Source organism: Zonotrichia leucophrys, chromosome 1A (genome assembly GCF_028769735.1).
Source record: "Zonotrichia leucophrys gambelii isolate GWCS_2022_RI chromosome 1A, RI_Zleu_2.0, whole genome shotgun sequence".
NCBI lineage: Eukaryota > Metazoa > Chordata > Aves > Passeriformes > Passerellidae > Zonotrichia > Zonotrichia leucophrys.
The window spans coordinates 25,821,207-25,964,939 of NC_088170.1; the positions used below are offsets into that span (position 1 = coordinate 25,821,207).

Consider the following 143,733-nt stretch of genomic DNA (forward strand, 5'->3'; position numbering starts at 1 on the left):
GAATATGCTAGCCAGCCACAGGGGACCAAAGTCCCTCATTTCAGCACCCATTCCAGCACTGTCCTTTAATTCCTATGAAACACAAATTCTGTCTCAGAGGAAGATCGCTTTAACAACAGACCATACATTCAAAACCAGGCAGACAAGCTTAGAGGAAAGTTATATATTTTAATTGCATAGGCTTAAGAAATGCAGTTCAACATACAGTTAATTTCAGTGACAGGTGTATGAAAATCAACGTCTCTCTCTCATTAACTGTGTATTTTTATTTCTTAACACAAAGAATTTTACAAAATTAGCAAGATGTATTACATTGAAAAGCGTACCTGTCAGAACTATCTGAAATAGAAAAGAATATTTTAATTTATAATTTAATTTTTGTGGTTGCAGAGGTGGTTGTTTTGGGCCTTTTTAAAATATTTTCTGTTTTATACTTTCAGAATAGATAGGGAATGCTATATATCAGTTTGACAAAATATATAATTGCTATGTTTTAGCTTAAAAAACTCAGCAATATAAAGATAGCAGATATTTAAATATAAATTATTTTTTAAAACATTTAGCAAATTACAGGAAACAAAAATATGCATTACAAAATAAATGCGTGATTACTAAAACCTTTGAGATCCAATGCTCAGCTTCAGATGCCTGATCAAAATGACAAAGCAAGATCAGTCAAGAGGGTGCACAGGCCAAGGGGTAAATGCTGTGAACATCTCTGCACTTTCAGTACAGCAGACATCCTCAAAACTGGAAAAGGATGACCTGCTCTCTTTCAAGCTTAATAGCAGCATAAGAAAAAATAAACGAGACAAAGAATGTTAAAAGAAAATTTCTGAAGGAAAGCTACCATTCACATTTCTGCAGTCAAATGTGAAGCTTTTCACAATGCATCAGAAAACAAAATTTTCTCTTGCGCATACCCCTTCAGGCATTTTAGCATTCTAATTCCCTCTTATTTTAAAATAGGAAACTTTATTTTAATATTTTTTAAAATGGCTTTTTGTATGGGAAACAGCCTTAATAATTTCCAGTGAAAAGACATGAACAGCCTTTTTATTAGAAGAATGGCTAGCATAACTCACCAGACACTCCATGAAATTTGCCATGTATTATTCTGAAAGCATCTGAAGTTTTCTGTCCCTGATATCAGTTTAAGACACCAATTATAAAGTAATGCCCATCAAGATTAAATCCTCTCTTACTTAGTCACTCCTTGTTTAGAAAATGTCCCTTCTTCTTTTTTGTCATATTCCACTCTAAATTCCCCATGAATTCCTTAAGATATTAACAAAATCATCATCACCCCCAATTCCAAAACTTAATCCTTCATAGTAATCTTCAAACTCAGAATAGGACACTTCACTGGGGTTGCTGCAGGAATCCCCTAATGCTTCTAGAAATGATGATTTGATTTCTTCTTCTGCAGTTTTTCCTGTGAAAGTATATTTTTCTATTAAATACATTTTAAAGATGAGTGAATATGAAGTATTTAATATATTTCAGGCAAGAAACTTTCAAATTTTAGCATATTTTTTTCATTAATAAATTCAATATTCTGATTTCAGAATTAAGTCATTGGTTCACTTATTACCACCTGTAGAAATTACCTTACTTTAATAGCATGATAGAATTAAGTATCCACAGAAAACACAGGGTCAGCCAGTCACAATGAATTATGAGAGCTTGAAAATGTTTTTCTTCAAATGACTGCAAAAGCTGCATAATGCATTTGTAAACTAAAATTCTGAAGTTATCTTGTAAGTGCATGTTTACTGTAATAAAACTTCAAAGTTCTGGGAAAACTTTAAGATGGAAATTGGCATTTGAAAAGTGTTCTGCAATTTACATCTGTGTCTTAGAAATTTTATAAAGATAATAATCAAGATTATTTCTTTGAGGTAACAAGTACAAAAAATATGGCATTACAGCATTGGAAAAAAATCATATATTGTATCCCTATACCCCCTGTGACTTCATGAGTTATCATTAAAATCACTAGCAATATAAAAAAGCCCCTCTCTTCTACAGGTAAAAAAGAAAGGGTCATGACATCATGGAGACTTTCACAGTGACTAGTTTGTTACATGGAGGTATTGTTTTCTAAAACAGACATACAAGTATTTAAATTCCTATTTTTTCAATATCAGACTTTAAACATTTTTGAGAATCCTGTAAAAAATAATGAAGAAACCAGCATTTCCTCTGTAGAGGATGACAAACCTGTCCCAGAAATAAATTAAGTTCCTTCTGAATAAATTATTCAGGTGCTGATTACATTCCATGTCAGTTAGAATCCTTGCACATTTTGATGGAAAACAGTAATGTGAAAATGAGAGTATCCTACTAAGTGAAAAATAATATCATATTTGCCACTGATAACTTACAGATGAAAGCTGTGAAATAACTGCTTACAGAGGTAGGGAAAAGAAGTACTCTGCATACAGGCAGTATTAGCAGCTTGATAAAGGGCAAGTATTAAAATTGTGTATATGAACACATTACTACTTATAGTTATGTTTGGAGAGACTCAATTCAGATGAAGAAAGTTCCCCTTTAACAGCTCAAGTCTAAGTAAATATGAAAACAGTTTGTATTTCCAACCAGTTTCTGGATCTGCTATCTCTGCTAACAAGAAGAAGATTTCCGTAGTTGCAGATTTTTGTTTGTTTCTTCATGTGAATTACCTGCCAATACCAGAGGATGTTTCTTTGCACAGTAACATTTTCTGACATTTACCATAGGCACACTCCCAGTTTTGTTGAAATCCAGTTTCATATAGGCCTATAGGGGAAAAAGAGACTTTCATATTAGCATCTCAGGAAAAAAAAAAAAGTGGAAAGATGAAAAGATCAAATACACTTAACTACCTAGCACATACTTTTAGATCTTGTGCAATGTATGATGTCAATTCACCTATTTTATGTAAGGCATCAGATACTAGAAAATCCTTCTAGATCATGCAGTTTCATGATTATTTTACCTCAACAGTTTTCACATCAAATCAAATGTGTGTCCCCTGGTCAACACAAAAAAAAAAAAAAAAAAAAAAAAAAAAAAAAAAAAAAAAAAATTGTCTCCTCTCCCTAATTTCCAGCTCATCTTTAGAATCAGAAGTTCAGCTGCTTCCCTTCTGCCTCCTCCAATTATTAAGATTCCGCATCATTCTGGCAGAAGCCTCCCCACAGCCTCTCCAGCACTGCTAACAGCAGCTTCATTTGCATTTCAGTTTACTCAAATACACATGCTCCATACATAAAGTTAGGAGAGTCACATCCTCCATGATAGAAAGCATGAAAGTATTTGTCATTTTTCTTGATCTTGACATCCAGTTGCCATTCCTTTGGCTGGTTTGTGATCAGTGTCTGATACTGCAAACAGCTGCACATTACATTATAGCCAAATAACAAGTGGCATTTCCCATATAACATGTCTCACAAATACAATGACTCTTACTGTTGGTCTCAAAGGAGACGGGTATTGCTGCATCCTATTTCAGGCACTTCAGGAAGAAAGTCTACACATGCAAATTTGCCAAAATTTGTCATTTGCCAGAATAAAGAAACAGGTTTCTGGAAGACATTGTCTCAGGCCGCCAGATACTTTATACATAGGACTGAACTATAAGAACAGCACATATGCATGAAAACTCAAAATAATAAAGGAATTAATGCTAGAATTTAAAATGAACTAATTTAACAATGGAACAGCATGCATGCTGCTGGCCGGTATTTACAAACGAACGGAGACAGGGCAAATCCGAACCAGTGTCGTGAGCTATTTATTCAGCACATCAGTCTCAGTACATTGTTGGGACAATGGAGACAGGATGTTAACAGCTCTCTGATCCAAAGGAAATGCCAAGGGGGTGTGATTTTAGCCAATCACGCATAGAGCAAAACATATTGACAAGAATTCTATCCAATCATATGAAACACATGTAATGGTAGCTAAAACAATGGCTCGTTCATGAGAGACAAAGCACAGACATTCATTCACACTAACCTTCTAAAGATACACATTAAATAACCTTGTTGCAATCTATAAGGTCAATTTTACAGAAGTCTATTGTGCTATTTGTCACATCTGCTCTACTGCTTAGAAAACTTTTCGCTGTATTAGCAATGTTCACAAAACTGCTCTCAAAGGCCTGTCCTTTTTAACCATTTTCTCAAAACCCTCTAACTTTATGAATCCCAGCAATGCAGTCCACTAATTTACTTTTCTGTTGATAAACTGATCTGAAACTTCAATAAGTCAATTTCCAGGTATAGAACTTAAGAAAAATAGCAACAAAAACCAACAACTAGAATATGATGAGTGACTAGCTCCAAAGTTAGACTGCAAAATATCTACACTTAAAATATCTGCAATAAAACTTACTTTTCTTACAAATGTTTTCCTGTATTCATTCATTTCTCCAAATATGGCATGAGTAAATTCTCCATAGTCGACCTTATCATTCTTGCTGTCATCAAGAATAAGCCATAAGGATTCAAAGTCCTGCAATTTAAAAATATTTTGCCAGAATTCTTCACTATATCTTGAAAGAGAACAATTATAATAATAGGACATTACAGTATTCTCACAAAACCCCCAAACTTCTAGATCCATACTCACTCAGAGATTTATTAAAATAACGCTTGTCGTCAGTGGTCACTGATGACCATAATTCACATTTTTCACAGTTCTGATAGCTGTGAGCTACTTTTACAACATAATATATAAAACAAAGAAAAAAGCTAAGTAGAGAGCATAAACTAAATTATTTTTAAAAGCCTAAAGAGAAAAAATGGGTTCAATCACACTTCCTTCTTCATATCATGATGTAAAAAAAGATTGCATGTTTTGAAATATATAATTTTCCATTTTTAACAACTTCACATAGTACCAAGTGCAGAAATACCAATATATCATAAGGGAAAAAAAAATACCACCTAAAGAAAACATGCAGAACCCAGGTTGATTTAAGCAAAAAGAAGAAGCAATTCCATAAATTAAGAAAGATAATACCCACATTTAGTTCCAGCTAGACTCACCCCTTCAGGCATTTCCAAATGGAAAACTTTTAGAGCTTCTTTGAAGGCTGCCCGAGAGAGAAAACCATTTCTGTTCTTGTCCATTTGTCGGAAATACTTTCCTAAGCCTGTTATAACCCGAACTCCTCTTTTACTTAGTGTTTCTCTGAACATACCTGAGGATTTAGAGAAATAAAGGACACAACATTTACCTGAAGTTGTCCACTTGCCATGGAGACAATAGAGAAGTAAAGAACACCACATCTATATGTGATGGTGCTGGTTAGAAAGACATACCCGTGCATTCAGGCTCCCTTGTCTTTGATGAAAAAATGCCAATCCAAAAGGAAATCACCAGTTATTTAACATTTGAGTGACAACCATATAAATTATGTCTAATAGGCAATATCTAATAAACTTTTTTCAAAGAGACCACATAAGGAAAGAAAAAATGGCTATTGCCCTCAATATGTTCAGACTGTAAAACTGCCTACTTCTGTGAGAACTGATTACATGCCATGATTACCATACAAAGCAACTTTGGAACAACTGCTTCACAAGAATAAAGAAATTTCATTATGAGACACAGAGTTGCTTCTTTATTCTACAAAGACAGAGAAACCAAAATTGAATGGGTTCTGGTAGATACACACCTTGAATCTTCTTGAAAACGTCACTGTTATCAACCACTTGCCTGGAACGCTCTTCCTTGAGTTCCACAGAGGAAGCTCTACAGAAGTCAAAATTAATATTAATTAGTAAAATTACATGTAATATGACTATATTCAAAACAGATCTAGTGAAAAATGCCAACATACTCAACTTTTTATTTAATTTATATACTACCCTTGTAAACACAATATCCAATTGCTTGAGTTTGAGAGGGCACTCACAAAAGTTTTTGCTGACCAGCTGCAGATACGCAGAAATTCTCTTCTAACAATATTAACTGGAATTGTCTCTACTAATTCATTAACCATGGGTAATTCCTCCCATGCATAAAATCTCCAGAAGTTTAGTTCAATCCTAATCTCATACCACTGGAAGAGCTTGTTAAAGCAATTACATTTAATCACCAACAAGAAAATAACATGTAATACTTTTCAAATCTTGCTTTAGAACACAAATAGCAAAGGTGTGGACCAAAAGTATATCTAGAAATTATGATTAAATTTTGTGGAGTTTTTTCTGCTAAATTCCCTTCTGAGAAGGGTTTCCCACAAGCCTTCATCAAAAATTACTATCAAGGTTGATAAAAAAATATTTTGGAAGAACCTGCTGGAAGACAAAAAAAAAAAAAAACCAACAAAGTCCTACAATTATTTTAATCAGAATATTTTAAAAAATGGAAAATCATTACTGTCAACTCTGAGCTGCTTGTTCACCAGTGTTTTGCCATGACAAACTCCTGCTTTCTGAGGCCAAAGACTTATCTCTCTGCTATCTAGTAGGACTTTTCATCTCCACTTTGGGTACCTTCCATTATGAAGTCCCTAAAAGCTTACCTACATCAGATCACCTAAACTGGAAAGTCAACAAGCACCTGCAGAGGACCAAATAGTCCCTCTAGAACATATGTAAACCAAGAGATTCATGGTTTGTGACAGAAGGGCATAGCTGCTCCTGGGAATTTGCAGTAGACATTTTGGACTACAGCTGAACAGGATTTTCTCTCAGTAGAGTAATGAAGGTAAGAAGACTCGATTCAAGACTTATGCACCAGAGACTAGAGAGCTCAATAATATCCTCATACAGAAGAAAAAGATAGACTGAAACTTAGTCACCAATGGAAAGGATACAGAGTGAGTATAAAAAAGGAAATAATAATAAATTCCACCACAGGTAGTAAAAAATCCAAAATTACAACCCATTGAGCTGCTCTTCTTTATGGTTCTTCTATTCAGAGATAACATTGGTTCAACTCCAAATTTCACAGGTATAAGATCAGCCACAAATGATAGAAAAAGCTGCTTTACTTGAATGATAGGCTTCTGAGATGTAAAATGTCTTACATAAACCAGCTGAAATTAAACTATATTGTGTTTTATTTCACTGAAACCTAGCCAAGAGGGAACAATTAGCACTAAGCATCATACAACTATACAGTTCTAGAACCAATTAAATTTGAATTTACTGTTCTATGCACTGTTAGCTTACTATGGCTCCTTTGCAAAGGTTTCAGTCTAAAGGGACTTAAGGTGAATATTACCATATCTGAGAACAAGCTTCAGGTGTCTAAACAATTGCAGAAAGAACATAATAGTCAAATTCTGCTAACAAAGTAGTCTTTAGATACTGAGCATATTTAATTGAAATTAAAATTATTCTCTTCCTAATCAGGAAGGGATCAAAGTATAAGATATATGAGGAGAGCCTGGGAGAGCTGGAACTGTTTAGCCTGGAGAATAGAAGCCTTGAGGGGTCTTAGCCTCAAGTACATACGAGTACCTGACAGAAAGGAGTAAAGAAAACTGAGACAGGCTCTGCTCAGTTGTGCCTGTTGACAAGACAAGAGGCAGTGTGCACAAACTAAAAAAAAGAAGGTATATGATTTGTATATAAAACATGTGACCTCAAACAAAGCAAAAGAACAGATTCACATTTCCATTCTTTCTTTAAAATTACTCCTTACCATTCTAGGAAGTTACTGGACTATGCAAAATCTTCTAATATCACTTATTAATTTCTCTTAACAACAGCCTAAATATGGATTCTGCTTTAAGCACTATAAACAATAAGGTATTAGGAACTAATTTTTTTTTTTTTTTTTTGCTTAAGGAAGGAAAGGTAATTTGAAAAGCAGTTATGAGCACTTACTTTAGATAATCCATAGCTGCTTCATCAATACTGATCACACGAAGGGTGAAGAAAGGGTTCTGCTTAACACTTTCTGGAAGGTTATGATCGACACTTCGGAAAGTCAGATTGGCTCCCTGTTGGTAAAGCACACAATAACTTAAAAATAGGTTGTGTATTTCACATACAGAGGGGAAGGGGAAATAAAGAAAAGCAGCAAACTAAAAGCAAAGAAGACTGAGAAGAATAAAAATTGCAGTAGCTCTAACTGTAGTATCTGGGCAGGCTTGGTTTATAAAGTCTCCAAAACTCATGACTTTGGAAGGAGGAGACAGAGACACTGTTCCTGTGCAAGGGTCTCATTTGGACCATTTGGACTTTGTGAGAGATCTGCATGTCTCAATGTCAGCCCAGGAAGCATGATAGCTGATATGGAGATTCACAGACACAGCATCATCCTAAAGAGGTAATGAACCCAGTTCAGTACATTTTATGGATGACTTTTGGATGCATCTTTATTCAGAAAACACTTCCATCTGCAGGCTGCAGAAATACACCTAACAATAAAACATGAAAAACCCAACAAGTAGCTTTATCTTCCATATTATAACTCATCTATTTCTTCTTCTAAATTCTTAGGTGGTTGTGTAAGCAGTTAGGATAGCCATGTGATTAGACAAAACATGCTAAAACTCATGTCAACATCTTTTACTTTCTACATTTCTCACAAACATGGTTTTTCCTCCAAACTTCAGATTTGCAGGAGTATTTCAAGAATTTGGTGAAAATAGTCAGTACTTGAAAACTTCCTCAAGTATTTATAAACCATGAACACTTCACCCATTAAAGAAGGTGAAATATGATTTTTAATCAGCCACCAGATTAGATGGCAGACAAAGCTTAACATTGTTTCATACACTTGCTCTAAACAGCTGTTGTTTACATTTCAAACGGTAGATTAAAACAATTAACCTGCAATTTCTGCATGTTTAAAAAATATTTAATCATTGCTTCGAGTTTGCCAGCAGACCTTGCAAAGATTATTTACTTTCAGCAAGTACTTGGGTCTCTTTCAGGATTCTCCTTCCCGAGGGAAGTGGATCACTTCGTCCAAAAAAGGTCCAGACTGTCAGCAGTCTTGTGCCCTCTAGGGGGAGAACTGCAAAGTACAGCTTCATCTGAAACCTAAATTTGGAACCTCTAAAACGAGGGACAACAAAACAATCCAGACTTCTGAAAGTCTTTAATTCAAAAACTGTCACTTAGGGGGAAGACTTTGGTCTTCCTGGAAGGCTAGATCACAATTTACAATTCAAATACACAAATATTACCGCCAAAGAAATAGTATTACAGTCAGCAGAAGAATACTTACAACGTAGAAGTCACTAAGATCATAAGCTTTTCCCTTTCTTTGTCCACGTTGATGATGATAAACTCCCTTCTGAATGAAAGGCAAGGCATTTGTCCTGTGAAATAATTCAAAACTGGTACTAAAACAATTATATTTATTTAAGATCCTTGGGTGCTTGGATAAGTGAAATATGTTTTCTAAAACCCTTTTAAAAAGTAATTAATCCTACCTGTTTTTTCCAAACTGTCGAAATTCATACACAGTAAGGGATTTGTCACACGTGAAAAAAAATCCAATCATCTCCCTACAAGCATCATGACCATTTCTAGAAGGAAAATTGAAAAGCACCTTTATGTTTTTCATCTACATAAATCCAATTCAACCCAAACATAAGTAACATTTATTTTGGAATCAGAATGGTTTGAGTTAGAAAGGACCTTAAAGATGATTAAGTTCCAAAACCCCCGGCGTGGGCTGGGACACCTTTCACTAGACCACTCTGCTCAGAGCTCCATCCAGTCTGGCCTTGAACACTTACTTGCAGGCATGGAGCATCCACAGCTTCCCTGTGCAACCTGTTCCAGTGCCTCACCACCCTCACAGTAAGGAATTTCTTCCTAATAGCTCATCTAAACCTGCCTGCTTTTAGTTTGAAGTCATTCCCCCTTGTCCTACTACTACACACCCTTTAAAAAAATACCCTCTCCAATTTCCCTGCAGCCTTTTGTGGGCACTGGAAGGGTCGAAGGCAAGAGGGTCTCCCTGGAGCCTTCCCTTCTCCCGACTGGACAATTCAACTCTCTAAACCTGTCTTCCTAAGAGAGGTGTTCCACCCCTCTGATGATCTTTGTGACCTTCCTGTGGGTCACTCCAACGGGTCCTTCTCGTGCAGGGGACCTCAGAGGTGGACAGAGCACCACAGGTGGGGTCTGACAGGAGAGGAGCAGAGTGGAAACATCCCCTCCCTTGCCTTGCTGGCCATGTTTCTTTTGGTGCAGCCCAGGACATGGCTGGTTTCCTGGGTGCAAGTGCACACTGCCAGATCATGATGAGCTTCTCATTCACCAGCACCCCCAAGTTCTTCTCCTCAAGGCTGCTCTCCTTGAGAGCATTTCATTTCCTGCATTTCCTTCATTCCTGCATTTCATTTCCAATGTTGCATGCTGTACAACTGATTTTTTTAAAGAGCTCTTTGACTATTTTCTCTAACCCACCATGAAATTCAAGCTGTGGATACGGTCATGTATTTTAATTCAATATTTCATTCTCCATAATGCTAAAACACCTCTCAAGGCTTCATGTTTTAGTATGCCAATATAATTTTCACTGATTAACTAAAGGATTACATACACCAGGACTACTGCATTCATTGAGGTATATGAAAGTATGTTGCTGAATATTCAGTTGTGTCTAACAAGTATACAGCTCACAGCTGCAGAAAAGCATCACTTTCAAAACTGAAAAATATGTTTATACTACCACTACTCAAATCAGAACGTTCTAAAATTTAATACATAAGCAGCTATGAACAAGTTGCAAAGCCACTACTACTTATGGTAGTTGTCACATCTAAGATAAGGCTAAAATAATTTTAAACAACTGAGATGCAACAGCTAAAAGCACTATTTTAGACAGCCCCTGTGGTAAGTGTCCTAACTAGAGCTATGGGTATGATGGTAACATAACACAACTAACAGATCTTAACATTGTACAGTGGGACTGTAAAGCCACTATCCAATAGCCACGTCAAAATTTGTACTACACACAGACACCCACACATTATTTTTTCCTTCAACGTAGAGAGCAGAAATATTCAGTGCAATTAATCAGTTCAAGAGAGTAATTCTCATTCACAAATTGAGAGCATTGAAAAACTTCACAAAATTTGTGATTACCTCGATATAATCCTACTATCGAAGCGTAGCTTGCTGGAGAGCATGTTCTCAGTTAGTCCTGATTTGGTCCTTATTCTGTGAAAATAATGCAGCATGTTAATGATACCTATATCTCCCAGATAATTGTTACATAAAACTCAACCATTTTCCAACAGCAAAAACCATGAAATACAGTATCCTTGGCAACTGGCTGAGGAGATGATCCTTTGTAGTTGAATTAGAAAGCAACTCAGAGCTCTGAAGTGTTCTGTTATTATATAATATGAGAGTACATTCACAGAGAACATAGAGATGAATGGGAAATTTTGCTTACATACACTTACATAAAGTATTAACCTTTACCTCTACCACCCACCACAGTTCCATGAAACAATGCATTCTCTTGCAAAAATATCCAGGTGGGGGCATTTTTACCCACATAAATATTTTATATTGGCCCTATTACTAGAAAGAAAGAAAGATTTGTCTATGTGATGGATGTAAGAAATTGAGACTGTTATTTTTGTCTTTTTTTTCCTTTTTTTAAAAATACAAAGATGACATTTGATGAGAAGGACTTAAGAGCAGGATGTTAAAATGCACAAAGCAGAAATTCTTGCCTGAATCTTGAGAAAATAGAACAAAACTCAGACCTGCAGATTCATTTAATTTTATGGATCACAGTGTTTCCTCAGGTTTTTTTAAGTCCTTGAAGCTACTAGTTCAATTCTGACAGTCCAGGAATGTCATTTAAATGCCAATAGGGTTAATTATTGCAGCAGAAATCAAAACATGAAAGAAAAGTATTATTATTGTGAAGGTCTACATTAGCATTTACAGATGCATATTTATGCAATTTATGCACCTAAGGATAGGAATCTCTGAAAGGATTGCAAGCATCCAAGCACTTAGAAAAGGCTGGCAAATCCTTGTGATGAATAATATCAACATAAGCTTAACAATGTTCTCCCAGTTTTTATAAATTCTATGAATCAATCATAATTCACAGAGAATTCACAGAAAAAGGTCCCTATTACCTCACTAGGCAATAACAATCGCAGGAAAGCTACAAAAAAGGCCTCACATGAAGCTGGTGGATCCAAGCCAAAACAGAACATTTGGAAAAGCAAACAGAATTCACAGAGCTAAAAAAAATATATAGTAGAAAATTTACTTTTATAAACTTACTTTGTTTCATGGAGGGTCCTTTTTCTAAAACGCATTGGTGCCATCCCAACTCCCAAAAGTCCTGGAGCTTCCTTGCAAGCATCAGAACGTGTGGACTGCTCTGGATCACTTATAACAGCTCTGACCAAAAGAGCAGGGAGAAACCCTCTGACAGTTAGTATGGCTGGATTTCAGGTCTTACATATTTTTATGCAGGAAAGAAAACACCCAAGAATAATACAGCAATACAATCTTGGAGTGATCCATTAAGATTGCATAAATTTGTGGGTCTAATTTTTTGTTTATTTTTACAAATTCTTAAGTCTCTTTCACAAAATCAAACATATGCAACAATATTCTGGCCGTGCACTGCTATGTAGTAATGTTAAATGCAGATACATATTATTTAAAGTATATTTTATATATCTTTATATAAAATAAATCTTATTATTATGAAGGCTTGTGGGGTTTTTCATAATTTCTACTACTTCTGTAATATTTCATCAGTGATATTCTTTAACCATGGCTCCCTCCAATATCAGTGATATCAGTTTACTAGCACTGGCCAGTGACATCACTTCAGAATCACAGAATTGCCTAGGTTGCAAGGGACCTTAAAGATCATCTAGTTCCAACCCATGCTGTGGGCAGGACACCTTTCACTAGACCAGGTTGCTCAGAGCCCCATCCAATCTGTCATCCAACAAAAACATTGGCACTTCCTCCCCCAAAGTGCTAACTTCACAGCTGAGAGGATCTCAAAGTCCCAACAAGCAAATAGGAACAGATTAACTGGGTTTTGAACATTTTTATATTCTCTGTATCAGTTCAACAAGTAAACAAAAGAAGAGAACCTTTAAAAATAAACGAGATGCTCATTATGCTATTGAAATGGTTATCAGAAGGGAAAAAATAATTTTGCATGGCTATTATAGTTTTCTAAACTTGTTCTCTGATCTGTACAGATACATCTTTGTACACATCAGTTACACTGATTTAATTGCAGGATTTGCTCTACCAAAAAAATATTCAAAATACCTTTGAATTTCCTTAAATAGCTTTTATTCATGCAACAGTTTTGAACTAATCTTTTCCGATTAACATCCTGATATCTGATTCCAATTTGTTTAGAAGTACTGGCAGAGTTATATTTGGAACATAAACAGAGAGATTCTTTATATTAAAACTTCATCCTGATGCAGCTGCAGCACTACTGAATATTGTTTTGACATTATCAACAGAAGGGTTCAGAGTAGGAGAAGGAAGACGTGGAAAAAATAAGGCAAAGCTGCAGAAGGAGGAAAAACACAGAATGGGCATCCATGATCCAAGATGGACAAAGCTGTACTTTTAATGCAACATCAGTAGAACTAAAACACTTCAACATAACCAGCATACTTTTAAGATCACCTCTGTAATAATCTTTAAAGGGATATGACACAAGCCAAGCACTTATCTGAAAAATGGGGGTTTCAACCCTGCATAGTTCCATAATTTTAATTCTGAGGATTAAAATTGGAATTTAACATTGTGTTTCATGACAGTCTTGTTTCCCTCAGGCAACCTTCTTGTCATGTCAGCTTTTAAATAGTATAAAAGTGTTAATAGACTTTCAAACAATATAGGTCATTTAAACTGCCACTTTAACAGAAACAAATAAAAACTGAAATGGTGAAGTGCAACAACATTTCAGCCTCCAAATCTCAGGATTTGAGGGGCTGGAACACCAGTGCAGATGACTCCAGAGACTGTAAACTATGCACAGAATGCAAAATAATCTAGACATACCCACAGATACTTTTTTGTAAGTATAAAGTAACATGAAACTATATTAAACTAGCTTGCATCTTCTTATATTGTCATAACCAGACAGCTTGCATAAAGCCCTGAATTATTAAAGCATGCTTAAAATAGAGGGATCTTTCTGCACAGAAGCAATGCTTTCTTGAAGCTAAAGGGATAGCAATGAAGGCAGGAATTGGTACTGTACAACCTGGACCAACTCATTTATAATAGTGCCTTTTTTCCTACATGCCCAGCATTGGTATAATACTCCTTTATGCCTGAGAGGTGCTGTTTCAGTATTAATAAAGGATTAATAAATATTAATAAAGCTAAGATTTTTAGAAAGTACAATAAATATTGAGCACATGTAATTTATAAGATCAGGAATCCATGTATTTTCTTGAAGAGCAAGACAGTTATTTTTGAAAGCTAGTGCTATTGTAAAGACCTTAAAATAGGTTCAAGCATAAAATTAAGAATTATTTCCAGAAAAAGAAAATAACACACACATGGCACTTTAAACTGATATTTTAAGTTGCATTAAAAAGCCTTTCACTTAAAGATTTTTTTGCAAATAATACTACTACACAAGACTTCGTAAGATTTGGAACAAGATGATCAAAACACCTCTTAAGCAAGAAAAGCCAAGCACAAATGGATCTAAATTCTTCTGTAGGGAAAATTGAAATTTTACATTATAAATTCATTTACCTACATAATTGATCCACCATAACTTGTTCTACAACAGCCTGTTTTCTCCTCTCTGCAGCAACATCCTCCTGCAATGAAAAACTGGCTGAGAACAAGTGAAATATATAATAGCAGGCACTTCAAATAAGAAGTTACCCTTTAAGACAGCATTCAGAGGTCACAAACTTACCCATGCCACAATGAATATTTTTTATATTTTTAACAGAGTCTATTTGCATAAAAAAGAGACATATAATATTCTCTGCTACGCACTCAATTTTTTATGCATATTAGTTGTAATAAATATGAGAAATCTAGTATTTAAGTTTACAGACAAAATCCTTATTTCTGTATTGTTTCTAATACATTCTGTAAGTAAAATAGAGCCTGAGGAGACTCACATTATTCCAGGTTTTTCAGGTGACAGATTCCAACTAAGAAAATAAAACTTTACCTCCAGCAATATTTAGTCAAAAAAATTCTTTTAAGGCTTTGTCTCAGTTGCAAGATTTTTCTTTCCTGCATGCCACAATAATTTTTTGCTGAGACAGGTCAATCTGAAAAACCTTTCAGGAAATATCATCCTAAAGGGGAAAGGGGATTGAACATGATCTTTTTTTATTTTTATTAGAGTAACACTGAACTGTAACCTTGTGCCATTCACTGTAAAGTGTGCAAGCATTGATCATAACCTGTTACACAGAGAAACCAAAGCACACGAGGATGATCCAGGATAGCATGGAGGCCACCAGCAATAACCAGGCCTCAGCACCTCTCTTAATCTTCCACATTCTTGAAGTGTTTTACTGCATTTATTATGCCTTTTATTCCAAAAAATTAATTTTATATATGAGAAAATAGAGATTATTGTTACTGAGGGGATTTATGCAAACTTATTTTTTTTAGATATTCTGAAACTAAAGAATTAAGATCATTTTCTAATTGGTCTTGTGTGCAAAGCAAATCCTAGAGATTTAGCCTTTGTGTGGATGAAGAACTGAAAAGTTCCCAGGTACCTATAAAAGAATTCCTAATTCCATGGAAATGTTAATGGTAGAATTCACAATCTTCAAATAAATACTGACTGGCACTAGTCAAAAAAAAAAGCCAAATCAAAAAAATCCAAATAACTAATGCAACATCAGAGCAGCTGTTGGTTATTCCAAACTGATTTTAAGTTTGGAATGTTACATGCAGATACATACATACATACATGCAGATATGGAATTGTAAGAGGTAGGAGGCTTTTTCATTTGATTTCATGTTTCATTTTTGCACCCATCAGGTGCAAAAACCACAGGGTGCTTTATTCTGAGTTACTGATTCTTTACCCATTAACTGTTGCAACAGATGTATTAAAAAGAATGATTTAAAGGAGGACATGGTGATGGTATAGGGCAGTATTTGTTATAAGATTTTCCATAGACCCAGCTTACAGATCCAAACCAGACAGCATGCTGAAAAGAATCTGATTTTTAAAAAAATAAACAAAGAAAACCTTACACCTTAAGTTTCAGTTGAACTAGGTCACTGAATGTAATCTTTCATGAAATATCTTCCATTCTACTGTTAGACAAAAGCTCTGCTATGAAATTACAAAAATGCAGAAGGCAGAGGCAAACATTGAATTTGTAGCAGCTCTCACTGCAAAAGTAGTTACTGTTGTTCCCTAAATACCAGCATTCAGAGGAAATGTTTCAGAGGTTATATATGACACCTATTGGCAATGGACTGTGAATCACAAAGTTACAGAACAAACTGAACTGGAAAGGACCTACAAAGAACATCAAATCCAACTCCTGGCATCACACAGGACCATCCCTGAATCACACCATGTACCCAAGAACATTGTCCAAACACTTCTTGAACTCTGTCAGGTTTGGTAATGTCAGCACTTCTCTGGGGAGCCTGTTCTGGTGCCCAACCACTCTCTGGGTGAAGAACCTTTTCCTGATATCCAACCTAAACCTCCCCTGACACATAAATCAGGCCATTCCCTCGGGTCCTGTCACTGGTCATAAGACTGAAGAGATTGGTACCTGTCACTCCTCTTCCCCTCATGAGGATGTTGAAGAGCACACTGAGGTCTCCCCTCAGTCCCCTCCAAGCTGAACAGAACAAGTGAGGAGATCATCTGCTCCCCATACAGCTTCCACTCAAGGCCCTTCCCCATCTTTGTTGCCCTCCTTTGGACACTCTCTGATAGCTTCATGTCTTTTTGATATTGTGGCACCCAGAAGTGCCCCCAGCACTTGAGGTGGGGCTGCCCCAGTGCAGAGCAGAGCAGGACAATCCCCTCCCTTGCCCGGCTGTGATGCTGGGCCTGATGGACCCCGGGACAGGGCTGGCCTCTCCTGTCTGCCATGTTCAACTTGCCAGGACCCCCAGGTCCCTTTCTATGGCACTGCTCTCCAGCATCTCGTTCCCCAGTCTGTCCTTACACCCAGGGTTGTCCTGTCCCAGGTACAGAATTTGGCACTTTGTGTTGAACTTCATGTGGATGGTGATTGCCCAGCCCTCTGATTGTTGAGGTCTCTCTGCAGGGCCTCTCTGCCTTGAGGGAGTCAGCAGCTCCTCCCAGTTTTGTATCATATGTGAACTTGTTCAGTATCCCTTCCTGTCCTGCTCCCAAGTCATTTAAGATGTTGAAGGGCACAAGGCCAAAGATGGAGCCCTGCAGAACCCCACTAGCAAACTTTCATCCCAAACTGCAGAAAAATCAAGAGAAGTTCTACTTTAACATTTGACTTTTTGGTAATGATTACAGTAAAAGGACATGTTAACATTGTGTAGTCTTGAGCAAAATTTTCAGTTAGATAAGATGAAATGCCAACAATTAAGGCAACATATACAAAATTGAATAAATATACATGAAGTTACTACTGCCACTTTTTTCCAGTATTCTACCACTACCAGAAGCTGTACCTAGGAGAGCCTGAGATGGTCCTCAAAAGAGAGAGTGAGTCAGCCTGTGCTGACCATGAGTGCTAACAAATAACAAAAGGGTTCTGAAGAGCTTCAGTAATATCATGCTCAGACACCTGCTGGCTTTATTTTAAGGCATGGCAGCTACAGAATATCTTGCATTTTGTAGTTTTGCACTGCTCCCTTTCTCAGGGCTTTCACTGTACTTGCTTTAGCACTATGTAATTACTCTAGGGAGACTTCAAGATTTTTTTCCATTATCTTTAGCCAGTAGTATAGATTTTTTAATTTATTCTAAAAATAAAAGCTTAAGTACTTCCTCAAAAGATTTTCTTGTCATGAAAATTAACAGTGACCTCAGCAGAACAATATCTGCATTCATTTCAACAGGAATAGAAATCAAATAAATGGTTGCAATGATGCAAAATTCAATGCATAGTGACGAGCAAATAAAATTAATTAAAATTATTATTTACTTCAAAAAATCATAACATTTCCCATGGCTTATTATTCCATGAGAAAGTTAGAATGCATAACCCTTTTCAGCAATCCCTTCAAAAACCAGTTATAAAAGCCATCACTCTGCATATGCAAATACTGAATCATGCAATATCAAATCAAGGTTCTTCATCCCTGTAAATGATCCTAAATTCAAGGCCTGCCTCAGATGGGCAAGACTCCTATTGTTCAGTCCCAAAAAAAAGTAAAATTCACATCTATGTAATAAATCAAAGAAGTGTATTGGGTACATTCATGTGAGGAAAGTTTTAATTCCCTTCTCTGCATGCTACCAAGTCCATGGTGGTTTCCAGATTTGAGGGCTCCCTCCTTCCCTCAGAAAGGACCTGACTAAAGACCAGAGCAAAAGCAACTGAAAGGAGCAGCTAAGGGAGCTTGGGTTTGTTTAGTTTGCAGAACCAGCAGCTATAAGGCATTCTGAGGAGAAGTTACAAAGAAAAGAGAACCAAACTTTTTTGACAGAAGCCCAGAGTATAACAGAAGGTAAAGGTTACACACTGAGCCTTGGCAGGACTGGTGTGAACAATAGGAAGAACTTCCTCACACAGAGAGCAGCAGGTACATGAAGATGTTGCTTAGACACACTGTAGAAGCTCCATCCCTAGAGCTTGAAGACAGAGCCAAAGTTGTTGCTGACTCAACCTAATACTAGCTGATGGAATTATGGAATCCATTGAATAGAGGCTCAGCTAAAAGCTGCAGAACAGAGGAAATCCTAGAATCATAGATTATCCTGAGCAGGGAGAGATCTACAGGGATCATCAAAGTCCAACTTCTGACACTGAATGTAACATTATGTTTAGGTTCACTCAACTACTTTAGTTATTCTTAGTTGTACGAAGGTATCTGTACATATTACTCATAATTTGTGTTCTCATTTATATAGATTACTGCATAAAATACAAGCACTGCAGATAAGATTTTAAAATGCTCACTGGATTGCTCAGTTCAGCTCTCATTGCAAGAAATGTTTAAACTCACGTGATTTCAATGGATGCAATTACATACTAGACCCAAATCTCCAAAGGCATAACTTCTGTTGAACTTCTGGGAAGCCATTCTCCACATCTAGGTGGAGAATAATAGCATACATACCAATAATACCAGCATAATACCAGTCCAAATACTTACAGCTTCTGATTTCCGTATGTTGTGCTGCATATTATAAGGTTTGTTTGTATAGCATTGTTGCAGGAGAGCTTTCTTATCAAGGGTTACAAAATCATCGTGTCCATCTTCAAGTTGTGTACCCTACACAAAAATAAATTCTTTTTATAACTCAAATGTAATGAATTGAAATAAAAACAAACTAAAAAAATCCACATGTTTTCCTCAAGAATTTATTTAAAAATACTACTCTCTTCTTTACTTTTTAATGTGTCTACTTCTTCCACTTCATGCTAACTAAAAGAGAATTTTTTTAAGCCTAGCTTTTTACAGAAACTGAACTTGCAAGGAAAGACTAGAGAGCAAGATTTGTATCTTTTGAATACTTACCAGTTTTCATTCATACTGAAATAAATAACAAATTTTTTAAATCTCAAAAATACTGTGTTCCTACAAGCTTTGGGAAAAAACAGCAGCAAGTCAGAGAAAGCAGACTTTAGTATCTCTGAGGAGAAGCAAAGAACTCATCCTTTTTCTGTTTGGCATAGGAACAGCCAAGTGGAAGCAGAGAATTTGCTGTTAGGTATAAAGCTCAAAGCTCACTCTAGAGATACTGCTTTGTGACCAGTGAAGAAGTTAAATATAGCCTAGACAGGGAAAAGCCAAAGCATGCTACTGGTTCTAACAGACTTATAAACCAGTCCCAGAGTATTACAGAAATATTTCCTACAGGGACAATGTGAAAAAAAAAGGATGCAGGAAGTTTTAACAGAAACAGATTTAGCAATCTCCTCTATGAGCACCTTCTTGACAGAAAAGAGAAGTTGTTACAAGTTCCACTAATCAAGCTAAACAAGTGTATTGAAATCTTTTTGTTTATTCATCTAATCAGGTAGTGATAATATCTAACACAAAAAAATTGTTCTGATAGACATTATATTAAAATCTGTGAGAAGAATTAACACACATGCTTCTAGCACTTTATCTTTATGGAACCCAAAATCACCAGAAAAAAAAAAAAAAAACAGTCCTGCTTTTTCTCTCCCAGCATACATTTGCCATCTATTTCTTTATTTTTAGATAACTTTGCTGCTCCTGTAAATACCCTTTTGATGGCTTGCAGTAGTGCATATAAAGAAGTCACTCCTTGAAAAACAGATGATATGGGTATCAGACCAGTACATTAGAGTGGAATCATTAGAAAAGGAAAAAAAAAAAAACAAAACATCAAACTCTAACAAATCTCCAGAACAGAAAACCTTATCTGCCACTAAACATTAAACTAAACCACAAAACACCTCAACTTTTTTTCATTCACCTCTTATTCACAGAATGTTTATTAATAGGTTTTTTCAGATCCTTCTTAATCTGATCAGTAGAAGCACAATTTGAAGAGAAAGCTCCTTTAATGTTATCTACAATATGTGAAACAATCTTTCTTTAGAAAAGCCTTCCCTTTTCATTCTACTGAATGTTAAGAAAGTAAATTCAGTAAACTCATTGTTATTCATCACAAACCTTTTCTCTGAAAAGCAATGAGCACAGTATGTTCTATCAACATTTGCATACTTAACTTTCTATTAAAGTTCTTAAATGGTCATCTACCCTCAGCAGAATCCAGCACTGAACCAGTCCTCACAGCTGCTGTTACTTAGGTTCCCTGCCTCCTTACACCTACAATGATGCATCTTTCCCTGCTCAAACACTCTCCTCCACTATCTCATCCAAACACTATTAAAGTTGGGGTTTTCCACCCCTCTGTTTTCCAGTTTCTCTCCACTGATCTAACCTTCTTTCCACCTTAATTTGAAAACACAAAAGAAACCTGGCAGAATTAGCACAGCTTACAGTCCAACTGTACTGAATCTCATACCATATCAAAGAAAAAAGTACCTTTCATTATTTTAACCCCATATTCTTTTGCATTTTCAGTGTTAACAGTCCTCTAAGGAACAGATTAAATCTTTAATTTCTCCTTTTTTAAGTCCCAATATACAGAATAGTAATTAAAGTACTTCTAGACTTAAAAAAGTGAATGAATTTCTTGTTTTGGAAATAACACTTTACCAAGATCTTTCTGCTGTCTCTCCTCTTCTGATAGGCTTCAAGTTCTCCCTTATCAATCATGCTAACCTTCAGGCTCAGGCTAGAGGTGCACTAGGAAGGCCAGTGTTACCTTTTTACCAGAGAACACAACCAGACATAAATTCCCAGAGCACTTCAGTTTCTCTCTCTGCAACAACTGAAACAACCTTCCTACAGTTTATTTCGTCCTCAACATCAGATGTTTAAATTCACAATGAAAACATGAAATTAATTACATATATGTGCAAACCTTTCCAAACAGTATAATGAAATATTGACGAGCATCTGCTATTTAAAAATGCAATTTCTAATTTCCAGCTACCTTTATTGAAGTGTCTGGACACTGGAGGTGGTCTTTTTTCTTTTCTGCAATTCTCTGAGGATGCTGCTTATATTCTTCCTTCATACCTCCTTCATACTGACCATGATTCAACTTGGATCTGTCTCTGAGGGATGGCAGATTTTCTGGTCTTGTCCTCTGCTCCAAAACAGAATGTTAAAGCAATTAGTAATTAACATAAAAGCCTCTGTCTGGTCTATTGAATGTGAACAGTATTTTTTTAGTTCCTATCAAGTACAATGTCTAAAACCTCTTGACATAATGCTTCAAATTAAGAAAAAATGCAAACAGGACTGCACATTCAGGCTTAATTTTCATTGAGTTCTTCAAATTATACCATTTTTTAATCTAAAACATACACAGTCACATGGTTTTGCATCACTTTTAAAGAAAGAAGTCAGATTCAGTGGTTCTGCCTCATAAAATCACTAAAATGGAAATTCTGACATTTGATTTTTGGATGGCTGAAAATAGATGGATGGATGTTTTTTGGTCAGAAGTTCTAATACTCTTGTATGGCTGATGAGAACTGGGACGCTGTTCCTTAGAACAACATCAGCTGCACAGCTGAGTACCTTTCTAACCTTACACCCATTCCAGGGCTCTGCACAACAGAGGCTGGCACCAGTAGAAAGGGCAGCAATGACAGAAGTTCAAGATTCCATTCTCTTCTGTCTCCCTGAGTAACTAACACCTTCAATATTTAACTTCTATTCCCTTGGTGCTAATAAAAAAAAAAGTAAGGTGGCCTTCTCTAGCATCTCTACTCAACACTTGCAACTCATCTTGCAACAACAGTGTTCCAGTCCTACTCTAGAAAACAATTTCACAAAACCCAAAAAGATTTATGTTTTTGAAGAGCCAAGTCTCTCCTTCAAAGGAGGATTCACATCCCTTCCCTGGTTAATTCCTGAATTATAAGAGTATATTTAAATTTTTCTTCCAAAACTGACCTATTTTAGGAAGATTTACTTACACAGTTACTGAAGAAGCTGGAATCTATCTGGCTCAGAGAAAGCTTGGTCAGGGCCCCAGAAGCAAGAAATGCAGAAGTAAAGGCCTCTCAGAGGAATACATTAAAATATTTTAAAACAGCTTAAAAATCTTCTCCACAAAAAAAAAGATTGGGAGCAAGTCAGGCAAAAAAGGGAGAGAGAAAGAGGGAGAAAGAGAGGCAGAAAAGGTAAGTAAACAGAAGATGCATTCCAATTCTTTGAGCATTCAGTATTTAAGACATAATTAAGGCAGAAAGAAAGCAACAAGACATAAAGGAAAGCAGAAAAGAAAGGGAGAAAGACCTTGAGAAACAAAACCCCACCAACCTTCTACTAGCACTCCTGCAGCTTGACAGAGTTATACATAGAAACTTTGTTTTAAAAAAATGGTAAAGCAAACAGTGTAATCATAAGCATCCAGACCCAAAAAGGCCATAACAACTGAAGCAAGTTTGCACTGCACATGTACAAGGCAGTAGAAAGGAAAATAACCTATCTGTAGTTAAACGTTTACAGTTACATCTGGAGACATGTATAAATACCTGTGTTGGGCGCGTATTCTCAAAACTAGTATATTCTTAGTACATTATTTTAAAAAGACAAAAAAAACCCCACCATTTCAGGTTTTACTTAAATAAAATTGTTTTTCAAGTAGAGAAATCATTTGGTTATGTAGTGGAACATACAAAATAATGATCTTGGCAGATTCATCTTGAACTCCAGCCAATCTGGAGTTCTCCCCTTCAAGTTACTATATTATTTGTTTCAAGGAGTATGTAAGTTAAATATTTTGAAATAATTTTAATCAATTTAATTTTAATAGTTTCTCCAATAAGCTAATAGTTTCTGCAATAAAAGAAATTATAACATATTTTCACATCATATACCACAGTACTGAACTGATAAGACTTTTTGTCAATCTGTATTTTTTTAACATCTTTACCTCCATTTTGTTCTGACACAATTTTCTTGACACCTGTTTAAAGGAAAGCAGGAAATAAGATGTATCATGATCAAATAAAAAATTGCCACATTTATTTTGTTCATACTTAATTCAGATATAAGAATTCAAAAGAACTCTTTTCCTGCATTCAGGGAAGTATAATAACTGAGTAATTAAATTAACTCTAAAAATTTTATAGTGGATATTGATCATGAACAATGTTGCACTGTACTGTAAATCATAATATTAGCATCTGGGCTCCTGATTTTCCTTAAAAAGCACCTAAGACTAGTGGTGATTTGGTTTCTCAGTCATCTGGGGGGGGGGAAAGCTGACATGATGAGGAAATTTTAACAATAAAAAGTGCATCAACAAATTAGACACAATTCCAAAGTTTATGTCCCAGTTCTGTTTTAAAGACAACAGCTCTAAGGAAAAAAAAACCATGAAATGGCTGCAAGTAACTCCAAAAGTTTTCTTTTCACCAGAAGTAACTACTTCTCCATAGAAATAATACTTAGTGTTTTTAAACACGGATTTTGTCTTCAATCATACACTTACTACTACTAATCTTTGTTATTTCTACTGTTAATATAGCTCTTAAAAAATAAGTACAACAAAAGGGTAAGTGCATCAATCAACAAAGAGCTAAGCTATGTAATAAAATATTTTTTCCAAATATTCTAAAGAATCTCAGTAAAAGGACTTTGCTAAAAATACTTTGCACCAACAGCACTTGGAGATACGAGCTTAACCAAAAGAACTTAAATAAAAAAAATATATGCATGCTTTTCTAAACTACTGCTGAAGGGGTATATTATAAAGATATCTGTAGTGACAGACTGACATGTTGATGCTGTGCATATGGAGTCTGTAATGACATTCGCCACTCTGAAGATGAATCTTGCTGGCACATATGAGAAGAACTTCCTGTGTAGGGCATGTAAGAGTCCCCATCCTAAAATCACAGGAAAAAAAGGATAAGCAATCACAATTGTTTTATATTCAGAGTGATACTTTTAAAAATTCCTGAAAAATGTGAATTCTAAATTAATTTTGAGACAAAATTAATTTATAATTACCTCTTCATCAGAATCTCCCAGCCTCCCTAGATCCAGGCATGGCACCCTGCAAGGAGTTAAAACAATTTTAACAGCAATACATTCCCTTATTTTTTAACTACAATAAAAGCACTGCCTATTAGTTATTATTAGGTCCTTCACAAAAATATCCATGCAACTGGATATGGGCTACCGAGCAAATCTCTATTAGCCACTCGTGCTTCAGCTCAGCAAGTACCACTGAGCTTCTCTTCCCCAGCAGCAGAGTACCCTGTCAGCTGAAAAGGATCTTTTTACTCCCACATTGGCATCTCTTCACTCCCCAACAGGACCTACTGCAACATGATCATAAATGGGGGGTGCCCTACTCTTGTCTTCCACAGCACATTCATGTCAGCATTCCTCTATAATCAGTCAACAGAGAGCAAAAGGGAAGCAATTGCTACTTGGGATGCAAATCTTGTGAACTTTCCATAGGAGATTAGCACAGTAGAAGGCAACCATATCTCAGTATCTTGTTCTGCTTAAAGAAATGAAAACATCTCCAATTCATCAAAGCATGTCTGTGCCTTCTGCCTTTATTTCAGGTGTATTGCAGAGCACCATGAATACATAATTTTTTTATATTTTACCACCAAGATTTGCAAGTAACTCTGTTATATCTTCTTGGAATAAGAGAGCTCCTTATCTTACAGGCTTTTTTTATTAGATAATGACAGACAGTACACAGAAATTTGAATGTTTTGACTTTGGTTGGAAGAATCAAAGGTCATAGTCACAAACACTTATAAAATAATTACATGCATTGGCTCTAAGGCATTTCAGTAAACAAAACTGGCTAAACTATCAATCATGGTCCTTGGAAGAGTAGATACTCCTTATGTGCCAAAGTCATTATAAGGATTTAAATTTTAAAAACACAAACAAAATTTCCCACTGCTTGTAAAAACCCTTCACAACAGTTTCTCTGTAATTTTTACTGTAATACCTGTAAAAGCAGTCAATAGCTAAAATACCGTTTTTCTCCTTTTGACTTTAAAAATATTCAAGCAAAACAATGTATAAATATGTAGCTCTGAGTGACACCCTCTGAAGAAGATGGAGCCAAGTTCTTCTTGGTGGTGCCCAGCAATAGGACAAGAGGCAAAGGGCAGAAACTGATGGACAGGAAGTTCCACCCAAAAAAACCTCCTTCACCACAGGTGACTGAGCCCTGGAACAGTTGCCCAGAGAGGTTGGGGAGTCTCCCTCTCAAAAACCATCTGGATGCAATCCTGAGCAACGTGGTCTGGGATGACCCTGCTTGAGCTGGGAGGTTGGACCAGATGGACCAGTGGGTTAGACCCAGTGTGGACTCTTCCATCTTTACCCATTCTGTAATTAAACCTCCACTCAGCCAAACATAAATCAACTTAATTCCAAAGTAAATAATACATCAAATATTCTACCCCAAATATAAATCACAGGAAACAAACCTATGATGATAACTTTCATGGAATACTAAGTTGCATGTCACTATAAATGCAAATGCATTGTGTTAATAATACACACAATTAAACAAGCTGATCAAAAATAGAAGCAGACTTACTCTGGTGGGTGAGGACTGTGTGTAGCCTGTCTATTTGGTCTCCAACCCTAAAAGAATGACACATTATTACATACCTAGGGGATCCAGATTAAAATACATAGCTCTCCCTTTTCAATTTCTCCTTAACTATTTAAAATTAGAGGCTTAAAGTATCTGTCCAACATACTTGACTAAGACACTACTAACAAGAGGAAAAAACCAAAACTTTCTCATTGAAAGCTAATTCTTACACATCATGAGACTAGCAGACTGAATATTCATCATGACAGTAAGACTTCCAGCCATTAAGAATCTAGACAGCATCCACATCAGCTATTAATAATACATTAAAAATAATGTGTGCTCCTGAGGCTTTGTACCATCACCGCTCACAAGGCCTTAGGTCACATTGTCCTTGTTGGGTGGGAACCAACCCTTAAACCAAAACCACAAGACTGACAGGCAGCTGGCTCACAAGGGGCAGGCTCAGACCCCAAAGAACCCCTGATATTTGGTGCAACTGCTTCATCTCAGCTTTACTATAGCAGTCCTGATGATCAGTAGGCAGTTCACTTTATTTTGTGAGGCTGAATACCACACAGATCTCCAAACAACTGAGCAAGAACACAGCATGAGAAAAGACTCGAGCCAAAGCATCACCTATCCCCCTATGGCTTTTGAAAACAGCTAGCAGCAAATCCGTAGGGAAGGCTGCTTGGGGCAAGCACAAAGTAACAATTCACCTAACTGGCCTCCCAGTCTGAAAAAAAAATGGTTTGGGAACACTCAGAACCAGGGCTAACATTTTTGTTTTCACACTTCTCAGCTCATAAATCTCAGCATCACAGCCTAAACTGAGCAGAATCCTATTTCCAGCAGTGCTCGAACATCCTTCACGATCTGAGAGCGAGCACAAAGCTGTAACTCCTCCCTTGCCGTGCAGCCTTTGGCTGCTCCCGAAGCACAAGCTCGGCAACACCACCCTCTAGTGACTCCCGAAGGAGCCCGGGTGCCCAGGTGGGAGAGCTCTCCGCACGCAGTGAGCACCCCACCCTGTGGTCACCTACCTAACACCATCGGGGCATCAAAAACAAGGCATCACATCCCACATTTCTCTTTTTTCTGTACTGTTTTAACTGTGGTGAGGCAAAGAACACAGCTAATTCTAGATGCTAAAGCCTTAATTAACATAATTCCTTTTCTAGAAGTCAACAAATCAGAAAGAAAGCAAACAAAAATCATTGTGAACACTGGGGTGAAGCACGTGATTTCGGCATAATTTTAATTTAAGATTTACTTTTGCAAACTACCAAAAATTATGTGGACTAAAGAGTCTAAATTTGGAAACTTAGTTGCACAAGAAAGAAAGAAAAAAGGGATGAGGGATTACAGGAAAAAATCAAAACTATTTCCTTTTACAACCTATACTAAATGCCTCAAATGTTCTTGTTGTCCACAGGTATTTAATTTTCAAAAATCTGGTTAAAACATTAACAGTAACATTATAACATTGGTGCATTAATGTTCACAAAAGGTCTTTTTTCATTCCAAATCAAACTGAAAAGAAGACCAGCAACTTGGCAAATTCCAAGAATTCCTAATGGGGTCATACAACAAATAAGGAAGTAAAATGGGCGCTTGGGGGCTGAGGGAGGATTAGCAATTAACTTTCTTTCATGGACATAAAGTACACAGTATCTGTGAGAACAATCAACTGTTACTAACAATATTAGTATTTACATGAGCAGTAAGGAAAATAATGGCCCTCAGGATCCAAGATTATATTCCTTGGGACTACCAAAAGCTAGCCCTAAAGCTTCTACTACAGTGAACCTGTGAGGGTTGCACACCTATCTTATTTTAAAGCATAGACTATTAAGAATTCCTGGAAAACATAATTTCCCTCTATACTGAACACAGAGCACTGAGATTCCTTTTTCATGTCAACCTAAAATCATGCCTTTTCAAATTATATTATGGGGGCTGCTTTACTTTATTGCTGTCTTGCAAAACAAAAACACAGACACACCTGTTGCCAGTTCCACCAATAGCCAGAAACAGCACACACAGTACATGTTCAAGCCTCTGTTGATCTTAACTGCAAGTACTAGTTCATTCTTAAATCCCCCACATTCCAATTAAGTAGTCAGAGTAGCAGCTATTCTTGGATAGCTGTTTATATTGGAATTTCTCACCCTCATTTGAGAAGCTGTCATACTAAACTATCCCTTTCCGACAAAAATAATTATTTTAAAAGGTGTCTATAGAATGGATTTTAACCTCAAACTAAGAAGCTCATGAAGTATGATTAAAATATTTTTAAAATGCCAAAGTAAGGAAGAAAAACAATCACAAGCCTTCCATTGACTACCTGACATTTCTTCCCCCTCAGTGACAACTCAGCCTTTCTTCGAGGGGATGCAGCAACTCCCTTAACTTCCAAATCCATGCAAATTCAATGGCTGGCAGCTTTCAGAAAAAAACTGAAAAACAGAAAATACTATTAAGAAAAGCATGTATTATTTTATCTAAGTACTTCTGGGGGGAAAAAAGTTACTGCATTAGAAAGAATTTTGGTACTGTCTTAAGCAAGCTATGAAATGTTGTTGGTTTCTCTTTTTCACAGCCTTTTAATTTCAGCCTTTTATTACTAGCACTTAATCAGATTGTGTTCAAATTTATGTTTTTGCCTCAAGCCTAACTCCCTCCTTTCCCTTACACTTATTGATACATTCTCATCCCAGTATTACTAACTTGTTACCCCTTGGCAACATCCAACCTTTGGTACTCTCTGCTCACACCGCTGCCTGGCTCCCCATCGCTCAGTGCCCTGGGAACATTTCAGGGCTGCCAGCCCGAGAGCTCCAGGCTGCCGTGCCGCCAAGCATTGCTGCTCTGCTGGCTGCTCCCTCCACGCAGCCAGGTTCGAACCAAAAGCCCATCATTCGGACGGCACTGAGCAGTTCCCATTCCCCAGGCACCTTTCCCTTCCCGAGCAGGAGCGGGGCCTGCTGGAGCCCCGCACAGCCCTCCGGCCGACCCTTCCCCAGGGCACGGAGAATGCCCGAGCACGGCCAGGAGGCTCTCCGGGAACGGAGCATCCTCTCACCCGGGGCAGACAGCGCTGTTGTACTTCATGGCGCACACGCTGAGATTACTTTTACCAAACACCAATGCCGCAAAAGGCGGAATAAACACTATGAGCTCAGCAGCTCCACGGAAATGATGCATTTTCCCAGGAGAAGCGCGGGACGCCGGCGGGCAGGGGCAGTGTCTCACCGGAGCGGTCCCAGTGCTCACGGCTGCCGGCCCCGTCCCGCACCCCCGCACCGTCTCCACGGTGCCCGGCCCGGGGCTGCCGCTACAGCAGCGCGGAGGGGCCAATCCCAGCCAGGCCTCGCACCGGAGCTGCGTAAGGTGCGCCCCGGCGGAGCGGGAACGGCAATTCCCGACTGCTCCTGCGGAAATCCCCGCCCGGAGCACGGCCGTGCCTCCCTCCCCGCGCCCACCGCCGGCTCTGCCCGCCCCGCAGCCCCCCAGCACCGGCAAACGCCGGCAGCTGGAATCGAGACCTCCGAACTGCGGCGAGAGAGCGCACGCTGCGTGCCTGTAGCCTGGGGCCGAAATAGCGCGATCAGCCCGAGGCAGCTCAGAGCCTTTCGGACAAGGGCTTCCTTCGAGCGGCAGCAGCCTCCGAAGACTCGCGGGGGTGAAAGGCACAGCAGTGATGATCCAAACACTGCCCCAGGCGGAGAAGGGCCCGCCGCGGCCAAGGACACCGGTGCCAGTGCCTGGGAGGAGCGGGACTCACCTGCACCCTGCACACACCTCGGCAGCCAGCACGCCTGGCTCCCACTCCATCAATGGCTTTGCCATTAGCTCATTTTAATACATTAGCTATTTCAAAGAAAAGCCTCAATGAAACTGATTTTTTTTTTTCAGTTTCATTTGTCCTGAATGCCCAGAGCAACAGCAGTTATTTTCTAAAATCAAACTGCCTCCAAGAACCAGATCTTGGTACTTGGATAGAGCTTGATTTTAGAAAATACCAGATTAACCCCTTCTGTCTTGAGGGAAAAATCTGCCACCTCTTGAGAAACCCTGGCTCTGTAGTCAATCAGTTTTCCAAAGTTAGGCAAAATCTCACTCATGTTAAGGATGTATTTCTGGATGCGCTGCTACTTCCAAGCCTGTGTGATCCAGTTTTAGAACAAAACACATACCATGTGTCTACACCAGAATGAACAATTCATTCCATTTCAGTGAGTGACATGATAATAAATTTAGTCCCTTTAAGTACAGTACATTTCCTCCATAAAAACAAATTCACATGCTATTTTCCTGTAAGAATAAGGATGCCAGAAGAGTTCAGGCATCATAACTGGCCTAGTTAAAAGCGATGCAATTATAAAACAGAAAATGTAACAGTGCCATACTATCAGACCTACCTCTAAGGCAATTCCTGTCATTAAAGGCTGGCAGTACCATAGGTGTGTGAATTAAGTGAACAAAAAAGTTATTAAATATTGATGGGGTGGACAAAAATTATTCTGGCAAAGGAAAATAATGCTTTTCCTAATACTGACCTAAAAAGGCAGCTATCAAGTTGGCATAATGTATTGAAAAAAGATCCCACACCCCTCAGTTCTTGAATGGTACATAGCAACACATCTGTTAATTCTGATGTAAAAAAGAAAAGGGTATGGAAATTAATCAAAAGGTCAGATTCTATGGTATTAAAATAAATGTGAAACAGAGATACAGTACTAATGGGTATCAATCAGTTATTAGACAGCTGCTGAGTTTAACAAGTGACAAGTGGGGAAGAAATTAAGTGATCCAGTGTAATACATTTGGTATTAAGTTGACATACAAAACTAAACATCATTATTCAGGAGACTGCAAATTTAGACCTCATTATTTTCATATAGTGTCCATGGATAAATTTCTCTCTCCAAATAAAGAAACTTAACTATGAATGAGTATCAAAGACTTAATGCATACTGCTTTTCACACACTCAGAGAAAATTTTTCCACCAAGAGCTGAATTCATCAGTGCATGCTCTTTAATGAACTCAAGAAAGTCACAGTTCAAGTGGCATAATGCTTTCTAGTTACAAAACATTTATGAAACATCTATTCTTTATAGTCTCAACTAGAAGATATTCTAATATTTTAGTGTAGCATCAGATATAATTACAGTGCATTATATACAGAGTACAGAAATATTTTTATAGGGAAAAAATAAATAGAAAAAATATGTAAACATCCTGAGTAAAATTCTGCTGCCACTGAAGTCAGTTACAGAATTGTCATAGATATGAGCAAAGGCAGTATTTCACCCCTCTTTTTAAAGCATATAGCAGTGCACATAAATTCATTTCACTTTAAAGTGCATACAACATTATAAGAATTCATAAGCTTTTGGAAGCTTTACATATGCAGATTCCATTCACATCTATTGCGTCTCCTCAGTCCCATCTCTTCTGATTCAATGGCATCTTTGCTTATCATTTCTTCCTCTTCTACAACATCTGGCTCCAACTGATGTATTTCACATTCACTATGTAATTCATGGTCTTCTATTTTGTAATCATTATCAATATCCTCAAGCAAATCTCCATTACAGTCATCTTCTCTGTTGTCCATTTCTTTCTCTTGAGAATGTTCGGCAAACGACTGAATGAGATCTTCAAGTTTCTCATCACAAATGTGTCCAAGATCTTAAAATTAAAAAAAAAAAAATCAAAATTAAAGTTTACTAGTAAGGCTCTGAATTTCAGGGCCAGGTTAGAAGTAGAGTATTTTTAAATTCTTTTTTCTCTTTTATTAAGACTCAAATAACACAAAAAATCACCAAATTTCTAATGGACCATTCTTAACATTTAAGACTTCTCTTGGGCTACCATGCAGCTCTTGAAGTCTCCAGTTGAAACTAACATACAATTTGCTGTTTAGTGTTTTATTGTAAGCATTGCTCACAGCCTCTGTGGTCCCCAAGTGGAAATCCTTTGGCTGAAGTTACTCCAGTACTAACAGACTACTTAGGAACTGATGTTCCAAAAGCCTGTTTTATCAAAAGAGAATGTGACTGTGTGGTCCATCCCAGTTCAATGTCTTGAGCAGCTATTCTTAAATAAATCATGATATATGAAAAATTTGAAATTGGATACATCTCAAATAAGAAGAATGGTATTCCTCCAGAATAAAACTAATTCCACACAAATTACCCAAGATTCAGAAGCTGAACATTATTATAGTAAGATCTACTTATTCTTTTAAAATATAAACTATTTAATTATCTATCTGTCTGAAAATTAAATTACCTTTCATCTTGTTTTCTGATTTATCCAATCCACTTTCTTTCATCAGTCGTCTAATTGATTGGAGCTGTGTCATTATTTCATCTTTCTGCTCACAAGCTAAAGCATTGACACTAGAAAAATAAGACAAATGTTAACAGCTGAAAGATTATCTTGGAAGGGAGTGCTTGATAATAATACACTCATTGCAATATTTCTTTCTGTGCATAAGTACCATAGTGAAGTTTGTAAAATGTTTAGGTCAAGCTTTCCTTTGAGAACTGTCTCTTGAGAAGTGGGGAGGCCATTACATCACACAACTACTGAATGTCACTGACCTCTGGCTTTGGAGCCCCAGTGGCCAAGGTCGAGTAATGACTACTGAAAGTAAAAATTATCCAAAGTTGTACTACTATCCATAGTAATACAACAATGCCCAATGTAGAACTTTAGAGTTTGAAGGCTTTTCTCATTTAAGGTTTTTTAACTTTCCACCCCACCACTACTAGAAATGTGTTAGGCAAACTGGCCAGTGACTTTTCTGTTTAATAGTTTCAGCACATATCCAGTTCAGAAGTACACTGCAGAAACCATCAGGAAATTCTGCATGTTTTAACCTGTGTTTCATGAAGGATGTCAGTCTAGAAATTAACTCCAAGGATACTTTTATTTCTGGTAGATGAGTAAGGCTCTAGCTTCTTAAGAACAGAACTTCTCTAAAACTATAAGGAGTTTTTATATTACTGATTCCTTTGTCCTAGTAAAATAGACAAGTTCTATTTCACTGGAATACACACACTTCACAGATTCATTTCAAAACACAAGAGATAAGCAGCTGTACCTTGATAACTATTTTTACTTATAATTACATCTAAAAGAAGAAACTCACTCTGCTACCAAAATCTATTTCCCACAAGAGCTTTCAAATGTTACTGAGTTTAGGTATATTTTCACTATTAGTCTCCTTAGTCAATATTAAAGTTCATCTTGTTAAGCCACAGTAACATGACCATGTCTTCTGCATTTATGTTTGGTGAACAAGAGATGGGAGGTGTCTGAAAAAGTTCACAAATGACAGAATTGGTACCATCTGTAAAAAGCTACAGAAACAATAAGCAATCAAAGAAGGTTCTTAAAACTCTCCTTACCTATGTATAAGGATCATTTTAAGAATTCTTCGTTAACATTTTGGTGAATTTCAATATACAGGAAACAACCATGGATTTTTTAGAAACACTCACCAGTTTGAAAGTGGATCCAACTGAGTCAATAAAGAATTTAACATTTTCTCTGTCTGTGCTAGATGTTGCTCCAGTTCTAAAAGCTGATGCTCTAAGAAAAACAAACACAGACAAAAACAATACAACAAAAAAAGAGGGAGGTGTGAGGGGAGGGAGAGAGGGATGAGGAGAGAAAGAGCATTGTAAAAATGTCTTTACAATATCATTAGGATATTAATTTATATTTTTCACTGGACAGATTAAAAACCAGAAAGCTTCTTTCATCAAAAAAATTTGGCAATATGAAAAGGGAGTGGTGGGGGTAAGAACAGAAGCCTTATTATGTGTGAACAGAAGTCCCTTCCACCCAGTAACCTATCCCCAGTAGTGCCCAAACAGAGGGCACTTTGTAAAAACTGAGTAAGAATGTGCAGCTCACCTTCCCAGTCTCAATAACTATGCAGCTGCAAGTACTGTATTTATACATAATATGCTTTCATGTGTTCTTCACTTCACACCTTACAAATATATTCAATGCTAAATGCACTAGAATCAAGAGAAGTCACTCCTCCTAAAATACAATTAAACTTAGAAGAAAGAAGAATGTAACACACAAGGATAATGAGTAGGCTGTGTGGCAAATCACTGCTGAGCCTCATTACAGACTTGGTGTACACAGACACCAAAAGATGCTGCTAGTTGTTTAATTCACTAAAAATGTGTCTATAAAAGGGAGGAAAAGGTATGAAAACAGCATCAACTTTGAAAGTTTGTGATAGGTTTGTCCTTTGGCCTAGAAATCATAACTGGTCCCTTAATTGTTTAGCCACACTGTTCCACTATCAATATGGTTCAGTTCTAAACAAGATCATTATATTATTTTTAAATACCCTATTTATTTTTATTTAATTATATCCCATTTAAACTGAAGAAAACTGAACAGATCTTAAGTGAGAAAAACATCAGACGTTTTAAAGGCAGAGAATCGTACTGCATTACTACAGTTGTTTTAAACAGCATTACATCTGGAGAATTAAAACAAACCTCAAACAAGCATTTAAAACACATAGAATAACAAAGTGGATATTTGTAGATTCCTAAGTGCTCTCAGTAATTTGAGAGATTGCCTTCATTTAGCTTGATTGCATCAATGAAAACATGTTTTGTTCCAGTAGGAAATAAGCGTTTTTGTTGAACATATGCATTCTGAATGGGTATCTTACCTGTTTCCTTTGCCTTGTCTTCTGTACTTTTTTCCTTTTTGGAGTGACTTTCTTCATGTGACTTCATCTTTAAAAAATACAATCAAGATAAACAACCTCATCACTATTTGTGTACTAAAAACAAAACTGCATTTAGAACTTTAGTGAAAGTAAACAGCAACCATAAAAATGTGCTACATTAATGAAACTTTTCTCCAGTGATGCCTCACCTAGTCTTAAACTAACATTTCTGATTTTAAGAAAACACAACGTGACTGGCAAAAGCTCTAAAAGAAAGCAGTTGCTATTTCAAAAAGAAACACAAGAAACCTTCTAGGTTATTGGATCCAGTCTCCTATCGTAAATTATGATATAGAATTTATTTCTTAAAGTAATAAAGATACGATTATAAAAATATTTACATTTTAACCCCACAAGCCCAAGTGTAAAGAATTGTAACACCCAAAATATGGTTTTCATGATTTTTAAATCTTGTACTAAACTGGGCAGCCTCTATACTCATTTTCCTAAGCTGTGATATTTTTCTCATACACAAGATTAACGTGAACTGACTCCAGAAATGAGCATGTTGTCTCCAGTCTTACTCCTGCTCATTTTTATTTTCCCTGAGGGCATGCAATGATATTCCAGGTGTGCTCTCAGCTTTGTGAATCTCTTACTATAAACAATACATTTCAAGACTGATTCCTTTTAAAAAACAACCGATCACGTGCTCTCCTTTTTGAATTTACAAACAGTAGAAAAGGTATCCCGCAACATGAATAAACCTGCATGTTGCAACTGCACGATCACATGAGAAGTCCAAACAAAAGGTCAAGTCTACTCATTGTTCCACCTAACTGCTAATCTAAGATCACTGCTCTGCAGGAATTGTCTGCCTCCTTCCCATGCTCAATCTCATTCTGAAGAATGAAAATGAAGTGGAACACTGATGAGACTTAGATTACAGACTCAGGTAGTAGCACTGTTCAGGTTCTCAGATTCTCATTTGAGGCTGCAGGGTGAGTAAGATTCTCACTTTTTCAAGCACCTAATAATACCTAAGCCAGAAGCCTTCATACAGAAGAATTAGATATGCTAACATTTTAACTTTGGACTTCACAATCAAGAGCAAGAAATGGCTTTTGGACAACCCTATACATGGGCTCGGAATTAGAAAAACAGACAAGCCAAGAATTTACATTTCCCCCTAACTACAATAATTTAATGCTTTTTCCTGTGGCTTACCTTAAGAAGTTTGTATGCTGCAAACACTCCCACTCCAAGAGCATACAGGGGCATGAGGGTGAATGCTAACTCTCGACCATTTCCTCTCGTTCTCTCGCTTTTGATCTCTTTCTCCATTGCATTTCTCATCTGTTGAAAACTCTGGTAAGTATTACTGTCAGAATTTCCTGGAGTCCGGTGAACTTGATAAACTGACTGAGGACTACCTTAAAAATGAAATTGAGGGAAAGACAACAAAGTAAGAAATAAAATCAGGAGTCCACAACTGGAATGCAATTGTTTTCTTCTTGTGTAATCATCTTTCTTCATCACTCTTCTAAGATGGTGTGGGCAGCCTTGTGTCCACTTAAAAATTAAGAATTATTCTTACATTAACAGGATGTAAAGTTAAATCTAAGCAGCAAAACCTCTCAAGCCAAGCTTGGTTTCTTTAATGTACAATTTTTAAGCTTCTTCCCAGCAACACTGGCAAACCCTCAGCAAATCACAGAAAGACAGATGTAACAAGAAACTATCTAAATTTTGAAATTAAAGCAAATTCAGAGAAACTATTAATAATGCTGAAAACAGTAGTTATTTTTTTTTCTTTGCACCAAAGGAACTGAGTTAATTAGAAATTGAATTGTCTGGTCACAGAAAAAAAAAAGGTTTTGTTGAAATACACTGCTTTCATTATTTTGACAGTAAACTCAGGTTTACATGGATATTCCCACAGGCTTAGAAGTACTGTACCTCTGCAAATCAAATATTTAGCAGAAGAAGATTACACAATACCCAAGAGATGCAACCTTGGAAGTCAGAAGTATTTTTGCATGTAATTTGCCTACCAGAACAGGGAGCAGATGAGAAAACAGCCAATGTCAGTGTTCAACTTAGGAAACAGGTTATTTGGTAGTTAAATCAAGGTTCATGGGGCATGCACATATGGAACAGTACCATCAGCTAAAGAATGCAGATGCTTGCAGAGACAGACAGCAGGGAAGGGGGGATTGTGGAGTTTTACACTGATGTCTCAAATGAGTGCCTAGACTTAAAATTTAATGTATCAGAACCGAGTATGTGTATGGCAAAGTTCACTTTCTATAAAAACTCCCAAACAAAAGCCCATTATGCAAATCACTGCTTATCAATTAATACTGCAACAGTGGCATTTCAGGAACTCACAGTAATATAACTCAAGTGTGCAAAGTACAGCCACGATCAGATAGAGAAAAAATTAATGTTACACAAAACCTCAATGCTCTAGCTGATACAATCAGAGCTCGAGCTACCTTCAGCATTCAGTGCAAATTCAGGCAGGCATTGTCCTTTCAGGACAAGTAGATTTAGACTTGCTAAACTAACTAAACTTGCATTAACTAATCTGGAAATCACATTTTATATTATATATATTTTTCCACCTTTCAGAATGTTTCATATTGATTCCTAGTTTTACATTTACACTCACCTTTCCCCCTGTTTTAAGTTCTATTTGTTTTTACAGTAAATGAGTAGCTTTACTAACATAGTTACTATCACAGATGAACAAATTTTCTACAGATCATACAAATAAGAATATGGCAAGGGAAACATTTTCAGGGTGGAGATGAGGAATGTTGAATCCTAGTGGAGATCCAGTGTCCTGCACCAAGTTTATCTGACAGAAGAAACAGCAGTGAGTTACTAGCCAACCAGGAAAAAAGAACCACCCAGAGAGGTGAAAATAGGAGATCGGTCTGAAATTTATTTTATTCAGTGCTGGGCCAGTACTTCAGTAGAATCACAGGCATGTGAAGTGTTTTTTTTTTTTTTTTAGGATTTGGTTTTAAAATAATTTGATCTATAGAGAATATACAGCTTCCATATAAATAAAAAATAATCAGGGCGAAACAGGCCAGGCAAGAGCTTATGAAGCACTGTAAGTTTGATATCAGGTGGGAAGAACATGGCAGCAGCACAAGCCTCCATTTTTATGCCAGCAGGGAAAAGCACAGACACATTTGGAGGATTAGACCTCGGAAGGCATCATCAATGAATCACAGAGCTACCTTACAAAAGCGGGCTTTTAGTGATTGTCAAAAACTAAGGTGTACCCTTCGACCTTGAGCTAAATCATGACATGCACTGCCATGGCTTAACATACACGGATACCACTATAGCTCCTACAAGTAGTAAACTCTGTAACCCATTCATCTATACCTTTTCTAAACAAGCATCTTGGACTCTTTTCTAATATACTGCCGGACAGATTTTGTATGTCTGTGCGTGTACTTACTAACAGTAACACGCGGCTTCCTGATTGTAATTGATTTTTCCCAGTGACACCTCTGGGTTCATTTGCTCGATTGTGGCCCTGCGGGCATTGCTGGTCACACCGCCCGGCACTAACAATTACCGGGCGCTTCCTGCACTTGAGAGCAGTTTCGGTAAGACAACACAGCGCCCAAAGCCCCGGCGAAGCAGAGCAGCAAAACACCGCAGGAGGTGGGGGTGGTCCAGGCGCACACAGGCCAGTTCGAAGCGCTCTGACCAGGCCTCTCCGTCCACAGCCCGTGTACACCGGGAGCTCCCCGCCGGACGAGGGCACATCCCCCTCGGATCCTGGGGTTCCCTTCGAGCCCGCCCGAGCCCGCGGCGGCTCCCGCACGGAACCCCGGCCGCGGCACCGCCCCGGCTCCTACCTCTGCCGTGCTGACGGGGATCGTAGTGGCCGGGGCCGGCCTTGCCGCCCCGCGGGGATCGGCCGGGCCGCCCGCCGCCTCCTCCCCCGAACATCCTGGGCATGACGACGAAGACGCAGAGCACCAGCACGGCCGAGACCAGCACCTGCTGCACGGCCGACAGCGCCATGGCTGCCGCCTGCCCGCCGCCTTCCCGCGGCCGGGCCGCGCCCCGCGCCACAGCGCCCCCGGCGGCGCCCCGCGGCACGGCACAGCCCGGCACTGCACGGCCCAGCGCGGAACGGCGCGGCACGGCCCGGCACGGCACAGCGCCCCTCGGCGCGGCACGGCGCGGAACGGAACGGCACAGCACGGCACAGCGCCCCTCGGCGCGGCACGGCACGGCCCGGCACGGCACGGCACAGCCTCAAGCGCCGCCCGCAGCCCCGGCTGCCGGGCTCTCCTTCAGGGGCAAACGTGTGACTGCACTCCTTGCGCTGAAGGGCATTTCCACTGGCGAATGAAAATTTTTGCTGGAAAGGGTTAAACAAAAGTGAAGAAGATGCAGAAAAAGCAGCTGTTCGATGTTTGGCCCGCCTAGTGCCCCAAGAGGAACATGTTAGCAACGGGCAGCTAAATGATGAGCATCCCGAGCGCACTTGGAGCACGCATTTATCCAGCAAAGAACGTCCTTTGCTTGCGTAGGTTTTAGGCTGCACTGGCAGATAAGGGGAGGAGTGGTGATTTGGGAAGTGATGAAGTTTGCAAAGACACCACACATGATTTTAAATGGTCAGGAATAGGAAACCCAGGAAAAGTTATGATGGAAAGTATGGCTGGGAAAAAACCAAAGGCCGTAGGGAAGAAAGAGTATCAGCAGCCAGTGAAGTAAATTGTAAAGTTTTACAATTGTAAATTGTAAAGAAACTAAGAGTGAAGTGAAATGTATAAGCAGCAGTAAATCTAAGCAATAAATCACAGCATCTTCTATTAAGATATAAAACTGGGTACTTTAATGGTAAACTTCCCGAAACAGTCATGAATGGAAGGCAGATAGAGGAGATCATTCATGTTAGGGAACCAGCTGCAAAGAAGGAAGAGGTAGTAGGATGAGTTACTGGCCAGGAATTGGTACGTTTACCTCATGAAGCTGTCCTTGCAAAATGCCCTGATGTGTATTTAAAGCCATACCATAGCAAGAGTAAATATTTGTTTCCAGAGACTCTCTTAAAAATACTTCAAATATTTGTACCATTGAATCTAAAATATCTGTGCATTTTACTTTGAATTAATTTTTATGCATCAGTTCAAAATCCTTAATTACCTATTCAACAATAAAACCCAAAAAGTTTGGTGTTTAATTAGCATGCCAGCTATTCCTTGCCTGAAGACAAAACTGCATTTCAAATATCTTTTCAGTTGCTAGCAATTGCTCTTACAAAGTTAATTTTCAACAGTTAAAGGAGGAAAAACTTGCCTAATTGAATTAGTTTATATTTCTGTGCTGCAATAGAAAAAGTCAATTAAAGTAAACCACAGGTACTTGCCTAAATAAGGGAAACTATTTCTTTATGAAACTCCAGTGTTTTATATTTATCTGCTTATTGCTGACTGGTTTCATCTGATTAAGATTTTGTTCTAACTCAACATTGCACAACTATTTCACCTTTTGTGCTTTGTAGACTTGAGATGCAGCTTTGGCACAGACTGCAAGGACATAGACAAATGGATGCATTTTTGAACATAACATATACTTAAGTAAGAAACATCTGTACCATCCTAATTTCACATTGGAGAGAATGTTTGTATTGGAGGTCATAAAGTTTTTGATGTTGCTGATGCCATTAAATTGGTATTGGTGGTGCCATTAAGTTGGTGAGGTCAGATATTTAATTTGTGTAGTGCGGAACTGTACTAAGGTTTGTGGTTGTTACATTCAAGTAAGAGCTGTCTGTGGTAAAGTGCCCTGGGTAGTGCCTACCATGTAAATCAGTGCCATCTGTAAATAACACAGGGGTGTCCATGAGGGTGCCACTGGCACTTCACTGTCTTTTTTGACATCAAGCAATGACTGTTCTGCCTTACCCCTGCACTGGCTCACCTCAGTACCTTGTACAATAATTCTCTCTTCTTGTCCACACATCGACCTCACTGAAAGCCTCACTTCTCATTTCACTGCATGATTGCTACATGAACTTTATAAAATAATAATTTCCAGTTCTCTAGTTACCAAGCCACACAGTTCAGTATCCTATAATTCTGGAGATGCTATTCAAAGTATTCACAGTAATTGCAGAATGTCTTTGGGTATTACTTAGTAAAAATGTCGATAGAAGGATAAAACCCAGCCAAAGTAATTTTTTTCCTTATTTAAATAAATTTTTAAATAAATATTAAATATTTAAATATTAAATAATTATTTTAAATAATAAATTTATCATTCTCATAAAAAAGAAAATAAAAAAATCAACAACAAAATTTATTCTATTCTGATTTCTCAGTGGTAATTCAGAGAAACTTAATGCTGCTGAGAACGCAAAGGTTTCTTTTGAACACTTAATATTTTAAGTGTAGTTATTCATTCCCATCTTGAAAAAATAAGCTTTGCAGTAGAATCAGTTTTATCTATGAGCAAATACATGATATTTCACTAATCTAAAACAGATGATAATTTTAATGTCAAGTAGATCTTATCTAGTAAAAGTAGCTTTTAAATTTCTTATCTCAGTGTTCAAAGATGCTTAGACTGCTCTCCCTGTAAATTACAGATGAAAGTACTGTGCTACCACTGTGTTACCAGACACAATGGTATCTGTGAGATTCTTTTTTAGTAAGCTTTGGATTGTGAAATGAAAATACCAATAGTTGCCAGAATCATTTAGGGAGCATTTTCTTTTCAGTTCTTTTTGTCTTTTCTCGCTTATTTCTCTAAAAGTGTTAATCCTTGTTTTCTGCCCCTGGTTCTGCCTGTAACAAAACCAAAAACAAGGCTGGAGGATTTAAGTTTTGCTGATTATTTGGCAGTAGATGTTTTAGAAGGCTAGAAGTAGACAGTATCATAGGGAAGTATTTTTCATTTTTTCTGTGGCACAATAAATTATGAAAAGTAACGTAGCAAGGTAGTTTTTACATTTAAATAATTGTAATTCAGCCTTGTCTGCATAGAAATCTGGAGGGTTTTGCAAATTTCTCTTAGAGTGATGTTCACATCTGAACTTTCTTTCCCTTGATTGTTTACTCCTTTCCTGTCATACACAGTTAAGTCATATCAAAATGTTTATGCATTTCAGGCAACATTTCAGGGAAAATTCCAAAGGAAACTAATCACTGGAAAAAACAAGCAGTGTACGTGGGTTAAATACTGTGAACATGTAAAAATACCTGTGTCATCAGAATTGATAATCGAAGACAAAGCATGATCCAAGAGCAGTCGTGTTTTTGAAGACTCAGACACAAAATTGAAAATGGGTAAAATTTATGACCCATAAATGGGTGGGCTGTGTAGACCTGTCAAGAGAGCCACAACACTGGAATCTCAAGATGGTAGAAATCTCAAAAATGTATGTGAGGCTGTTACATGAAGGCCTCTGACATGCTAAGTCCTTAATGCAGTATTCAGGTAACACCACTTTAAAACATAAAGATCCTTTTTTTAAAAATTGTTATGTTTGATGAAGGCAACAGCTTCTTTCATTTATAACTGAAGAGATTAAACTTTTGGGAACGTTGAGTCAGTGTGTCCGCCTGAGGCCTATACCCTTCCTACTGGAGAGATACTCCCATACTGACTAAAGCTACCATGTCTGCATGGCTTCCAGAAATTGAATGTATGATCATCCAGGTGTTCTAGGTATAGAATTAAACATTTTCACCTGAATTCAATACAGTTGGGTTAGTCATGTGCAGAAGGTATTGGAAGAATCTCCTAAGAAAAAGCAGATGTCTAAACTGTAATGCTTGTTTCTCTTAAGTTTGGCAAGTTAGGCTTTTTGGTCTAAAAATCTGCAGTGCCAAAGCTTTCATACTTAAATTTACAGGAGTAATCATCCAGATCACTTTAAAATTACAGTAAAACTATCCCTCAGTCCAGCCACATACAAATGGCCTCCTCTGTTAATTGTGAAACTATTTACAGCCTCATTATTACAAAATAATTTTAGGATTGTTTAGCTTTTAATGAACACAAAAGGGGTTTCGTACAGAATAATTCTTGTGGAAATTCAATACCACCATCCTCCTGTCCCGTAATCTGTTTTCTGCCCTGAGGTGCCATTGTGTAATAGCAGCAGCAATGCATGTCAGGATATTTGTTTATTCAAAGGTCTGGAAGGCCAAGTGATCTTGCAGCTGCCTAATCCTGTGGCTAGAATAAGAAAACCCAGCAGATCCACCCCATTTGTCCAAGTGAACTTAGTAAGTCAAGGTCAGACCTCCCCAACAAAAGGAACAATGCTGTGGGGAAGTTGATGAGAACAAGATTAAATGTAATTTCACAGATTCCCAGGCATCGTGGATATCTGTAATCAACTGTAATTCACCAGTTTTTAGTATTCTGACTAAAAAGAAAATTAGGGAAAAATTAAAAATCTGAGGTTTTATTTTTCCAGCCATTTTGAACTAAAAGCTGGTCAGAAGTGCAAAAGTGGGATGTAAGCATGGGGAATTTCTCAAAATCACAAGGCTGTAAATCTTCTGGCATGTACCCAGCCTATGGTGCTAAATTTCACTTGAGATGTGTGGATAGGCAATGGCTTGTATTGTTCAGATTGTGCTATCCAAATGTGCTACAATGCCATAATTTGCTATCCAAATCCCAAAACTTAATTGTCAAGATCCACTGATCAATGCTGGCAAAAGTCTAAAACTCTCTTATTGGGAAAATATCATAGATGCTTGAGGGCAGGCTGAACTTCTGCTTTAATTATAGATAGAGTCACTAGATGGAGCCAGAAATGCAAGAAAGCATTTTATAACCTGGACTACCCTGGACCCATCAAAATTTCCTACTGCATAAAATCTCCATTCGTTTCCAAACACAGAATTTCAACTGCATGCATATATAAGTGGAAGATCACTATACTGTTAAATGGTGCAGTTTTAGTGTGATGGGTGTTTTTGTGCAAATTGCATGTAGTTGTAATATAATCATGGTTTTACATTAAACCTGACCAGCAAAACTAAGAGAGAATGAGACCCATTAACATATTTTGCAATCTATTTGCAACAAATTTTCCCTGTAAACCTACCTAAAACTGGGTTACAAGACCATAGCTCTTAAAACATATGGTTCTTCTTATGCTCTTGCATATTTGTACAATTTGGCTTAGGTTTGAAAAAAAAAAAAATCAGCCAGCTTGTAGAACAGTTGGGGAGACAATACAAATGCCAACACATACCATCCTACTGCCCTGAGAAGTGCTCGGACTTTGAATGTTATGCCAGGAGTGCTAATCCTGTAGCTGCTGTCTAGGAGCACAGGAAGCTGCTCCAGTGATTTCAGGCTAGCAGGTAATAGCAAATAACTAAGGAGGAGAGAATCAACACATACTCGAGCCTGGGATTTCCAAATTTTATTTTTTGTCACACACCAAACCAGGCCAGAATGTCTGTTCTGCAGCGGGTGCTGTTCAGGAACCATTATTTTCCTCCTTCTGAAGCACAGATATCCTAATTCTGTTTATTTCTTGAGTAATTCTAATATGGAAGTGATGTCCTGCAGCATAATTGTAACTAAGCTGGTATGACTAAGCAATACTATTGGAAAATCAGCTGAATAGCAGATTTCTGTTTTGTCAAAGCTGCATTTTTTATGATTAATGCAGGTTTTAAGAAAGCTGTTCAGCAGCATCTCTTCAGATAAGACAAAAAAAACACAGAGTGGTTTGGCAGTCACCCAGGATGGAGCACACCCAAAGAAAAGACAGAAGTATTCGTGGAGTGTTGCTCCTTGCTGATAAGCATGGCAGGTTTCATGCTTTACCCTTTACTGCCTGTTATGATGTCAGATAGAGTCGTACCTGATTAAGCAATTGCTCTTCCTTCCTGTTTGACACTTTCAAGTGCTTCCACACCCAGAGGACAACCTCTGAAAAACTGCTTGCCGGTACCACCTCCACCTAAGAGATTTTTCATTTTAAAACTTATGAAAAAACACTGATGAATTATGAACATCACATTTTTCTGTGCTGCATTGCTCTTACTGGATTTCTTCAGTTGCATTCATGCTTATCTGCAATATCCCTTGCCTGACATAGAAGATGCAAAGTTCATTGAAGATTGTGTGAGAGCTCACAACACATTTCGATCCAAAGTGAATCCACCAGCCAGCAATATGTTTCGCATGGTAAGGGGGTGTTTGGGACCTTTTTGAAATTTTTATAGATTGGGCTGCTGATTTAGCCCACCTTATTCTTCATTTCTACTGTAATGTTCTTTCCACTTCAGTTAATGATTTCTGTAACATATATGTTGGTTCTTTGTCTGAAATCAAAAATACATTAATTAGCACAGTATTGTTCAATTTTTAAAATTTGAAGGGAATTTCTTTTTTTAGCACAAGATTTAGCTACTCTCAGCTTCAGGCAGAGCAAAGGACTGGATTGCAAAAAATAGTGTTCAGCTCTCAGTATGTCATTTACTTCTCTCTAAGAGAGATAGTAATCTGGTTTACATCAGGTCAGGTTTCATACATGGAAGCTGTTTGACTTTTTAAAAAGTTTCTGAGGAGGCAGTCAGCAACAGGATTTGTTGAAAATACATCATCTCTTCTTGTTTCTTGTAATCTAGAACATGTGTTGAATAAAGGGATTTTCCAGGACAGCCATTTAGATACCTGATCTTCATTTGCTGTAGCAGGGTTTGAGGAGTAGGGATAGTAATATCTAGGCTGAAAAGCAGAGCTTGCTACAAATACAGCGAATATCAGAACAGGTTATGGGTAAGTCACATGTTGTTCAGTGGAATACATAAGGAAAAATGTGTATAGCTAGCTGAGGGAGGTAACCCCAGCCAGTGCATGTCACTTCTCTGAGCTCTCCAGCAGTGCTGCATAGCTGGAAAGGAAGTTAAATGCATAACCACATGCAGAGTATGAATCATTTCTAGGAATGGAAACTCACAGTAAAGGAATGAGATTCAGAGTACCAGTGACTTTAATTTCCTGCCATGTTAAAAACCATGTTTAATTTTAAAAAGCTAGTGCAAAAGAGTAAACTTACCTGTTCAGAACAAAGACCCAGCAATTCTGGAATAACAGCAGGACAAATATATTTAAACCTCTTGAATCAAAGGTGTACTTGCAAGGTGTACCAATCATGGTACTTACAATCTCTTAATGGATTTTTTTAAATTTTTTTTTTAGCCTTGAGGTCATGAAAGTTTTTATAATTTCTGTCATCTCATGGCAAAGGGCTGCAGAGACTAACCACAGGTTGTGTGAAGCTATTTTCTTGTATTTGATTTGGGCCTGTTAATGCCTAGCTTCACTTAATATTGTCTGGTCTTTGTATTGGAAGACGCAAGTTGATGCTTTTTATTTACCTATTTCACACAAGATGTCCAGATGTCTCTGAAGCTGCAGAGCACTCTCTGTTGCCATATGAAAGCCCTCTGAACTTGAAGATGATCATCCTGCTCCAAGTTCTCTCTGGCCTTTCTAGTTCTAGTTTCCTGTGGTGGGGTGCTGTGCTGCACACAGCATTTAACAGGACTTCTGCAGAAGTGTGATTAGATATGTGGTTTTATTCTCCATTCCTTTGCAAAGAGTTTCTAATACTTTGTTTGCTTTTTAGTCTACTACTTTCAAGTGGTAATAGCCATCTGCAAACCTGTTATTAGGAACATGAACTCAATTTTTTTTTCACATCCCTTAACTTGAATTTCCCTGTACTGAACTTTACCTGTCAACCTAAAATCTGCAAATCTGCCAGACTGGTTTGTATGGGAGTGTTTCCTTCTCAGCCCAGCAGAGATGAGTGAGTCTTTTATTTGCTTTGTCCATCTGTTGAGAAGGAAAAAGAGGCAGAAGGAGCTGAGGAAGGGAGCAGCTGTGACTCTTCCTTCTGTCCTGGCCAGCAGAACAGAATTCCTCTCTGGTCTGGTAATAATTGCCAAGTGCAAATCCCTGGACAGCCAACATCTCCTAGGCACAAAGGTCCCCCAAGCCCCTCTACAGCTGCAAATTTCACACAGTTACCCCCCCCCCCAGGTGTAGCAGCTTAAAGATTGCACTCCAGCTGTAAATGTATTAACAAGGCAGATACAACAGGACAGTGGATAGATCATGCATCACGAAGAAAGAAGACAGAAATGTGTTATGAGAGTAGAAATGTCAAGTGAGAGAAAGAAACTGAAGGCAGTGATGGGAAGCAGAAAAGGGGAAATGAACTCGTTTAACAAGTTTCTGTTTAAAGATGTCTGAATTCAGCTAAGTCACTGAAGTGCAGGTTATATTACACTTTCTTCCTTTTCTACAGTCCTGGGATGCTGCTTTAGCTAAGAGTGCCAAAGCATGGGCAAAGAAGTGCAAGTTTAAGCACAATCCCTACCTTGAAATGGCAGGAAAAATGCACCCCACCTTTCGCCTTGTCGGAGAGAATATCTGGACTGGCACAGCGCACATCTTCTCTGTGGGGGCAGCCCTCACGTCCTGGTTTAATGAAGTCAGCAGCTATGATTTCAACACCAACACATGTACTGACATGTGTGGTCACTACACTCAGGTGAGTCTCTCATACCCAGTGCTTTATAGTCTAACATATATTCTAATATATAGATATAGTCTAATTTCACTGAAGATCTGAGCACAGGCTTGGAACAGATTGCTTTGGGACAGGAATTACAGCAGGGCTTTGCAGCCCTCAGTTTATTGTTGCATGAGATTGAAAATAAATATGAGCCCCAGGGATCTCAAGTTCTACTTCCAGTAATGGTGGAAAGGGATTATCCCCAGGCAATTTCACATTTAAAGGGTAGCCAGATAATAAGTGAAAAAATGGCTGTCAATTTGTCATTTGTCCCAGCTGCCCTTCAGGTTAAGTTGCTCCTGTGTCAGCTGATTTAAATTTCCCTGAGGTACTTCCCTTCTCCTTCTTCTCTTAATGCTGTTGCTTTGGCAGTATTTGAAGTGCATTTTGTACATCCCTTTGTCCTGCAGGTGGTCTGGGCAGAGAGCTACAAAGTTGGCTGTGCAGTTCACTTCTGCAGTACAGTTGAAAATTTTCCAGGACTGTTCAAAGCAGCACATTTTGTTTGTAACTATGGGCCAGCGTAAGTTGATTGTGGCATTTGGGTTTTGTTTTGTTTGGGTTTTGTTTTTTTTTTTCTTTAAATATTCCAACTGATATTTGATCAGATGCCAACAATGATAGGTGCAGTTTTAACAAATTTCAAAATAAGCTACATCCTCATGTCACTTGTCCAATGGAAACTTCCCCTGACCATTGGGAACAGAAACTACAACTACTGAACATAGCTGGTACTGCAGAAAATCCCATTCTGAAAAAAAAGGCAGAAGAGCAGATCATAGCTGACACCACTCACCATAATGCAGATGGTGGAAGAAAATATGTTATGATTTCGGTCTCTGCAGGAAAATTGGGAAAGATGTAATCTTCCTGCTTCAGAAGTAAAAGGAAGACAGTCCCGTAGTTGATCTGGTACCTTGCAGTATTTCTACTTACTTTTTACAGGTTTGTTTTTTATAATCAGGTGGGTAATGATGGGCTAGAGTCAAATTCTTGTATGCTTACAATAAAACAGTATTGCCTGAGAAGTCTCATTCATTTCCAGTGGCACTAGTCAACTGCTCCCCATGCCAGTGAGAGCTCTAATGTGATTTAAAAGGAATTTCAAACAATTGCAATGACCAGTTTTTTGATTAGGGTATTCCCTCCCCTTGACAGCTTTTTAATGACAGCTAAAAAAATACTGTTCCTGTTCCTGTTTTGCAGGGGGAATTACCCAAGAAAACCATATAAAGAAGGACAACCATGCAGTAGATGCAGTAATGAGAAGTGTGTAGACAGGCTCTGTGGTAAGACCAAAGTGATCATGTGAGAAAATTGCACAGAAACAAAAGTGGCATAAATAGCAGTGGAAAGACAACAACGAGTCAATTTGCACTAAGCACATAGTGGGTCTGTAGCACACCATACAACAACAGTACCAAACTCTGGAGGAATACTGTAAGAAGGAAATCATTGAAATCATTTGCATTTGAAGGCTTTCAGAGGAAGAAGCCAGAGTTTCTGATTCAGGGAAGTATCAGTTAGACTATTTCCTCCCTTTTATCTGGTCAGTAAGTCAAATACAAAGTTTTAGCCCCAAGAAATATTCACTATTTCTTCTCTCTCAGCAGAAACAGGAAATGTATCTTCTGCTTTTTTGCTTGTTAGTGTGTCCTAACACATTTTCCAGACAATTGTATTTCAGAGCTAATAATAAGACTGTACCAAAACCCACAGTTATTTCCAACTTCCACAGTTTTCTGAAAAACAGCAGTAAGGACTTGTTTGTAAATCTTCCTCCTACTATGCTCAGTGTTATCAGTGTGCTGGTGGAAAATAATTAAATGAACAGTTGTAAGAGCTTGGAAGGCCAGGCTCTAGACAGATTCAGCCGCAGAAATTATTGAGCATTTGGTGCTCTTATTTCCTACTGTAATATCCTGGCTGACTCATCTGAAAGTCTCAGACTGACACATCACAGAAAAACTAGAAATATCTCAATGACTAGGGGGAACAGGGAGAGGAGGAACAGAGAATTTAAAAGTTAAGTGCTAGATCCTACCACCTGCTTTTACCATTTTCTCCTATAGAGTAAATGAGGAATTTCAATAGGATGCACATAGGCAATCCTGCAAATGCATCAAAATTTTAGTAAAGGCATAATTCTGTGATAAATAAGTAGTTATATTTGTCTGTCTATAACTACTTAAATTTGATATATGTAACTATTTTAAATAAATTCCATGTTTTGTTGTTATTTTTTATTTCCTCATCTCCATAACACAAATGCTTCCTCATACAGATGTTTTTTCTGTTTCTTTTTCAATTCAATAAAAAATATGAACTCCACACCACTTAGGAGCCTGCTCTTGCTGGCCAGCTTCCCCCTTGCAGGATGTTCTAGGCATTAACTGGCATCATCAGTGCAAAGGCTTGCCTCTTTACATCAAGAACCACCATTCCATGGTACTCACATTACTTTCCTCTTCTGATCTCTTTGCAGAAAATATGGAACGTGAGAAGCTGATAAGTACGTATCAAATTGTTCTTAATGGCTTTCCTGTAAGTATGGCTAAGACTAGGTCTTAACACCTGTTTCTTCACTGCCTTTTAGGTTATGCCAGCTGGTATCCAGACTGGGATACACAGCCCCAGCCACCGCAGCCCCGTCCCCCCAGGCCTCCCATGCCATCACACGTCCCACCTGCTGAGCATCCACAACCCTCTTGTGACCAATACTGCCTTAGTGTTTTAATTTTAAGGCCACTGTTTCTTGTATTGAGTGTTGGTGCTGTACTTCTAGTACAACAGCAATTTCCACACACTTTTTTTTACAAGTAATGGCCAATTAAGAGACTGATTGTGATCCTACTGTTGTATTACTCTCACACATTGGGCACGTGTTTAAATAAAAAACACATTTGATCATCTTTCATTATCCCTGCAATCCAGCATGGGAAAGGGTGCTTCTTTACTCAAGGCAAGATAAAAATGGCTGTGCATAGAGGTAATATAATTTATTAGCAGTAGCTGCAACATGCTCCTATGTCTGTATGAGGGTCTTAGCTCTAGGGGTAGCTGTTAGAGGGACCACAGAGACTAGATATTCTTCCATGTGCTAACAATCCTCCTGGAAGCCTGGGGCATCACAAAGACATGTCTGAAGTGGCACACTGTATCCAAAAGAAGCAGTAATTCATCTTCATTAACCTTCAGTTATTTTCCCCCAAGTAATGGAGATTTAACTGTATAAATTACTTTTTATTAACAAGAGTAAAGCTTGCCCTTTGCTTTATTTAGCCTATGTGTTTCAGTGTCCATTACTCTATTGTCAGTTGTACTAGTCCATTCTTCTCCTCTCAGGATTAATCCTTGTTCTCCATAAGAAGAATACAAGGGAAAGTTGCCAGAGTAAGGATTAAGGTGGGGTGTCAATGGGGAAACCTTAATTTTAGGATGTGAGATAGTAAAAATATCTAAAATGAGAGCAGATGGCAGCCATTGTGACTTTTTGGGTAGCAGGAAACAGACAGAAGATGAAATGGGCCCAGGACAAATTCTGGTTTAGGAATGGAACATCTCAGCCTCATTTAAAAAGCCCAAGCCTCTGATGGATTCAGTTTGTTTTATTAGACACTTAGCCCTCAACCTGACCCCCACTCTTCCAGTATAAGTTTGTTAGTTAGTGGAATCTTTCAAGCCAGGAGATACTGACTGATATTAGCAATGCATAACTGTGCTATCAGTATTAAAAGCTGTTTTTTGCTCTTTTGTCTTTGTTCTAATGTTTTAAGAACACAGACTCAAATTCTGAGCCCCATTGTGGCATGCTATCCCACAGAATAAAAATGGGCCCCAACTGAGGCTCTTGTTAATAGATCCCTTGGGGTGGATTAGAGTGAAATGACACTGAATGACCAGTAAATAAATAGATAAATAAATAAATGTGGATTAGAGTGAAATGACACTGAATGACTAGTATATAAATTAAATAAATAAACAAATAAGGCAGCTTTATTTAATAACAGTTTGGTTGTAGTGGAAAGGAAGAAAACATATTAGGAAAAGAGAGAGAAAAAGTAACAGTGTTAACAGCATCTAGTTTCATCAAAAGAAGAAAATTTATCCAAAACTTTTCTGCAATACATAGTGATTGGTATGAATAGAATTACAGGGGCCAAACAAATAGTAACAAAGAAGCCTAAAGAACAGGAGAGACATTTGCCCACCACAATTAAAGAAAGAAGAAAAAAGAAAGGGACAAGGCTGCTACAGCTCTAATGTGATCTTGTAGTTCAATTTCCTTATTCTCATAGCAGTGTTTTTGAAATATGACTCGTTTCCTGTGACTAGCTTTGTATTCAATTACCATGGCTAAGGTATGTCCAGCCCACAAATCTTCCGAGCAAAATGCTGCTGGTTGAGCTAAAACCACTTCGTTCAGCTGAAACAGTCTGCTTTTAAAGCTGGAAGACCAGACTTTGAGAAGCATGACTGCAAGGAAAGGACTAATGACATTTGCAGTGCATGCCTTAAGCAAGTGCTCGGCGACGGAACTGGTTGAAGAAAACTTCCTTGATGCCTGTGCACAAACCGCAGAGATGAACCGACTTTGGGCGCCGGCCCTGCGGGGGCAGGACCGACACCGATGCTGTTTCCCGGCGGCGTTCCATTGCAGTGTGTTTTACAGAGTGAGAGACAGCACAGGCACAGGCGGCGGGCTCTCCAAAGGACACCGGACTTTGCGGGGCTCGCCCCGTCCGGCCCGCAGCAGCCGCGGCCCGCGGCCCGCGCCCCGCCACGCCCGGCGTGCGCAGCGGCCGCGCTGAGGGCCAGGCCACGCCCAGCCGCCCTCAGGCTCACGAGGGCTCTATAAATACCGGCAACCGGGCGCACAGCCTGTCGGCTTTCAGCACCACAGCTCGGGACGTCTAGTGATGCCCTTATATCCACCGTGGTGACTTTCTGCTTGCACCATCTCTCTCCTTCTCCCTTTCTCAATGACAGGCAGATTTTCTACCTGTGCGCTGGCTTTACTACTCTTTTGTTGTTCCTCTGATTCTTTTGATCCGTCGACATTGCCTGATCCTCGGGATCCAGAGTTTATTAAGCTATGTGTGGAAACCCACAACACATTGCGGTCCAGAGTGGATCCACCAGCCAGCAACATGCTCTGGATGGTAAGGGAATCTTCATGACTTACATACAAATTTGTAGCATTGTGATGCTGTTTATGATTCTCAAAGATTGCTTTCGTTATCAAATGCAAAAAATCAGAAAACAACCCCAAAAAACCTGGGGTCATAAGACTGACCGCTTTTCAAAGCAGAGAAGAAGGCTGTAATTATCGGCTGGGATATGTGCGGCTTAGGGGTGACTGCAATTGCTCCCCCGCAGCCGCAGCTGCCCGCCCTCGGCCCAGCGGGGTTGCTGTGCTGTGTTGTGTGAGGAGCCTCTGGTTGCGAGGCGCCACACGCAGCTCGGCAGCCGGGGCTGCGGGGTTTGCGCACATCTGAGCACAACTTTCGTGCTCCAGTCGGCGAGGGCAGATCCTGTTGCCAAACAGCGCCGGAGAGCTTTCCCTGAGCATTCCCTGCAGGGCTCTCACCGACTGAGCCAGCAGGGCGGCAGCTCCGAGGGGCTGGGCCTGCAGGGAAAGCCAGAAAGCACCGAGTTCATTTTCCGTGTCTGGTTGTCAGACACTAAAAGGTAAGTGCCCCACTTAGGAGGCGTAACCGCACAGTAATAAAACTTGAATTGCAAACATGACAGGAAACATATTTAGTTTCGCTTCTAGATGCATCTTTTAGATCAGCTCTCCTCAGCTGCGCATCCTGGCCTTCAGAACATGTTCCTTGGACTCTCTATTTTCTACATTGCTTTACTGGCCCTAAACAAACAAAATATTGTTAGGATGTGTTAAAAGTGCAGTGTTTGTATTTTTAAATTGTGCTTAATTTCTTCTTTTGAAAAAGTAAAGAACTGAAATCTGAAAAAAAAAAAAAAAGGAAGCATAAGAAAGAGACAAATAAATTGCATCTAAACCAGAAACTGAATCATGGCAAGTTTCTTTGAAAATACTACAAAATCCCTAGTCTTAAATATGACCTCTTCCAGGAACTATTTAATGTGGAGATAGCAGTGCAATACATGATAAAATCTATTACAAAACTAAAAGCATTAGAACTGAAAAGAGTATTTTGAGTGGCCCTTTGCACTTCAAAAAGGCAGAAAATAAGATGGTGCTTTTATTTCACAGGAGCTTCATTTTTGCTGGAAGTAACTGTCCACCAAGATATGTAAAAATTAAGATTGAATTCAGGGCATTCTCATATTTTGGAAAAGTAGTTTTTAAAAGAAAATGCAAAATAGAAACTCCTTTAATTGCAAGTAACAAAGCTCAACCATTGGCATTTGTAATACATGTATTATAAAATGAGAACATTGATCTAAATTTTTTTTACCTGACAAATGTGAGCCCTTTCTCATCCACCCAAAGCACTACTTAGTTCTGTTCTAAGGCTCCTCAAAAGCAGTCTCACCATTTTCATCAGGACTTCATAACAGTCTCCTTTGAATTAGTGCTGCCTTACATCATTTTTCACATATTATGCATTAATTTTTTCCTCCTAAAGTCAGCAAGCAACTTGTTATAAAATGAAAACAGGGAAGCAGTTAATGAGGGGGAAAAAATGGTAAATATTGTTTCCTTAAACAGCAGTGATATATATATGCAAATCTCCCTGTCCTGTGTATTTTCTTTGCATGCCATTCAGTCCTATCTTTCTGTTTAAGTGCAGTATTATAAGCAAATATGGAGTGTAACTGCAGTTAAACTAAAAATCATTGTGAACATTTCTGTACACTGCTTTTCATCTGTCAGCCAGATTAAGCATTCACACAAAATGGAAAGTATATTTAAACTTACTATGCAACTTTAAACTTAGTATTATTCATAACTTTATCAAAGTTTAAACCTATTACTACTATAGGATGAGGAGAGAAGGTGCATGGACTCTTAAAAAGCAGAATGTGGAAAAAAGAGACCATGAAATGCAAAGGTGCATCCCCCACTGTTGTACTTCTTTTATAATGGTCATCTCAGATGCCTTGACAAGATGTGAAATGAAGCTTCTGTCTTAACTGTCTGAGTTATCTTCCAGGACTGGAAGATAAGTTCTGTACAATGCCAGATTTTATCCATTGTCCTTAAAAGTATCGAAGGAAATACCAACTGCTTACTTGAAATAAGACTCCCTGCCCCAAATTTCATACTTGATATACTGAGTTCCTATCTACATTATTTATGTCCTAGCTTTGTGGGTGCATTTGGTTTGCACAAACAGGTTTTGAAAGCAGAGAGGTCATACTGGGGTGGCTTCTCTGAGAAGCTGCCAGAAGCTTCCTGAATGTCCCACAGAGCAATTTCCCTGCTGGCCAAGGCCAAATCCTTCAGCCACAGTGGCAGTGCCTCTAGGATATTCCATTCAAGAAGGGGAAAGGCTGTGCACAAGCAATTGCAGGCAGAGAAGAGTAAGAACACGTGAAAGGAGCAGCTCTGCAGACACCAAGGCCAGGGCAGAAAGGGTGGGAGGAAGCGCTCCAGGCACTGGAGCAGAGATTCCCCTGCAGCCCGTGGTGCAGCCCAGGGTAAGGCAGGATGGGACCCTGCAGCCCATGGAGGAACAGAGATCCACCTGCAGCCTGGGGAGGGCCCACACTGGGGCAGGTGGAGGCCTGAAGGGGGCCGTGACCCTGTGGGAAACCTGTGCTGGAGCAGGGGCCTGGCAGGAGCTGTGGCCCCATGGAGAGAGGAGCCCACAGTGAGCAGGTTTGCTGGCAGGAGTGGTGACCCCATGGAGAACCCACTCTGGAGCAGTGTGCTCCTGAAGGACTGCACCCTGAGGGAGGGACCCTGCTGGAGCAGAAGAGCTGAAACCCTGGGAAGGACTTACATTTGGAAAGTTTGTGGAGACTGTCTCCTGTTGGAGGGACCCCACACTGGAGCTGGAGAAGAGTGTAAGTCCTCCCCCTGAGGAGGAGGGAGCAGGAGGGAGTGTTTGATGAGCAGAGCATAACCCCCAATTCATGTCCCCTTGTGCTGCTGGGGGGAAGTGGAAAATCAGGACTGAAGTTATGTCCTGGGAGAAAGAAGAGGTGCGGGGAAGATGTTTAAAATTGTAATAAATACAATTAGTTTCCCCAAGCTGAATCTGTTTTGCCCATGACAGTAACTGATGGATGATCTCTCTCTGTCTTATCTCAATCCAGGGGCCCTTTGGTTGCATTTTCTCTCCCCTCCCCAGGTGAGGAGGGCAGTGATAGAGTGGCTTTGGTGGGCACCTAGCCAGTGTCCACCCCACCACATTGGGAAAATGCACCCTCCACAAACATTAGGCAAAGGAAGAAATGTAAGACATAGGTTTAAAAATATTTGTAAATCTCCATAGATGCATTTTGGCATGGTCTTGTGGTTTTTAATTACCAATTGGTAGTGTAAACAATACACATTGTTTCAGACTTAGCTATGGTACAAAAAAAGTTACTTAGGTAAAACATAGACATAAAATCCAACAACCTACCTTTGTTAGATTCTACCAAAAAATCTACAAAAAGGTAGATTTCAAAATGCACCTTTTCCTTCATAATTTTTGATCCATTCAAAACAATTTCCTTAGCATTTAGATCATTTGCAGAAGCAAGTAAGCTATTTTAATTAATTCAGAAGAGGAAAAATAAAAAGTTTATTTAAAAAAAAAAAAACTTCAGTACAAACTAGTTCAGTGCTGGACAACTTCATTTACATAACACAAAGTATAGCTAGGACTACAAGCATACATTCGTGGTACTGTATCTACCAGGAGGTACAATGTTGTAATTACTCAAGGTGTGGGCACAAGAAAACCCAGCCAGAGCAGACACCACCTCCAGTGCAAACAAAAGACATTTACATAACTCAGTTGCTTAAATAGCCACTTTCTCTAAAACTGAATAGCAAGTGAATGAGTCATTCCACAAATATGAATTCAGCACTCAGGTTTCAAGCCACCAAACACAATGATGCTCACCAAAGGGTTGAGTTTAAACTGTCCCCAACATCACAGTGTGCTTGTGAACTGACCTGCCAGCCATGGCCTTAAGCAAATATGAGGCTACACAAGACTTTTGCATTATTGATATGGTAGGCATAACCCTCATTTTCCAGATTCCATGTAAATTCATTTTAATTTACATTAATGTTCTGTCATGGCCAGCACAGCCTTGAAATGCTCATTGTGCCACAAACACTGTATTTGGCTGATGTACAGCTCTTGGTGTCCAACAAGCCAGTCAGCCAAGGTCATTCACCACCCAAAAAAAAATTTCTTCAAGTTTAATCAGCAATTTAAGTTCAAATCAGAAACAAATCTACAAGCTGATTTACCATGTAGCTCTGTAAGTCTCCACAGAAGTAAAAAATGAATGAACCAAAAGCATCTACACAATTGAGACACAACTTTTCCTGAGAGCTGCTCTGAATTACTGCACTGCCAGTATAACAAAGTGATTTTTAATTGTCTTTATTTTGCAGAGTTGGGATCCAGATTTGGCAAAGACTGCAAAAGCTTGGGCAAAGAAATGCTTATTTAAACATAATATATACCTCAAAGAGCGAGGGAAAGTTCACCCCAAATTTGCCTTTGCTGGAGAAAACATCTGGACTGGCTCAGCTTCTGCCTTTAACGTGAAAGGAGCCCTCTCCGCTTGGTACAGTGAGGTCGAATTCTACGATTACGAAACCAATAAGTGCTCTAGAGTATGTGGCCACTATACACAGGTAGGCATTGCATTTCTCCATCTAAACCATGAACCAGCTTTGCCATTTTGATACAAAACCTCTACATTTCTGTTGAAGATTCAGTGAATCTTTCCAGGTTCTGTAGTCTTACTATATGTCTGTGTGCACAAGATGTTCTTACGTTCCAAATTATGGGAGGAAAAGAGTCATTGTGTTATTACTTAAAATGTGGCAGTTTGTGGGGTTTTTTTGGAAGAAAACAGTGCAGCTATCAAGCAGTCAGATTAGTCAAGCAGTGGCTGAAAAACAGACAACAGCAGTGGCTGTGAGCTGCAGTGCATGAGTAGAATGAGGTCCCAGCTCTGTCAGGCAGACTTCAAATGCCAATGGCTGGAGAAGTACCATAATGAAAAGAGGTGTCTGCAAACATCATGTGCACACTTTGTCCAACTGCTATTCCCAAAGGAAGCAGGCAAAGGGAGGAAACGGACTGCAGCTGCCATGCAATCCTGCAGTCACTACCCACAGCTATAGGATAGCAGGACAGCTTGCAACAGCAATTCTAGGCTTAAATTTTGACCTGAGGCTGTTTAATATTTTTTGCAGAGATACACATGTGCTTTTAGGACTTGAGTAGATGAGGTGAAGCTGGTGGGCTTTCTGAACTTGTGTGCAGAGAAGATATTTGGATGCAGGAGCTGTGAGAGGTGACTGTGCTGCTCTTTGATCTTGCTCTCAAGAGCACTGCAAGACTCAACACCTGGAAACTGCACAGCACACTTTACCTGACACTAAAAGCACTGTGCTATTGACCATGGTGTTTGTAGAGGAGTGGGCATGCAATTTCATGGGTGTAGAATAAAAAAATAAGATTATTCTCACTTGGAGTTAGCAGTGATAGCGATTGTAGCTAGAAGATATATATGTGACAGCCTCAGGAGGTATCCTTGGGTCTTTCCTGTCAGGGAACTCATCATTCCTCTTCTTCCCAACTGTGGAGAAGAGAATTTTCCCTGGGCACAATTACTGCAGTTACCACAAATCACTGCTCAGCCAGTGGCCTCCTGGGATAGGGAGGGTCCTTTTATTCAGTCCTTCACAGTCATCAGGAAAGAAGTTATCTACAGCTGGTGCCAGGAGCAACCTCTGCTCTGCCACTGCACTAAGAAAACCCTCAGGAGCCTGAGGATTGTCCCGTCTTCCCAGAGCTGGTACTAAACAACTATAAACAGAAAGGGCCAGTCCTCCCCTTTAAGTCAGAGTAAGCACAAATGTATTTATGTTCTAAGTTGCCAGGATCCTTCCATATTGCCCACATAGTCAGTCAGTGCTGCTGTTTTATCACCCTCAAGTACTGCTGTGCCCTTGTCTCCCCTCTGCTGCCGTCATGCCGACTTAATTTTCAGGACTGCAGCATTTGGCTACATTCTGATAGGATCCACAGAAAAGCTTCTGGTAGAGAGAGGATCAGTAAGTGAAGTAATGGCCTTGCCCCTAGATTATCTTAATCACTGCCATGATGTTAAAAGGCAAGAGTGCAGCCTAAACACAATCCTCCTCCCAAAGCACCAGTGCCTTCTGAAAATTTGCTTTATGTCCCCATGGGATTTAGTGAAGGGGCAGCCAGCCCTCATAAGAGCTGTAGCAGATCATGCAGTCTTTTCTGCACAGGTGTGAACTCAGCTCCCACCAGCAAGAAAGATAGAATGCTAATGGATTAGGTTGAAACAAAGGAGGTGAATTTCACCTTTCTCCTTTGCAAGAAAGGAAAACAACCTGTTACAGCCAGTTGTATCTTCTTTCTGCACAGTTTTAACAAATATATGGTGAATTGGGTAAAATAATCAGTCTTTTTTCAGAACAAACTATGATTTATGAGATCCATTATTGCTGCTTTTCCCTGTGAAGCCTGCCAAACGAGTCCTCCTCATTCCATTTGTATGTGATAAAACAAGGGAGAACATGTCTTCTCCTAACTCTTCAGGTGCTGAATCAAAGCCTTGTCACCAGTGTATCCATCTGTCTTTGCAGGTAGTTTGGGCTACAAGCTACAAGGTTGGTTGTGCTGTGCACTTCTGTCCCACGGTGCAATACATCTCCATACGCAACGCAGCACACTTCATCTGCAACTATGGGCCGCCGTAAGGTTTTTTATTATGGATATTTGGGTCCTACCCCTTCCCTTCCACAACATGCACATTTATTAGATCAGTCCATTTAGTCCTTTTTTTTTTGTGGGAGGAAATAGTATCCAAAATAGAGAAGAGGTACACCTTTGTCCAACCAGCTGTTTTTTATTTGCTAGATGAGGGCTGTATATTGGAGACAAAAAGCAGCTGGACTGGAAGAATGGATTAAATATAAGATGTTGACATGAAAATACTAAAATGATCATCTGAAAGTTAATCCCTTGCTCCTAAATGCCAAGATGGCCCCAGACAGTTTCCAAGTCCGAAGATATTCCCACATGTGCCTGAGGAATTAAGCCCTAAGTCAATGGCTTGGATAAACATTGAAGTGTGCAGTGCTGGCAGCCTGCAGTTTTAGCAGCTGAGGGCTGCTTAGGAGGCTGAGGCTGCTCAAGACAAAATTTGATCCAGAGGTCCTTCATGTGCATAGTCAGTAGGATATCCAGCTAGGATAGATGTATTATTCTCTTCTCCAGCTAATTAATACCACCTCAGTATAAATGCAGCTTTAAAAGCCTTTGGCCAAGCCATGTTGGGCCAAAGCCAGGCTGCCCTTGAGCTCAAGCAAGTTTGGCATTCCTTTTGCCCACGTCACATCCTTGAAAGAATATGTACCCCTGACTAAATATCTTGAAATGACACAGCTGCTTTCCCCAAAAGCCCCACACCCAAATGTGCAGAGGGCCAAAATCCCACTGGATTTCTTGCCCTGTGTTGGCATGAGGAAGAGGAGTGGTCCCTTCACCAGCACCCAGCAAAGCAGACAGGGCACTCTCTGGAGAGGCAAGGTGCTCTAGAGAGGGCTTTAGAGCTGGCCCCTTCCCTGCTGGGTGAGGACACCACAAATGGTCAGTTGCATGCTAACAAGTGGAGGAATGTCACATTCAGCTGTTGATTTTGAGAAGCAGCAGCTTCATTGATTTGTTTCAGCTCTGCCAAGGGCCCAGGCAAGATTCACACACAGTTGCCTCAAGTGAATGTACTCTTCAGCTTAGACCAAGCAATGAAAGCCTTGCCTTGCTGAAAGTAATGAGGTTTTACCATGAAGTTTCATCTCATCTTCAGCTGCGATTTCATGCTTACAAAATCCCTCTCTGTGTTCATGGGCAGTTTGAGGCATGCTGTAAGTCTTGCTTCGGCCATACTTTGAGCAAAGCACTGAAGCTGTGTTTGGTGCAGTATCAGCCTGAGCAGAGGTAGTTGGTCCGACTCACACCACTGGCAGAGGGAGGTAGCAGGAGAGAGTTCTACATCACTCCCAAAATATTAAAAACAAATGGGTGAAATCACTACCTATGATTCTCCAACATCAGAGCTTTCCTCTTCAAGGCTGAATACACACATACATGCACAGTAACTGAACCTGCTCTTGCTTCCATAGCCAGAGCCAGCTGTGAGGTTCCAGAGTCTCCATGCACAAATTACCCAACTCTGAGAGTGCTTTAATTCCCAGGTTTGCAATGCTGCTGTCTCCAAATTTCTAAACAGGGTGTCCCATTACACCTAATCTCTTCTGTTTCTCTGCATGTGATGGGCACAGGGCACTCAGACGGGACTCTTGAAAAAACCCATCATTCTATCAACACAAGTGAAGCAGAACTCAGGTTAAAACCTAATTAGCAGTAGGTATTGCCATCTTCCCAAGGGCTGTTTGAGAGCAGTGGTGTTTTCCTTCGCAGTGGGAATTACCCGGTGCAGCCATACAAGACGGGAGCAGCGTGCAGCGAGTGTGGTGGTGAGACGTGTACCATGACAATGTGTCGTAAGTAGAAGACAACCAGACATCCTCCCCAACCATGTGTAGAAAGGGAAAGAGCACACAAAAGATAGTGGCAGGAGGCAGGCACAGAACTCTCCGGTTCCGAAATATAGGCTGAAAACCTGCAGTCAGAAGCCAAGTGGGTAGTGGTACATAAAGAGAAGGGATGAGGGCAGGAGCCTGTTTTCTACCCTGGGGAGTGATGGGAGGGGTCTGCTCTTCAGGTGCTGGAGGGTGTGTTACAGGAGATATGGTGGCTGCAGTTTAAAGTGTTATTACCCCTGCCAGAAATTACTGCTTGCAGAAACTGAAAGCAGAGAATGGGATACCTGTCCTGGGGGCTCCAGGTTATTCGCACCTGATGTGGGAGCTGTGGCTTGAGCTGGTGCAGTTCCAATCAAGCTTTGCCCCTGCCATGCCACTGCGGGTGGGGAGAGCAGCCACGGCCCTGCCAAAGCTGCTCACTCCAAGGACCATCAGCCAGGCCATCTGCTTTCCCCTAAGCACTCGGAGAGAACAAGGCTGACATGCAAGTGCATTCATGGAGATGCAGTGCTTAACTCAAGTCTGACAGCCTTCCTGATATGCCTGCACTTGTCTTTTTAAGGGCTGTATGGAGTCAGGAGGGAAGGAGAACTGAAATTTCCATAAAGACAAGGCACTGTGCTGTAGCCATTGGCCTGTGGGGAGCTGAGGGTATGGTCACACTTTTCCCCAGCACTCTAACTTTTGGTGAACTAAAAGGAGTGAGAAGATGCTGTTAAAACATCAGTACCTAAGGAATTTAAGGGAGTCTTGGATTCACAGAGCTGTTTAATGTTAGTTGCAGGCTCTCAAAACACAGGCCATAAGGCAAAAGTCAGTGATCTTGGGAAGCACACCCGGGGGGAGTCCTTTCTACACCAGCCACTGGTGATAGAAGTGAAAAAAGTGTGATAAACCACTCCTCACCCGAGTCCTGAGAGTCACTGCAGGGCTCTCCCAGAGTCAGCAGGTCTTTGCATTTTCCTGAGAAGAAACACATCAGCTGTATTTATAAGCCCATTGTGATGCTCACATTTCATTACCTTTTGGTTAGAGTCAAATTGTTTCTAAATTATAAGTGTGCTTCTGTTTACTTCTTTTCTCTCTCCAGAAAATGAAGAGCGTGACAAAGTAGTTGGTAAGTACCATTGGAATTATTGTTTCCTTTTGTTGCCCTTGTTGCAGTTATACTTGAAAACAAGTGAATTGTTTTGTTTACAGAGGATACCAGGTGGCAGCCAGAGTGGGACAGGCCCTCGTGTGATGAGTTCTGCATCTCCATTATTGCTTTAAGATTAATACTCCTTATACTGACATTTGTGGCCGCCTGGCTCTTACCAAAATATTGGTCTCTAGTACCTGTCAGTGGGTAGCACACATGTAGAAGACCACAAGAGCACTTGGCTCAATTCATCTCTTCCATTCATATAAATTACAGGCAGCACAAACATCGGTGGAGACATTGTTTGCAATGTGATTTACAAGTACAGAAATAACACCTTCATTGCAGGTCGTAGTTACAAGCACTGATAAGCATTGTGAACATTTCTTTCTCATTGCTCAGAAACAGTTAAAACTTAAAATAGATTTAGATGTTAAAATTGTTTTAAAAGTTAAAAAGTTAAAATATTTTTAAAGTGGAGCAGTGTGCATGTGATCTGGTGGGTATGGGGGCACATTGTCAAGGCAGCACACTAAGGTGCAGGCAGCTGCCCAACACACTTTAGGAAGGACTGGAGAGTGTCCAGCCCCAGAGTCAGGCCCCAGCCCACAGCCAAAGCACAGGCAGAGTATGCACCTGTCTCATTCCTATTGCACTCTTACCTTGGGCACTCCTACAGCAAGATGCAGAGTGGCCTGTATAATTTAATTTTTTTAAAGGAATTTTTGGATCCCTGTGAACTCTGGCATTTGCATCCTGGGGCAGGCAGCGCACTTCCCAGTCTCACAGCGCACTTGCCATTAGTACTTTGCTTTGCTCAGAAATTGTTTTTAAACTCATGGCATCTGTGCCTAAACAGTTTCACCTGTGTTTACATGGTTATGTATCACTGCAATCTTTCCTGTTGTGGTTTTTTATTTTTTTCAGTACAGGGGTTTTACTGCTGTTTCAAACAATAAATTGTTATTTCCTGATTCCTGTGTATGGCAGTCATGAATTTGCAACATGACCTAAAGCTTAACTGCTGGTGCACAAAATAAACCCAGATTCAACTCCAACTTGCACAACACTAGAAACAATACTGGGAAACATAGAACTCCAAATAAAATCACGCTGTGCCCACAGTTACTAGTTTGGTTCAACAGCTGCCAAAGAACAAATCTCCTGGAACCTGCGCATCTGGAGCAGGCAGAAGGCTGTGGGGACAGCTGCTGCCTTCAGCTCAGTATGTCCTCTACCAACCACAGTCACCCAGCTCCAGCAGAGTCTGGAAGCAGCAGAGCTGCACAAACTCACAGCTGGACCACAGCAATCCCTGTCTACACTTTTAGAAGCTTCTGCACCCTGTCCCTCTGCACACACTGCTGTGGGGGAAGTTCCCTTCACCCCTTCACTTCTGCAGTACTGTCGCCACAATACCTGTCACTGTTTCTGCATGCCTATTCCTGACCCTGACCTTACTACTGGCATGGATTTTAACTGAAAACACTGGAACTGGGACCCAACATTTCTCACATTACACTTCCAGGTCATTATCTGCTAGTACTCTTATACTAGAATCATTTCAATATCACAACATTCCTTGAATAAATAATTTTTCAAAATGCAAATATATCTGGGGACAAAATTATGAATTTCATGCTTGATATATCTTTATATATATATACACGTCTTTGGTGACTGCTGGAGCCTCCACAGCCAAGACAGCACACTCACAGACACTCTTGTGTGAAACCCAGGCCTCAAGTTCCATGTACTGCAAAGTCCCAACTAAAAATCAGCTGACAAGGAGCACCTGGGCAGCAGAACGCAATGTGTGGGTACTCCTCCTGCACAGGGCTCACAGCAGACTTTGCAGGACAGTCTCTGCCCCCCATGTGGGGTAGTGGACTACTGCTGGAAAGAGGAAGGCAGGAAAGAGAACAAAATAAGCTGCTGTGTCCGGGGAGCTTAAAATGAGCTCAGCAGTTCTCTCCTGCTTAATTACGGGGTGGTCTCCAGGAGAAGAAACAGAAGCAATGTGGAGACCTGAAAGTTCAAAATGTTAACAGTTTCATTTAACTATATACTTAAGCAGCTCTTAGGAAATCCTAAGAAAAACCTTCCCTTAAAAACCTGTGGGCATAGGGGGATTAAATGCCCAAACTTTACAATGTGGCATCTATCAAACAAAAAAAATATGTGTTTTCACCTACTAGTTTCAAATAAAAGGTCACTAAAAGGCATTGAGCTGCATCCTTCTAGAACCATTTCCACTGCATGTGCAGTGATCAAAATTCCAAACCCTAGCAATGGCACTCAGAATCATAACATTAGTGTGGCTCTATCTCCCCCTCAATACATTTGTTTCTTTAATCCCAGACCTATGAAATAAGCAACATATGCTCTGCTGGTGCACTTTATTTCATCACATTTCACAGTTTCAGGAAATTGAAAAACCTCTAAACTTCCTTTAAAATAGGGCAAGTGCAAAAAAAAAAATAGGAACACAATTTTTTAAAGATATTCTTGCAAGAAGGAACTAAACTAAGAATATATTTAAAGGTAAATAACACAACTTTTTGCTTTCCCTGCAGCACAATCTCTGTGTAAAGACACTTGCTTTGTACCATATTCTGTGTAAAAACCCATCACGATAATGCTAATAAATGACAGTTTATCAGTGGTTTCCTGGACAACACAATGAAGACTGTGCAGTAGATTAACTAAAGTTTCAGAACATTGTATTAAAATAGTTTATTAACATTGAGACAAGACACACACAAAAAAAATCAGCTTTTACAAAAATAAAAGCATTATATAGTAATAAATCTTGCCTGCTTAGCAAAAGTTATCACCACAACTTGAGGCTGCATATTGTCTGGTAGTCTTTTACAGAATTACCTTGAGCTTTAACCTTCCCAGAGTTACCTGGCCCAAATGTTTAACACTCCACATTAAATTCCTCCTTTAGACAGATGAGTATTATCCAAATACATTCTCTTACTACATCAAACAACACAGTAGCACAGATTTTCTTCACCAACCTCGCCAAGCTTGTACAGCTATTGTAGGTCCTCTAATTAAACTGTACTTAGGAAAAGAGAATGATCATTTACTTAGTCTTTTCTTGTCCACATTATACTGACAGCAAAAAAATCTCCCATCTTCAGAGTGTAAAAATGTTCATTATCAGAGGTGACAAGTAAACATCTTGGGTGGTGAATTACTTCTTTTTCTTTTTTTTCTTTTCATCTGCTGCCATTTTTAACTTTACTTCTTCCTCAGGAAGCGCTCCTAATTTCTTCTTCTTCGCATTCTTTACCTTTTCTTTGATTGCTTCAATATCAATCTTTTTCTCAGTGGTGGCTACACAGTAAGAAATACAAAGATTGTTGTTTCTCCAGTTAAAAAATAAAACATTTGAGAACATAAGCTCTTACTCTGCAGATAGTGTGGTTTTACTTTAACCTTTACAAAAAATTAGAACTATTAGAAAAGGTTACAACTATTTACTCTATCTTGTACCAAAGTTGTGCTGTAAGTTTTTCAACTAAGTATTGCTTTCTGTTTACTTGAATGTAAAAGTTATGGCAGCATCACTGTAAAACTGAAAGGCAAAAATTGATGAAGCTCAAACAACCAATTGAGATTGACTCTTCAATGGAGAATTACAATTTTATAGGTATAAAATTATTGGCTAGACGATCTTTCTACTGTCCCTGGCAATCTCTGGGCATGGATCTTAAAACCAGCATTTTTTTTGCATGATCTTTCTTTTTCCTAGGCTGTATTTACAAAATCACTCAGCTTAGAAATTGACAACAGAAGATTTTACAACAGGAAAAAAAATGGTCACCTTTCTTTGTTTTCACAGCTGGCTTTTCCTTTGGTGGGATAAAAGCTTTATTTCTTTCTTCTTGTCTTCTCTTGACTGCATCTGCTTGCTTTGCCTGAAGGTACCAATAAAAAGTCAAGCAGCAACAGAGCAGGGCAAAAAAGGAAAAAAAAAAAATCAGATTCCAAGTCAGCAATCAAATGCTTTTTAACTGGACCCTGGATTGATACAACTTTACCTTTATCTCTTCCATTTGCTTGCGTTTCTTCTGTCTTTCTTTCAAGAAGTATTCACCACTTGCCAATTCTTTATCAATCTGTGTAAGACAAGCAGCAAGAAGCCTTAGTTAATTAGGCATTATAAGCCAGACCTGTAGTATCAGGGAATCAGAACATGACAGAAAAGGCCTCCCCACCTCTTTTTACAAAGAACACAATTTCAGGTGTGCTATATTCCTACATAACCAAATAAAGATTCAACTGACCTGGCTTTCTGGCTGTGGAGGTGGGAATGGTGTGTACTCCTTCTTAGTATTTTTCTTCTTGGGCTCCTTGCGTTTTTTCAAGTTCTTCCGCTTGAATTTAGGCAAAAATCTTTCCCAACTTTGTGTCCTCAGTTCAGGATCTTTTGCTAATTCCCTTTTGATCATCAAAGTCTTCAGTAGTTTCAGAACATCACAAAGAAGTTATTAAAAAAAGGGTATTACAGTAGAAGCCAAGAGATCCAAAACAGAATTTTACTAGACTTTCTTAGAGGAAATATGCTACATTCAAACCTTGCACATCTCACTTCAGTAAGAGCAGAGGGGCTTAATTATGAACAGAATCAGAAACACATCTCAAAACAGGGACAGAATACACAGGAGAAGGTGCTTCAGTTTAAATGAGCAAGTATCAAGCCAACAATCAAGGAGAAATTTTCCTTTGATTTTGTAGATACTGCCATTATGGTGTTATGGCAACGTATCCTAGTAAAATAAAGGATATCAAAGTCAGTGGTTTTTATAAAGCAGCACACTACAGAAATTCTCAAAATAGATTACCACACAGAAACATGTAACTTTTTACTATACAACCCTCTGGGAAGAAATTGCATTTTCTTGTAAACAAACATGCAGTGGACCATGCTAACCTTGATGTTATATATGGGATGTATATTCTTCATTGTGTCCAGAACAACTTTTCTGACCTGTATTGAGTACAAAAGAAGGATAACAGAAAGCTTATCAAGCACTTCATATGCTAATCAATTAAAATATCAGCTATAACATACTGTGCTTCCTCTGCCACCCCAAAGTAGTAACATTTAAAATTACAGAAACATTAAGGATGGAGAAGATCTCCAACATCATTGATTCCAGTCTTTAAGAAGCTAAAGCACAGGGTTAATTGGAAGGAACAGTTCAAAAATGCCAATACTATTGTCATGCTTCTAATAGACTCCAGCAGGCCCCACAAATATTATTTTCATGTTACCATGGATCTTATGGTGTCGTGAGGAACTTGCTTTTGACAAGCATTCTTCTCCCACATAGTTATTAAAATATATACAGATAATTTTTCTTCAAGACAGAAAGATCTTGGAGTCTAAACAAAATTCAGCAGCTAAGATAATACTGTGGACATTCATGCAAATGTAGCTTACTAACACACAGCTGAAAAGTCAGTGAGATACTGCTGAGGTTGCCCGATTTTGTGTCTCACCCACCCTTGAGCTGGGCACAGAAATTTGTTTGCTACACAAATGGCTCATCTACCTCATCTTACCTCTTTTAGGCCACTAAAGGGTCCAAGAGCTGAAACAGTGTTACCTTGCACCATAATATAACAGTTTGTTAACAGTTCCAGGGCCTACACCAAAAATGAAAAGAAATTAGTATAATATGAAGACATGACACAAATTTGGGTCTCAGTATTGTGTGGTTACTACGCCTCTAGGAAATACCTTCAGAGTAGATCCTTTTGGCCCAAGCAGCCGTGCTCTTCTTTTTATAAAAGTCTCTCTCTTCCTCACCAGAGAGCCTATCTTAATGATGTCACACGCAACATCATCCTGAAGGATACGAACTGCCTAAAGAGATGCAGACAATGTCATCTGAATGCAAATGTATTACTCATAGCAATCAAGAGAATACTTCAGTTTATTCTTCTCCCTTTGCTTTCAGATATATTTACTTAAAATATATATTTTCTTTTACTTGACTCACTTGAAATTCCCAGATTTTTAAAACGCAGTATTTTATAAGTATTATGACTGAATTTAAGTATAATATTGTGATAGAATTTAAGACAAAAGACAGGCATTATGATAGATAAAAACTTTCAGGATTTATTACAGACCTGCTCAAATGGAACACTTCTTGCCAGAAGTTTTATTAAGTCTCTAGCCCTAATGATTGCATACGGATCAAAAGTCTTCTTAGTGGTAGTGACAGTCATGCTTCCCTCAATGAGATCCAGCGCTGCATTCACGTACTGCAGTATTTGAAAAGAAACACCAGATCAAAATCATAATCCAGCTTTGTCAGTAAGCAGCTAACTAACAGAAGGTAGATCTATTTTGCAAAATTTCTTGAGTGACTTTTAGCTTAAGAAAATTCACATACACAGAGACAAAACCCAGACTGAATATGTGTCCAAGGCCCAAAGCACCACCTCTCTCATCTCCCTGAATTCAAGCACAGCAAAGCTGTCAGTGCCTGGATGATGAGATATTTGCTGCTGCAAATACTGTGCTGACAGCATTTACAAAGAACTGCAAGTCTGGCTACACAGTTCTTCACCGATTTTGATGACAAAGAACAACACTGTTAATTCAAAAGGCAAGCACAGTAGGAATTCATGAACATGGTATTAGAAAAGCAACTTGCACTGTTTTCATTAGCTTAATTACGACCTATATGTCCCAAAAGGTAAAGTGTAGTATCAAAATGGTTAAAAGTTCATACATGTTCCCCCAAGGCTTTCTGGACAAGTGGCCAGCACTCTTTCAAGTATGCTTCTCTATACTTCGGGAACAACGTTGCAAAACTGCTTTCTTCCAGCAGCCCTCTGGGATTATCCTCTCTTGTAAAGGCTGGCTCTTTCCATCCATCTGGCACAGTGAGAAGTTCAGATTCATCAACTGCTATTAAGAAGAAAAAAACCCAAAACTATTGTTATAAGAAGATTGATTTAATACACTGTTAAGTGCGGTTTGCATCTCTTCTGACCTTAGAAAAATTACTGCTTTAAATCCTTTATATATATTAAAAAAAAAAAAAAAGAAGAAATCGCAGCTGAGATATGCGCTGTTGATTTGGTATACACAAGATGATTATTCAAGTATATTACACAGGAACAAGGCACAACGTGAGGCGAGGAAGCCGAGAGCGGGCACACCACAACACGGCACCGCCGCTGGCGGCCCCAAGCACCACCAGCCACCTGTGCCCTCCACAGCGCCCCACGGAGCCCTCCTCAACCTGTGGCCCTCCTGGCCAGCCGCCAGTCCCGCATCCCGCCCTCACCTGGCGCCGCTTTCTTCTTGTTCTTGTGCTTTTCTCTGTGCTTCGGGCCGGACTCGGGCCCGGCCTGCTCCTCGGGCACGGCCGCCATGTCCGCGCGCGCCGGAAGGGGCGGGGCTGGGCCGCCCGGAGCTTCCCCCGCGCTCTGTGGGACCGCCCGGCCGGAGCCTGCGCCCCAAACGCGTGCAGAAACACCCGGGTAGTGCGGTGCTCGTAACTACAGGAAACGGGCTCCTGGCGAGACCGGGTTCTTCGGCTGAATAACCTACTGTTCAGTTGATGAATCTGAATAGTAAATAAGGAATTTAAGGCTTTCTGGGGGATGCTCTTCGTCCTCTTCCCTGCCCCTTCCCGTACCTGTACATGAGCGTTTCCTTCAATGAAAGAGCAGGAGTGTGCCTCCTCCGCTGTCTGCTATGAAGACCATGAAAAGCCAGTGGGGTGAAAAACTGGAGGAGACCTTTAAGAGCAAAAGCACTCTGAGGCAGGACAGTGTTGTCTTTGGCAGGTGTTCACTGCATTTGTTCATGAAAACCTGCAGTCGACGATATTTAATTACCTAAATGATGAGGAAGAGACTTCTATCACCTGATCTACACCTGAATAAAATACTAATTTAAAAAATCAGTTTTGACCCTCCTAAAACCTTTCCTTCGGACCTTCCTTCCTGTTTTTCCTCGCCTGCTCAGTGTGCCAGCCCTTTGCTCACGCCCATCTCCCACAACGAACAGGACTTCTGTCTGCGAGCCTGGCATCGAGCTGATGCAAGCTTTTAGCCGTTCATGTTAATTTCTGTCTGCCAGCATCCTTCCGGCAGGGGCCGGGAGCGGTTCCCGGAGAAGGGAAAGCAGCTGGAAGGGGATCCCGGGGGCGCCTGGCCGAGGGTGCTGGCGGCGCTGGGGGAGGCTGGTTACCCATGCCGGCCCCGCTAGATGGCGCTGCCCGCCGCCCTGAGCCCAGCGCCCGGACGGAGCTGCCGCCCGCCGGAGGGACAGCGCCGGGAGGGATGGAGGCTGTGGGGAATGCGCTCCCCCTTCGCCCACGCAGCCCTGCCCCGCCCAGCACCGGGCTTGGGATGCCGAATGCCATCGACATTGAAAGGTTCCGTGCCCCTGGACAAGCACAAGGAGGCAAATTTGCCTCTCTCAGCTCTTGGCCACGGAAGCTTCCTGGGGCTGCTTGCCGGGCTGGCATTCCTCAGCGCTGCAAAGCCTCTGAGCTCAGGACGGGCTCCTGCTCCGCTACAGGCACCCGGTGGATGCGAAGGGAGAGCTGCGGCTCCTGGGGAGGCGGCGCCGTGGAGCGCATGAAGCGCACGGTGCGCATCTCTCACCTGAATCCTGCACACGTGTTGTGAAAGCACAGCAAAACAGATTTGGAAAGAGTTTGAGGGACGATAATTAGTTTAGTTCTGCTCTTTAGTGTCTGATGACTCCTGTGGTGCAGCCCATGAAAAAATCACGGGAGTGGGCTGTGGAAGGGGCATGCCCTCAGCGCTGGGCGGTGGGAATAAGGCTCCTGGTGGCATGAGAGAGTTAGAGGGGCTGCAATCCATAGAAGAGAAATTACAGGCTGCAGCCTCTAGCCTGCCAATGTAGTACATAGCACCTCCTATGTAGTGTGCTTGCTTGCTTGTGTGTACATCCCAGGCCTCTGAGTGGCAGTGACAGCCTACCCATGTGCCCTGTCCTCTCCTGCATCCCAGCCCCTCGGCCAGCTGCTGCTCAGGGGGTCACCGAGCCCCAGCCCCTGTGCTGGAGGAGAAGAGAACGGTGTGTGGGTTAAGGGGCAAGGGACAGGGGCCTTGTGACTCCTTTTTTAACCATGGGCAACCCTCTGTGATCTGGTGCTGCACTGAAATGTGTCTTTGCCTGATCAAGACAGATACACTGAAAATAACAGAAAATAGAGGCAGTAATGCTAACAGACTTGGAAGATGTGATTTGATAGGGGTCCTCAGGCCCCTCCTGTCCGATTCTTTGAAGGAGACGGTAATTTCTCATCTTTCTCTTACCTCAGTATCTGCAGTCTGGCTGGATACAAGGAAGCCACTTCTCTAAAACCCTAATAGGATCAGGATGCTCCCGCAGACTTTCTCTGCTGTTCCAGACAGCAGTATGTGTATATAATTTTTACTAATCTCAGCTCAAATGCAATAACCAGCTACTGCTCATTCAGAGCGGTCAGGAAGCTGATGACAGCTAGCTACAGGGACAATGGCTGCTGAGGGGACAGGGACTGGCACTGGTGTCCAGGTGACTGGGACAGGGATTCTGCAACCCCACAGGAGCAGGGTCCTCTGCACAGTGGTTTGGAGCTGAGCTCCCAGGCAGGAGGGACAGTGTGAGTGCCCCCGCAGTGGTGGGGCACAGTTACCACAGGTGGGGATGCAGTGCTGCTGCATGCTGTAAATCACTGCACCCCCCCTTCCCCCAGGGTGTGCATGCCCTCCCAGCTCTTCCAGGAGCAACATGTTTTCCAAAATCACCTTTCACTGGCAGCACATACCATGTTCAGTGTTCTACCCAATGCAGTGTAGGATGGAGAGACCCAGGTGCAACGGGCTCCTTCAAAGACCTTTGTCTGAGTAGTACAGATCCTAGTGTAGCAAGACCCCTACACTTGCTGGAGCCATTGCTGTGCTTGGGAGGACCTGGCTCAGCTCTGTGTGTGGGTGTGTGGGTCTATGTGCAAGTGGTTTTTTCCTCTTAAAAGTAAAGTGAAGGAATGAAGCAGCACAGCCTCCCTTACACACACTTATATGATAGGATAAATAGCCAGAGCACTGCTGTTAGAAGGAAGGTGCCTCTTTATTATGCAGCAAAGTAATTATTTCCCAGTCAGTAGATAGGACTCCAGCCACTTGGCACTTTCTTACGTGCCATTTTCCAATCCAAAAGAGAGACTTGGGATTTTGTGATAATTCAAGCAATCAGATGAGCTCATGCACATGGCATTCATTTACTAGAAACGCCACACAGATCCCATTCAGCCTTAGCACTCATAAATCCATGTGACACTTTTATCTATTTATAAACTTTTAACAGCAGGTTATGATTGTTATGCAAGCCATTTTCCAGGGATTAATAAGCAGCTTTTGTTGATGGCAGCAAGAAGGGCCATTAACTGCTCTGGGACAGTCATTAATCTGTAGTAAATGCTAATCATTTCTATGTAATTAAATAATCAATACTGCCTTTTGATTCAAATAAGAGGGGAATTGTATTTCAAATTTATCTTGGCTTACGGTGTTCTTAATTCTTTTAGTTTACAACAAGGCAGGAGGCACATGGACAACCGAGGTTTTCTCCTGGTGTAACAGGCTCTTAAATTACCAGGTGTTTTATATAAAACCTTTCAAGTGGTCAAAATAGCATTCAAACTAGCCACCAAAACCAATTCATTGGACTGGATGGAGAAAAAAATAATCACGTGTTGTCCTTTTTTGTAATAGTCTACTTTCATTATTGGAATAAAATTAGGTTACTTGACGCTGGGAGGTAGACTGGAAGAATTTAAATAATCAAACAGAAACCTCTCCTGCCCAGCCACCCTCAGAAAAGTCCATTTTATTTCATTCCCTGGCTCACACGACCTCTGTGTCCTCAGGTGGATGAGTTTGTGGTGTCGTTTCTCCATCTCCCTCTCTCTCTTCCTTTATCTCTCTGGGCACGGGTGTGAGTCACTTCTCTGGTTTTGTTTTGTTCTTGTCTTTTCTGTGGAATCCATTGATCTGCAGAGGTGCTCACAGATGATGGTATTGGTGTCCACTGCAAGAACACACCGTGGTGGGGCTGCTGCCCTCTCTGTGGTGAGCTCAGGAAATGCCCCAGCAGCAGAGTTCATCCTTCCCTTTGGAAGAGACCAGAGAGGACAGTTCCTGCTGAACCCTCAGGTAACAAGGAGCTGGAAAACAAGAGGACTGTAAGCCACAAATGCATCTTAAAGGGCTGGCTGGAATAGCAAAGCAGAGATAATTTGGGGTAGAAAGAAGAACCCAGAATAAGTAGGAAGAACGTATGGGTAAAAAGGACCGTAGCTTTGTCTGGGAAATTACTTGTTTGCAATAAAATTGCTGTCAGTTTAGGGGCAAGAAAAGGATGAGAGCCAAACTGGGAAAGGAATTTAGTGTCATAAAATCAAACCAGCAGGTTTAGACCAAAAGGTCTTTGGAGAAGGAAATGTGCCTAATCATGTATTCATACAGTGACTGACAAAATGAGGCTTTTGTCTTGACTTGAGTCTCTGGGAGTTGTCAGAAGGCAAACACCAGACCAAGGCAAGCTGCACCAGGACCTCTGAGATATACACAGAGGAGTAAAAATGAGAGTGAAGGTGAGTGGGGTCAGGGATAGATGTATCAGAAGCTGGGGAAGACAAAGGCAGGGGCCTGAGGAAGGCAGTGGAAGAAAATGCCTAAATCATTATACTGGTCCAAAGCCTCAGAGAGGAACAGAGTCAAGTGGGGATGAGAAAGCATTTGGAACCATCAGGTTTAGAAAATCTCCCAGAGCAACCATGAGTTCCCAAATGCCCAGTAGGGACAGCTAACAGATTTCTCCAGCTGTTGCACTATCCATCCTGTTTAGATAATGCCTAACATGGGCTGTACCTGCCAGGGCATAGCTGGTCTAATGCCTCTTGACTCCCCAAAGGAGCAGGTGTCCCTCATCACCTGTGGATGATTGTGGCAGTAGAGCATCAAGTGGACACCAGGTGCCCAGAGGCTCGTGTCTGCTGCAGCACTGAAGGGTCCTCTCTGCCAGTGCCTCTCCCAGCCCTTCTGATGGGAAAAGGGGATGATCCTATCTCAATGAGGGCAGGAGAAGCACCCCCAAGCCCCCATCCTCCCTGAGACAGAGCTGTGCCAGGGCCCAGCCAGAGCAGCGCAAGAGGATCTGCTGTACTGCTCTCTGTAAGCATGCAAACAGCAAACCCATTCTTAGAGGCATACCATACCCCAGGACTGTGGATTGAAGCTGAAAATTCCCCCCTGCCAAAAGGTCTTTTATTGTAACTTTAAAGTCATACCTGAGAAAACAGAGTTTGAGCCTGGTTTTTATTTAGGAATTTGCCTGCTCATGTGCCTTATTCTGAAGCACTCCAGCAGTCTATTTTTCTCTTGCACTAGAATCTGGACATTATTATGCAGATTTCCACTCTAGCAATATTACGGCAGAATAAATAGCTCTGCTATACACGAAGGGGAATCCTATTACATCTTCAGTAACTCTCACTAAGCATTATCGCTATTATACCAATTGAAGAGACAGAAAACAATTTTTAATTAAAAATATTTATAGCAGGCATAATACCAACTGCCAGTTTCACTATCCAGTGAATGATTTTGCAGCTGGTACTAATTCTCTCTTATTTCTATGAGGTTAGCCAATATCAGCTGTTCATTAAGCAGAGGACATTTCAGGAATATCCGTATTATATGCTGTAACTAACTAAGAAGTTCTTCCTTTGACAGATATAGGAAATCAAGATTGCTTGGCTATGTTATTCTGGGACTTCATAATGGAGAGGTCGTTTCCCAGTGATCTGAGTGGGCTGCATCATCAGTTTTATTCAAATCAATCCTACAAAACTGCTTTCCAGCAGATTAGAACATTTTAATTAGCAATATATCTTTTGTCTTCTATCTGCAGTGGAATAGGGGGTGGGAAATTGATGTCAGTACACCCTTTCTTTTACTGGGAGAGCAGCATAATCAGAAGGTGTCAGCAGAACCACAGGCAAATTAATTTTGAGATGCAGAGTGCTTCTCCTCGCACTGAGCCGGGCCAGGCTGTGTGGGCGAGTTCACTGCTGCTGTCGGTGCCAGACGCTCCGGGGGGCAAAGTCTGATAAGGCTCCCTTGGGTGAAGGGCATGACAACAGCCCACTGGCTCATCCTGAACATTCCCACACTTGCTGTGCCACAGAGCACATAAAACCTCAGTTCCTGCCCTTGTTAGATGTATGTGTCAGTAAGTGTGCATATGCGTAGCTGTAGGTGATGGACAGCTGTCCCTAGAAGCTGTAAAAGCACCTATCTGCTGCAACCATAGCTCAGGCTCAAAGGAAAACAGCAGGCAGAGGATGAGCTGCAGAGGAGCCCTATTCCCACATATCCTCCATCCTCCTACCTCTCTGTGCCATAGGACACGTGTCTGAAATATGGAGCTGGAACATTGCCTCCGCCAGTTTTGTGTACATGGAGAGCTCTTTCCCCATAAATGCAGGGATTAATGACAGTCAGTTTGTCCTTGGTTCACATTCGTGTGGTTCAGAGGGATTGTGGCATGCTGAAGGTTCCAGCTCATAAAATCTAATACAAACTTCTTGTTCCCTGTATTCACCCCAGGATAGCTGGCAGCCCAGTCAGTGAGGAAATCCCCTGGTGATTTTTCAAAGGAGCAGCTGGGAACTGACAAACCAAGCAGCTCATCATAACCTGGCATGCGAATTGCTAAATCCCATATGGTTATTGTTTTTCACTTTAAAATATTAGCAGTGAGTTTCAAAACACAGAATTTAGCAAGCTGTGTTTCATCACGGGAAAGATCAAACCCCGTTTGAGTCTGTGAAGCCATTTACAACATGCTTATCCTTCCACCTGCAATAGATTTCACAGCAATTTCCCCTGGCCTGTGTCCACAGTGACAGCAGAGGGGCCCAGGGGAAACAGCTGGAAAGATGAATGATGTGAAATGGTGGAGATGGGCATCTGTGAGAGGAGCAGAGGCTCTCCCAGGAGGTGATTCAGAACAAGAGTTTAAAGTAGGGATGTGCTCTGAGTCACTTCCAGGGGAGCTTCCCTCTGCCCACTGCCTGCAGACTGACCTGTGAAGAGCAGCTGCTGTTGCTTAATTAGCCTTTGTGAATATTCTGCTTTAATCCATCTTTAAAGCGCACAAAAGCCTATCGTGTCTGTGTGCTGCTCTTGCTCTAGGCAAGATTGCACCACTTATCAACAGCTTCAAGAAGCTGAGATTCACTAGCAACATATGGGAATGTCCAATCTCTTACAACCCTTTTCTCTTACCTACAGGGAAATAAGGATGTCAGTCAGCTAAAGAACAAACTCTTTCTTCTTTGCACAGATGGCCATGAGGGCTTCCAGAACACTTTGGACTGAGTGTATGGAATGCAGCAGTTCTATATGTGACTTTCTCAGTAGTCCTAGGCTAGCTCTGATTTCAGCTGTTTCCCTTGGTATTTCATGGAAGTGAGCAGTGTGTATTTGAGGAAAGTGCCATTTGGCTTCTGAAGGCAGCAAGCAAAGTTTCCGTGAGAAAAATTATACTAGTCAACCCCCAGGATAGGCAGTCTGAACAAGTGGAGCAGCAGAGCATGAAGCATTCCTTCTTATCTTTTTCCTTAGCTTTTTGTGAAATGGCACATGGAAAGACATCGTATTATTTCTCCAAAATGTTTTTCAAATAACAGTTTTCACCAGTCCTGGAAAAGGGGAGTCCATCAGTGTAGTCAGCCCTACATTGTGCCTGAGAACCTGGGTATCCATTTCCAGGGCTGTTACTATGCTTGGAAAACCATTTTCCTTGCCTACACTGTAAATTTTCATGGACTCAAACTTTTTCTAAGTGCAGGATGGCAATTTGAGATAATCCTGTGTGAGGTACTGCCACAATGCAGACTGTTGACTGCTCAATGCTGGGTTTGTCATGAAGTTATATCTATTGAGGAAGGAAATACAACGAAGCTGCTGGGTGGCAAAGTAGCTGTTAAAACAACCATTCCAAATAAAATGTCACAGGCTGAAGTTTGATGGATAAAATTTCATTTCTGCATGCTACCGGGTGGAAGAAAAGAGCCCATCTGTTCTCCAGGCATTGCACATTGTTAAGCAAACTACTCGCAGCTTGGCAGATCAGAGCATTAGAAGAAAAAATGTTTTAGAAAAGCCAACCATAGATGAGCATGAATACAAGATGAGTCATTGAAGTTTGCCCAAAAGCAACATAAAAATGATGGTTGTTGCCAGGAAGTTATGCCAGGGTATTCTCATGGGCTTGGCTGGCTGGGCCGGGCGGGCAGAGAGGGAAAGAGGCAGGGAATAGGGAGTAGGGAGTAGGGAATAGGGAATAAGGAATAGGGAATAGGAAACAGGGAACAGGGAATAGGGGTGCATTCTTCCACTGCTGGCGCTGGCCAGGCCGCTTGGCTGCTCGCTGCAGGGAGAATGGTGTGTTTGTCTTAGCAGACAAGGGGCACCATTATCACATACCTCAGCAGGGTTGTGGATGTCAACCAAATAATTGGTTTTATTTAGAATATGACATCCAACTGGTGAATAAAGCGTTTTGGGTGTCCTGGAAAGATTTTATATACAAACCAGCTGGAATCCCATTGACAGGAACAGCCTCTTCCTTTCCCCTTCCCCCTCCCCATTATTTTGAGTCAGACAGAGCTGGAAGTGGCTGAGAGGAACTCCAAGAAGCCTGTGCCTTTGAGCAATAAAGTCTACTGGTGCTAAACATCTGACACTTGTTCATTAAGAGAGACCCAGGCAAGCATTTCATCATTGAGATGAGTATTTAATACATGAATGGGTAACGAGAAAACATATTTGTGGCCAATTCAAAAGGCTGTCATACACGGAGACTCCAAGTCTGAGCAGGTTGGGAAAGCTGCAGGGTGCTTTGGAATTCTCTCAAGTGAACTCACACTTGCAAAGCTCAAAGTTGCTGCTTCAGCCTCCGAAGAAAAGTGGAATTAGAATGGGCAGACAGTCATGGGACAGGCAGCGGGTTCCAGGCTCCTGCCTTCCTTTAGCACAACCACAAGGTTGTAAGGAAGAGAGAACCTTACACAGCTTTCCATACAGAGCATGGAAATGCACCCATCCCAGTGTTTGTCCCATTATTCCAGAGCTGCATGAGTTATGTGCTAGAATGTTCCCAAGCTCAGAGAAAGTCCATCATGGTAGCCCCTAGTGTCTCATGAACAAAACTGGATAGAGGCATCTTCTTACTGTGGCAATCTACTGCTTGCTCAAGGAAAATTATTCAAGGTAGATTTACTCAAAACAAGAACATAAAATGACTGAAGGCCTCCAATAGCTGAAGATTAAAATACATTTCAAATGAGACCAAAAAAGGACAGAAACATTCAGTAAAGTGCTTTTTCTCAACTTTTGGAAGATGTAGGATGCTGGCTCTTGTAACTGGACCAGAGCATGTCATGCACATCCCAAATGTCCCAAAAGATAAGGGAATGATTTTTTTCAGTAACTTCTTAAGTACTGGAGGCATTGTAGAAAATTTTAAACAAGATTGTGATACGCTAATTAAAAATGACGAGTGGGAAGTCACTCGTTGAAATATTTTCATTCTGAGTGAAACTATGGAGAAGCTTGATGTGCAATTCAGGGATCAAGAAGATGTACATTTAATCACTGAAACCGTTGTTTCATAAGAGCAAGCTGACTTTGTTTAATATATCGCTTACTTTTCTGGTTTATAAGTTTGTCTGAAAAAGGCAATCATGGACATGACAGGCTGCTAATCCATACTTGTTGTAACAAGCTAGCTGGGTGTTATCTCAGAAAAACCCCACCAGAATCAACAAAAACTCCCCACTACACAATACAGGACAGACCCAGTGGATTAAGCCCTCGGTGATTAACAGTGAGGAGCAGTCATGAAATGGATTTCTGTGTTCCTGAGACAGGCAGCCTAGGACAAGGCACTGGTTTTGTTCAGCACCTGAGAGTGACTCCAGAACCCTGCAGAGCCAGTGTGTGGAAAATGCCCAGGCGGCAAGGGAAGTCTGTTATGGCATGGCAGTCATGCAGAGCGAGCTGGAGCACCTGCTCAGCTCAAGGCACCCAAACAAGGATGATTTTAACACCAGGCAATGCAAAACCACACATCTAGGGATGAGGAGTGCTGTATCTGTGTGGTGGAAAATAGGATGCTGGAAAGAAATTATTTTGTAGAGTTTGTGAATAAAAAGAGGTCAAGAAATGCAACTGAAGTGCTCAGAACAATGATGTGAAAAAATAAAAAGAGAGATATGTGAACAAGAAAATGTGAGCAACACAGTGATGTAAATGCTTATTAAATACAGCACTGGTGAGGTGATCCTGAACACCTGTGTCAAGTTAGTGACTACATTTCTTACAAAATTAAATTAACTTGCAGAAGAGACCTACTAAAGAATTGGAGTACAGGAAAATTGCCAAGAGCTCTGTAAAAAAATATAATTTGTCAAAATCTGTAGACAACGCTTCTATTGTGTCTTAAAATGCCTAGTATTAAGAAGGTATTAATATTTCAGATAAATGACTCAGTGGTAATATTTAAATTATCAACAGATAATAATTATCAGGTTTAGGTAGCAGAAATAAGAAATGCATTTTTTTACACAAATACATTTGTACACAAGTACAAGTGTGGTTAAAGAGGGGCTGAGATATAAATTGTTTCTCCACTTCTTGATGGCATCAGCAGATATTTGTTGCCTTTCTGGGTGATATGCTTTAGCCTAACACAAGGTATTCCTCTCAATATATGAACACTCAAAATTAAATTTTCTGTTCCTTGCATGTGATTGTGCTTAATTTCATGATCCTTCTTGCCTTAAAGTTGGTGACTCTCCTAGTTCTCTCCTCACATTGTTTTGCACATTAAGGTTTTCACCATGGAAGCCACAAATAAATTAGGAAATGTAAAAACTTATAAAACACTGTGATTAAGCAGCAGATCTTACTTAGTATTTCAGACCATTTACAAATCAGGAGAGAGGGAACAAAGGGGGTCAGCAAGATAGACAAGAGATGCCAATTGCAGTACCAGGTGCTGGGATTATTAGGTTGTGGCTCACTGGAACCAAAGGACACCCTGTCTCGTGGGTCAGGTGTCCCCACTTCAGCATGTGCTGGACTCAGAATCCTGCCTAAATGTTCTCAAAGCCTTTTACTGTAAGTTTGGGCTGTGTGCTGATCCTGTTATCAGGTATAAGAGCAGGAATTGTGGTCCTGCCAAAATTAGACAAGGGTTACAAAAAAAGAGAAAAGGGCACCAGCAGACACTGCTATCAGACAGAGTGCTTGCTTGTGCTCTCACACTGCTGGAAATCATCAGCAAATTAGGAATAAAAGGAACATGCAGGCAGTGTGTTCCCAGCTGAACTTCTGCAAATGTCACAGCATTTGCATTGACACCACAGACTGCTTCATTACTAACAAAAAAAAAAAAAAAAAAGGAGAGGGGGAAGAAAGATAATATTGCAATGAAGATTGTATTCTCAAATGAGAATAGTCAAATGTATTTAGTTAAATCTACCCGGCAGGAATCTAAAAATCACTGTAATTGAATGATGGCCAAAAGATAATAGACTAAACAGTAACTGATAAAAACTACTTAAAACATGTTAAATGTCTTATACGAAAGAATAAATGGGAAACAGACAAAGATGTGGAAGAGTTTGAGCTGTTTATGTTCATGTTTATGCATCGTGTTTCAGAGCAGACCCTGGGTGATGCATAGAGACTCAGGAGTCATTGAGACTGCACAATCAAGAGGGATAAATGCCATGGGAAATACTGGCAGCTCAGATGAAATTGTGCTCTTGAGAGCCAGCAGTATTCTGCAATCACTTGAAAGCCTCCAGAGTACTTTAGCATCTCTTGGCCTTTGGTGAGAAAAGCAGGATGGGGCTGGTTTCTGCATACAGCAATGCCATTTGGAAATGGGATACCAAGTTGCTAAAGGGATTTCATGAAATCTCAGCGAGGCAACACCTGCCCAATTGACAATGCTCTTCATAGTTAGAATGACTCCTCTGATGTTTTGAATACCACAATGCATCATTTATTTATTTTCATACAGGAGGAAACTTCCCTTCTTGTAACTCATGAGACTGTTTGGTAACAGCCAGTCTGTGACATCTCTCTGGGGAATGAGGAACCTTAGAGCAGATACCACCTCATGAACAATTCCTGCAGCACACGAGAAAGACCAGCAAGAACATTCCCCCTATCCCTTCAGTCATGCCTTCCAGAGGGACCATAACACTTACCTCTGCCTTGGAGAAGTAAAGTCAGGGCATACATTGCAACAGGACAAGATTTTAGTTCAGGAACCTTTTCATACCAGGTCCTTAAGCTGGGAGAAGAGAGCATGACTACGCTGGCCCACTTTTACAGCCAGAACATTTCCTCTCATTGCACTCAGTTTGACCTCCTTGCCTAGCCATCAGGTCCTGCTTCAGATTTGGTCTTTGTATTATATCACTTATATCAGAAGGCTCAAGGGTAACTGTTTTTTCCTCAAAGTTTATCTCCACCAAGATCAATGATTTCTAGTTGAAGGAAAGAGTGAAGGCATCTTCAGAGGACAATGCATGTGAATAGACTCATCTCAACCAAAGGGGTTACAATCAGTATCTTTAATTAGAATATAAATTAGCAGCAAGGAACCTTCCTTTAAATAATTACTTTTAATCTTGTTACATTTCTTCTCCTTGATTCTTTTGCTAGGGAAGGGTAGATCTTGTTGATTACTGGCCACAAAGATGTGTTGATTTGAATTTGTATACAGTCTTTGCACAGAATTTGACTTCTTTTTTTTCTTGCTATCCAGAGTGACGCATGATGAACATGTTTAAGCCATTGCATAACTTAACATACCTTGCTTAGGCCCTTCATTCTGTGTAACAGAGAACAGCAGTGAAAATGAAAAAGCTAACTCTTGTTTGCATCCTGCTGTTTCTGTATGGAAAGAGGGATTTAATAAAAGCACAGAAATGTAATACTATGGTAAATTGGTTTCATGTGTTTCAGTTACTCTTCTCACACTACATTTTGCACTGAAAATTATTAACTTGGTTACTGAAAGCCTTATCCATATTCATGGATTTTAAACAACTAAAGCAAAACAAAATGGATATTCTTTCTGTACCTGGAGAAATGGCTGCTGCTGCTGCTGCTGAGAGCTGGTGCATCTCCTTGGTGAAACTCTGGTTCAACATGATCAGCTCCTGCCCTAGAGCTCCAGCTGTCTCAAGGACTTTGAGAACAAACAAGTAATGTTTGAATATTATCTATCAGTGTTTATTCAGTTCAAGCTATTTTAATACCCTTCAATAACCTTTAAAATGGACCATCATTGTTGTGAATTAAATATCAAATATATCATTATTTCAAGGGAAAAAAACCCCTAAGTTTAAAATAATATGTGAGTTGGTCCATATAAATTTAAATTTATATTAAATAATATTTGGTAAGAAATATGCTGTATTTGTTCAAATAATAAATAATATTTAATTTTATTTGTTGTCCCTCTACAGTATGGATTACAGTGCTGTGTACCTCCACTGCACCAGACAGAAGCCATGCAATGAAATTGGTGACTGAGCTGGCTCAGGGATGGAGGAGGACCAGGCTTGGCTAGCAGAGAGCTGGATCCACAGTTATAGTAAGGACGGGACCATGTGAAGGGTGCTGAGTGAGTAGGGTGTGGGTATTTATCACACTGTGGGGGCAGCAGCTTTCCCAGTTGTCCCACTTCTGGAGAGGGAGTGAGGTGCTTCAGGGCCACGATTCTCCCTTCCTGCCAAGAGCTGGGGCACTTCGGGGAATACATGCTGCATCCAAGGCTACTGCTACCCACTGAGAGGCCTTATGGCCCAGGGTTTCTCTGAATCTCCATGCCAGAAGATACCAATTCATATATTTATCAAATGCAGGGCAGACTCAGCTTTAATACTGAGAAATTTTATTATATTGTTGTATTACCCTTTTGTCCCTAACATTTGCAGTCCCTTTTCACCAGCTCTTTGGGTTATAACTCTGCTGTTGCAGCATATGGGATTGTGAAAGCACTGTGCCATAACAGCCTTTTATTCTGACAGTCATTTACCCTCAGCTGTAGCCAGAGCTATGAGCAGGAGTTAGACCTATATCCCATCCAGGTCATTTTATATGCATCACTGTTCTATTGGAGGAGGCATTTTAGGTGTCCCTGCTTCTAAAACTGTCAGCTTTACTGCTGCATTTACTCAGCCTCCCCCCCAACACCAGCTTCAAAGCCTCAGTGCTTTCTGAGTGCCATTGGGCTTTCAAATACAAAAAAATACTGCTTTTTCCTAAAAGATGTGCTTTGTTCCTTTTGTTGGGTAAGCAGAATGTTCCGGCAGCCTCAGCACTTCATCATTAACTGACGACCATAATTCACACCCAGCTTGGGAGAGAACTGGAGCAAGAATAAAAATGGTTTTGCCTCCCTGCCCCTGACCCCATGCCACCCTTGTTATTTGTTACAAGATTGCTAAACCGTTCATGAGTATAAATCAGTATCATTCAAAAACCAGTGTCAAAGGAAACAATGAAAATCCCAGGATTTTATGAATGGGAGGGATTGTCCTGTGCTGCCAGACTTGGATCAATGCAGAGCTGGCAGGGGATGCTGCTGCAAGGCAATAAACACTGCCATCTGTTACCTCTGAGTTCCTGGAGCATGTAGAAGGCACCAGTGAAAATCAGCCCTGCCCTGACCGGGGATGCTCGGGCAGTTCCTTCCCTCCCATGAGGGCAGCAGGCAAAGCCGGCATGTGGTGGCGTTGGTGACACTTTGTCGCCACAGGGAAAGGCACCTAGGTGTGCTGGGACTGCTGGGGGCATCCCATGGTGGAAAGCCTCCAGGAGCTTTCCAGCACCATGGTTGTTGGATGCTTGTCTCCCCGAGAGCACTGGCATGGATCAGTGCCTTGGTGGCACCGGGGCCCTCCCTCTCTGCCCAGGGAGGTCCCATATGCACACACTAGGAAGAGCTTTGTGTATTTTTGTGTGCATAAAGCAACCATTCCCACCACAGCACCTCATCCCAGGTCTGAGGGTGATTCAGGAGAACATGCTGGGCAGGGGGGCTGCTTCCCTCCTCTGATCTATCTCCAAGTGCACAGGACATGTTTGTCAGGCTCTGTCACCCCTCCATGAGCATCTCCCCGCTGTGGGAATGAGGGCTGCCTGCCAGGATCTGCCATGGGAGCAAGTGCCTTCCCACATCAGCCCGATGCTGACTGCTTGGCTGAGCAGCAGCGCGTTGTTCCTGCACACTCAGGCATGATGTGGTTGGGATTATTTATACCCAAGATACCTGCAGCTGAGGTCTTAAACACAGAGGCACCTCAAAAAATAACAGGCTGTTGTTCTCTGCTCTGCAGAGAAATCTGTGAAGCCTAATAACAGAAACAGAAAGGGAGACACCCATGTGCAAAAGCAGCTTGCTCAAAAACTACCCAGTTATTTTTGGTGCAGAGTACTACTAATGTTTGCAGACACATTTTTTTCCACACCCTGTGTTCATGCAGAACAGGGGATGAAAGTCTGTAATAGCTCATAATTTCCATTTGCTTTACATTCAGATGACATATTTCCAAATGTAAAAACTGGGTGGACCATACTGGCTCCCCAGGGAACACTACTGGAAACAGTGCGTGTATGCTTATCTTTGAAAGTCTGGCCCCTGGGGGCTGTGTTAATTTCTTTTACTATTTTAGCTGGGCCTCTGTGAAAGCCTTCTCCTCCCAGGCACATGATTGTTTGGAGCTGAGGCCACATGCCCCACAAACACATTGGGACCTGCTGACCATACCACGGATTCACTGGGATGCTACAGGGGGGACCATCTGTGCCTGATTATGGACAGCAAAGCAGCCGTCCCACGGCAGGGACAAGCATGACGATGAAGCTCTCAAAAGATTTAATTACGTAAAAGTGATTTCTATTTTGAAATCCTCCAGGATTTCTATTTTGAAAATTACTCAGAAAAAAAGCTTTTGCTGTCTATTTGTGTCAAAATATTTGTGTCTCTCCTACCCTGCTTCCTAGCTTCCTTTGTATTTACAGGAAACATTGCACAGACTGTGACACCACACATGTTCTGAGCACCATTTGTCCTCAAAATCAGATTCAGTGCTCAGGATTAAACTGAGATGTGCCAGAGTTGCTGTTGAACATGAATAAATGGCAGTTAGCTCCTTACCCCTGGGCTTGTTAAACAAGAGTGATTAGAAATATGCAGTTGGCTCGAAAAAATCAACATGAAAACCCATGAAGCTATACAGAACAGCCTCATAAGCAGATTTTTAGCTTATCTGGTTTTCATCTAGTGAGAACTTCAGCAGGAGGAAAGTAAGACTAGTCAGACAAGAACGAAAAAAAAAGTTCACATTAAAATCCCAATTCATTTGCCAACCAGGTCTCAAAACACTATGAGCGATGACTGGCAGGTGCCTGGAACCAAGCTACCCTTCATAAACAATCGCTTATATGGTGCTATGGCCCAGCAATTATTTACTATATTAGCAGATAACTGCATTTGATCAGAGCTATTAACTAATTTAGATAATTCACATTCACATTTAGATAATTCAATACCTTGTATAAGGGAGTGAAGGGACCCACAGCACCTTAGTTTGGCTGGGGACACTCCAGTTCCAAATCCCAGTGTGAAATACAGATGTAGACTCCTGGTCACACCACATGGACAGACATTTAGAAATGCCCTTTTTTCTCCCAGTCACGCTGGGGTCGAGGTGGTTCCATGAGGAGATGGGATCATGGGATTAAGAGAGATGAGCTGCTGCCTGAAGCCTTCCCATCCAACCCAAAGCTGTGCTTGCTGTGGGCTGGTAGCTGGAAGAGGGCAAATGGGGGCACATGAGGCAGTGAGCTGCCTGCAGCCTGTGTCACTGGTGGGGACATGTCTCAGCCAGGAACAATTACATCTCTCCAGAGATGGGCAGTCAGGGCTCAGCCTCCAAGCTGCTCAAACACTGGCAAGTTTTGGGGTTGGGGAATGGCCCACAAGATGCACGAGCTGACCTACACAACAAGGTCTGTCCTGGTTCTGGTGGGATAAGCACGGAGAAGGTGAGCCAGCAGCTGCAAAGAATCCATGTGGCTGTATGCACCTTCCCAAAGCCCCTTCAGTCCCTCTTGGCTACCAGACACTCATGGGATTTTGGAATCTGACCACTGAGAGCAGTCCCAAAGCAGAGATCATCGGCTTTTTTCACTAAACATGGGAGAATGATGGATATGATTCCTGTTGGTGCTTCCCTGGTCCCAGCCCTTCAAGGGAAGAGTCCATCCTCCCCTTTCCTTTTTGTGAGTGCTGTGATCCTTCAACAACTTGCACTTGTGGTCTCTCTTAGTTTTGCCTGCCTGATTACATGTGTTTCTTTCAGCATCTATATGAAGACCTGTGACAGAGCTGTGCAGGGCAGGCAGGAAGAGCTTGGATCAGACAGATGGTGTATCCTGCCAAACAGGCAGCACAGCTGCCCAGCCACTGCACAGGGGACAATGCAATGCTGTGGCACCCCAGGCTAGCTGGGACCTCTGCTGTGATCCCAGTGTGTCTGACCTCTCATCCTGACATTGCCACAGCATTATGCTGGTCAGGAAGGGACAGCAGTCTGTGTCTTGGGCAAAGTGTGTCATACAGCATCATAGAGGACAAATACACCTGTGGTGCCAGCTCAGCCTCCCTGAATGCCTTTTGTCATGGTCCTTAAGGTTTCTTATGACAATCCTGTCTCTCAGCTTTGTATCTCAGCAGATAGCAAGTCTGCATCTCAAGCAGTAAAAATCTACCAGAAACAACGTTTGGATAATTTCCCTGACATCAAATGCTATGTCCTTTTCTTTTTGTGCACATCCTGAAGATGGAGAGCAGGGGCCAGATTTTCACAGAATGATGATGTAGGTAGAAATGTGTGGCCAAAAGTCTGGAAGCAGGACATAGAGCAAAATATTTGACTCAGGCAAGTGGGTGCAAGGCTTCTGGTCCTGAGTGGCTCTGGTGTGGATTAGAGCATCACAGGGTGACTCAGGTAGGAAGGGAGCTCAGCAGGTTGTGGGTGTAGCCCAGCCTCTGGCTCAGAGCAGGAGCAGCCTGTCTGCCACCTGCCTTTGCCTTTCCCCCGTCCTACTCCATCACAGCTGACCCTGGGGATTGTCTTGCAGCAGATGCAGCCAGGTCTCTGCAGTGGTGTGTCCCAGCTGGGGCTGCTGCTTCCTTTCCTGGGCAGCAAGGAGCAGCACTGGGCTGCTGTGGGACATGATGTACTGGGGAAGGATTGACTTCAGCCTCTGCCTCAGGCAGTGAACAACCTGAAACTGCTTTGCAGTTTTCAGCAGTCTTAACAATGGAAATCACTGTGTGATTAAATATTGCACAATCTAGTATCCTTATTGATTCAATTTGAAAAAGAAATAAATGTGTATATAAATATTTACACACAGAGTGCTGCAGAGTGTTGTAGAAACCCTGTTTCCATCAGGCTGCCTGCAGAGGTCAGTAGGGAGGACCAAGAGACCGGACAAGCAAACGAGAATCAAAAGGCAGCCCTTTATTTGGATGTGGGGCTGACAGAGGGCTTGTCTCTGGATTAGTAATGGTGAACTGCCACTACAGAAACCTGTTTTGTTACTAGGACATGTTACAAGTCAGCAGACAGCCACATTTTTCTGACTCATCAGCTGATACTAATTAATGACTTGGGAGCACACCAAAAATCCCCATTGGCCTTCCTTCCTTCCTTCCTTGAAAGGCTGTGATTGTCTTTCTCCCCTTCCCTGTGCTTTAGAAAAAAATCACATTAAAAGTTATACATTTTAAATATGGAGAATGACCAAAATAACTCACTAGTCCCAGCATCACCCCAAATAAAGGCACAAATCCTCCAGAGGGAAGGATGCAAACCTAATATGGAATATAAAAGATAACACTTCCCCCCCCCTTTTTTTCATATGAAAATCAACATTCTCTGTTACCAAAAGTGCCTGGGACAAAGCAGATGCCCATGTCTGTGGGCTGCTGCATCTCTCTGCCAGCCAGGCTAGCAATGCTGAGCAGCAGGATTTCAGGTATAGACAATGAAAATGTCTTTGTTTCTCTGAACAAAGGAATGAAGCGAAACTCCACAAACCCCAACACCATTCTCCTTCAAAGTGGGGAGGTATGGTCCCTTGTCTCCCCAGGGATACAACATTTGCTAATGCCACATCTGCATCCTCGGTGGGGCCAGCATCAGTTACAATCCAATTCCTGAAAGCCAGGCTTACAGAGTGACTCCCAGCATCTGTATTTCTCTGCTACTGATCTTAAATTCCTGAATCCTTCATTCCTTATTTAATGTCCATTTTCTCATTTAAATAATCAGTGTTGATTTGAAAAGAATTTTTCCCAAATTCCCCACAAATATTAATCCTCAGAGGAATGTATTTAGACAAAATGTAAATAGTTTCCTTCACATAATTTTGTTTGGACAGAACAACTGCCACCAAGATATCGTGTGATCTCTGGGGTGCCATGAATAGTGCTTTCATACTTTTCTGTCACTGGGGTGTAATTAAAAGATCTCTCTGGTTTTTTTTTGTCTTGAGTCATTACTGCATAAATAAAGCCTCCTTGTGAATTACCTCAGTCTCCTTCAATGCAGGAAGAGCACAGAGCAAAGCTGTGGTTTTGAGTTCTGTCTGTTTTTAACAGATATAACCCTCTCAGAGCTTAACCATACCTTTACAGACACAGATGCTCAATTACATCTTCTTATCCTCCTATACTGTTTTGTGAAGCATGAAGGAGCATTAAATGCATTTGCCATGATTCTTAGAGGACATTTAATTGGGTGGATGTCCTGATAAAATAATTCCACCTTCATCATGTACATTTCTAACTCCAAATGAAATATTAACAACTCTGAGAAAGATAGAGATGAATAAAAGAGTCTGAAACACTTATTTCCCACAAGTACCCTCACAATACATGAAAGTGTCTCCAACAGAAAGTTTGATGAGAACAATTTTGAGTGACTTGCACCCCTGCAGAACTCAGTCCTGTGTAAACTCGTACCTCAAAAATACATTCAATATAATACTCCTCTTTTTATCTCTAAGGGCTTATCAGAACTGACTGTCTTGAGATGGTATATTTTTTTGCCTGTGCTGTTCTTCCTGCTTTCACATTTCTGTGGGTGGAACATACAAAAACCCGTCTTAACATTTTCTTCTTCCCCTGAATGCAAGGGGCCTAATGCATGTTTGCTTGGGACTAATGACTCATGCACACTGGAGCTCACAGCAGGCACTATCACTGCATTTTGAAGATCATAAGAGTGGCTGACATAAAATTGTCTGCTGCAGCAGGGATTCCAAAGGGCTACTGACCGCCCAGGGCTCAAAGCAAGGAGGCCAGCTGGAAGTCAGGCTGAGAACGAAATCGCACCTCCGTAAGTTTCATATTCAGAAATATGAGCAGCTTCTCATTCAGAGCTCAGAATTTAAAAGCTGGTAAATTACAGAAAGAACGCAGGCATCTATTTACTTTACCCCTTAACCTTGTTAATTCTGCAGTGCAGCCTTGCTCATCCAAAGCTTAGCAGTAATTTAGTGTCAAAAATTCAAAAGCATTTGAGTGGCCAGGCTAGAACAATTTGCTGGTAAATTGGCTTGCTTATGAATTGATAAGAGCACATAATTATTTTTTTTAATCTTTTATCAATATTTAATTTATTTAAATAAAAGTTTTGGCATGTTTTTTTGGGTTTTTTTAAAGTTCCCAAAGAGTCATTCTTGTCAGAGAAAATAGGATCTGATTAGAAACTCCAGATCTTTATTTGCCTTCTTCACAGGGCAGCCATGCTTTTCTCCTCTTTCCCACCGATGACCTGTAGTGGGGAGTGTTGCTTTGAAATACAGACAAGGACGAGGCATCTCTTGCAGAAAGGGAAGAAGAAAAAGAAACAAAAGCAAGGAAACACGAGCGTCACCAAAACTACATCTGTTTTCCTGTGACAGGACTAAAGAATCCAAACTGGACTGTTACTGACATAAAACAAAGTCGATTCTATGCCTTTTTCTGGCAGAAGACTCCATCTCAACCCCCACATGTCTGTAGACCAAATTTGTCTCAAATTCTGACTCTAGGGTGTGTGTGTTTTGAACATGTGAGGCTTTAGGCTTCACATAGGAACAGAAATGCAGGTATGAGCCAAGGCTTTGGAGTGATTTCTAAAGCAAGTGTGGGAACAGGGGATGAAGATTTCTTAGCTGAATTTGTCTGTGCTTTCTGGTCCTTCAAATTATTGTAATTTCTACACAGAGGGCTTGAATTAGCTGCATATTTGTACATGGTAAACATGAAAACAGAGTTTGACAATTTGACTTTAATAATGGAGTTCATAGCCCTGAAACACTGAATCTAAAGCCCTGTAAATAGCAAATCCTGTTGTGAGTGCCCACTAAGTCCAGGCATTAATCCATGCTGTTTGCATTGGATTTTCCCCTTTGCTTCCTCCATTTTTGTAAAAATACAAATAAAAAGTTAGCTGGTCAAACATGTGAGCTTGCTCCATCCATATTCATGGAGAAAATGTGTTCATGTGAATTAAGTGTCCCAACCAATCCACCTGATCTGGGTTATCACTCCGTGTTGCACATACCAGACTAGTTAAAAATGAAACTAGAAGAGCTTTGGACCACTCTGCATCAAGAGCAGAAAAGTGAGTTGAACGAGCTATTCAAACAGACAACCTAAGAGAACACATTAAACTAACCCCAATAAAAAGATTCCATTCCTCAAATTTCAAATGCTGCATCTGGAAACATTTTCTTCTTAAACACAAACACAACTGCTTTTCTTTTTTTTTATTTTCTAGCATATGCATATGACTAATTCATAAATGAATTGTGATAAAAGTGCCATGGGTGTTGTGTCCATATGCCACGGCTTTGTAAACTCTTTGGGTATTATCAACAATAAAAATTATGAAAGTATCATTGTGATAAAGTTATGACAACGGTATGCTAAAACCAGTGGGTGATCTGACCCAGAAATCCCGCAAAAAAGGAAACTTGTTCTCTTAAACACAAGACAGGCAAGGTGTTGCAAGCAGTGTGATAGCTGAGCTCAGATACTTGTCCTGCTCTTCTGGCCCCCTGAAAACAAATGTAAAATATTCATCCTACAGCTCAATATCTTTTAACACTCATCTGGTTTGGACTTTACAGCATACAGGGATAGGTAAAATCACATTAGAGAGATTCATTTCAGCAAGCTCTGCATTTAAACAAGGTATCACATCATGTCAAAAAATGTCACCAGGCCTGACACAAACTAGCAATGCAAGGTTTATTTTTTAAAGTTATCTACCTCTGAATGCTTATCTACAATGCTTAAGTACAGTAAAACGTGCTTATGGGAAATACATAGGGTTCAACCAGGTGTTTTTTCAGTCTCCACTTTGCAAGCCCTTGGTAAAAACTGTGACCGTTCTTTAAAAAAAAAAAATAATTGGATTTTTGCTGAAGTTCCCTCAGGACAGAGAATTAGAATCATAATCTAATAATTTATTCTCATAACTGGCTGCTATATTATGGAATGCTCCTATGAAGCTTTGGATATTGCAGCCCAGTTGTTATCTGCCAGCAATGTTTATGCACACAGAGCTAAAGATCAGCCAAAATTTCATTACAGGAAATAAAAACCATGGGAAGACAAATGCAAAAACCATTTGGTAGAAATCATAGATACTGGAATGAAACCTTTTTCCCATATTGAATTAGGAACAGAATTTATTACAGAATTCAAAGGCAGATCTGGAAGAGATGGCTGAGATAATTTGGTTTGAGATTTTGCAGAACATCAGACTCAGATTTCTCTGTTAACCCCTGCTGTATCCAGACCATCTCTTTCAGCAGGAAAATGATGCAATCTGTTGGAGTTATTAGCTAGCATAGTTGTTAATTACTTCTTTTGTTAAGCACTTAAACCTTATTTTTAATCCGAAATGTTTCTGTCTTTGACTCCTCTTGATGGACAGTGTTTTATATTTGTTGGGCTGAAGAGTTATCTGCTAATAAATTTTTTTTTCCTCTGTAGATATTCACAGGCTGCACTAGCCTTGTTTTTGATAAGATAAACAGGCTTCCATCCTTGAAACTTCCTCATGTTTTCCTTTTTTTTTTTTTTTTTTGACATTCTGGTAGTTCTTACTTGAATCCTCCCCAGTTTTCAATATTTTCCTTGAATTGCTGACACCAGAAATGGACTCATTTGGCCACTGTGCTGGTGCCAAACATGGAGGTAATGTATCCTACTTCCTCCCACTCAGTATTCCCATGTCTTTAATCATTTGGCAGCAGGGCTGGGTTAGCAGCTCATATTCATTTGGTCTCCAGCTCTTTTCCAGTCTGTCACAGTTTCCTCGGAAGCACTGCCCTTTCCCTGGAAGGATGCTCTGCACTATCTCCCTGGGAGTCTGGATTTGAGCTTGGCTGCATTTTTTAAGTGCACGTATTTTAACAACAACCAGACTACCAGACTATCAGGCTGTGCAGTCTGTTATGTGCCACTGCCCTCTCTGTACCTCATTTGCTGCCTCTCCTATCAGTACATCACTGTCAACCTTCAGGAAGATGACAAAGCTTTAAGATCTATTTAATGTTCCTTCAAAGCAAGGGAACATATTTCTGTCATGGGCACAAGCACAGGCTCAGTGTTCAGGGATCTCTTCTCGCTCAGTTTTATTTCTGTCTAACTGCAGGTTCACTGGCACCAAACAATATACTGTCACCAAATGGCAATAAGCAAATGCACCAGGTTACACATAGATTTAGTTCTGCAAAGGAGCTAGTCTAGTTAATGAGAATGCTTAATCACAAAGAAGTGTTTAACAATCACTGGCAGGGAAATTTAAGTATAAAAACACCACACTGCTTTTCTTCTCAAGGGATGTTTACCACTTCTTGACATTTTGTGGGGGATTACTTTTGCAGCCCCTCAGTGTGAACACAGCACATAAGAGCACATTAATAAGTGCTTATTAATAATAGCTTTCTTCTGTTTTCCTCTTATCCTTCTGGCACTCTTCTATAATCTTTGTAAATGTGACTTTCCAAACTTTGAAGGGCAGTTTAAAACTTATCATTTGCCCATAGATGCTGTAATTCCACTCAAGTATGCCTGCACACTGCAAACCTACAAGTGACATCCACACTGGCCCAAACTGCAGTAATGTTCTAAATGTCACTAGGGATGCCCCAGTGAGCCTGGCACCGCCTGCCCCTGACACGCTGCCCACCACAGCACTGCCCTCCTGTCACACAGCCCTTGCAGCAGCAATGGCAGAAACCCCAGGGGGACACTGTCCCCTCTCCCGGGCAGCACCCAGAGCTGGCTCACTCTGTGCCACCCGGCTGTCGTGCCACTGCCACCCAGGCCCTCTGCCAGGCTCCCCAAAACAGCGTGCCTGAGGACTGGCAGCCTGCTGCCCCTCCAGCTGGAGGCCGCAGGAGTCCTATGGAGTGGGATGAACCCAAGGGACTGCAGCTCTCAGTGCAGCCAGTGAAAATAACCCAGTAGCAGTGATAAGAAAAGCAGGGCTCGCTGTGGCACATCCCAAAAGGGAGTCCCTGCTGCAAGCACCAGGCAGGACACGGGACCCACGGCAGCATGGGCAGGACCTGGCTCGCAGGATGTGCGTTGGAAATACAGAGGGAATCTCCCTGCACGCAGCCACGGCCCTGGGCAGAGGGCAGCCCCACGAGCACACTGAGCAGCTGCACCCAGATTCAATGGCTTCTTTTCCTGTTCTCTGACTGACAGTGAGCAGAAGGGCTGCTTAGTGTTAGGGGCAATTTGTGTCATATGTTTAGGCAGCAGTGGTGCATTGTATCCCCATGGTGCCTTTGCTCTCCCCCTGCCTAGCCCCTGGGCACCTGACATCACTCCAGCAAACTGCTGTACGGCAGGATTTTTCCAGCTGGTGCTGGTTTAAAAGCATTAACTGATCCTATTAACTGTCTTTGGAGGAACCCACCTTGCAACTGCAATGAGATCACGACACCCCTGACGCCTCTGGAGGCCAGACACTCCATTACACGATGACTAATGGAGCAAAAGCCTTTTCTTTGTGCATGTAGATAAAATCCCTGGAGCCCACTCCTCCTGCTCTACCCTCCTCCCTGCTTTCCCACCCCCCTCTCTCTTCCCCCACAATATTATACTGGTTTTTAAAAAGCTGATTCCTCAGGAAAAATATGTCTCATTTCAGGCTTTGGGGAAACCAACCCAGCCCAGCACCCAGAGAAGATGCTCAAAGACCCCCTGGGGCTGTGGTGCTGAGCATGACACAGGAGCAGAGTCCAGAAGTGGACTCAGATCTCTGCAGCCACAGGAGGTGAAGCAGCTGTGCCCCTGCACAGCCTGGGTAAGTAGAGCAGGAGGCAGCTGCTGGGCTATTCCATCCAGCATGGGGAGAGAGGAAGGAACAGAAATTTATCTCAAGCCAGGAGGCAGATTTGGGCAGGCTGTGTGACTCAGCCCAGGCTGCCCATGGTCAGTCCCACCCCAGTTTGGGGGGCTGCTCTGTGGGGAGCTCCATGGCTCCACACCTCTGTAGTGGTCACATCCAGGCAGTCTGGAGGTCTCTTTTCATGGCTGCACCAGGATTAAGACCATCTCCAAGGTAAGGAGGAAGTTGAAGTGGCATAAATGCAAGTTACAGCCTTCTCCTTGGGCACTGCCAGGGCATGGCTGGGCTTCAGCAGCTCGGCTCCAGAAGCCAATGGTGCAGAGGTTCACCTGTGGGGCCTTTCAGAAGTCAAGATGTCTGTGTCTTCTTTATTTCTGGTCCTGCTTGGTCTGTGTCCATACAGTGACACAGAACAGCAGTAACATTTAATCTGGATTCATGGCCGCATGTGCCATATCTCATGAATAAAACGGAAAACAAAGGAAATAAAAACTGATTGGGATGTAGTAGGGCTGAAATTGGCTACGTAAAAACTGGACCAAATGAAGCATTTGAGCACTTGCTACTGGGAACAGCCCTGGCGAGGCTTGAGGAGACCAGTGTGGCAGCCAAGCCCATCTGGGCTTTCCAGTATCACCTCTTGCACTTCACCTCTATTCACTACAGAGCTGAGCTAATGAGTGCACAAGCTCTCCCCGTCTTTCTGGCAATCCTATTTAATGCACAGGTACTTCTGCTTCTCATAATTCTTGCTGCCATCCCTCTGAATCCTGAATGATTAATATTTACAACAATTAAGTAGCTGTGAAACTGCATTATAAAGCAGGTTCATTCTTATTCAAGTGATACTGGTGTGATACTGCAGGGCTCCTTCATCATAAGCTCTGAGATCAATGCCCAGGGAGTCCTGGACAAGAGGGGCTGCTCCAGTTAGTGACAGCGTGAAGGGTACCAGAGAGCCTCTAGCAATTTTTTTTTCCCTCAAAGGTGAATGCATTGCTCTAAATACACAGTAGTTTCTAGCACAGCTGGCCTGCACGTGCAGAAGAGTCATGGACACTCCCAATAAGCCTCTGTTCAAAATGTGAAAAGGCCAGGAAGTGTTTTAATGTAGTTCTTCTCTGCTTTTTAAAAAGCACACAGAAGAAAGCAGGCTGCTTTCTTCCATTCCTTGGCTGTAAAGAGCCTTACCAACCCCCCGTCTAAAATAAGGGAAACTGAGCAGCAGGTTGAACAAGATGAAAGGGACTGAAATATTACTAGAGCTACAGCAATCTTCTGTTCTTATAATTGTTTACATTCATCCTCCTTTGCCACTGTCCTTTACTAAAAACATGTATTGATTTTTGTTATCTGTTCCTCTGCCTGCTCTCCCCCGAGTCATTTAGTTGCTTACAGGAATTTAAATAGACTTTCAGAAATGGTGCTTCCATATCTGAAGGTTATTTAAAAAGATACTGTCAAGCCATTTCCTTTGGTCTTATTTTTAAAATTTTTTGAGTTAAAATTTGAACATATTTTATTTTGACGGGATTGATGTTTATCCAAGCACAGGTCAGATTCAGATTTCCCTTATTACCTGGGCTCTACTGAGCTAATATTTTTCCTTCGTCAGAGAACTGCTACCAACAAAAACATTCCTCACACTGTAACATTATAAACTCATGTCTTCTGCAGAAGAAGCTAAAAATAGAAAAAAAGGACTGTGGAATTAACTTGCTGGTTTATGTAGTTACAGGAATTAATGATGGAGTATCTTTTTTTTTATTATTATTCCTTTGATGCATGAGGAGAAAGAAAAAATCATCAGCAAAGTCAAGCTTTCATTTCCAGCATTTACTACTAACTAGGAGCCTCCAGGCTCTCTCCCAAAGAGAATAAAGCAGCTGTCTTCCATGGGGTCATCCATGCTTTCCAAGGTTTCAGCAGAGAGAGGAAATAATTTTCTCTGCCAGCCTTATGATGGGGACATCTCTTCCATCCATGTAGCTGGGTCGTTTCTTCCTTTTGGGGTGTAGGGAATGAATCACACACACTTTCCTCAATGCCATTCAAAGTAATTTAAATATCTCATTAAGGTCTGAACTGGTCCTACTCTCCTTTCAGCACAGAGAATGATAGCACAAGTATCTTAGGCGTGGACTTAGCAAAGCATCAGACAAGAGGCAGTGGAGCAGGCCCATACTTTTCTTTGTGATTCAGAAGACCTAAACATCAAATAAAATAACACCCCTCTGGTGGTGAGCCTGTAGTCAGGCTCAGGAAAATTAAGGTCCATCCTTGAAGACAGATGACTTAGAATTACTAGCAGAGGAAAAAAAAGTTGAAAAAAATAGGTTTTGTTTTGTATTTGTACTCTGGTCATCAGGCCTGTTGTTGAAGAAGCTGTTATTAGTTACACACAGTCACCTCTCAAAAAAGAAAAAATCCTTCAAAAGTGGCTGCTCTGCAGACACAGTGAAATGCTGTGTGCCCATATTGAAGGGCGACTTCTCTAGGCACAATCTTGCCCTGGGCAGAGAAACCATACATTTTGCTTAAACAGGCATCCACAGCAAGTGTCTGTGTCTGGAGCAGCAATTACCCCCTCTGCCCTTTCCATCCCCAAAAGAAATTAAAAATGCTCACTGCTAATAATCATGTGGGAATTGTCCAAAAGAGCTTTGTGTTGGTTTGTAATTTTCCAGACATGAAACACTTCCCTCAGCCAGAAACAGAAAGTAAAAGAGAATCTGGCCTGATATGTCTGTAAGGAAACCCAGGGATACTTTGGATGAAGCCACAATTGGCCAAGAACCATGAGAATGAACTCTGTGGCAAGTAACTGTGGATTTCTGTCCTAGAAAAAGCAGTCACAGGCAAGTCAGTAAAAGAAATTGGATGAGAGAAAGGAAGGAGAATGACAATGATTTTAACTAACACCAGTCAGCAGTGGATTTTTCTTGAGAAATGCCTCAAAGAATGCACTGTGTCCACTTCTGTAGTTCTCTCTCCCACTGATGGGCTTGTGTAAGGTTTTGTTGATTTTATGCCTGCTTCTAAATCTTGCAGCACAAGGAGCACCATTAGGATGTTAGCATTTGAGCTTGAACAGAATGAGATGATAAGTCTTTTTTTTAAAGGACTTCCCTTAGAGAACTTGTTGATATCTCCTTGCTGCCGTGGTTCAGCACTGAAGTACTGTCATTGCAGAGAACATCTTTGAAGTTATCCTTTCAAAGGGAGCTAACTGGGAAGACTAGATGAAATCTGTTCTGCAGAGAAATCTATACAATTGTTGCAGCTTTTGCTTTTATAGATCCAGGTTTTTTTTCCCTTCTGAGCCTAGCCCTTTTGAACTTTACTTCAGTAACAGACCTTCTTGAATAGTCTGAAGCAACCACAAAAACAATCTTTAGAAATCACTTCTATGCAGCTGAGAGACACTAAATTCCCTTCCACTGACTTAAATAACCTTATTCTAAATTCCCTGAAATAAGAGCTGATCCAGTGTCTCAACAGTGGTATTTTACAATCAGCATGTTCTTTTCTCAGTCTCCCAAGAGTAACAAAAACCCTCCATGTTTATAACCTTTGTTGGGAAGACAGTTTGTTACACTAGGTGCAATGCCAAGACTGAGGGATGTTCCAGGACTAGGAACCCACAGACTCTAAGCTAATATAAACAAGAAATTACCATTGCAAAAACTAACTTGTCATTGATTCAGCTGGCAGGTTACTCAGGCTGGTGTACAGCAGCTATTCTGTTCACTGGACTGAAGTATTATGGGGTTTTTAGCTGTTAATGGTAACAATTGTCCTGGTTTACAGTATGCTTGAGTGACACAAGTGTTGGTTCAATCCTTATTAAGCACTCAAAAGTCAGTTGAGTAAACCTTTTCATTTTCTCACTTCCTTTTGGGAGATATTAGCCTGAAGACAACCCCAACCTAAGCCAGCTAGGAGGTTGCAAGTGAAAAGATGCCACTAAGTTTTGATCCTTCTAATACACAATGTCTTCCAGAAATAGTTTGGAACTTCATTTTCACCTCAGATGAAGCTAAACAGACCAGCCGGCATTTAGGACAAAACCAGGGTGGGTCAGAGACAGATGGAAAATTAAAGATAACTTAAAAGGAAACAAAGGCAACACACATGATTTTGAGATGCTTTAGAAACATGCATGCTCACACAACCACTGCAAAGCTAGCAATGAAATCCTGTTTCCTTGAGCAACAAAAACATTTACTCATGTGAAGAAGTATAATAAAACATTTTCTTCACTTTTGCAAGACTCATAAGGTTTTAAATTGCAGCAATGTATAAAGTAAAAAAAGAGAAAATAATATGGGGTTTTTTCGGCATTGAAATAAAAACTTCCAGAGCTCATTGATGAGGGATAACGTCCTTGTGGTTTCAATCAGTTAGAGTGAAACGAGGAATTTTCTGCACTCTTTCTCTTTTTCTGCAGCATGAAGCAGTACAGGCAGATGATACACCCAAGATATGTGCACATTTACAGTTTTGGAGCCATTTGTCACCTTTCTGCTCTGCAATTGACTCTGTGCCTGCTCCCATGTCAGTAAATGGAGTTGTGTGTAATGCCTGAGAGGGGATCTGGGACTTTAAAGGACATTCCTGGTGGGTGACTTCAAAGAGGATTCCCTTCACTTTTTTTCCTCTAATGGAAATGGATTCATGGTATGGGTGTGAATGCCAGCATAAGCCAACCTGTGCTCTCTAAGAGAAAATTAAAATAATGTCTCATCAGCTGGCTTTTGTAAATACTCTGCTGCTATTACATTTGCTGCCAAGGTGATTTTTATGAAGTTGGGACAGAGGAACTGTAGCTCAGGCACTGCCTGCACACTCTTGGCAGTGGGTGAACACGACACAAATGCTTCTCTGTGTGCTCAGTGAGGGAAACATCCTCACATGCCTGGAAGGCTGTGGAGGTGAGACCCAGCCTGCCCTGCTCCCAGCGTGGCTGACCACAGTGCCCAGCATTGGAGCTAAAACCTGTGTTTCAACAGAAATTCTGTTTCCTGGGTGATATTTTTCATTGCAGAAATTGATATGCTCTGATCTAAAAAAAAAGGATTTTCCTGAATGTTTCGTGCAGTTTTAAAATCTCTCAATTGCATCTGAAATGCAGGGTTTTAGTTCTGGTAAGCAGATACTGTTTTGGCTAGCTCAGGAGACTGTTCTGTAACTTCATCTTCGCTACTGAACTAGATGTTCCCTGAGTGGGAGGAACTGATATCTGAATTTCAAAGCAGTTAATAGTCTTACTTGCACTTCTGCAGTATTTGGAAAATTGTAATTAACCAGCTTCGCTAATTTACGTTTTTAATATTTAAATGTTGCTTGTTACACAGAAGCTGATTGCTGTAGTAGCTTCATTCTGAAAGCTCATTAGAACTGCTAAAATGTTTAAATACACACAGCTGAAGAAATACATGCATTTTTATAAGGCAGGTATTATGGCAATACTTTGAATTTCATTGGCCTGAGCAAATGTGCCAGACTTCTGCAGGATTTTTTAATCAAGCTTATTTGCATTTGCTTGAAAAGGTACATTGCTGTTTTTCTGAGCTAAATACTTAAATGGCACCAGCTAGCAGGGGTTCTAAGTTTGTGTTTTGCACTATCATTAACCTTTCATTATGACACAGCCAAGGAAAATCAGACAGGGAGTCTTTTGTGCTCTGTGTGATTCATGCAGGATGTAGATAAGACATGGACAGGAGGAGCAAGACTGGCATCTGGAATTTTCTTTTAAAGCACACCAAAATTATTTAACCACAATATCTCTTTACTTAAGAATGTATGCTCCTTTTCCTGAGCTGGGATGAAATTAATTCTTGTGGGATATGAAGACCTGCTTATTGAAAAAGGAAATGCAGATGAAAGTGTAAGAAGGGGAAACCAGAGAGGAAGGATGTGGCAGGAACGTGTTTCTGCTGGGTGCTGTGGTGTGACCTGACATGAACATAAAGCATAGACCCGAGAAAAACAAACCTCTCCTATTTTCAGGCTTGTCTTCCAGTCCTGCCCCAGCCAAAGCAGGGATGCAGATCACCCTGCACTAGAGCTGCATTGCGTTGTAAACTCTTGTTACCATCATGTGTGATAAAGCTCTTAGCTCCTGTGGCAATACAGGGAGAATTTTCCTTCTATTTCCTCTGTCATGTTTTCCCTTTTGTGGTTATTTTTCCTGCTCTAGTAGCTTCCTTTTCCCAAAATATAACTGATCCCTGTCCATAAATATCCCACAAATGTGCCAGTTTATGATGAGGAAACCATCAGTGGGCACATCTGAATGTGTAAATACCCCGCTGCTGCTTTTCTGTCTGTTCAGCTAGTTGGGAGAAACACCTCAGAAGCCAAAGGCTATATATACATATATCAATATAGACAGATAGATACACATGCAGAATCCTCCAGTCAGCAAATCTTGTAAAGGAGCTGGCATTACCCCACCAGCATGAGCTGTGTCATGCTTAGTGCAGCAAGCTGAAGTGCAGAGAAAGCCTTGTTCTGGGCTTCTTAATCCTCTTCACCTTTTCCTGGCACTGCCAAACTCCTGCTGCTGTCCCCTTGTCCTTTATCCACCCCTCTCCAAGCCTGTCTTTGCCTTCTGCCTCTTCCTCTCACACCTGGAATTTCTCTGGAGTCTCTGGTATAATGGGGTCCTTGTGTAAGTGCACTCTGCTGATAACTGCACAGCTCAGGACTCGCAGATGCTGTCTTATGGTCCTTCAAGTGATGCAACAGAGGAGTAAAAGACAGAGCAACACTATTTTCTGCATTCCTCAGCAAAATGTGGGAGGAAGCATTGAGTGCAGAAGCTCTGGTTGAAAGAACAGAGATGCTGCATGAGGTGGTGCCACAGACCCCACAAACCAGAGGTGGGCATGTTGTCCATCTCAGGAAAGCTGTACTAAAAAAAATTGGTTGGCAGATTTCTTCACGTGCTGATGGGCTGTCCTCACTTCTGAAGGGATCCAGGCACACCCACTACAGGGCTAAGCTGTGTCTACCCTAGGTGTGCCCATGCTAGTGAGCCTTACTGAAAGGGAACCTGAAAATGTGGTGCTGCAAGGCAGGCAGAAGGAAGCTGAGGTTCACCTTTTTGCAGGCAGGTGCTCTCTTCTGTCTTTCTAACTTTCCTCACCTGCAATCAGAACCCCAGCTGACCATAAGCTGGAGCTAGAAAAACAGACAGCCTCTCTTCCCTTGCAATGACAGACTCCTCAGGAGTCAAGCAGCTGCACAATGCCATTGCTGCTTGGCTTCCACAACTGAGAGTCTCCAGTTTCACTGCTCCTTTGGGTAAGGAGGATACAAAAGCTCTTAGTCCCTACAGTTCAGCTGAAGGGCTTGTTTCTCAGGCTACTCATGCCTCTTGATTTCCTCTCCATGGCTGAGAGAAGAAGAAAAAGAAAACTCCTGCAAAACACAGGGCACTGAACAGAACCCTATGGTTGTATCCTGGCCAGCTGCATCCTGGCACAAATGCTGCATCCTGGCCCTTGATGGCAGCCACACTTTTGGCAGGTGGGTAGACTGTGACCTCCACATGCCCCAAGGCACCCCCAAGTCAGCAGTGCTCTGAGACCATGGCCAAGGGACTGCTTCACACCAGGACTGGTCTGACAAAGCCTCTGAAGAGAAAAGGGGTTAATGTTTATTTGTCTGAATTGCTTGCCACAGCTGCTGCAGCACTGCAGCCAGGCTCCAGAAAGCTGTCTGTCACACACATGGATCATAATGCTGGTAGTAGCCTGAATGAGTTTTCTCTTTCCCAGCTGCTCCCAAGGGTGCTGCTCATCCCAGGAATGGGATGACTCGTTCCTGCTCCCTGACTGTGGCACTGCACAAGCAAAGTCACAGCTGTGTGCTGACCCTCACAAGCCACTCTGCATGTGTGCATGGAAAGCAGACACACTTTCCTTCTCACAGGGCTCAAGTAGCATGTAATAGCTGCTTAAACCAGAGGCACTTACTCACAGTCCTAATGATTCCCTTCCTCCTCTCCTGCTCTGGTGTGAAGATCAAGTTACTTATCAGGGGCTCACACTACTTTCCTCTTCTTTCCCACCAAATGGCTCTCCCACCTAGCCAGAAACATGCTGATACCTTCCTCCCTTAAATTTGGATGGAACCAGGCAAGGAGTGAAGCCTCTGGAAGGGCTGCTTGGGTGAGAGCCATTCTACTGCAATGGAAATGGGTGCCACAGGATCAGAGTGGCACCAACTGTCATAGAATAATATATACAACAAATAAATATTGAAAAACCCAGAGCTGCTGACAGCCAACCTCATGGTTTTCAATAGCTAGAAGGATCTAAGGACAAAAATTTGGCCCTACTTACTGAAAGAGGGGGTTTGCACTGATCTCAAAAGTGCTAATTTTCAATAAAAGTTCTTATTTTTGGGGCTCACTTATCTATATTCAGTTTCTATGTATTCTGGAGGCATTTACAGAAGTACAAGTCAAACAGGAGGAAATCAATCTCTGCCCCCAGTTTGTGACAGTGCATTACAGGAAAGAGACCCTTATAATAAGTAATGGAAAAATTTTAATAAAAAGGGAGATTCTCACCAAAATCCACAGAGTAGCATAACTAAGTATGTGAAAACACCAGAATGCAGTATTCAGGTCTGAGGAGAAGTCTCTTTCAGAGTCTCAGTCTCAATAACTGAATAAAGAAAATTTAAAAACAATATTCACTGCATCTGTTCTCTGTCACACGCCCTCCACAAACAGCCTTTTACTAAATTACAGGCATAGTTAATCTATTAAGTGCAGCAAGAAAGAAACCATATAGCATCATATTTTCCCTGCTAGCATACTAATTGCCTCCCATTTTTTTTCTCAATACAAAGGTCATTTCATAGTCTGTCTTGGTGCTATTGGGAGGGGCAGGAGGGTAATCCTGAGCCAGAGGCAAGCAACATGCTCTGGTCTGAGTATTGCAGAGACATGCTGACATCTTTTACAGAGGGATGGATGTGTGTGTGTGTGTGTGTGTCTGGAGAACGCCACTGCTCACATGCAGTCTGGTGCAGCTTGGCAAGCTGCAAGCACCGTGCCCACGTTTCATCTGTTTCATCTGTGCAAATGGTGTTAATTCCTGCGGACATCCCTCACAATTAGAAGTGTGGCAGCTGATAAACAGCAACGTTTATGCAAGATAAGTCCCAGTAATGCTTTCAAAATAAACGCTAGAAACCTGGACCAGCATCAAAAGCAGAGTGATCCTGTGCTCTAAGATGGGAAGGAAAACGTCTGACCCTCCACAAGTAACAATTCACATGGCTGTTGTGCCACAACACTCACTGATTTCATGGCCTCTGCATTTCATTTCACAAGCAGCCTATGGGTAATACATCTGAAAATAGAGTCCTGCCAGATGAAGCAGGGAAAAGAGTAGAAGCAGCTCAACTCCTCCTACTGAGCTTCTATCCTCCTCAGTAGAGGAATATGGCTCAACCACCCGCCAACTGTTTTGACAGGGGAGTGGTATATTTTTCTGCTACTTTAACTTTTATCATCACCACTGATAAGTTAAGTTTGGTAAAGGGAGTGATATGGCAGGTAAAAAAAAGGGAGAAGGTGAGAGTGAGGAGAGATGAGTGTAGGGAAGTGTGCGTTGGAGTGATGCTGAGGTGAGAGGAGGGGAAGGAGAGGCTGGCAGCCAAAAGCCACGTAACCTTGAGGATGCTTCCCACCTCCACAATGAAAGCAGTGCCAGCTTGATTGTGAGGATGTCACTGGGAGGAGGAGTTTGGCAACATAATTTATGAGTCCTGCTGCTAGAGATTCCTCCTTGTAATTTTCTCCTGAGTGCGCTGTGCATACCAAACGCTTCCCCCACAAAGGCTGATAAAGCACTTGAATGCTGCAGAGATTGAGATACAGCACCTCCTGCTTCACCTCTGCTGCTTCCAAAGCTTACCTGGAAAACTATTATGTAGCATTTTAATTTGTCATCTATATATTTTAAAATATTGTCTAAAAAAATCAACTTTCATGAAGTACGAGGGTTTAAAAAACAGAGGGTTCAAAAAAAGTGTACGAATGCTTATTCTCAATGTACCGTATAAAATTACAGCTTCATCAGCTGTAACTGCACAAGTCTAAGATACAATTTCACATCTCTAAACAATTTTTCATGTAACATGATAGTTATGTCAATTAATAAGTTATTCAATAAATATTTTAATTGATGTTTAATTAACCCGCTGTGGAATGCAAGTATATTTATAGCTGCTGGTAAAGACACATTTCTAAACAGTAAAATAATGCTATTTTACAGAAATTGGGTACATAATAACAGAGCAATTATACTCCTAGCTGCAATGTGCATAATTTGTGATCTTTTAGGTTAATTCTGCCGGGCTGCACTCCAGTACTCAGCAGTAGCAGGCTAAGAGCAGCAGTATCTCCCTGAGGCAGTGGCTCCCTCTTTCCCCTATGCACACTCCTTCAGCCAAGGACACACACAACAAAGCACAGGTACACCTAAAAGGACAATCTCAAGTTGCCTGGAGGGTATAACTGTGTGAAAACAACCAAAAACCCCAGTCATGGCATTCAGCTGAGGGCTGAAAGGGAGTGTCAGGCACGGAAGTCCAAAAATGTGATGCCAGACTGCAGCTGCTGCCTAGTTCTGGCAGTGCCAGCATCTCTGAACATTTGGCTTTTTTTCCTTAAAAAGGAACGGCTGCTGTTCTGAACTATCAGAGTTGGATGGTGCGGGGCAGTCACCTCCATCCTGGAGTGTGTGCACTGAGCTCCCTCCTCTCCTTTGGGGGCACTAAAACCTCCTCATGCTTCCCACCTGACTGCCTGAACCACCCCACTGCCCTGAGAGGAGACACGGGGCACTCTTGTCCTCTTGAGGTCACCTCTCAAGGAAGGAGTGATCTGGGGCTGGGGACACGGTGGGGGCTGAGCACAACCTGTGCAGGGAGATCAGCAATGGGCAGGCTGGAAGCACAGGGCTCCTCCTCAGCCAAATAGAGAAGAGAAGGAACATAAAACCACAGTGCTGTGGGGAAGTGGATGAATGCTGCTCCTTCTTTGAGGTACTGACACACTGAGTATTTGCAGTTCTAGCAGCTTCTACACTCAGCATTGGGGGTCAATGATGGCAAACACAGATGAAAGTGTGGGAGGGTAAGAGGGAGAGGAGGGGAAGCTGCTCCCCATGAGAAGGCAGAGGTTTAGAGTGGAGCCTGTTCCACCAAAAAAAGTCAGTCATCAGACAGAAGGGAAGCTCATGGAGAGCCTGGTGATCATTCTCCAGCATCATTATGGAAAACCATGCCTTGCCCTATCTTGTGTTGTCTGGAGATGGCCAATTAAATACTGCAATAAAGACAGCTCCCATTTGTTCTATATAATGAGACTGTCCATCTGTGTTGTGAACTCAGTAATAACCTCACCAAAGCTGCATGCCTGAGCAGTGAAGATCATTTGGTATTGCTTGGCTTGGGAAAAACATATAGGACTGATTTTCAAAGGCAAGATTTTTTGAATATTTCATCACACTTCAGGTAAACATAAACTGGGGAACACAACAGACACACAACTGTATGCATAATTTAATTGTTAAATTTTTCCTCCTGTATTCTCTCTGGAGCTATTCATATTTTCTGTTGGTCTTTAAAGCTGTGTTTCTACCTTGTTAAAATAATTCTGTCTCAGTAGCGGTTTGCAATGTAGCTGTCTGCACTCTCCCAAGCTGCTGCCAGCTATGAATTCCCAGGTGCAATGCCTGTGAAACTGAAAACCCAGAGTTATGGCCTTTTGTTATTCATGGCCATGAAAGTGGGCATTGCATCTGCTGACATCTATTGTGTTCTGCTGCAGAGAAGTAAAGGAAGAAAAAAACCCAAAACCTTGCTGGCTCCAATGTTGGGTTTAGTGTTTCGAACACCAAACAACAAAATTTAATTGAACAGATTGGGTTGTCCATTCTGATGGCTCCTGGACTTCTGGTGCCCAGCATTTAAGCAGGTAAGCAGGCAACAAAGGAGGCAGAGTGTCTGTGTGAGGCAAAAGTGAATCAGGTGAAATTGCACAGGATGACACAGAGGACTGCTTCAATGAAAATATCCGTGCATTGCCAACTGGGTATCAGCTGGTATCACATCCCTTCAGGGGGATGCAGTACCTCCAGTGGGATGGAGAATGAGGATGGGTCCCTAACAGTTGGACTGCAGGAACTTTAGACAGTATTTGGAGGTGTGCCCATCTGGGTATTCCTGTGAAGAGAAGCAGGACATCCCTACAATGGCTGCACGATGATTTGTAGCTCTGACAGAGCTCAGCCCTGGGCTGAAGCATCCAGAGCAGAGAGAGCTTCAGCAAGGAAAGCAGCATAGGTGACAGTTTGATTCAGAGAAGGGACTTTTTGTGCCCCTGGTCCCCAAAGGCCACAAACACAACCTGGCTCCAAACAAATCAGCTCTGCAAAGGCACAGCAGAGAACAGGACTTGGCTTCCATGTGGATGAACCTTCAGGGGACATCTGGCATCTCCTTGGTTAAACTGAAGGTGAGCCCTTGGAGGGAGGAGGTACCATGCAGAAAAATGCTACTGGGGGGTCCCAGGAATGTTGCTCCCTGATTCAGTGGGTGCTGCTTGATGTGCCCCATCAGGCAAAGCAGCACCAGCACAGCCACCAAGCCAACAGCACACCCACTGTGGCTGTCCACAGCAGCAATGTGGAGGTAAAGATGAGACAACTAGCCTTTAATTATAGCCCAAAGAAGAAGAAACTCCATTGATTCTAATGGAGTTCAACATGGGGCTGAATTTCACCCATTGTTCACCATGCTTGATACACAAACAGGCTTTTCTTGAACATCCATAATTTCTCATACCACTGAATTGTAAATATGTTTATTGTGGGCAACAGTAAGAAAACAAGTCACCATTTATAATCTAATTTCCTCCGATCCTGTTTGCTGTAACAACCTTAGGTATTCATGGGCTGGGACGTGTACAGTGAATGCTTACATCTCTGTTCTCCCAGGGCAGCAGGGCCACACCACAGCTGGTAAGACTTGTGCTATGTTGTGCCAGTGATTGTGCCTCCCAGGAAGAGCCTCTCCCTCTGTCCACCAGCAGCAGAAAGGACCAAGTACAACAATTACTTGTCATTTACTATTTTGTGGTAAAATGTTTCAAACAAGAAGCTCCTCTACTGTATTAGAAGGGGGCAGAGAGGCATGACATATATTCTTTAACAGAGGGGCTATGTACATGTTGTCATGATAGAGATATTGAGAGACTAGGAAAGTAGAAATGCACTCAGCACTGAAAGAAAAAGAAAATGTAATTGGGGAAGAGAAAATCTGAATAGGGAGACGAAAACTGAGTTACTTTTGTTGATGGAAGCACATGGAGATTGTCAAAAGAAAAGAAAGATCAAATTTAGTCATAAATTTTGTCCTTGTGGACAAGGAAAGGACACCTACTTTGCACACAGCTTTTTAGCTTTGGATCTATTCGTTTATTTTGTAATTGCATTTTTAACCTACTTAGGGAATATCTAATATGGAATTTCAAGCAAGCCACTCAATTCTTTCTGAAAGGCAGAAGGGAATACTTTGACCTTGTCTTTGTCCATATTCTGCTGAGTGTGTAGCTCTAATTAGATTCACAGCTCATATTAATATTGTGGAACCAAATGCTCAGGAGTCGCATCAATATTTCTCAAACTTTCCATATGAAAACTATACATAATTCAGTGTTCATTGATTTTTAAGACTGATGGCATTTGAGCTGCTGAGCAAGTAAATGGGGTTTATTTGGGGCTATGTCCTTAATCCCTGCAGGTAAAATCTGGCTTCTGCTGCTCCTTCTCTCAACTCAGAGATAAGCAATGAAACTTAGCTAATTGCTACTAATGACCTAATTGACCTAATTGCTACTGCAGTCCAGGGAGCCAGAGAAACAACATGTATACTTTCTTAGAGGAGTTCTTATATATATATGTGTCCACAAAAGCCTCAACTTGCATATGTTGCTCTGGGAAAAGAGGGTGGGTGAGTGGAGAAAGTCTCTGGAGTGTTGTTTGCTGGCTGGGCTGAGAACATCCCCTTGCTGCAGCCAAGAAGTGCAGAGGCAGAGCTGTGGAGCAGCCTGACCTCCCCTTGCTTCCCAGGGCACCCCATTCCCAGCAGCCAGCCCCACCTGGGGAACTGGCAGGAGAGGGGACCCTCCCCAGGCTCAGCGCCCTGTGCTCCATGCACAGGGACATCAGCAGGTTTGGACCTTGCACATCTTGGAGCTGCTGTCAAGTGATGGTGGACTTCAATTTGATACTGTTGGATGGATGTAAGGAAAAAGGGTTTAAAAGAAAAAGGCCAAAAGCACATGTAAACAAAAAAATATGATTCTTCTGGTTATAAGAGTCTTTCATTTTGGTGGGTTCATGGAAACTACTCCATAAATCAACATTAGGGAATAGAAGATGACATTTCTAAGTCAGGGAACCTCCTTTCAGTTCCCTGAAGCACTTCTTTGAACTCAAATTTGATTTTCAGACATGGTGAGTCTTGCCTAATACTGTCTAAATTTAATCTGAGTGTCAGGAAACCTGCATCCTTGAAGATCACACACTTGTTTAGGTTCTTAATGTAGTTCTCCAAAGATGTCATTCTTCTTGGGCCACGTGAAAGAGCTCCACTGAGCCTCATCTTAACAAATTGCAATTGTGCCCAGCCTGTCAAGACTGGTTATCCTGAGCTTGGTCCTCCCTGGGACCAGCTGCTTCTCCTAGGCCACTGGAAAGACTTTCCTCAGAGAAAAGTGCCAGGCAAAGCAGGCTAAATACACTCCAGCCCTGAAAGACTCTTTTCTTTAAGGGTAGACCAGCCAGGGAAAACCAAACCCTTCTACTTCTTCCTGTAGTTATCTTTGAGGACAGAAATAATTCCCTAGCACTCTTAGTCTCTCAGGAAATAATTTCCTAGCACTCTTAATCTCTCATCAGGTCTTATTCCTTAAATGTTTATATGTGCTACTGTCCTCCTAACCACTCAAATTATGCCAAGAGTACTGTGCTACAGCAGTAGGTGTTAAAGGTTGCCACCTGCCCACAATAACATAATTTTAGATTACACTGAGAAATAAGATTTGGGAAACATGACTGACACTAGGGAGCAGAGGGAGGTTTGCATGGTTTCCGTGGACTGGCTGTGTACACAGTTTTAGGTATGTTTGTAAGTATCTAAACAAATACTCAGTTCAACAAGAAGGGTGAGAAATCCAATTTAACTGTGTAAATATGCAGTTGGATATTGTGTCTAGAGAAGCAAGTGGTTTTTGATGCAAGCATTCATGCACAATTTTGAGTAATGACTGATTTTCATGTTATGTAAATCGGATTTTCTAGCTATTACTCTCTTGATAAGACATGGTTAAATTTACTGTCAAAACTGAAAAGTATTCTCAAAGCTGTTTACATGGTGATGTATTATGCTCATGAAGGCATGATTTCTGCTGTTCCGCTGGTTGCTTTCAATGTTCTGGCTATGGAGAAAATTAATATTTCTGCATTGCTAAAATGTTTTATAATTCATATTCAAGGGACTAGCAAGCAAATAAAAAAAAGAATGTGCTAAACTCATGATAATAAAGAAAAATATCTTGAATTTTGTCCTGCAGTATTTACAAATTGTTCAAAATGAGACAACATGAGCTCTGTGCCAGTCTTCTCCTTCCTGATGAGAAGGTCTTGGTGGTCAGGACAAACCAACCCAGGGGAAATTGAGAAGTCTGCATTCAGAAGCTTGGCAGATCCCCTAAGCAGACACCTACATAAAAACAGCAGCCTAATTTTGCCTAACTATGGCACATAACTTGCAAACCTTACATATGTTTAAGAGGTGTGAAAATGCTTACCATACCCAAACTGGTAATGCTGCAAAATCAGAAGGCTGGGAGGAAACAGCTGGGACACTTACTTACATTTCTGCAAAAATAACTGGCTTTCAAGGCATTTCCTATGGTGTAGAGTGTAAAAAGGTTTCAAAAATACAGAAAATAAGGAACACAAAAGGCAAAACTCTGACAAATGGCAAGTCTATTAGTAAGTGAACCAAAGTATTTGTAATCAATGAAAAAGCTCTCTCTGCACAAAATCTCATAATCAGAGGCTAAAGAAGCCCTCTAAGATGGGTTATATTCTGGTTTTCCCTCTAGTCGTGGCAGTCATGACAGCCCTCAGCATATCTGGTGTGTCCTCCTGCAAACAAGAGCAGGGGTGTACATCAGCCTGACAGCTCAGCACCAGGAGTCAGAATGATCTCTAGCTTTAAATGTCCCACCTGAAGTTCCAGGAAGTTCTGTCTGAACATGTGGAACAACTTCTTTATCTTGAGGGTGAGGAAGCACCAGCACAGGCTGCTCAGAGAGGCTGTGGACTCTCCTTTCCTGGAGATATTCAGAAGCCAACTGGACACAGCCCTGAGGGATGTGCTCTAGGGTTGAGCAGGGTGATTGAACCGGAGGACTTCCAGTGGTCCTGTCACCTTTACCCATTCAGTGATTCTGTGAAAGCAAACAGAAAGAATTAGAATGCTCATGTGGAAAAGTGCAGCTTCTACTTTGTTGAACACTGCACATATTTAAGGGGTCAAAATATTCTTCAGAAGGAAGCTTTCTGAGCCACCAATAAGCTCTGTAAAGGAGACAAACATCCAGCCAGGAGCATTTGTATCCAGCCATTCCTCCTGAAGCTGAGTCTCAGCAATCCCTCTCACCAGAATGAGAGCACAGCATTAGCTCTGTGCTCTGGGAAAGATTATGCTCAAAGTCCTGCACACAGGGAAGTGCTTTTCTCCTGCAAATTTTGAATTGCCAAAGTATTTGAAGAAATAAAATGCTCCTTTACTATCAAATCAAAGTCAAATAAGTTGATGTTTTTCTTTTCTAATACCAAAAATGAAGTTCAAGGTGCTTCAGGGCTCTATGCTTACACACATTATTACAGTGTATTCCCTCCAGCCTCATTGTTGGTTTGAATTATTCATGAAAATATACCTTCTACATCTGCAGATGTGGAAGATGATACATTTTCAAATGAAAGGTCTACTTTGCAATGCAAGAACACTGTTTGTGGCTGAGAGAATGAATAAGCAGTCAGGGTGTGGGTTGGCACAGGTAACAGAATCTGTTCCAGGGTCTGCAACTGCCCCAACAGAGAGATTTTGCATATCAGGACAAAAGACCAGGGAAGAGCAATAAAAACCAGGAGATTTAGTACAACTGGCTTAAACTGTCTGGCTTAGCACTCAGGATGTCATGTCATTATTATACACAAACAGTAAACTATGAAGCTGCAGTGTAGGTATTGATCTGTGCTTGTAGAGGTTGTGTGTAGCTTCTTAATCAGGCTGTATTTCAGATCAAGAATATGCTATAAAGCAAGTTGTAAACAGATCACCAGAGTCTTTACCCTGTGCTCTCCTTCCTACTCCCGCTGTCCAGTCCTTAACACATCACCCAGTGAAGCCACAGCTGTCCAGATGTTGAGCTGTGGGAACCCTCAATCCAGGTCCCCACTGAGAGCCACTTAGACACCAGGTCTCTGCCCTTGGAGGTGTTTGGCCACCAGCCTGCTCTGCAATGCCTCAGCTTTCCTGCTGTGCCCTATTAAAGATGCACTTAGGTTCAGACCTAACACTTTGCCCTTCTCCAGGAACTCTGTGGACGGCAGACAGAGACATCCCTCCCCACAAGTGCTTGGAGTGCCAGTTCCATCCCCAGCTCCCTGCCATGCTCTGCTGTGCCTGACAGCTTGCAACAGGATCCAGGTGAAGTATCCTAGTTTGGGGGAAGAGAACAAGAAGCAGGAGTTGGAGTCCTCTCGGAAGGGAATGCTGCTCACCTGCTGGAATTAGCCGCTGCAATTAGAAAGGATCATTTAACCTCAGACATTGACTGTGAGGCATTCCAGGCTGATGTGAATTCATCTGAAAACTGTGAATTTTTTGTAATTCAGTTTTACACGTGTATGCAAGTCCATATAAGATGTAATTCAAAGCTCTGCAAGGGGTAAGTTTATGAATAAGGTTGTACATGGGAAAATGTAGCCTGGGGCTATGTTTAGAGGTCTGAGCCCTTCAGGCAGCTCCCCAGATGACATTCAAGCTGCAAAGCAATGGAAAACCAAGTGCTGTGCATGCAGAAGTGAGCATATGAAGGCTGAAGAAGATGCAAAGCACACTGAAGGTACAGTATTTGTAATCACAAGAGACTGATGGAATGCTCCAGGCATTGTTCAGCTCTGTTATAGCTGAACATCAGCCTGAGGACATTAATTTGGCATGAAGGTCCTGGCAGAGAGAGGGGCATCATACTACCCCATGGACACAACACTTCACCTCCCTTAATCACATTCTCTCCACACTTTGGCCTCCTGCCTCTGCCTTTCCTTTATTATGTGTTAAGCATTTTGAGGAAGGAGATGCATAAATTACCATCAGCTGAATGCATCTTTTAGATGAGATCAGTTTGAAAATATTCTTCATTCACTCTCTAATGCCTCCTATATCTTATTAAACACAGTTAAGGGTGTTGCTCTCTCACCCAGGAGCCTGCCAGTGTAAGGACAGCAAACTGTACCTAGCATCATATGAAATCCATAGCTTGAAGTAGAAGGACCAGTGCCTTCATAAAATATTCATTTACCTGGCTCTGAAATCATGCTTTCCCCTGGCTCTCCAAGATCTGCCCTGCAGACTCCCTTTTTGCCTGGTCTATCCTTTGCCCAAGCATTCCCTGCTCTTCCTGAATCCTTCAGTCTCTCTGTCTCTCCTCCTCCCTCACACGTCTCATCACTGAAAAAAAATAAGTGCAAAGAAGCAGTGTGAAGGCCCTGCAGATGATTTATGTCACGCTGAGTGCATCAGAAGAATTCACTGGAGCAAAAAGGCTCTGGATCAGGAAGAGGTCAACCCACTATTTCAAGTGTTGTCACTGATCTGGGGCCACGTTATGGCTGGTGACAGCAGTGAAGCGCATTCATGCATGTACCATTTTATGCAGCAGAACCCAAGGCAGCAAGGCCCCCAGTTCCACCTAAGCTGCTGTGGATTTGGGCACCTAACCCTTTTAAATCCTTTTGTAAACCCCTGTGTAAATGTCTTTGCTGCAAAGTAAGAAAAAAATCTCTCCTGCCAGTAGAGCACACCTGTGCTGGTTCTTAGACTGTGCCAATACTGTGCAACATAACACCTCTAATTAACAGCAAACACTCCTCAGCACCTGGCTGGGCCTGTCTATGTGACAAAAAGCAAGGCCCAGTGAAAGCATATCTTGAATTTTGCGCTGTAACTGCAAAAAAAGTGAAGAGAGAATTTTTTCATCAATAATATCTAGAAACTCACTAAAATTAATAACACAGAACTGAGGGTGTACTAAGTCAAAGACAGTAAGGCATTTGTGCTGCTGGATGCTTCATCCGTGTGCTTCTTTCATTAACATGACACAGAAGCAATATTACCTTATACTTCTGGAATAAGTTTTAGGACCCAAAGCAATTTTATAAGAATTACTCTCATAGCAGCTGTGGATATAGGGCAATAATCAAGCAGGGAACTAGTGACAGGACTCAGTAAAAACTCCTTTTTCCCTTGGAAGTAGGACTGAGCTGGAACACCACCATCAGCCTTTTCCTGTGCCTCAGAAATGTGGGGTTTGCATGTTATTTTTAGCTCCTACCCCTTATCAAATCACCCTTGAAAAATACGGATGGCTCCATGGTTGTTCGAAGTCACAGGTTTATTTTGTTCTCTCCACCATAAAACACGATGATCATTTGGAAGAGCCAGAAGATAATCTTGATAGAACAAAGAAAGAAAAGCAAATATTTCTCTCCATGACCTCAAAGCCAGTATGTGGTGAACTGTGGGCCCTGCAGAGGATGAGCAAGTGCAGCCGTGAAAGAGCCCTTGGAGGTGCCCTGCTCTTCCTGAGCTGCAGCAGTCACCAATAGCAACTACTGCAGGGGCAAACAGGGGGTGCCTGCTGCTTTAATACAGCTCACAGACAGGGGAATACATTGATCAGAGTGTGCTGCCTTTCAGCTTCTTTTAATATAGGCACTGTGATTCATACTTTATAACTTTTAGAAAATAGGAGTTAATGCTTTGCACAGGCCAAAAAAGAGGATTTCCTACCCCTCATGGCTTGAAGCACAGCTGACCCCTGACCCACCTCCCTGGAACCACCCTGCCCATCTGGGAACAAATCCTGCATTTTGCAGTGCCAGCGTGGCAAGGGGTTTGACACAACCATCAGGAGCTCCCGGTCACTAACATAAATCAGACTCCAGGAGAAGGACTGCTGGTTTAGCTCAACCTCTCCTCTCTGGCTTTGCCTTCTTTAATAAATTCTCATCTCTGACAGCAAGCCTTGGTACCAGTGAAGTGATGAGCTTCTTTATATACAGCAGCAAGCAATAGCCACAGCTCTTGTCAAAAAGGGTGATTTAATTACAGAGTCTGGAAAATATTTCTTCTAGAGATTCTTGTTCCTCTTCCCAGTTTCAGGAGAGTCTGGTAAATATTCAGATTTCCGGATGCTTAAATTAACTAACGAAAGCTGTTAGCTTGTACATATACCCATTTCAAATATTTCTTTTATTCTAAGAAACATAATAAGGATGCCAGAGTGCATTATTCCCTTAAAAGGAATATTCCTCTAAAAGAATATTCCATATTAACATTTAATTTAAAGATATTCCTCCTTAATGACTCTAGCATAGAAAATTTTCTGTTTTGCCCAACCTCAGATAGACCAGATATATCTAATGTATATTCTTATTTTTCTTTATTGTCGGATCTCAAGATCTCAGTCCTGAGATGCTGAGCCACCGAGACCACCTTGGGGGGCTCGGGAGTCCTGGAATGTTGCCAGAAGTGTCTGGTAGCTGGACTTTAACCCTACACAGGAGACGACAAGGATGAGGGCTTCACCGGGATGAATGGCGAAAAGATTAGCTAATTAGAGGGTGAGAAACAGGGTTTAGGATTTATGTACAGGGGGGTTTAGAGGAGTAAGATGGAGGAATTGGGGTGTGTCCTGTCCTTCTTCTTCTTCCTCTTCTCCTCCATCTTCTTTGGCCACGGTGGCACTCTTGGATTGGTTATTACTGAGAGTGCCCCGAGTTATAAGAATAAATGGTATTGGGGAAAAATGATAAATATTGTACACGTAACAATGGGTATAAAGATACATGGCTGCCCAGGAGGGCAGATAGTGTGCCCATGGCTGACTGCTGAGCAGATCTCTGTTCGGCTGAAAGAACATCTTTTAGATAAACAATTAATAAACATAAAAACCGAAAGAAGAACTGAAGCCTCTTCTCATCCTTCGATACGCGGGCTGCCCCAAGGCCACCCCGGGCTTTCCAGGCCCCTCAAACAGCCGAGATAACCGGACACTTTATCAGTAGAGAACACTGTTTAACTTTGAGAAGAAACTGAAATATTGATTGTTTTTTAATTCAAAGGCTTTACTAAATGTATAAGCTGATCAATTTGGCACATTTGGAAATAAATCCTGGGTGAAATGCAGTAGTAACCCTAGCCTGTCTTCTCTAGTTACAATTTTTTCATCATAGTACAAGATTAATTTTGACTGTGAATCTGCCTTAGCTTATTCTACTACTTATTTAAGACTTTTTCTATTTTTCTATTCTTCTGAGGTTCAAGACATTCTGCTTTTAATTTTTCCCTGCTTTCAGTTTATAGGAATACAAGCAGAACTGGTGATGGCAGCAGATTTTGTGCTGTGCCCCATCACCTGGAGGAGGAGATGTTCAGCACTGTAAATGGTGTGAACATGCCACTTGAATATCACTACTGCAATGTTACCACATCTTCAAAATTGCATTCTGTGTAGTGGAAATTGGCTGCATAAAGTGCATTCTTAGGTTAGTGTTAAAGCCCTTATTTTGCTGCTTTAAAAAATATCCAACTGTTGCTCCACTCCCTCCCTCCTTTCTCTTTTCCTCCCCCTGTCCCTTCCTTCCTCTGTTCCTCTTCCATCTCCTCACACTTTTCTTTCTAAAACTGAGCTGCACCTGTTGTCGAAATCTTTTGCTTTCACATTTACTTAAGGGCAATTTCTTCTGCAAACCGAGTTGTGTAGAGGGTGGAGGGAACCCCAGCACACACAATTGCAGTTTCTTCTGCTGCTTGCTGTGTTTCAGCTGGGTAAGGAGAAATGACATTTGAAGTGTAGATTTACTGTACATTCTCTAAGTAGAGCAAACATCAGTGCTTATGTTCTTCCAGGCTGAAAAATATTAAAAGCCCCTGAAACAAATTTGGGGTTTTTCTTCCCCAAGCCGTTGAAGTCAGTGGGAATTTATGGCATGAAAATCACTTATTTGGTTCAAAATATCTGGTGCCATGGCAGCCCAGATTACCCTGAAGAAGTTTTAATGTCAGACTATGCTGAAAAATAACTGCAGGGACCTATCCCTTTTTCTGGCAAAGTGTTGCTGATTTGGACATGGTCCTTGCCTGAATAAGCTCTGTAGAGTGGTGTTCCAGCTGTAGGGCAGGTATATCCCATCTGTGCAACTTTTGCAATAGTGCTTTCTGGCCTCACATTTTCCAAGCATGCCCTCAGAGCCTGGCATTTTGGTTACCTTGTCAGAGAAACAAGATGTGTACTTTTTTGCCCTTATCAGTGGAGACCTTTTTAAGTACCTTGCTGCCAGCAAAAATGATGGCAAAATTAGAAAAAGCATAAATGAAGGGAGTGATTGCAAGAACATAAGGAAAGAAATAATTCATCTAAAATAATGAAACTTCCTTCTATGGCCTGTGCCAAAAGCCCCTTCTGGGAAGATGGTAGAAGCCTGGCATCAGAAAATGCTTGGGGTTGGAAGGGCCTCTGGAAGTCATGTGGGTCTAAGCCCCCCTGATAATGCAGAAACAGCTAGATCAGTCTGCTCCAGGAAATGTCCAGTTGGGTTTTGCATTTTTGCAAGGATAAGGACTCCACAACCCCCATGGATAAACTGTGTTGACCATCCCCACTGTAAAAAAAAGTTGTTTCTTGTGTTCAAATGGCATTTCACGTATAATTTGTGTCCATTGCCTCTTGCCCTTTCTTTGGGCACTACTGACAATCTGTATCCCTTATCTCCATTGTCTCCCATCAGGTGCATCAGGTACACATTGGTGAGATCGCCTTTGCTGAGCTTTCTCTCCTCCAAGCTGAACAGTTCCAGCTCCCACAGCCTCTCCTCATGGGAGAGGTGTTCCAGTCATCCTAGTGGCCCTCCACTGGACTCTCTCTGCTATGACCTTGCCTCTCTTGTACTGGGGAGCCCTGAACAGCACAAAGCACTCCAGGAGAGGCTTCACCACCCCTCAGCAAAGGGGAAGGGTCACCTCTCTCCCAATGCAATCCAGAGTAAGACTGGCTTTTTTGCTGTGAGGGCATGCTGAATGTTCGTGCCATTCTCCCAAGGTTCTTCTTAGAAAAGCAGCTTTCCAGCTGATCCACCCTCAACACATATTGGTCCATGGGGATGTGGGGATGTTATTTCTCCTGCAGGACTTGGAATTTTCCTTATTTAAGAAGTGACTTGCTTACAGTCCCCCAGATTTTTACCAATACACCCAAGGGAATACTTTAGTTGCATTTCTAGAGTACTGCTCATGTGCTGTTGTCATCAGCAAAGTGCCACTTTCCCTCACAATAACCTGACCCATATGCTGGGCTGGAATAATTTTTGCCTCTCCCAAGCCTGTATTTGGCTCTGCACGGCTCCTTCTCATGATGAATGCAAGTAACACATACCCCTGCCCTGGCAATAGCTCCCTTGTTGGGAGGGTGGTAAATAGTATCGCTCTACCCCCAAAAGGAGATTAAAAACAAAACAAGGAGATTAGAAACAGCTGTTGGGGGAGTGGTGATGGTGGGGTGGAAAGAGGACACTCCCAAGGCAAATATGACTTCTGCATCATGGTTCAAACCAAAATAAACCAAACTAATAATAGAGGGAACTAAAGGATAGTCCCTGGATATAAAATGTGACTCAGACCATACTGAGGGACAGGACAGGTGGTGCAGGATACTGGACAAAAGGCTGTTTATCCTGTGTGGAGAGGTGCAGTGAGGGCTCTGATGGCCCCACAAGAGCTTCCTCCCTGCATTCCTGGACAGCACTTCCACAGCCTCAGAATGAGGAGCGGGCTAGGAGGGACTGTCTCCAGCTCCACTCACATTTCTCTGCTCCCTGGAAGCTGCTCACTCCAGATCACCAAACATGTGCAGTATAAACCTTCTTCCAACTCTGGTTTTGGTCTGCTACCCAGCCATGCCAACACAACCCCTCACTCCTCCCCACCTCCCTGTGAGGCCTCAGCCCCACAGCTGCCTGCTGCTGGCTCCTCTGTTTTCATGGAGCTGCTTCTGTGCCACTGCTCCAGCCGTGGGGCAGAGGCAGAATCAGCTTAGATGGAGAGGCCACACAAACCCTGGGGACTTACACTCAGCCTTGGCTCCACCAGCCAAGAGATTGTGCTTTTGACTTCAGGTGGGGTGAGGGGAGAGGACTACTGGGGTGAGTGACATCTAGGAACAACCTGTAACCAGGCATGACTTGCACAAAGGGCAGAGCACTGAAGGTTGGGAACATCTCTCAAAATGGGAGTAACAAGAATCTATCCCTATAAAAGCAAAAGTGGAGCAGAAGAGAAGCAGTTATCGATGTGTTCTCTGGTGTAGCCAGTTTGTTGTGGAATTAAACTCAGCAGAGCCTCTGTCTCCCAGTTTCAGACAGCAATCAGTGACTGCCATGGGAGAGCTCACAGCCCAGGAGTCTCTGAGCAGAAGGAATACAGACTCATCCCTTTGCCTTGTTTAATGAGGAGACACCCTCACTAGGTGTGCACGTGGGTGTGCATTACAAGAGGATTTGTTCCCAGAAATAAACACCGAGGTGTCATCATGCTAGTCATTAGTTTCTGAATTAAAAACAACATTATACAATAGCTACTACAAGCATTGATTGATTGATTGCTGGGGAAAACATGTATTGTTCTATGGGAAGGGAGAAACTGGAGCGAAAATACCTCAACAGAGACTGCTGAAGTGGAATTGTTGACTGCCCAAAGCCATGTGCAATTTCCACCTACCAGGCACCACCCCTTCACCAGGCTCTAAGGAAATGGGTGCAAACTGGATTGAAACTGGTGCTGTGTGCTTTAGGGTTTTCATGTCAATGGTTCTTCTCTGTCAGTGGGCTCAGGGTACCATCTGAGCCATCACTGCTGGTGGGCTGACACTGGAAGGAAGCTGGCTCCACCATAAACCCTCTGAAGAGAAACTAGTGCAGCCCCATTGCTTCTGGTGTTAACTTCACACTATCATTTCATTACATGCATGATGAATTTACTGGCTGGATAATTTGAACCCATTGATTTATAGATTCTGGCTTAATTATTACCTTAACGTTATCATTCCATTGCTTCATTTTCCATTATTCCAGTAAAATTGCAGTAAGTGAGCCCAACAGTCAAGTCTCTGTGTTTGTCTGTTTGTATTTAGAAAAAAAATGGAGAAAAAATATGTGCTAATAGCTATTTATAATCCCAAACACTGGGAAGGAAAGCATAACAGATGCTAGATGTGTTTGGCTTTTTTCCCACTAGAAATTCACACAAGGTAGAAGATACCACCTCTCCCACACAGATAATGAGCCACACTGACCAAAGGATCAAATGATGAATTATTGACAGCCCACCACAACTTCACACTTTATCAAAGTGGCACTGATTTCCCCAGCACAAGAGACAAAATAAAAATGAAGGAAAATGAAGAAGAATCATCAGGAGAAAATATTCTCAGGCAAAAGGTGAACAAATAAGTGCACTTTCAGAGAAGTACTACTAAAAGAAAGGACAATAGTTTTTGAGACTTTTCAGGGAATTTCTTTGCTTCAGATTTTGACAAAGGAGGAGAGGATCTGGACACAGGAAGGGAGAAGGACACAAAGTAATTAATTGAAGCAAAATTATTTTAGATGCGCAGCTGTGTTGTAAGAAGGTCCCTGCACAGTACTCCATTCTCCTACACCAGGGAGAGTGTTCCCATTTCCCTGACAATGCACAGAAGGCCATATCCTCCAACCTTGTGTCTCTGTGCCACTTATTGCTGGCTGCCTTTGTTTGCCACAGTGCCAGTGACAACTATTTAAGCTTACTCTGCTGCTCTTTGTGCAGATCTCTATGCAGAGAGGCGGCTGGTGACCTCCTCCAGCTGTTGTACCAGAAATGAAATATTGCAAAGTGATTGCCTTGTATGCTGCACAAACTGGGGAAGTTCATGACACTGCTTTAATCTTTTCATTATTCCACAGAGTTGCTGCCTGACTATTGAACCCCTGCTTGACAGTTTGGATTATTAGAAGGAGAGGCATTAATGCATTTAATGTATATACACGATCAAAATGTTGGCTGTTGACAAGGTCAGAGAAAAATAATGAAATGCCATAATTAACAAAATATATTGGCCATTAAAGTATGATGCCTCATTCTCTTGACAGAGACACTAACAAGAAAAAATGACCTTATTAAAAGTCTCCATGTCCCTCTAAATCAAAGGCACAGTTTTTACAGTGCCGCTGGCCACAGGTTCTAACCAGCAAAACCTCTGGGAGATGTGATGCTGTGAAGCACTGGGAGGGGGTGTCACACTGAATTAGGGACGGGGAACATTGCTGAAAGGTCTGTACCAGCACCTTTCTTTGCCTTAAACCCACTCCAACCCACAGCCCTCTGAACTGAAGCAGCACAGCACGGCCAAAATGAGCCCTGCAGAGTGTGTGCTGCAGCACAAACGATGGTAGGGACTCAACAGAGCTGAAGCAAAACATCCATCAGCTAAAAGTAGCTGATCCTAAGCAGCATTGTCTGCTAGATCCCAGGGCAAAAGTTTTGGGTTTCTCCATATTAATTTACAGCAGGCTGTTTCCAGTCTTAATCCTTTCCATTATTCATTCTTCCTAACTGCAGAAGAGGGAATTCACTACCCATTTATAGCACTCTGAATTCTGGAGAAGGGTGATGCCATGCAATCTGTTACTCTTATTGACAGTTGGGGCTTCTGGTATTTTGGCCTAAAATGTGAAAGCCCATTACAGGGTGTATCAACATCACAGCTACAAATAAATCTTTTAGGTCTGAAAAAATATTTCTCCTCTGGCAGCAAAAAAACAAGCTGCTGTAACATTAGGAGGAGGTTGAACTAATTGGAAGTGCTTGATGCATGCTCAGCAACAGCTGGAATAACAGAAAGCTGTGCCTGACTGGGAGCAGCAGATGTTATAAATTTCATCTGGTCAGATCCGATGGCTGATAGGGAGGTCCTGCTCCACATCTGTGAAATATTCACCAGATTCCACAAACAAACCTTCTGAAGCAGGCGTTACCATGGTCTTTAGAAAGAGAGGAGCACATTTGCTCCAGAAATGTTGACAAAGGAATGTGTAGCTCTCAGGCAGCCTTCAGAGTAGGATGAAAAAATAGTAATTGTGTAGAAAAATTTTATAAATGACAATGGTGAACACCAGCTTAATTTAAAAAAGTGGTATGTGTTCCAACATCACAATATGCAATTTTACAGACAGAGATTAGACAATATTAAAATTAAAAACAAGTATGGGATTTTTATTACAGTAATTATGCCACTGTAGTTTCTGACATGGATGACATTAATTGCACTCTGTAAAAATATCTTCTGTACCTTATGTGTTCATAAAATAAAAAGCTAGGTGGGCATAAACCCACTGATGTTATCAAAGCCACAAAGATGACAAGAACAGGATTCAAAGAGCACTTGCATTTCAGTTAGGTGGGTTACAGCTATCTGATATAACAGCAGCCTGCAAAAATCCTCCCAATGAGCTCTCTGCCTAAGACACCGGGAGTGTTTCTGGCTTTCCTCCCAGCAAGCTATGGGCACAAGGACTCCTGGTTCAGTTCTGTTCAGCATCCTGCTGCTGAGGGGATTTGGACAGGGAATGGGAAGCCCAGTTTCAGGTTCTCTTGTGAGCACTGATGTGCAGCTCAAGGCTGTGTGCTTGCCCCCTCCAAATCCCATGAGACTGGGCTGCTGAGCAGAAGGAATGACAGACTGAGAGGAATGAGCCTGAAGGTGGAAGGAGAAGAAGGAGACCCTTGTCCCTGAGTCTGCATGCTGCAGAGGGGAATGGGGATGCCTGGCTCTAAAGGCTTTTTACAGACCCCATGTGCAGGAAGGAAAGCTTTGTTCTGTGTTTCTCTTCATGGAATGATTAAATTACCTTCCCCACATTTTTATTGACTGTGACCAACCTTACCCATCTGCCATTCACGCACAACAGCTTGGGTGTAGTTTCTGACAGATGTCCCCATAATAAGCTGTACTCCAGGCTTCCAAGATGGTTTTGTAGCTGCAGGAGGGGCAGGAGGTGAGCAAGGCATAGTCAGGAGTGGAGAGCTGACGTAAGCCAGGCCTCTGGCTGGCCTAAGTGACAACAGGAACTCTGCTCTTCCATTATTCCCTGGTGTGTTGCAATCCTGTTAATTCATTCATGTCCTCAGTTTACTTCTGTGAGGACCATTGACTTTGGTTTTAGACCCCGTGGCACAAGGCTGTGTGTCAGTCTTGTGGTTTTATCATGCAGGGGAACTGCAAGCAGAGCTTTTTTTCAATCAATATTACAATAAAAAAGTTTTTAAAAATTGTCAAGCCAGGCCTTATGCTCCATTTTTATTGAATGAAAGACATGTAGAAGAAGCGAATGTCTCATTCACAAGCTGGTCAGAATTGGATTGGGATTTGAACAAGTATCTTTCATGTTTTCCAGATATTCCTCTTCCATTCCCACTTTTCTGTTCCTGCTGGTTCCATGTGAGAAAGGAAGCTTCACCTGCCAACAAGAACAAAATCAGTTTATTTCAGCAAGAAAGTAATCTTATGCCAAGTTAAAGTGCCCAGTGAATTTCAGCTCCAGGCATTAAACTACTAGCAAGCAGCTTGTGAGCATTTCAGATGAACTTGTTCTGTGTTTAGACAAGCTGGATTTGGTGTTAGCTACAGTCACATCCCGCTTTTATGGCTTCTAATGCCCCTTCCTTTGCTTTGGCTCTGTGACTGGCCCTCTGCCATTGCTTCCTGGGTTTCCTGCCCCTTTTCTTCTTCACAATAGCAGCAAACCTGGCATACGGGTGTCAAAAATCCCTTGGGCTTGCAGGAGGACAAAGCAAATCACTGGTGTTAACACTGAAAAAACCAAACCAAACCAAATCAAAACAAAACCTTTCACATGCATCTCATTATTTCATTATATGTGTGTGAAGCCTTCAGAGGCTGGAGGGTGCTCAAAGCCAGTGCTCTGCAGGCTCCACAGCCATTTGTTACCCTAGCTGGCTTGGCTTTAATAGCCCTCTGTCCTTCTCTTTCCAGGCTGAAAAACGATTGAAAGACAACCAACCTTCTTAAATAAATATGTTGATATATAATACTGGTAAGTATGTCTCATCTGCATGTTTTTATGCTTCTTGTTGACTTATCTTGATGTCTTTTTCCTTTTTTCCCCCTGTGGCCATTTAATCCAGCTTCCGCCTCATTATCAAGAGTAATTTGTTTCACATTGTGAAAGATGTATTACTGCATTTAATTATGTTTCATATATTTCTTATCCTGACTCTTCAGTGCTTTTTTTTCTCCCTGTTCCTGTCTCCACTGGGTCTGTCCAGTGGGCCTGTTTGCTCTCTTGCTGGTACTCTGCCTTTCCGCATGAACTCAATCCTTTTTATGTCAAGCGCTCAGTTCTCTGAAGTTAGACCGGATTCCAATCACTTGGGGAAAAAAAAAAAAGTACAAATTTTGCAGTTGGGGGAACAAGTGAAAAAAAAGAGAAGAGAGAATGGGTTTGTGAGGTGCTTGACTGTCAAGTGCAGCTCTGCATAGCATCAGTCAAAATACCATGGCAAATAAGTAGAAGCACATGAGAGAACTGTCCACAGATACTGAAACAGCACATAGAGCCATCTACTTGCTAAGGAAACATACTGCATACCAGAAGTGGCTGGCATGCTGGCACCTGCTAAATATTTTTTTGGCAATGGTACTGCCTGTCTGCCAGCTTGAGGTCAGTTTGACAAATGTATTTATGGAGCCACATCTCTGCCTTTGACTCTGTGAATAATTTCTCATGCCCACGTTGTAATTACAGTGAAGCAGCAGAATTTGACAAGTTCATGGTTTGTTGGTATAAAGTGAAAAGAGCAAAAAACCTTCTTTAGGAGAATAGAAACTGAGCAGTGATCCTCTGCACCGATTAAAAGAGTTGAACTGCTCTGAAACAGGTTGTTGTTTCAGTAGAAAATGTCTACAACATCAGGCTAAGGCATAGCAGAAAGCTGTGTCTGTGCCAGGCCACAAGAAATCATTCCAGATCAATCCAAAAGAAATGTTTTGTCTGTCTGACTCCAGGTCTTCTATGAACTAGGAAGGAGGTGACCCCATCACCTAGGGCTGGAGAGGTACAGGACCTTAAGGATACAGCAGAGATCAGAGCTGACATAGTCTGCAAGCTTCTGGGGTGGATTAGCCCCAGTTTCTGTTCCACTCAGTCACAGCTGATGTCACCTGGAGTTCTGGGTGATAGACACCTCCTAAATTTGTCACTAGGTCCCAAGCCACCAAGGTCTGTGAAAATGCTAACCTAATGGCAAATACAAGCAAGGATATGAAGGTGCAGCTGACACAGTCAGGCATGAGAGACCTGTAGAAAAATCAAAAGCCAACCACCCATTCCTGCCAAAATGAGAATCCAAAATAAAATCTAGTGTGTTGTCTTTAGAAGCAGGATTCCTACATCAAGCCAGGATTGCCCAGAACAAGCAGCATTTCTACATGTGAGTAGCAGGTGGGCTGCCTGGAGGCTCCCAAGCAGGCACAGATGCACTGAGGAGGGAAGCAGGGAGTGAAGGTGGCTGGAGTCTCCCCTCCTCACATTAGCGTCACTGCTGCATCCTGCACAGCCCCTCTCAGCTGCACACAGTGGCTGTGGCCATTCAGTCACACAGCTCACCCTGCTTCTCCCTCCCCTCTTTCTCCCATCCACAGCTGGATCTGTCCCCAGTGAGGAGAATTCGATTCCTCCCATCTGATACGGATGTTTAATGTTGAACAACAAAATTATTTTGTTAGGCGAATAAAACACAGACAGATTCACTGATAACCAAAATCTCCCTGTTGCTGTCAGTGCACTTGAAAATGTCTGCACTGCAACGGGAAGATGCTCTTTATTTAGACTGAATCTGCAGCCTAAAAGGAAACAGTAAGCTTTTCAAATTAGAGCTGTTCTTTAAAAGCTTCTCTTTGGTACTGTTAGAAAAAGACTTCTTCCATAAAAGGAAATTTCTAAATTAATTCTCCAGCTGGTAGTACTTCGCTGTCCTCATAAAGATGCTGCTTACACTGAGGAAAGGGAGATTTTAACAACCACTCCTCAGCCCCACCCCCAGAACTGCTTTTATTTTGGTTGAAGAGATGATGAAATGATTCTGGGGAACTTTAGCCCCAAGATGGAGAGGGTCTGCATTGCCTGCCAAGAGCTCTGCCAAAAATCTCAAAGGCCACCATTTGCACATGGACAGTATGAGCAGTGTTTGACCTCTCTAAGCTAAAATGCAGGCTTCAAGCTAGGCCAAATCCCTCTTTCTGGCAACTAGAGAAATGTGGGAGAGGAGGGGACAGAGATGTAAGTTCTGGCAAAGATTAGAGCAACCAGCAAGAAGAGTTGCCATTGTTGAAAAAATTGCTCTTTTCTGAAAATTATTCCAGGCACTTGGTCATGTATGTTCGTTCACCATGAAGAGGGTGATATCAGAGATTCCTAGAATTTAGGGTTGAAAAGATCTCATTATTAAGAATTGCCAGTGATTAAAGCTCCTTGGTCTCTTGAAGTACTCTGCAGCTCAAACATCTGTGCTCTATTTCCTTTGCTGTAATCTCATCTTCTTGCTCTTTGTTCACCTAAGGCAGAATATGGGTGGGGCAGGAAATCAGCCACCACCATCTTTACGATGATCTTTTACATATTTGAAGACTTCAGCCTACATTTCCTTCAGCTTCTCCTCATCTGGGCTGTGCAGTGCCTGTTCTTTTCAAACGGTTTATATTCTCTGAAGTATCTTTGTTACTTTCCTTTAGGCTCCTTCCACTCCTCTTTAGGTGATGTGAGCAGCTGTATTAGGTGGTTTGCATTAAAAACTTCCCATTTAAGTGTCCTCACCTGATGATTTGGTTTGGTTTTTTTCTCATCAGTATGGCCCTTTAGTTTTCGATGCATAATCCACTCCCTCATGTTTTTCATCAGAATTGATTCCTACACATTCACTTTCATACCTGCAACTGATTCTTCCTAAGCCTGTGTCCTCACTTAGCCCCATGCTATTTAAAACTAGTGCTCTGATTTGTCATAACCCCTTGACATCTCCCTCATTTGGCCAGTCCCTTCCAGATTCTCAGCCCCTGACTGAATATAGTCTATTTGATCATCCCTAGGATGGATGGATGGATGTACACTTGCCAAATCTCACACAATGTAGTCAATGTAGTCTTCGATTAGACAGTAAACCATTGGTGACCACCATCTGACTTCACTTTTCTAAGGTATTCTGGTGCCCATCTTACCATGGATTCATCTTGACTGTTTGAGTGACCTGTGATGTAAGACTGTGTCAAAGCCTTACTGATGTGATTAAAATTTTCTGATGTTGCTTTTGATGGAGAGGACAAAAAAATGTTCTCTTGGAAGGATCTGAACACTATTGCAAAGGCTGCTGAAGGAACCAAGTGCTAACAGAGCAAGAGTACATATTGTCCTTTGAGAGTGCTCCAATTAGAGCTCTTGGCCCTGCTGCAGTGAAAATGAAAACAAGGCTGGGACTCATCTCACTTGAATTTATTTACCTAAAAATTACACCATTTGACCTGGTCAATGTGAGTCAAATAGGCTTTCCTCCCAATATTGATCTAAACTTAAGGTAAAAACAGTTAATTTCTTTGACTAGCCAAACTAGGTAGCTCATATGAGAGAAGCTAATTCCTTCCTCTGTGTGGTTTGGTTCCTTCTCCCTGCAGAATTTCTTTAATGTGAAGTATTAATGAACACTGACCATCAGCTTGAAGTTCTTTGTAAGAGAGATGGTTTTCCACTATGTCAGGTGGTTTTTGTCAGCTGAGGTCTTTGAATACCATTCTAAAATCAAGAATAAAGAAAAATTGTTGGGTTTTGTTCTCACCGCTACACCACAGTGTCTGGAAATTTATTGTGTTTTAAGAGAATCAGGCCATTTCTCTTTGCTAGGTCCATCCCTCCAGGCCCAGACAAATGCCCAACAAAAGCCAGTCTTGGACTGAAATTTCAAAGAATGGATTGGACATCTGTTTCTATTTAATAGAAAGACTGTCTGTAACACACAGAGAATGTCTTTGAAGCTCATCAATCAGGCCCATTTTAGATCATAACCCAGCAGCCAGACTGACAGACACAAGGACAATTAGACCAAGGAAAAGAAACACCTCTGCTCAAGCAGGTGTACTGAAGCATCCTCTTCTGCTTCTGCAGGAGCATTTAATTCCTGATTTCAGGCTGTCCCACAAACAGATGATGAAGGAAAGACACAAAAATCGTTCCTGAAAGTTTCATCAGAAGGAGATGGCAGGGATGTGAATCAGCTCCCACGCAGCTGCAGTTTACAGTAAAGCTGCACAGCGTGACCCAGGTCAATGGCACTTCCCACAACACACTGCACTGAGGGCTCTGCTGCTCCAGGAGCTGACTCACGAGCCTTCCTGTCACCCTGCTTCAAGGACATGCCTCTCTGAAAGAAAACAGGGCAAGCAGCTATGGGATCAATCTTAACCTGCTGCCGTGCTGTGTCAACACCTCTGAATCACCCTGAAAGCTGCACTTGCCCTCCCCAAACGCTTGTGCACCAGCAGGTTGACTCTGCACTTTTGCCAGGGACACGGCACTCTGCTCCCTCCAGGAATCACCCAAGCACAGCGCAGGAGGCCTCTCCCAGGTCCCATAGCAAGCTTTGGTGTGCATTTCTGTGGGAGGGCTGGAGGGCACTGGCCTTGACAAGGAGGCTGAGGTTGGCCATTCTGTGGCCCTGGTGTGAAGCTGCCTGGACTCTGGCCTGAATTAGAGAAACTTCTCCAGCAGTTTCTACAGTTGTGCTCACACTGCCCAGCAGGTGCGTGATGGCATGCAGGACAAATGCCCATGTTCAAAACTTTACTCTTTATTAAACAAGCAATATGTGCCTGTCCTGGGTCACTGCTGCAGAGCCTACTCTTGCCAAATCCCTGGGCAGTGGTATGCCATGAATGGAAAAGCACAGTAGAGCATTCAGTTTTAGAAAACATCATGCTCAACCTCACTAGCTACGAATTCTTTCTATAAATTGCCAGAAAGGCATCCCAGTGCCTGTAGTCCTCTTTTCTGTTCTCCATCCATTTTCTTGTTTGCTGCTGCAGTTGCTTTCATGTGGGGCACAGGGAAGTCTGGAAGGATCACCCTGAGCTACTGAGCTCAGCCTGCCCTAGTCACTGTTCAAAAGGCCCACAATGCACAAACAGGTTCAAAAACACAAGGCAGTGCAAAAAATTAGCTCAAAGGCCCATACACTAGATTTGCCATAAAGAGCAGGGGTGAGTAACACTCCAGCTCCTGTGAGGCTCATCCAACAGTCTCTCCCTGTGCTGCCAGCTGAATAAGAAACATAACCAAAAACTACTCAGGAAACTAGTGCCTTTAATGGCAGTCACTTGTTATCTGAGCTCTGCAGCACACCAGTGCTCCAGGCAGCGGCATGAGTGCCCAGCTATTTGCCACTGCTCAGTCTCAGACCTTTTATGTGAAAAAGTGTTTGCACAAAGCCAGTGATACTAAGCCTTCTTCATACTGGGATGATGGAGCAGAGGGCAAAAGGGAGGAAAGGTTAGCAAAGGTTTACTGAGTCATTCTAGTCCAGGTTGTGGCTGCCCTGAATCCAAGAAGGGTCTACGGTGGAAAGGCAATTCTCATTTTAACTAATTTACATTTGGATCCTTATCTCGTCTTTTCTTCCTTTTTTTTTTCTTTTCCTCTCCTTCTTCACCTTCTTCTCCTTCTTTCTTTTTTTTTCCTGCTTTATTTTTTCTTCTTTTTTCTTATTTCTTTTTCCTTTTCTTTCTTTTCTTTTTTTTCTTTTTTTCTTCTTTGTTTTTTTTTATTTTTCTTTCTTTAATGCCTCTAATCCACTAGGAATTTATATATGATTAGTACAGTAATTATTATTAAGCAGAATAATAGATTTCTCACAGAGTGCCAGCAGGATTTAGCTGTGATGAAGATCACATCTCTTCCAATGTGTAAGACAGGGATTTGGGTGCAAGTTTGCAGAACAACAGAGGGTCATTTCTAGCTCTCTTGCTTCTCAGTTAGGATTGTATTATTCAGAGCAATTACATGTATTAAGGCGTGGAAGAAAGGGATGCTGTACAGCTCCAGAATAGCTTTACAGGACTTCCATGCATGGGGAGCTAATGGGTGCCACATCCAGCTCAACCCAGCACTTAGCACAGGTCCAGTTACAGACCTTCTACATTATCATCTTACATTTGCAGCCTCTTGTGACATGAAATAATGAAGGAAAATCAGTCAAAAACTGAATAGTTACCATCCCCTTTGCATAAAACCGAGTGGGAAAATGTAAATCTATTCTCTCACATAGTATAACTTAGCTGGGATTACAAAGAAATGAAAAGCAATGTATCCAGTGTCTAGAGCAAGCCTTTTTAGGAGAACACCATTCATTAGTAATGCTTCCCCACACACAAACTGCTCTTCTCCCTTACATGCTTTCTGTCTCCTGACACCTGTTAGTTTCAAGGTTAGGATAATGGAGTGCACATCCCCAAGGAACCAACAAAATGAGTGCACACTATTTTACTTTCCACAAAGAATGAGCTCAGCTCAGACAGATTGTTTACACAGACAGACCTCCCAAAACACTCGTAGTCTGCATTAGGTTTACTCCTAGTCTGCAGGTTTATCTGATCATACAAGTGATTTCATCTCATTACAATACAGCAGCTTAACAGCACACATCTTTTGCAGATCCCTTCCGAGAGTGTGCTTGGTGCTCCGCGAGTAACACTGGTAATGATGTGGGTGATGGTCAGCAGGGCAGGCATTTGCATTCTGCCCCAGTTTTAAGGAACAGAGGCCTATTTTCAAGATGAGTCAACTCATTTTATGCCAAGAACAGTTGGCAGCAGTGCTTACTAAGGCATGTATGTTGCCACATTGTGTTCAGTCATTTTAGTTTTGCAATCATAGAGCCAAACAACAGGATGTGAGTTAATGCACCTTTGATTAAAGCTTGGGCTTGTTTTAGCTATTAATGAGCATCAAAGCTTATTGGCTACCCAAGAATGCAGTGACCTTGGAGGAAAGTTCATATTATTTTAGGAAAAAAGATTCCAGCAGCATTCAGTCCTTCTATTAAACTACTAGAGAATTCAGTAGTGATGTTGTGGCTAAAGGCATCAGATGAAACTAGTAGCCAATTACTAATCCCTGATACAGCTTTCCACTTGCATTATAACTGAACACAGATGAAGAATCTAAGCTAAGGACAATAGTAAAATAGTATAGGTTTATTATGACAGCATAAAACCGTAACAGGATCTCTCTTCATCTCTGATGGTCCCTGTGTAGCTTGAGCCTTGAACTGTCTCCTCACTGAAGCTGGGACATGTGCTGTAATAAGCAGCAAGGGAGGGATCAGGAGCTAAATTATTTTCACAGTGAAGTTGCTAATAGAGAAAACGTGGCTGTTAAGAAATTATAGTCTACATGGTTTGCAATATCTCTTTTACAAAGAAATAAAATAAAAAGGGAAAAGTAAATTAGTGATATCACAAGGAAATATAATTTATACAGTTGTTTAAGCTTCTTCCCAGACTTCTGGACCTGAACACTACTGGAGACAGAATGAGGCTAGAGGGACCCTTGGTAAGTGCCATGTCCTTGCTGATAAACCACAGTGCTGATCAGAATAGTGGGACTGTACTGACTGTGGAAAGCATTTCTCTGACTAGCAGCAGGGCTTTTTCTGGGAAGACACAGTTCTGTTGTGCACAGAACATAGACATAAACCTGATCTTTTCTGCTCAGGAGGCTGTTCATTTTATAGTCTGCAAACCTGGCTGAAACCTTGCATGAAAATCACTGGAACTGAGATTGATTAGCTTCCGCCAAAGAAAACTTCACTTCTGTAAAGGAGCTGCAGACAGTGTTTTACACAGTCTGTATGGCTTTCATTTAATGAGCTAAATAAAGGCTTCATGGCTCTGACCTTGCCTTGCTTTTATGACTCTAGGAAAAACAGTTTTGCTTCCTTATCTCAAAATGGCTTGAGTCATAGTCTTAGCCTTGCCTTGACACCACTTGCATCTGTGAGCTTGCCTAAGTATAGGCAGCGCAGTAAGGAGTGTCTGTGATTCAGCTTTGGCTATTCCCTGGTAGAAGCTGGATGCTCAAGGCTGTACTTGACAGTAACAGGGAAGGAGAGGCTTCTAGTAGCTCTTTAATTTTTGAGAGGGTTGGATTTTTTTTCTTTTTTGGTTTTGTTTTGGTTCTGTTTATATTTCTTTCTCCTGCATTCTCTTTTGAACAGGACTGCAGGGAAATGTGATAATGAGGCACCATTTTGCCATTTAGTCTGCCAAAGAGAATGAGAGAATTGTCTCTTGCACAGGTGCTCTTTACTCCAGGGGAATTCAAACACTGCCTCTGCAGCAGTCCCGGTTAATTCCAACCTGACAGCAATAGGTGAAATATAAGGGGCCCTCATCACCACATGTCACGTTCGTGCAGGAATGCCATTAAGGAGCCTCTGTGAGTTACATTTCATCGATAATGAAATCAGCCTCCTACATTTCCTCTGAGAATGAAGTAGCAATAAGCAGAAGCAGTCCCTCTCCTACTCCAAATTCACTGAAATTATGCAAAGAACTCATCACTTTGAAATACGAAAGAAACTTCATGTCCTTCTCAGCAGGACAAACTCAATTAGACAGAAAAAATGGAACAGCTGCTTTTTCAAAGGGACAGATGACCTTATGGTGTAATTTTCACACTCGGTCAATCAAAGCTTGTGGTGTGATTCATTGACCATGAGAATGAAACTAGACAAGAGACATAGTTAAAAGGTCATTCTCTTCTATGGATATAAGAAGCTCAAACAAAATATTAAAGAGCACATGACCCTCTTTCAAGAGATGTTGGCAGTGCCTCCACCTGCAGTCAAACAAAAGAGGAGAAGAATGCAAACACTGTGCAATGATGCCCAAGAACCATGTACAGACTTTCATGTTTTATCCATGCCCCTATGGTCAGTGGTGCAGATTTCCTAACCCTGAGCTTTTCCGGGGAGATTGGACCTGGCCAATGAAGCCAATGAGAATTTGTGTGTTGATTACAATGAGCAGGCCTGTTGTGAAGGAGAATGGAAAACAGCTGAAAAGGGATGACAGCTACAGCTTATGGAAGCAGGTGTTGGGATTTAGCTTCAACTGTTACCATTTGCCTCGTTTAAACCAATATTCCCAGCTCCAGGAATCTATAAATAAAATAAGGGAGTGAAAACCTCCATGGATGAATGTACAAATACAAGTCAGAAAGCTTTTTCAGTATATAATGGTGCCTCTTGCTGCTTTACTGCAGGCAGCGTGGCTGGCATGGGTGGGACCAGAACAGCCCATTCCCCTGCAGCTTTGGGCCCAGGAAGGGGATTTCACCTCTCCTGAGCAGAAAGCACAAGGAGGCAGTGGCTTTGGGGACCATACCTCCAAAGGACAAGGTGACTCCAAAGGACTCATACGTTCTCATGATGTGGTAATGAACAGACCACTGTTGAGAAAAGGAAAGTCCTTAAAAACTCTGTTGGAGAGAGAGATTGCTGAGACAATGATTTGAAAAGCAGAAGGAAATGTCCACCATGCACGGAGAGCACATGGAGTGACCTGTGGCTCGGAGCTCAGGGACTACAGGGAGGGCTGGAGGAACATTTCACACAGGAGCATGGGGCATCACTGCCAGCAGTGACCCTTTTGTGGGAGGAGTGCTGTGCTGCACCCTGGCAGTGTGGCATTAGCACACAGTTAGGTGTTGGCCACATTTTTGGTTATCTAATCAATGATGAAAAGCTGGCTGCCCTCTGCAATGCTGAGTAAACAGGTGGTTGACTCTGAGCAGAGCTGCTCAGTTCCTGTATTCACCTACAGGAAACACAGGGGCCAAGAGATCCTAATCCTTGGCTGCATTGTTGTCTCGTGTTTGCTTCTTTCCCCAGCCCATGTTGGGTCACTGCTCTCAATGGGCTGTTGAGAAACCTCCCTCCACAGCTTCCATCCTGTGCCCTATGAGTCCCTTCCATAACTTCCAGCCAGGCATGCAGAACACTCCTCATATTAACAAATCATCTGCTGGGCTGCAGAGAAGTTTTGATTGGAACCTTTTCTTTGGACAAAACCCACAAATTTGGGTACACAAATACACTTAATGATTTTATCAAATCCTACTGGTTTAAAACTCTAATACAGCTGTCCCTCTAAATAGTCCTCAGCTTCTTTCATTTCTACTTTTTTTTTCAGAAAAAAAATTCATTTCTGTATTAAAAGGACATTTCATTTATAAGCATATAGTTAAAAATACAGAAATGATGGCTCAACCCCCAGATTTACTGCAGTTCTTTTCCAGCTTTTTGGAGCTGTTTCCCAGCTGTACTGGTTATCTGTGCAGCTCTTTCTTCCCTTGCCCTATGCAGCCTCTGGAAGTCCAGCATACAACATCTGCAAGGAAAGCAGGCAGACTGCTCCTCCACAGTACTCTTGTATTTTTTACCTTTGTTTGATTCATCTGGAATTACCCTTGTTTGACTCTCCTGCAAGTCTGTTGACTTTGACTGAATAGAGATTTACATAATTTCCTCATGGGAGTTTTGAAGGCTGATAACACACTGCACTGAGAGTGTTATTTCCCGATTTTATTTCCACAGCAGAATAAATCCAGATATGCTCCTGCATATTGCTGCACCTGATGTTTTTTCTATTCAATTTTGATTCAGGAAAAAATCACATAATAAAAGACGTACCTACAATTGTTACTTGGTTATGGTTAGAAAAGAAAGCACACCCAGATCCACATCTCCTTTTCTTATCTTTGTCAAAGATGAAAGAAATATTAATCAAGCTATTTGACAAGAACTTCCCACTCTGTACAGTGCCAGGGAAAGGAAATTGAGTGTGTGTGTGGCTGGAGGCAGTGGCACAGCTATGACAGGCTGCAGTGTTAGTACAGGACTCATAACATTAACACTCCTCTCTGCTCCTGACTGACCTAATACTCTGCATTTCACATGGTGCTCATTATAACCCAGGTGAATGACAGAAGCTGGGGTCAGCACACTCATGAGATGACCAAGATGCAGGCAGACAAAGTGATCTCTTGTCTGATGAAGCCAGATAATGGAGTAGCCATGGATCCCATGAATCTGGTGAACGACATCCAGTCATGTTTTATGTGGCCTTAGGTAATGAAAATGAAGTTTCTGTGTTTGAAAGTCCTTTTGAAATGTCTCAAATAAATAACAGCAGGGAGTGGGAGGCACTTCTGTGGGTGCACAAAGACATGGAAAGGAGTTTACCATTAGGAATTTTTAGACTCTTGTTTTTCCCATTGGTACATCAGGAAGAGAAAAATTAAACTCACAGCCTGGGTGTCAAGATCCTTGTGCAAGAATGAAGAGGATCCACTCTGCACAAGGAGCTGTAAGACTTTAAACACATGAAAGTTTGGGCTGGTTTCTGATAAACTGATTTTATACACCTCCCTCATCATTAAATCTGTCATCACCAGCCTCTAAACACTACAGTTTTCCTCCTATCAGTCTTGTCTGATATTTGACATTTTGCACCAGGAATCTGGTTTTTTGTTCATGCCTTAAGGATATTAACTAGTAGGAGTTCAGCATATATGTTCAGGGGGAGAAAGGTTACCAAATTCATGAAGCACTGTTTTACCCTGCTCCTGTGGGAGGTGAGCCCTAGCAACAAAAAGCACAGCAATTTTATAACACAGTGGTCATCACTAAGAGCCCCAGAACATGCACAACTGTACCTTTTCCTACCCTTTTCCACAAAGAGCTCTGTGGATTTTTGTCATGCCAGAACCATGGTTCATTTATTTTCTGATGCAACCTACTTTCAGTGGAACCTAAGATATGTAAAATGCTGTACTAGCAATTTCAATATTTTCTTAATTGATACATTCCCTTAGAGTCATTCTGCACCACTGGAGCAGATCAAAGAAGATTGGCTTTCACTCTCAGTCCTGCAGCAGAGCCAAAAGCATCCTAATTCCAAGCAGCAGAGGATGATTTCTTAAACACCATCATTTGAATTTTCCTGCTGATAGCTCAGCTATCAGCACACACTGTTCCCTTTGCTCTCTCTTTTCCCTCTTCCCTCATGAACCATTCTTTAGTTGTTTCACTTCATCTGCTCAATTCTACCTGTTAATAGTAATCTTTCTAATTTTTTGTGTTTGTTTTTTCCCATTGTGCTGTTGCTTCATTTTATCTCCTTCCTGCATGCAAAGTCCTCTTTTTCTATTTGCTGTTCTTGTCTTGGATCTATTTTTTCTTTTTTTACTTTTCCCTCCTTTCAGCATGCCTTCCCTTTTTTATCCTGCTAGTCTTCCAGTATTTACTGTCAATCCCTGCTTTTCTTTCCCAGTGAGCATGGAAAAGGAGGATTATCATGATGACTCTGTAGCCTTGCACAAACACCTGAAGGCCTGGTGAAAACCGGGATTTATGTCACAGCCTTGCTAACACAATGGCCCACAGTTCCTGCCCAGGGCATTTGCATTCCTTTTCCCTAGGGAAGGATTTCAAAGACTAGAAGGGAATTTGCCTCACACCAAATGGTCTCTTGAGAATCTCGGGTTAAGCCCACAAAGGGCTGCATGGGTGATATGGACTGAGGTTGTGGAACAAGGGATGGGAATTGCTTGCTCATCTGCCCATCTGGTACATTAATGATGCAATAGCAAAGAGACAGGAACTGCATCAGATTTTTCCTCCCTTGTGAAAAATAAACCAATAAATTGGAGCATTTGCAGTTAGCCCCACAATATGTGCAACAGTCTGTTGCAGTCAGTTTTAAACAAGAAAAGAGCCTACTTTTTCTCCATCTCTGTTCAGCTGGTGCTTTAATTTTGGGTGATCCTAAAATACCTGCCTTGCAGGGGCAGGCAGCGCTGGTGTGACTCCTGTGTAACTCTCCAGACACCTAGGTCCTTAGCTCTGGATTTATCTTGGAAGTGCTGGATATGGCCAAAAGATGCTGTGGTCAATTAAGAGCTGTTCCTGACAACTCTCCAGAGGTCTGCAAAAAAATTATGTCACTGCAGATGGGTGCCAAAGCCACACAGGGTACACAGCCCTGAGTAGCCTCTGAGTAGCTCTGTCAGGTATTTTGCAGCATGGAAATCTGAGCAGTGTTTTGCATTTCTCTTCCAGTGCATTTTTGTTAATGAGCCATTTTAGTTTCTGGTGTGATTCCCTAAAAATAAAGTGCTATGGACTGACTGTGTCCAACTACAATGCTTGATCTCTCTGAGTGTCATTTCAGCACAGTGGGGCTGCCTTTGAACGCCCCTCTGGCTTTCCTTTCTGCTAACACAAACAGTACGGGAGCAGACCTGCGCGGCTGAATCATACTTGTGTGTTTTCCAGGCAGCTCCTGAATCCCAGAGCCTGTTCAGAAAAGAAATGTCAGGCACAGCAGGACTCAGTCTGGCATGTGGGTGGATTTACTCAGGCATGGAAATGAAATCTGGGCCCAGGAAGCAGTGCTTGATGGCAATAGGATGGGGCTCAGCCTGCAGCTGGAGCTGCAGTTTAACCAGCTGGGGTGGCACAGCATTGATGGAGAGCCATGGTACCCCCTACCCTGGCTTTTTTTTTTTCTTTGCAACAGCTGCACTGGGTATTCTGATGGCCTGACTTCAAGACTTCACAAAATTAAAGGGGGAGAAAGTAACAACTGAATTCACATCTAAAATATTTTAAAGGTGCAAAATAAATTAATTTCTCATAAATCAAAGTAGGAAGAAATTGTATTTGTATATTTGAATTTTGACATGTATATAGGCACCCTGGTCCTTGATATTTTGCTATTTATTTTTAATAACTAAAGCAAATGAGAAAAGGAAAGCATCTGTCAAGTGTGCAAGCACCTTTTGAACATTATCCATACACCTGCTAGAAAAAGACAAGCAGTTTCTCCCCACTCCTGAGCCCAGAAGGGAAATACAGGAGCAGGCTATATCTGAACAGCCCAAAATGTGCACCTATCCTCACTCTTCTCTCTCTGCCCAGGCAGAGGAAAAGGCAATTCATGGGCTTCAGAATTTAGCAAGAGATTGCTATTACACAAGCAATCTCTTATTCTCTTCATTTATCTGTTTCCCTCAGATAGATAAATGAAGAGAAAGGAACAAAAGAGCACGTAGTCAAAGAGAGAAGAACTTGGGACTACCAGTTCCAGCCCCTTCCCAGGGGCTCTCCAGCCAGAGCAGTTATCACAAACCTTGCAAATGTTTCTCCAGGAACCTCACGAGCAAATGTGATATGCACTTCTAAAAACAGGAGTCAAAAATGTACTGGTTTGTATAAGACCTGTCTGTGCTTCTTCCTTGTTTGACAGCGCATCTCTCTGCATCATTTCATGGTAAATGTCATTTTTGTCATGACAAAACTCTTCTGAACTGATGCTGTGCTCTTTTTTATACTCCTCCTGATGGACCAAGACTGGGTAAGGGTCTTGGATGTGTTTCATTAAAAAAGATTGCCATGGACATCAGAGATTACATAGGGATATAAAATTTCTTGATTTAAGTTTTCAGCTTTAGGCAGGTGCTATGTAGGCAAACACTGGCAAAACACTGTAAGGCAAACAAGAGCAGTATGAATCAGCAGCAGCCATTTTAGAGACCTTAGCCTAGATAAAATTGTTCCTAGACTATTACCTACACCCACCTGAATGAATTACTGTGCACACCATTGATAACATCTTGGAACGCATCGAAAGCAATGTTGACTTTATGACATTAACTGGTCAACACAGTAACAGTAAAAAAAGTCTTGTGAGTCAAAAAGTAAAGGTCATTTGGTAGCCTGTCTCCTTTCCCCTTTCATGTTATCTGTGGCCTTCCCAAAATACTTAATGCTGTAATTTGGTCTGGAAGAGTTCCTTTCTTCCCAGGTCTCTCACAGCATCATTATAAGCAAAGCAATCATTGCCAGCTTTCTGCAGCTGCCCTGGGCTGTGTTACCAGGTCCATGCTCTCAGTGTCTGCCCCTGCTGTCCACAAGAACCTTGGTGTACAAGGGTGAGCAGTGCTGTGTCAGCTCTTTGGATTTCAGCAGTGTCCATTCTGCATGTGATTCAGAACCACAGTCTACCCACATATATCTCCCTATATAACCATGCAATCCTGGTTCTGTTATTCCTGCTGTTCCTCCCACCTTCCTTCCTATTGCTTGTGTCATTAGTTTGTTGCACTTAGCCACAAGTAGACTATAAATTCCTCAGGACCTCTTATGCTCCAGTATCTTCTTGCCTAATTGGAACTACCAGGACACAAGCAGTCACTACAAAACAAACACAGACCTCGACAGCTGGGACAAATAAGATGCATACTTGTGATTTCAGTCCCCAAGGTCTGTTTGACCTGGAAACCCATATTCACTTCAAGCGATTCCTCTTGTGCTTTCTGCTTTAGGTCAGAGTTGAAGCTAGAGCAAACTGCAAGGAAATGCAATAAATAAATGCAATTATTTAATGATCTGAAAGTCTGGTATGTTTACAGTTTCCTGGTCAGTTGATAACCTGGATAAAATCCAAGAATCAAAAAAAAAAAAGAACAATTGGAAAAAAAAATCTCTGTCAGTAGAATGTCCTGAAAGGAAAGCAATTCATGTGCCACTGCTTCTTGCAATACAGTCCTCCAAACAGTGAGAAGACTACTAGATGTGCCTTATTTCATCTTTTCAGGTTTAAATAAGATAAATACAAAAAAGAAGAGGTGAGATGCCAAGAACACATACAGAGTCCTCCAGCATTGGCTTTGCAATGCAAAAGATTGGGAGTGTATTCAGAGGAGAGTGACCCAGGGACACGGGGTCAGTATACCCATGTGCTACGTACTGAGTGTGGTACCCGAGCTCCACATACCCACCCGGCAGGCTGGGCTGAGGACAGGGGCTGAGCTGTGCACAGCCACTCACAGGTGAGCCACCCGAGCCATGCCAGTGTCCTGCTGAGCAAAGCACAGCACCTTTGTGCTGCCCCACTGTGCCCCAGGGCCCTCACCCATGTACAGGGCACTGGGAGGCTGAGGGCACAGCATTCACACCAGATGTGTGCCCAGATCCATTGTCCTGCCTCCTTTGTAGCGCAGAGGATGTTCTGTGCCTGACTCTGAATACAATGCTAAAGCAAACCAGTACAACACTAGCACAACACTCAAATAGAAAGCTCATTAAATTAAACAGAAGAACCCAAAACTTTGCTGGACTACCACCCTGATCCAGTCTTAACTCCCCACTCACTGCACAGATGTTTCTATGACTAAAACATGCTCTACAATGATCTCCCTTAGGCTAGGGTTAGCTAAGAAGAGGCTCTGCCTGAACATCCCATGCTGTCTGAACACCTCAAGGCACCCAAGATCCAACCCACAGCTCAGACTCCTGATGGGATCATAGAATGATTTGGGTTGGAATGGATCTTAAAGATACTATAATTCCAGTCCCCCTGCCACTGGCAGGGACACCTTTCATCAAGTTGCTCAAAGTCCTGTTCAGCCTAACCTTGGACACTTCCAGGTCAGGGTCATCCACAACTTCTCTGGGCAATCTGTGCACTCTCACAGTAAAGGATTTCTTCCTAGTATCCAACCTAAACCCACCCTCCTTGAGTGTGAAGGCACTCTCCCTTGTTCTATCACTTATCTTGTAAGGGCCCTTTAGGTACTGGAAGGTGTAATGAGGTGACCCAGGAGCCTTCTCTTCCCCAGGCTGAACAGCCCCAGTTCTCTCAGCCTGTCTTCATAGAGAGGGCTCCAGCCCTCTGATCTTCTTTGTGGGCCTCCTCATAACTTGCTCCGTCAGGTCCACATCCTTATGTTGAGGGCCCCAGAACTGGACACACTACTCTGGTTGAGGTCTCACCAAAGCAGAGGTGACAGTCACCTCCCTCAACCTGCTGGCCACACTCCACAGCAAGGACATGCTTGGCTTTCTGGGATCTGAGTGCACATTGCTGTGTCATGCCAAGCTTCTCATCAACTAACATCCCCAAGTCCTTCTCCTCTGGGCTGCTCTCAATCCATTCCAGCCCAGCCTGTACTTGTGGTTTGGATTTCCCCAACCCTTGTGTAGAACCTGAAGGGATTTATGCTTCCAAATATGGCGGCAGTTCTGTTTACAGCAATGTCACAGTCAGAGAGGCTTGGGAGCTAGGGTCACTGTAGCTGATGGTTGGGCAGCTTCACACTTCTTACTTTACTGAAGGGTACCCTAGTTGTTAGGCCATAGGCAGATTTTGGAGAAATCTCACACATATATCAAAATAACTTTGCACCCAAAGGTCAACAGGAAGAGAAAACTCACTGTGAAGTGTATTGGACCTTGTAGCAATCTGCAGATCTATTTGAACATGGTCTGAAACAGGCTCTAGACATTAAGAAAACAGCTTCACAACAGCCCTTTGTCTAAATTTCAGGACAGAACAAGTTATCAGAGCCCATATGCCTTTGGCATGGATTTATTTTCTTCTTTACTCAACAATTTCTACTCTGCTCAGCATACTTACCCAACCAACTGCAAACCTCCTGGAGTTGCAAACATAGTGATGAGTCAGTCTAACGCAGTCTCCAGCTCTTTCCCTGAAAATCTGGCATGCCTACTGATGTTCCAGCATCAACTCAATTTTTGCTCCCTTTCTTTGGTTTCCTTTAGTCCGCTTTGCTCTGATTTTCTCTCAGAAATTATTTTTCATAAATGCTTTACAGTGGTGGAAATAGTGGAAAAGGACTACAGCAGGAGTCCAAGGAAAAAAAACAAATGGAAAAGGCCAGACTGCCCTATGCTGATGGGTCAGCTGTAACACTGGTGAGGGCTGTGACCTGCAGGCAGCCCCAGCTGCCGGTGCCAGCTGTCTGTGCCAGTCCCAGCACAGCCCCCGAGCTGCCCTCCCAGCAGCTGTCCGGCTGCCATGGCTCGGAGAGCAGCACTGCACCTCTGTGATCCTCAGCAGCTCAGCCAGCTCCTGCCCAGCTGTCCCTGTGCCACAGGAGGGTGGGCAGCTGGGGCAGCAGCACTGGCAATCCCCTCAGTCCTGCATCCTGGTCCAGCCCCCCATGGTGGGTTACCCTGCTCCCCCTGCCAGCAGAGCAGGGAGGCAAGCCAGACATCCCAGTTTGCCATGGAAATCTGCAGAATGGCGAGGGCAGGATCTGCACCAGGGGCTCCTCTGTACGTCTATATCTACTGCAGGCAAAAGTAAAATCTGCTCTAATTTGATGTCCAGCAGCATTGTCTGGAGCAGCTCTGTGCTGAAGGAGGAGACACAGGCACAGGTGGCATATATACGTCAGAATATACCTGTGCTCAAGGGTCCATAGGATGACAAAACTCAACATCAGGAGAGAAGATGCTAGCAGGCATAATTAAACTATTAATACTACAATACACTATTTGCCACATGGCTTATTCAAGAATAGCATCATTTATCTACTTTACCATCATGAGATTTTAAAGAGAAGGCTCTTTTTCTCCCCAGCGTGCCCTGCAATGAATAAGCCTACTGGGCCTTGCAGCAGGAGAGGGGACAGGGAGGGACAGCCAGCCAAGGATGGGGGCAGCACCCAGCCCTCTATCCAGATGTTCTGAGGGGTCCTCAGGGAATCCCCTCACAGATTTCTGTCCATCCACCTCTAACAGGATAAGGGTTTGGATACGAGGTTTCAGCAATTGGAAGTCAAGTCAGGCCAAATACAAGACATCTGCAGTTCTCAGAAAGTATCCATGGTCCTAAGCTTTCTGCACAGTAACTGCAACTTTTAGGGAAGAAAAGATTTCAATAGAGGTAAACAGACTCTTACTGGTATTAAGCTTCCAAGAGTTAGACTCACAATTCTTACAGTAACAGATGTGATTCACACACATTTCTCATTTTCTGATTTTTTTCTGAGTCCACAAGCTCCAACACATGATTTTGAGGAAGGAGAGTTGTGTGCTTCCCCTTTACAACCCACCCCAGCCATGGTGCCCATAATGTCACAGTACTGCACATACTCAGCAGAGCCACTGTTGCCATATTAGACATTAAACCTTGTGTTTAACATTTCTAAGTCACTTTGTCCTCATCTGCACTATAATTTTGTTGTACCTCATAAATGCAAAATGAGTTTCATTCCTTCTCTCTTCACCTTTGGTTTAT

General features: G+C 41.6%; 5 protein-coding genes across 11 annotated transcripts; 2 read left to right on the forward strand and 3 right to left on the reverse strand.

Moving 5' to 3' along the window:
- Positions 1 to 200: 200 nt before the first annotated feature.
- On the reverse strand, positions 201 to 29,636 carry CAPS2 (calcyphosine 2). 6 transcript variants are annotated; one of them, XM_064731321.1, is made up of 19 exons: positions 29,503 to 29,636; positions 28,595 to 28,706; positions 26,245 to 26,291; positions 24,678 to 24,723; positions 24,443 to 24,553; positions 23,596 to 23,628; positions 21,640 to 21,795; positions 19,257 to 19,376; positions 14,703 to 14,770; positions 12,228 to 12,347; positions 11,061 to 11,135; positions 9,395 to 9,490; positions 9,187 to 9,280; positions 7,836 to 7,951; positions 5,672 to 5,748; positions 5,040 to 5,194; positions 4,384 to 4,503; positions 2,688 to 2,784; positions 201 to 1,435 (listed from the first exon to the last, which is right to left on the reverse strand). In XM_064731321.1, the coding sequence occupies exons 2-19, from the start codon at positions 28,670 to 28,672 to the stop codon at positions 1,260 to 1,262; spliced, it is 1,785 nt and encodes a 594-aa protein (XP_064587391.1). In that variant the 5' UTR covers positions 28,673 to 28,706; positions 29,503 to 29,636; the 3' UTR covers positions 201 to 1,259. The 6 variants fall into 6 exon arrangements, with proteins under 6 accessions (XP_064587391.1, XP_064587384.1, XP_064587399.1 ...); XM_064731314.1 differs by having other exon boundaries at positions 29,333 to 29,617; XM_064731329.1 differs by lacking the exon at positions 29,503 to 29,636 and adding an exon at positions 29,205 to 29,245.
- Positions 29,637 to 31,267: 1,631 nt separating this feature from the next.
- On the reverse strand, positions 31,268 to 39,058 carry CCDC107 (coiled-coil domain containing 107). Its single transcript, XM_064731371.1, has 6 exons — positions 38,856 to 39,058; positions 36,196 to 36,401; positions 34,969 to 35,035; positions 33,767 to 33,857; positions 32,550 to 32,659; positions 31,268 to 31,946 (listed from the first exon to the last, which is right to left on the reverse strand). Exons 1-6 carry the CDS (start codon positions 39,022 to 39,024, stop codon positions 31,657 to 31,659), a joined length of 933 nt encoding a protein of 310 aa, XP_064587441.1. The 5' UTR covers positions 39,025 to 39,058; the 3' UTR covers positions 31,268 to 31,656.
- Positions 39,059 to 44,997: 5,939 nt separating this feature from the next.
- Positions 44,998 to 50,833, forward strand: LOC135457063 (glioma pathogenesis-related protein 1-like). The gene is made up of 6 exons (XM_064731386.1): positions 44,998 to 45,177; positions 47,309 to 47,554; positions 47,989 to 48,101; positions 48,785 to 48,867; positions 50,064 to 50,090; positions 50,175 to 50,833. Exons 1-6 carry the CDS (start codon positions 44,998 to 45,000, stop codon positions 50,399 to 50,401), a joined length of 876 nt encoding a protein of 291 aa, XP_064587456.1. The 3' UTR covers positions 50,402 to 50,833.
- Positions 50,834 to 52,394: 1,561 nt separating this feature from the next.
- Positions 52,395 to 63,446, forward strand: LOC135457069 (glioma pathogenesis-related protein 1-like). The gene is made up of 6 exons (XM_064731401.1): positions 52,395 to 52,740; positions 57,132 to 57,377; positions 59,370 to 59,479; positions 61,207 to 61,289; positions 62,422 to 62,448; positions 62,532 to 63,446. The coding sequence occupies exons 1-6, from the start codon at positions 52,561 to 52,563 to the stop codon at positions 62,681 to 62,683; spliced, it is 798 nt and encodes a 265-aa protein (XP_064587471.1). The 5' UTR covers positions 52,395 to 52,560; the 3' UTR covers positions 62,684 to 63,446.
- Positions 63,447 to 65,178: 1,732 nt separating this feature from the next.
- On the reverse strand, positions 65,179 to 69,950 carry KRR1 (KRR1 small subunit processome component homolog). Of its 2 annotated transcripts, none has more exons than XM_064701963.1 (10): positions 69,798 to 69,950; positions 69,237 to 69,412; positions 68,629 to 68,763; positions 68,234 to 68,359; positions 68,056 to 68,139; positions 67,421 to 67,477; positions 66,774 to 66,944; positions 66,528 to 66,605; positions 66,311 to 66,404; positions 65,179 to 65,820 (listed from the first exon to the last, which is right to left on the reverse strand). In XM_064701963.1, exons 1-10 carry the CDS (start codon positions 69,883 to 69,885, stop codon positions 65,678 to 65,680), a joined length of 1,152 nt encoding a protein of 383 aa, XP_064558033.1. In that variant the 5' UTR covers positions 69,886 to 69,950; the 3' UTR covers positions 65,179 to 65,677. The 2 variants fall into 2 exon arrangements, with proteins under 2 accessions (XP_064558033.1, XP_064558032.1); XM_064701962.1 differs by having other exon boundaries at positions 69,237 to 69,415; positions 69,798 to 69,943.
- Between the last annotated feature and the right edge of the window lie 73,783 nt (positions 69,951 to 143,733).

Coding starts and splice junctions, on each gene's coding strand:
- CAPS2 (XM_064731321.1), bottom strand. CDS start 28,672: ATGGATTTGGAAGTTAAGGGAGTTGCTGCATCCCCTCGAAGAAAGGCT. Junction 21,796..23,595: donor TGTGTCAGAACAAAATGGAG/GTAAAGATGTTA, acceptor GTTTTGGAGCAG/AGGACAAGACCAGAAAATCT. Junction 1,436..2,687: donor ACATCCTCTGGTATTGGCAG/GTAATTCACATG, acceptor ATACTTTCACAG/GAAAAACTGCAGAAGAAGAA.
- CCDC107 (XM_064731371.1), bottom strand. CDS start 39,024: ATGGCGCTGTCGGCCGTGCAGCAGGTGCTGGTCTCGGCCGTGCTGGTG. Junction 36,402..38,855: donor TCCCCGTCAGCACGGCAGAG/GTAGGAGCCGGG, acceptor TTCATTTTTAAG/GTAGTCCTCAGTCAGTTTAT. Junction 35,036..36,195: donor CAGCATACAAACTTCTTAAG/GTAAGCCACAGG, acceptor TATTTTTTAAAG/ATGAAGTCACATGAAGAAAG.
- LOC135457063 (XM_064731386.1), top strand. CDS start 44,998: ATGAACATCACATTTTTCTGTGCTGCATTGCTCTTACTGGATTTCTTC. Junction 47,555..47,988: donor TGTGTGGTCACTACACTCAG/GTGAGTCTCTCA, acceptor TTTGTCCTGCAG/GTGGTCTGGGCAGAGAGCTA. Junction 48,868..50,063: donor GTGTGTAGACAGGCTCTGTG/GTAAGACCAAAG, acceptor ATCTCTTTGCAG/AAAATATGGAACGTGAGAAG.
- LOC135457069 (XM_064731401.1), top strand. CDS start 52,561: ATGACAGGCAGATTTTCTACCTGTGCGCTGGCTTTACTACTCTTTTGT. Junction 59,480..61,206: donor ATCTGCAACTATGGGCCGCC/GTAAGGTTTTTT, acceptor TTTCCTTCGCAG/TGGGAATTACCCGGTGCAGC. Junction 62,449..62,531: donor AGAGCGTGACAAAGTAGTTG/GTAAGTACCATT, acceptor TTTTGTTTACAG/AGGATACCAGGTGGCAGCCA.
- KRR1 (XM_064701962.1), bottom strand. CDS start 69,885: ATGGCGGCCGTGCCCGAGGAGCAGGCCGGGCCCGAGTCCGGCCCGAAG. Junction 66,945..67,420: donor ATCCCATATATAACATCAAG/GTTAGCATGGTC, acceptor AAACTACTGAAG/ACTTTGATGATCAAAAGGGA. Junction 66,405..66,527: donor AGCAAATGGAAGAGATAAAG/GTAAAGTTGTAT, acceptor TGGTACCTTCAG/GCAAAGCAAGCAGATGCAGT.